General features: G+C 39.3%; 2 protein-coding genes across 3 annotated transcripts; one reads left to right on the top strand and one right to left on the bottom strand.

Moving 5' to 3' along the window:
- Positions 1–37,943: 37,943 nt before the first annotated feature.
- OTC (ornithine transcarbamylase) lies at positions 37,944–70,950 on the bottom strand. Its single transcript, XM_062004702.1, has 10 exons — positions 70,874–70,950; positions 65,399–65,537; positions 64,740–64,821; positions 56,382–56,469; positions 49,267–49,420; positions 42,175–42,297; positions 41,441–41,494; positions 41,180–41,329; positions 39,994–40,131; positions 37,944–38,003 (listed from the first exon to the last, which is right to left on the bottom strand). The coding sequence occupies exons 1-10, from the start codon at positions 70,948–70,950 to the stop codon at positions 37,944–37,946; spliced, it is 1,065 nt and encodes a 354-aa protein (XP_061860686.1).
- Positions 70,951–75,337: 4,387 nt separating this feature from the next.
- On the top strand, positions 75,338–135,489 carry RPGR (retinitis pigmentosa GTPase regulator). Of its 2 annotated transcripts, XM_061988605.1 has the most exons (17): positions 75,338–75,417; positions 77,499–77,624; positions 84,236–84,328; positions 86,808–86,870; positions 88,658–88,816; positions 90,288–90,437; positions 98,870–99,028; positions 107,491–107,646; positions 108,194–108,318; positions 109,464–109,643; positions 110,552–110,711; positions 112,542–112,645; positions 114,448–114,513; positions 132,108–132,404; positions 132,620–132,659; positions 133,948–134,036; positions 135,118–135,489. In XM_061988605.1, exons 1-17 carry the CDS (start codon positions 75,342–75,344, stop codon positions 135,337–135,339), a joined length of 2,265 nt encoding a protein of 754 aa, XP_061844589.1. In that variant the 5' UTR covers positions 75,338–75,341; the 3' UTR covers positions 135,340–135,489. The 2 variants fall into 2 exon arrangements, with proteins under 2 accessions (XP_061844589.1, XP_061844588.1); XM_061988604.1 differs by lacking the exons at positions 132,108–132,404; positions 132,620–132,659; positions 133,948–134,036; positions 135,118–135,489 and adding exons at positions 115,511–116,778; positions 116,959–118,081.
- The last annotated feature ends 8,690 nt before the right edge of the window (positions 135,490–144,179 follow it).

Below are 144,179 nucleotides of genomic sequence, written 5' to 3'. Positions count from 1 at the left end.
GGGGCTGTTTAGTCTGGAGGAGACTGAGGGGAGATCTCATTAATATTTACAAATATCTAAATGGTGGGTGTCAGGAAGTTGGGACATCCCTTTTTTCTGTTGTATCTAGTGACAGGACAAAGGGTAATGGGAAGAAGCTGGAACACAAAAAGTTTCATTTAAACATAAGAAAAAACTATTTCACTGTGAAATAGTGGCACAGGCTGCCCAGGGAGGATGTGGAGTCTCTTCCTCTGGAAGTTTCAAAACCCACCTGGATGTGTTCCTGTTTGACCTGATCTAGGGGAACCTGCTTCTGCAGGGGAGTTGGACTGGACGATCTCTAGAGGTCCCTTCCAACCCCTACCATTCTATGATTCTATGAACATTTAGGAGTTTCCTCTAGTTAGACATGATAAAACAAGGCAGGAAAATGCTGATGGTCTATTCTGGAACCTGTACTTGTCCAGGAAATGCATCTGCAACTTCTTCCAGAAGTATAATTGCTCATGGTTTAATATTAATTCTAAACACAAGGGATAAGAAATCTGTAGATGAAATACTATGTGCTTTTTTCCTGAAGATGAGATGGATTTAAATATAAAAAATGAGGGTTAGTTTGGAAAGCATACAGCCTTGCATTTCTTTTTTTTTTTTTTTTTTTCTAGTGAAGAATTTAATCTCCCTGGGTAACAGACAGGTGATACTGGAAGAAGTGTGTTACTTTTTCCTGTCTGGTGAAAGGTGGTAAAGAAAAGCACAGATCAGGTACAGATTCAGCTCTTGGCTGAATACCCTCGCCTCTTAGCATTTGCTTTTCAATTTCTTTGGAGTGAAAGAGTTTTTTTTATGGCAAGTTACTCTGGGCTGAAGCCAGTTTTAATCGGTTTCTTAGTCAGGGATCATGTGACCAAGAGAGAAACCACAGTAATTTATTTAGGTCCACTCTGACAACCGCTGAGAAGAAAACTAAGAGTTTACCTGAGAATTAATACTGCCCAAAGTAACTGCCAACCACGGTGCAGCTAGTTGCTGTTCACTTCTGAAAAATGCAGTATCATTTCCAACATGGACAAAGGGCAGAGCATGAGGGTATGTTGGCAATGTCATGGACACTTAATTAAAATAACAGAATATATGGTAACTGTGCCTACATCCTACTATGATTTGTGTGACCTCAGTGGTATCCTTTCCTATATGTCGGTCATAGAGTCATGAATAGCCAGTCCAAATCCCTGGAAAATGGGACAGTCCTTGGTGTGGCACAATGTCTAGATAATGATGTAGCAGACGTATGACTAAGAAAATCGTGTAAGTTAGTTGTTTGTAACCAGAAAACTTAAGTGAGAGTTCATGTTGTGCATGCCTCAGTGGAAAAAATATGAGAACAGCAAACCTATAATTAAATGGAGTTTAGAGCCAAGGCCATCTATGCAAAATCATCTGTTTAGCGTTGCCACACTATCTAGTGATGGACAAATCTACCCCATTGGATCTGGACGCACTGGTTTAATAATTATTTGGCTTTACATCTGTGCGTGAGTTACTGAACAGCTTGTACAAGGTAAATTAAATCTCATGGCAGAACATTACATTAGAAACTTTATCTAAGCTTTATGAACCCAAATGATTGCAGAGATGTTCCAAATCACAAGTGATGATTTATACCAATGCTTTTTATTAATTTATTGCTTGCCCCTAAACTGGAGAGTTGTCTTTCAGACAAAATGTCTGAGATAAAAGAGGAATTCCAGGAAGACAGAGGACCTTGATTCAGCATATTGAAGAGGGTAATACAGATGAAAGAGTTTCCGAATGATACATTTGCGTTTGAATTCATCTCCAACAGAAATCTTGCCCAGATACCCAGTTCTCTTTCCATATGAATCTCTGGATAGCAAATCTGGTAGCTATCCGTTTCATTCACTGAAGAGTCTGATTTTGAACCATGTGCTAAATACTTATCAGTGACTTACTCTTCCACCCAAAGAAGTCCAGTTATCTTTAAGGTCAGAGCTAGTGCAGGGCTGTGCACATAAGGAGTTTGTGTTTAGTTGCACCCTTCTGCCCAGCTCTTGCTCAGACACTTCATTCTGTACTTGTGAGATGGACCGCAAACACTTTGTCTCCAATCAAGGACTTCACCACATCTCAAGGATTCCTCCTCTTTCTCATTGTTGACAGCTATCAGTCATGTGGGTCTGGGCTAAAAGTGTTGACTGCTTTGTTCCCTTGTCTCTCTGTGCTTAATTTCATTCTCCCAAACAACCCCTACCTGCACTGTGAGAGTTAAACCTGGCTGGTACCAATTCCCTCATCATCTGTTCGTCTGTGTACAAGTACTGAAGAACTAAATATCTCCAAATATCCCTGCAAACAAAGAGTGGCAACTCAAATGTTTGTTGAAAAACAAAGGAAAGGGATGCAAGCTTGGTTGAGCAGGACTGGCTGTCTGCATAGGCACAAATATTTGAGAACACCTTTCTCCATCATTTTGTCAAGTCATTTCCAGCTAGATACTTAACAGACTGCCCAGAGGGGTTGTGGAGTCTCCTTCCTTGGAGGTCTTCAGGACCTGCCTGGACATGTTCCTATGCGACCTGATCTAGGTGAACCTGCTTCTGCAGGGGGGTTGGACTAGATGATCTCTAAAGGTCCCTTCCAACCCCTACCATTCTATGATTTGTCAAGGTCTCTGATCAAAAAATAAAGATAGTCTCCAGAGTATGTTTGAATCTCCTAGGGGAAACTTAAGGTCATAGTATTGCAAAGTCTGGAGGGTGAAGGTCAGCCTTCATAGGAGGGAGGAAGAACAGCCAGCTACACCATCAGTAGGCAAAGAGGCTGCACCACGTGTTTGATTTGGACTTAGACCCTTACCGAGCAAGAATGACAGGGATGAGTAATTTTCCTCTTTTAACATAAGTTGTGTGCAGCTATCCAGGTGTAAACAGTAAGTCTTGACATAACAATTCATAAAGTCTTGTGGCTTTTTTAGGGTGATAGGTGTTTACTGATTCCCCTGCCCATGCACACAGTTTGTAGGATAGCACTACCCACTTATGACAGGCAGGATCACTAAATACTGTGTGATGGCAGCTTTTGAACAGCTTTCAACCTCATCAGAACTTTCTGACTAACTCGGTGGCAGGCTGACATTTATTTTTATGAAACTGTGAAAGGTGTTTCTTCTTGAGCTGTACACAAACACTTATTTGTAAACTTGGCAGATGGATGATGGGAGAGAGAAAATAATTGAACTGAAGTAAATCTGGCAGAATAGCAATTCAGTGAGGAACCAAGGTCTGTGCCTGGGAGCCGGGCAAGTACCCACTGGCCTGGGCTGGGCCATGCTGAGTCCCTGGAGCAAAACTGCTCAGACATCACTTGATTCACTGCTGGTGACACACAAATTAATGGGAGGCAATATGGGGAAAGATAGAGAGAATGTACTGCTTGACAATCCACCCCAAAATACCCATTAGAAAAGTCCTGTGTTTCAACCACAGCTGGCAATTAAGCAACACACAGCTGCTCATTTACTCCCTCCTTCCCAGCGGGCTGATGGAGAGAACAGGGAACAAAAAGGTAAAATTTGTGAGCTGAGATAAAGAAAGTCTAATAGTGCAGGAAAGGAAGAGGGAAATAATAGAAATAATAATAATAATAATAATAATAATAATAATAATAATAATAATAATAATAGCTGGAATAGACAAAAAAAGTGATGCACGATACCACAGGCTGACTGATGCCCAGCTGATCCCTGAGCCAACTGCCCCCAGCTTATATGCTGGGCATGGCATCATATAGTATAGAATAAGTTCAGGACAGCTGTCCTGGCTGTGTCCGCTCTCAGCCTCTTGTGCACTCCCAGCCTCCACTGGCAGGGCAGTGTGAGAAGCTGAAAAGTCCTTGACTTAGTATAAACACTGCTCTGCAACAACCAAAACAGCAGTGTGTTATAAACATTATTCTCATCCTAAACCCAAAACACAACACCGTACCAGCTACTAGGAAGAGAATTAACTTTATTCCAGCCAAAACCAAGACAAAGAGGCTGTGCTTTCTGAAGACAGTAGTATTCCTTGAAACAAGGCTGAATCTCAATGAATGCTAGGGATAAGAAGGGCTGGATTTATCCTGTGCAGATATATGCTGAGAAAAAAAAGGTCTCTGGTTATTTCTCTCATTAAAATATCTCACTGGGAGAGTTCAAAGGGAGATACTAGTGGGCTTTATGGAAAGCTTTCAACCCATCAGAGAACAACAATGTGCTTCCCAAGGAATATGAAGATAAGCTACTATAATTTCACGCTGTGTTATTTTATACCATAAGACAAGCTATTACTTGCTTTCACAAATTTATAACAGTGACCATATAAATTATGGTTTGATGTCACAGGTAGTCTCACTGTTTAGCTAGTAGGGGAGAGAAAAAGGTAATTGCAAAATGTACAGTGACAATAAAACTGCAAAGCTAGGTGGTTATCTTAGCAATTATTCCTGATGTGTAAATGCTTCCACTATATCTAATTTTCAAGGGGAAAATTTATTTTAAAGAAGAATCCTTCCCCAAATTCTAATAAGGGCCAGAGAAAATGGATGGTGAACTTAGTGGTGAGTTGAGTGAGGTGCATGGACGAGCGGTAGCAGGAAAGTTAGCTTAAATGTCACTTGTTGCTTCCTGACAGCTCCAGGGAGAGGATGTCAGTCAACAGTTTACTCTGGAGAGAGCCAGCATCAGCCTGACTATCATTGTTGTGGAAGTGGCTGGAGTGTTGCTGTCTTTGGTTGTGCAGTAAAAAGGCAATGCAAGAAAGCAATTCAACATCACTGCTGTGAGCAGATCACCATGAGCAACGACCAGAAATTTCTAGCAGGTAGTGGGAGGAAAACCCCCACATTAAGTCTGTGTGGGTGGCTAGCAGGAGCACAGTGTTTAGCTGCTTGTTCTAAATATTTAGGAGATAACCTCTCTGGGACACTGGCATTGGCTTTAGTAATTCTTTTAAGTGAGGGTGAGCCAAGAGAAAATGGGTCGTGGGACAAAATAAAATGCTCTGGGGCATTCTGACTGTTGCAGTAGATGCTTGTTTAACATGGCTGGGAATACTGTTATTAAAATAAATATTTGTTGCTAAGATACCCTATTAGTTCAATAGCCTTGAAATCTAGTTTGTGTCATTAGACTGGAGGTGCAGACATTTTATAGATATGTCATCACAGCCATTGCAGGCAGACTTAGGAGGCAGGGAGGGAACTCCTCAAACACTAACAAGAAATCAAGCAGTTACTAGCAGCAGCTCTGACCTGGAGGGCAAAGCTATCCTCGGAAGACAAGCAGTTTGCTGAGTGGGAGCAAGAGAGAAGAGGGAGCAGGGAAACTGGTAAAATGGGAGGGAGAAAAGCAGCAGGATGAGCCAGAAGGGAAGGGAGCGTGATGCAGTACATAGGCCTGATAAATGCCACCGCAACCTGGCACTGAGGCCTTAGTCCGTGATCACGTCAGCAAGTGAGGAGGAGCAGCAGCAGAGGCAGACCTTGGAGACTGAGGGGTGGTCTTCTGACGCCGAGGGTCTGTCATCCTTAATACATGAACTTCAGGTGTTTTACTTGAGTCTGGCTCTGGACTTGTCCTGTCAGCTGAGGTCTGGTCAGTGGCTGAAGCACTATAGATGTACTCCTATGGTGTGTCTCCTGAATTGGTATGGTCTGAGCACAAACAAGCACCCAAAAATAACTGATAAAGGTCAGCATAAACCTACTGTTTAGGCCTCTAGCTCATGATGTAAAAACACTTGTTACAGCCTTCCTAAAGCAAGTTCTTTGTACCATTAAAAGAGGGAAAGAGTTGCCCCTAGAAACTTCCAGATATGAATTCAGCAGCATCGATTGAGCATCTCTTTATCTCCATTGATAAATTAAAAAATGAGTAGGAAATGCTGGATGACTCATTCCACCAGAGGTACTGCTTTTCTGAGGAGGATCAGCAGCTTTTTAAAGAAAAGGCAGTGGCAGTAGCATGTCTTTTTCATCTGCCTCTCTCTGTCATCTCACCATGTAATAAGACTAGGGGATGGAAAATGTGCCCTGAGCGTGAGCAGCCTTGGCTCTGTGCATTCTTCAGCCTAAGAAGATCTGGTTTTGTCTGATATGTGCATGTGCCAACTTCAGTATGGAGGGGAGCCAGGGAGGGAGTATGAGGAACCTTCTGTCTCTCCTGTTAGCTGGGGATCCCTCTGCAATCATTAATGGGGCTTAGCTCCCAACCCTCACAAGACTTGGGAGGAAAGTTAGCAAGAGGGAGTCTGAGTCTCATCTGGGAAGTGACAGGAAGCTCTGCTCTTTGCAGTATGTCGTAACAGCACAAACATTCACTGAGTAGGAGCCAAGGTGTTTGGGGATAAGACAGGTACTACACCTTCTTTGAAGGCTAACTGAAGTAATTTTCTTCTTGCCTCTTCTGCTTCTGAGAGGCTCCATCACTCTCACGTTCTACCCAGAGAGGAATTGGGGTAAGCAGCGTAGTTCTTTGCACATGTAAACGTCTACCAGAAAAAGTCTCAAGGGTGTACTCTATCCTGCGCACACACAGAGGCATGAGAAGAATCACAGTCTGCAGATTTCCTTACCAGCAAGCAGATAAAAGCTTGGACCTCTCTTGCTAGAGACTGAGTCAAAAGGGAAAGCAACAGGGTTGGATCCTAACTTCAGACACAAATCCTGGGGCAATCAGGCTCTCAAAGGAAATTTCCTACAATTTCCCCGTTTCTTGGGGCTTCAGCAGCTGGTCTCTTATTAACATCTAGATTTCTCAATTCAATTTATACCACTTCATTACAAAGGGCATTGCCAGACAGCAACTGTTGCTGTAGCAGTTTAAGGTGTTATTGCCCCCAGCTGACTGCTCTGTCCCCCTGTGCAAAGTGATGAGCTTGTCAGAGTCAGCAGAAGGGGAAGTGCACCCAACCACATCTGCGCCCATTCACAAACCCATATATTAAGGCTTTCAACTAGTGCTGTGGACCATAATTTGGAGCAACCAGGGAACAGGTGACATTTGCTTCTCCTCACATTGCTAAGGGAGCAATAACCTTTGCAACTATCAGTGAGTGACAGCTGAAGCTGGTCATATATTAAATCAGTAGCTTGAGTTTCTCAAAGCTCGTGTGTGGCAGTCATAAGCTGTGCTGGTCCTAGAAGGACTTCACTTATATAATAATACAGGTACATCAATTTGAACAAAACAGTTTGTGTGTGTAGCTGTATCACAGTTTCTACTCTTTGTGCTCCTAAAAAAAGCAAAGCTGTATTTTATAAGCAAGCCAAACTATCCCAGCAAACATAAACTCTTGCCAGTATAGCTGGATCTGCACCAGAGGCTTCTGCTGAAACAGCTAAGATAGTCAAGGATTATTCTTCCTCCTATCAGCACACCAGGCTGGCAAATATCTGTTGTAGGGACTGGAATAAAAGCAATCACAATAGTTTGTCTTTTCTGTAGTGCTCCAATTTAAACAGGGTCATACAGGCAGCATCCGTGGGTGCAGTTTTACAGCTGAGATCAATTTCAGTGCCCTGCAGAATTCAACTAGTGGTAATACAGTGAGGCTGTAAAATTACAAAGCCCAATTATGGCCAGGCTCTGTCTGCACAGCTCTCAGCTTTGGTGGTTAGAGCCACTAGCACGTTCAGGTGAGAGCAGAAATCTGCCCTGCAGCCAGCCTCTGAAATCAAAAACTGGGAGTGCACATGAAGGAGAGGAGTTCATGGTTACATGTAGCTGCTGTGCTGTCTACTTGTATAACTTTTTTTGCTCTGTTTACTTACAGAGAAGCGATTCTGTATAAGTATTGTCATAACAGTTCTGAGAATGGTGTTGAAGGAGAAATATGTGGTTTAGCAGGGGTGGCTAGTGAAGCACTCATGTCCCCTCTTTGCAGGGTGATGGAGATATTTTATCATTACTAACCTATCCTGATAAATAGAAGTCCTCTATGCTTTTCCTTGTCCCCTCTGTTTAATCACAGAATCTTAAGGGCTTGAGACAACACTGTATGGTTAACTACTCATTATTATTCAAAACCCACCTGGAGGAATTCCTGTGTGACCTGCTCTAGGTGGTCCTTCTCTGGCAGGGGGGTTGGACTAGATGATATTTCGAGGTCCTTTCCAGTCCTTAAGATTCTGTGATTAAACAGTCTTCAGAACAAGAACCTATGGACCAATTACTGAATTCATTAAAGCCAAGCAGGTAGAATCTTGATCAGAGGGGCATGGATTTTACTTTCTGTACACAAACTTGCCCATCTGTATAAAGTCGTCTTGTACTGTGTTCTGCTGTTGTGTAATAGTTAAAGTATTTCCCAGTATTAATGTTTAACTGAGATTTTTTTTCCTCCTCTAGTTTTAATGTAGAGTTAATTGATTCCAGTTCTGCCCTGAGTTTCTGACAACTGAACCACATTTCCTTTGCAGAAGGGTGATGTATGGGGACGTTATTATGTGAATGTGGGACTGGGAGACAAAGAACCTGATGTGTTTTTGAGTACCCCTCCTGAAGCCATTTAAAACTCCCCCATTCTCCACCTGGTGGTAGCTTGGGCTCACCTTTCAGTGGTGTGAAAAGCAACCCATTTTGCTGGCCAGTGAAGGATGAGATACCCACTTTCCCACAGATACCCACTTTTTCATCTCACCTCTTCTAATAACTCCTCACTAGCCTTGGGCATTCCATAAATAGTCCCTCCTCTTTTTTCTCATATTTATGAACCAGCTATAATATTTATACACTCTTTTGGCTGTTACAATGACTACTAATTCATGCACTGCTCTGGAAATGAAAGTATTGTGTAAGTACTAAGTGTAGTTTAATTATTGAATGTTCAGAAATATTTGTGGGCTATTTTTAGCTCATTTTTTAGTCTGTGCAGAAAACAAACCTATTTTTTTCAGTCTGCACAAGATTGTGTTAATGGCAAAAGGCATATATGCCTTGAAGCTGGCCGCTGCAGAAATATGAGACTTTCTAGATGCCCAGAAACCAAGGAAATAATTGTATCATCTTCTATATCCCTTAGTTCGCCTTCCTTCCTTCCTTCCTTCCTTCCTTCCTTCCTTCCTTCCTTCCTTCCTTCCTTCCTTCCTTCCTTCCTTCCTTCCTTCCATTTTCTCTCTTTCTCCCTCTCTTTCCTTCTTTCCTGTCACCTCCCTTCCTTTCTCAGCATTGAATGTTGTGGTTTTCCAGCCAGTTGCTATATTACACCTACTTGGAGGCTCTGCCTGTCTGGAAACAGGTCTTAAAATTAACCTGTCCCAAATCTTATTTTTCAAAACTAATTTAATTTCTGTCTTTTGATCTCTTGCTGGTTTGTTCATATCTTTCTTTCAGGAAAATAAACTCTGGGGTTTTTAACAATTGTGACTGAAAATCATTGAGGGTTTGGCTGAACTCTTTGTGTATAGCTCAGCTAAAGAGTTTCTATGTCATTAGATATGAGTCAGTCATGGTTTGGCTGAATGGATGTTGCTTGGTCTCTGGTTGTCTTCACCAGCTTGTGAAATTGATCGTGTGTATGTATGTGTGTGTGCATGTGTGCTGGTGGAGACTGTCAGAGAGCTGCACGTCACCCATTTTGTGCTGACCTGTTCCCTCAGGAACATTGAGAAAAAGCAATGCCTGTGCTGTGGAGATCCTAGAGACATGAGGGGACTACCACTAAGAAAATATTATTTTCTCACTGAATAGGTTATTGTCATTATTGTGCTTCTTCTGAGTGATATTTCCTGGGTTGTTTTCACACACTAGAGAAGAGAAACTTGTTCTCTGTGGTGAATTCAGAAGGACCTATGTCTACAGCAGTCAGGGAGAACAGGGTCCTAATATTTGTAGCCAGCTAAAAAAACCCAATTATACTCCAAAAGCTATAGTGAGGATTTAAGGAAATGGATGGGAGTTGCATGCTTGGCCACTAATCTTTATGACCAGATAGAATCAATATTCAGACAACAAAAGGTTATAGTAAGTTTCCATACTGGATATTACTCTTCTACAGACAGTTTTGGTGAGTCTACAGAGACTAGCTCAAACAAATGTCCATAATTTCTCAAATTCTCAGATCTCAGCACTGCCAGTAATTCCATTCAAGGAGTGCTGGATAAAATCTAAAAGACACAATGATCATCCTCTGCTATACAAAAAGCACAGCTGGTGCAAATTGAAACTAGGGAAAAGGACATCGATATGTGTGTACTTGAGTGGAGAGTGGACTAGGAGACTTTTCAGACTGTCTCCTAACCTAACTGCTGCCCTCAAGATCACCCCGCCTCTTGTGAGGCATGATTCAGGATGCTATAATCTTCATTGCCTCAGGCAGCATCTTTTTCCAGAGGAGAAGTAAGAAAAAACACAAATGTAGTGTGTTATGAAGCAATACAGAGCCATCAACTGGTTCTTCTGGCCTAGTCCCTGAAGAGGAGGCCAAGATAAGTGGCCATCACTCTGACTTTGATTCATGCACAAAGCCAAAAGTCAGTTGTTTTTCTGAAAGAAAAAAAAGGAGGACTGTACAATATTTTTTGTCCCAGAAAAGCCAAAATACCTATAAAGGGGTTTCTTCCTTCCACTGAGGTGTGGCTTTGAACAGGCTGAGAATGGTGAGGCTGGGGAGAGGAAAAGCCTGTAACGGGTGCGTGGTAACGGGTGCGTGATACGGGTTTGAAATTCTCCATATGCAGCTTTTTCTGGTCAAGGTTAGTGGATTCACTGAGGCCCTCCTGGATACAAAGGGACATTGAAATGGAGAGAGATGTGAGCTCTTTGCTGTGCTAAAGGAGACTAAGACTCGAGGGACTTGGTTGAGTGGGAGGTAATTTCTCGTGTAATAACAACAGGGTATGATGTGCATGTGCAAGCTCATGCTGGTAAAGATTGGTCTCAGCACTGACCATGCTGATGGTGGAACGGGATGTGGGTTGGTGTGTGCGTGTATGGCCACAGCCGTGTGTTTTGTGAAGCTCAAGTGGTTGTGCTGAGGATAAATGTACCTGAAGAAGGCCCATTGCATACTAAGGAGGAGCACGGGTCAAGGGAGCAGTAAGTGCAAGAGAGGTTAGCTGCAGCAAGTGGAAGCACAAGGAAAGATGGTGTTTAGAAACTCACTGAGGCAGCTGTGAGTGAGAACCCAAACCCAAGAAACCCTGCTGTATCCTACTGCATAGCCACATATACATATTACCATGGGATGGGAGGTGTGAGACCCTCATACTGGACTAATAAGGATTGTTTAGGAGTAAAAATGAAGAGACAACTGAAGGCAGACAGTGTGGCTCTGCGTTTTCAGGGAGAAATGCACATAAAGGACAGGAAGCAAATAGGATAAGAAATGGCTGTGTACTGTATCCAATAGCTACAGGAAAGAAACAATACTTTGAAAAAGCAAAGCTCATGTCTTGCTGGCAGGCTAAAACCAAACGAAAGAGTTTTCCACTGGAAAAGGAAGAGATAACCTGTTCAGAAGAGAGTGCCTTCAGTGACATCTTATTTTTTTCATGACATGACAGTTATTGTATTGAGTCTTGGGATACAAATTGTGCTACAGTAACACAAATAATTGAATATTTCTGAATAATTACACACATCTGAACAGAGAGAAAAGAGTACTGGAGACTGAAAAATGGGAAATTGTCATTCCACAGAGGAAAGAGGTTAAGTAACAGTCAGAACTACTCTTTGTATATTCCCAGCATGTCCATACTGCAGCTACAGCAGTAATTTAGTAATCAGTTAGAGTCAGGGTGCATTTGAGCTGTTACAAAATACATGGGTTGATTTGGTGCCATACCACAGCTCTTCATCTGTTGCTCTTATGGTTTTCTATTAGTATACAATATTCTGCCTAGCTGTATTTTAATAGCACACTATGGGCAGCTCTGTGCTCTGCTCAAAACATGATATTTAAACAAAGAACTGAGGCTTTTTAACCCAGTCTTATGTTATGGCTAAGATTACTGAATTTCTTGTAGGACTCCAAAGATTTTCTTCAGGGGTCACAGTGGCCTTCTACTAATAGGCAGTGTAAGAAGGTGCTCCGGTATAATGTGGCTTCATCTTCCAAAGTTTGAAACTTGGAAGCTGAGATGTAGAAATGGAGACAGCATCAGGGACTTTCCCAGAGACTTCCTGAGGAGTCAGATATTAATTAATTACAACACGTGCAGAAATGTGTATTGGCTATTGCTTCAGGATATAAATCAGAAAAATGTGCATCAAGAAAGCTGATGTGACCTCAGATGAGACTACAAAAATCTGAACTAGGACATTTGGACATTGGCCCAATCTGGAGAAAGCCCATGGGAGCAGTTAATGCAAGCACAGATATCAATCCTCATCTGGCTGCCTGAGTGGGTCATTCAGTCTGTGACCTCAGCCCTAGCTGAAGCTCAGCATCATGCAGAGACAGATTCATAGGTCTTGCCAGCTGAGGCACATGGTTTAGCCCACTTCCCAGGCACCTCCGAATTATTTTCCAATCCTGAGTGCATAAAGGCTACATGTGAAGAAAAATAAAGTTATATATACCTGGTGTACTGAGGGAATTTGGGGAATATGCCCTCTGACTCAGACTGCTGTGCTACCACTGCAGCAGAATCATGAGCCTGTTCCAACTCACACAGCCTGCTGATGGAAATGCCCAGCAACAAGGGTAGAAAACTCCATTGTTAGTAGTTCTTAAACACAGCAGTTTGGAAGCAGTGTGGAAAACCACAGAAGCTCTGGTTGCAGGATAAAGTCCTAGCACCCCAGTAGAAATCAAAACCCATGTATTAACATCCTTGTTCTGAACAAGTTTCAGAGACTTTCAGCTGCTGTGGTGACATGTGGACAAATATGCCATTAATAGAGAGGACATCTCACTGAAATCACACGTCTGGACTGAGCAGAACTAGATGAGTGTGACATCTACAGTAAAACAGGATACATGCATGGCTGTGTGTCAGGATATGTTTCTGGGTGACAGTTAGGAAATGACCACTTGTCAGCTGTGCACATTTTAGGAACATGGCACAAGGTCTTCATCAGCTGGGTAGACACATGACAGAACATCACACTGCATGGTGTTATAGACAGCTTGCCTATAGTGTGACTGAGAAGGTCTGTCCTTACACAAACCTGGTACACTTGTCATTCAGTGTAGGACCAGATTTTTATCAAGTCGGGTAATGCTCCATTTAAATAATTTTTTAACCAATTTTTTACTTCTCGGTAAACCTGATTTTCTGTTTTAAGTAGACTGAGTTGTATTTTTGCTTGAGAGCAATTGTCCTCGTTATCCTCCTTGAGCTTTCCATTTTGTTCTGATAGCAGAATCTCATTAACGTCTTCTGAAAATAGCTCACAGAGTTGTGGTTTCCATCAGAGCAGCTGATTTTGCATTCCAGACTTGGTGAGCATCACACAAGCCAATGCAGGGGCTTGGCACAGCAGTACTTTCAAGTTCCAAGATGATTTGCCTGTCAGACACCCATCTAAATGGCATCATGTCTATGATAAGCAACTCTATCCTCATTATCCTCTCTTAAAAGCCTATAGCACTTATTCATTACTTGGAGAGGTGCGGATAAGGGCCCTGTTATTTTACTGTGCTTAATGCTTTCTGTTATAAAAGACCATCATGACATTTCACAAGAAATTTTCATATATTCAGTCCTTTGTGAGGGGATGGATTTTAAACAGCAGCAAAGCCTTTTGGCTGGTAAAGTGGAATTCTTTATAGGATTTGTCTGATTTACTGTTAAAAAGTATATCGTGCCCTCAAAAAAAATCACTGTTACTTCTCATCTCTGGGAAAAACTTGCTTCCTTGCCAGCATCAGCTTTCTGAGGGTGGGCTGAGGTTGTATCAAAACTGCTATCTCATTACTCTTGGGATGCCCCAGTAACTCTGGTGAAGCAATCAGTGATGAGAAGAGAAACACCAGGGGCCTCCTCTCTCCCTGTACAATCAAACATTTTTCTGAGCCCAGTACACAGCATCAGAGCATCTTCTTTTCTGGGGCAACAAGTTAAACACCAGTGTTCCCACTTCTCCCTTCAGCTCCTCACTCCCCATGCTTGGCAAGGAGACATCCTATCTCCAGAAAGTAAGGAAGGAGCAGGCTGAGCACAGCAGTCCTGAACATATCGGTTCCCCAGCCTGGACTGGACACTTAGGGCTCAGTTCTGATGGCCAAACATAACTGTCTCATGCTATTTCAAATGTCCTCCTCTCCTGAAAATTTCTGTGGGGGCTGAAGGAAAAGCAGGAAACCCGCAATCTTCTAGAGAGGAGGCTGGAAAGTAAATGGGGTTTTCTTAGAGTATTTAATGCTCCACCAAGTGTCTACAAAATGGATCAAACCTCTCCTATTCATCTCTACTTTCAGACACTTAAATATAATTGTCTTCAATACAAGTATCTGAAGGTAGAGCAGGTGTCTCAGCTCTTATTACTGTCACCGGAGAGCCAGTTACTATCATTCAGTAGAACCTGGAAAGCTGTGAGTGCACCAGACATGCCCATTTTAGAGGAGCCCTGTGGACCTCATTGACTGCAGTGGCAGGGTAAGTAAGTGGCTCCTGTAGACAGCTATTCTAGCAACACCTACACCTGAGAGTCTGGGTTTGCAGCTGAGTCCCATCCTTCTGTGCCTGGGGTTCAAATCCTTCTCACTGTGGCAGCAGATTGCTATAGTTACATAAAATTTGTTCTTTATTTTCCTTCACTATATGAAAAAAAACCCTGGGAATTTATATTCATAAAATTCAAAACACGCAAACCCTTTACATTAGGAAACAAGATTCAAGTTGCAAGCTCAGATACTTGAAAATTGAGTGCTATATGCAACTGCATGCATCTAATTTGGTCATCTTGTGAATATATTGCAGTTTTCTAGATTTCACAGCATTAGAATTTTTTTTACTATCCACCTCTCACTTAATTTTGCATTTCAAATTACTTTCTTCCAATTTTTAATGATACATTATTAATATAAATATACCAATGCAAATATATTACAAATCGCACTCTAGAAAATCTATATTTATTTAAATAAAGATGCATAGTCAAATGTTTGAAAGTTGGAAAATGCTGGATGTATATACTGCAAGCACAGTGAGGTACATTCTCTCTCTCAGAAATCTTATGAATCAGCATGAGATGAACCATCTGCTATAGGGATAGGATGGGAAAACAAAAAACAATAGCAACCAGGAGAAGTTACTTAAGCCAGGTATGACAAGTAAGGGAAAATGAGTGGATTGCCTTTATTTTCTTCTAAGTGGTTTCAGGAGACCTCTTGGCTCTGGTGCTGTTGATATTCCTGGAATAATATTCTGTATATTGTCCACATCCCTGGATCTTCTGAAATAGCATCATCAGAAACAGTGGGTCTCTGGGACTCAGACACGTCTTCCTCAAATGCCTGTTGACAGACACATTCCTTGTTTTAGCAATTTAGAGCATTAAGTGAGAGTTCCTCTTGCAAAAGTACTGCAAGTAAAAATAAAGGACATTTCGTGTTACAGAACATGGCTTTGGGCTCCAGAGTTAAGGGTGGCTAACCTGAGCCAAATGCCCCAAAGAGCCAGCATTTTGCAGCACAGATCCTGTCGTGAGTGGCCTCACATCACTGGGAACTGGCATGTGCTTGAATTAATCTGCTTCACAATATCTTAGTTCTGAGTGTTATTTTCAGGGGCAGATCTCTGAGCATGGGTGTGTGCACACGATAGTGAATATTGTATGCAGAGTCGTGGTCCCCGTCTTCAGGCCTTTATGTGTAAGTACCTCCTGCTGTCTGTGGTGACAGAGGATGACATCAACACTGCACGTGGGATATTTTAGACACTGAGGACAGAGGAAAGAATATAAAACAGGATTAGGTTCTCAATTCTTTCTCCTTATCAGTCGTTCCACCAGAACTTTACCTCCAACACAACTCCTGGTCTCAGTGATGTCTATGTTTTTATGCTTTAGGGGGGTATTTATCAGCTTCCAGATCTGTGTGTGCCTGTTTCCAGACCTGGGCCCAAGTCAAGATCTGTAATTACACCATCCTTCTGTGTCTGCACCCCAAATTCCAGAAGCCTGCGTGAGCTGGCCAGAGAGGAGCAGTGACACATTTTGCCTGCACTTCTGACTGTAAGAATTGGAGAGCAGGACTGCAGGGCTCACCACAGTGCCAGCATGGCCGGTGCTGCCTTAGCAGTACCCAGTCATGAACACTTCATATACTCAGCTGCAATCTGTTCTCAGTTTCTGGTGCATCAGATGATTCATAACACAGGGGAGAAGAATAACCAGATATAAACAGCAACTCTCACCATGCTCCTGTTAATCATCTCAGAGTATTATTGTCCCACCACATTCCTCCCACTAGCCAATACCCCTCCAGAGCATTCATGTTCAATATGCTTCTGCAGCAAAGGATGGCTAAACACAGGCAAAGCCGTGCCCGAGTGCATTTGCAGTTGTCACCCATAACCAGAGATTCTCCCTTTGTACCTCCTGGAATCTCAGCAATCCTCTCCCCACCCATGTGTCTGCCATCTGCTTCGGGCTTTTCCGTGCCATTGCTACACCCATGTGAGAACAACTGCAGACAGCTCATCTTCAGGTCTTGCTCTGTTTCCAGTCTAGAAGGAGTAACTGTGGGAATGATATGGAGACCTCCCCTTTCCCAGAAAAACAATATCTTTACTGTAGTGATCACAACATAGAAACAATCTGTCTTAGAAAATGCTCTTCTCTTCTACACAGCCTCCAAAATACACCCCTGGCCCTGATCTTTCTCTGGAAAATGCAGTCTATTGTTAGTAGTCTTTGCTATTGTTAGCATGGATTGTTATGGTGTTTCTTAAGTTTCCTTGCTCCAGTAGGTGGGAAAAAATACACCGCTTCTCTGATCTTTTGAACTGCTTGCTTTTCTTAGCTGATAGCAATAAGTCATGTAATAATAAAACATGTAATAATGGGGAGAAAAGATACCTGTGTGTTGGTTCGTTAAACTGGGGTCAAGTGGGTGAGAAAAAAAAATGGTATGAATATAGATGGATTATAGATGGATTTATCTTCTTTAGGCTGTTGTTTCTTGGCCTCTGTAAGAGCAGGCAGGTCCACACTTGCTCTGCTCAGCACCATTAACACTAGAAGTTTCTCTGGAAACTTTACTTATGCTAATGACCAAAGAGATAGATCGTTTCTGTAACTAGGTGGGTTTTCTCTTAGTTAATTCACACTACTTTTAAAACCACCTGTAATGTCAGTCTTCACTGGTCTAAGCAGTACTATTTGTTTTTAAAATGTCATTAGTTTAATGTGGGAGCTTTCTCTGTTTCTCACAAAAGACATGTTCTTGCTGCAGGTGTGTTGGATCTCACCTGTGGTATTTTCTGTTACGTCAGTCACTAGGAAATGGCACTTTTCCACATAGCAAAAGGCTACATGGTTGTCACTGCTGAAACAAAATGGGAGGGGGAATGGAAGAAAGAGCTTTCTTTTTAAACATGCATAATATAGTTCAACCAGCCAAAATAGCTTTTGAAAACGTTTTGGAACAATTCCCTTCCTCCTGAGACTAAGTTAGAAGAAATACTGATAAAATTAGTTCAGAAAGTTCAGAATCACACTCACAAATTGAATAGAATATCTCCTGGAGACTTCACAATAGAAATATTGTCCCTATGAGTATTAGTAATGTATTTGCCATTGCTTTCTATCCCGGCCAAAGAAAAGGGGGAAAAAAAGAGGGACAGAGAATAGAAGGCTAAACACTTTTGTAAAATGCAATGTTGTGATTTCACTCCTAGCTGCCAACAAAAGCAACAGTTTGGATTTTGGCTGATAATTCAACTGGGAGAATTTCAAAGCAGTTCACTGATTAGCAGGAGAACAATTGTAACATGAATAGTAGCAGAGACTAAGCAAAACGACAGAAGGAGAAAATGCAAGATCTCTGTAAGAAAACACTGTGCATCTCACCAAGATGGGAACTGGACAGATCATTTATATCTTGTTGTTTCTAGAGATGTTTGGAAGTGGAGCCTTCTGTGAGCTCCAAACTTACATTACAAAGCAAAAAAGCACTTTGTTCTCTTGTTGTGATGCCTCATATTTGTGATGCCGCATACATGTTCTGAGACCTGTCTTCTGTGTTTATGAATTTATGCCTGTATTTTTTGCTCTCATCATCCTCATTCTTGATCATCTCCATCTCCAGCACCCAAAGTAAGTTCACCACTGGATGATATAGATCACGTCCCTGTGACTCCCTGGCCAAAAGTCTTCAGGTGCAACTGTTTTTGAGAATTTTTTTTCATCAAAATGTGCTATCCTGCATGGAAGGGGAGGAGGGAGGAAAGATTGTGCAATACATTTCCTCTTTTGTTGCTTTTACAAGCCAATGATCATCTTTAGGAAAAGTGATTTCTTTTTCCCCTTTAGATAAATTGTCAGTGTCCAGGAAAAAAAGTTGCATTTATCATTGGCCTGAACTAGACAAAAGGGCTATTCCTTATCATAGAATGTCATGTCCAGTGATAGAACTGTGGGAAGTTGGTGAGGAGGGAGCAATTGCTGCTCAGGCATCGGTCAGTGGGTGATGAGCAATTCCATTGGGCATCACTTATCTTTTCTTGGGTTTTATTTCACACACTTGTTATTTTCCTCTTCATTATTTTTTTTTTTTTTTTTAATTTTATTTTCATTATTAAACTGTTCTTAACACAAGAGGGCAGGGAGGAGTGAACCAGTGGCTATGTGGTATTTAGTTGCTTAGTCCTAAACCTGTAGATACTAGAGACATGAAGGACTTAGTGGTCTCTAAGACCATCTCTTGAGGCAACATTCCCAAAAATCCATTATTCTTTCCAAGTCTTTGTAACAGCTAGGTAACCTTCTGTTCTACCTTAACAAAAAAAGCTTGGCTATATTTCCTTTACTGTCCTTTCTAAAGGTAAAAGAGGCAACAGAAGACCCTGGGCTGTTTTCAGCTCATGCCTAATATGGGAAAAATCACAAGGCTCCAGAGGTTTCACCAGAGCAGTTTTCTTTCAACTCTAATCAGTAAGAATGAGAAAAGAAGATATGGCTTTGCCATAGCCTGATGGGTCCATCGTTTTTCTTTGTTAGCGAACTACAGTATCTGTGCTCATAGCACAAGAATGCAGCCAACAAATCCTAGACATACCATATATTTCATGGATTTAGCAACCCATAAAAGTTGAGAGTAGCATCTGATTTATCTCTGCAAATGGCTCCAGCTGTTCTCAGGAACATATTTTTTTAATCAAAGGAGGTGTTCCCTAAATTAAGGCTCAATTTGAATCTCCTTGCCCGGGGATATATTTACTGACTATTTGTAAAATATTACCCACTTTGTAAAAGCATTTTGAATGTTTTGTTAAAGCAATGTGGTGTGACTTTCCTATAATCACTGTTTCTTAGCAAAGGAAACTAACAGGATTATTAGCAGTTGCTGGATTATCGAACGGTGCAAGAGCTCATTTTCTGGCCTAAACAAATTATTAGAGTTTCATAAATGCTCAGACACATATATTATTCTATTATACTAACCTATTACTAAAGAGATCACTGAGGTGAGGACAAATGACCCACAGAGAGATATAGTTATTTTCCTGAATGATCTGGGATTTTACTTGCTTGCTGCTTATCGTGTTGCTTCTTTTAGGTATGAATGCAACAGATGCCTGGCACCTATGTCCCACAACATATTGATAAGGGAATAATGACAAGTGATGATGTTATACAAATATTTGACATTCAGCTTGGCCTGGTTTTAAAAAGTGAGGCCAATATTTACTAGCTGTGACCATCCAGGACAGCTGTTTCACAGTCCCTCCTTGATCACTCTCCTACCAACTTTCCTTTTTGTCCCTGAAGCATAAACCCTGATATGACATAGAGATGAAAAATCTTCAGGCTGCTTTCCATTGGGGAAAAAAAAAAGCCTATTGGTCTTCACAGGCCTCCATAAATCACCAGATGACCTTCTCTCTTCCAGAAAGGAAATTGAAAGAGGATCATGACAGATACATATTTTTGATTGGTTAAATACTTAATTTCAACTAGTAGGTGAATGTATCGAAAAGACAAGACAGAGGTTTTTTAGAGTTTTGTGGGTTTTTTCCAGTAGAAAATGCTGGTTTCACAAAATGGATTTTTTTTTTTTTAGTGGTACGTATGACTTTCATTAAAATATTTGTAGAAGATGGTGAAATATTCTATTCTTACCTTTTTTTGTTCCTGCTTTTATGTTACACTGTTATTTTACATAAATGCAAAATGAAGTCTAATTGAGCCAAAGGAAACAATTTCTCCTTAGCATTTGAACATTTCCCTCCTTGCAAAAATCTCTGTGACAGTCACTTTTCTTTGTGATTCAGAAAGAAAACAAATTTTGAAGCCCTGCAGCTTTCCCAAGGATGAGATGTCTGGTTTCTGACAGCCCCTACTTTGGATGCTGTCATGAGACAGATAGCAATGCTGATCATGCCACAGAAACGGGGCTGCAGGGATGCAGTACACAACATAGACTGAGGTCTCTGCTCTATATTGCAGCAGAGAAAACTGAAGGGAGACCTTATCAATACTTATAAACTCCTGAAGGACAGATGTCAAGAGGCTAGGGCAAGATTTCCAGAAGGCAAACTTTGACATGATTAGGAAGTTAGTTGCCCGCACCCCTTGAGAGGCAGTCCTGAAGAGCAAAGGAGCCCAGGAAGGCTGGACGTTCTTCAAGAAGGAAATCTTAAAGGTACAGGATCAAGTTGACTCCACATGCAAGAAAATGAGCCAGTGGGGCAGAAGACCATCCTGACTGAACAGGGAGCTTCTGTTGGAGCTCAGGAGGAAAAAGATAATTTATGGCTTTTGGAAGAAGGGTCAGGCAGCTCAGGAGAACTACAAGGAGGCTCTGAGGTTATGCAGGGAGAAAATTAGAAGGGCTAAGGCACAATTAAAAGTTAAGCTGGCCACTGCTGTAAAAAGCAATAGGAAAAGTTTCTGTAAATATATCAGCAACAAAAGGAGGGCTAAGGGGAATCTTCATCCTTTAATGGATGCAGAGGGAAGCTTAATGACTAAGGATGAGGAAAAGGCTGAGGTATTTAATCTCTCCTTCGCCTCAGTCTTCAATGGTAAAACCAATTGTTCTCTGGGTACCCAACTCCCTGAGCCAGAATTCAGAGATGTGGAGCAGAATGAACCCCCCTTAGTCCAAGGGGAAATAGTGTGTGACCTACTGCTCCACCTCGACACATACAAGTTGATGAAGCCAGATGGAATCCACCTGAAGGTGCCGTGGGAGCTGGTAGAAGTGCTTGCCAAGCCACTCTCCATCATCTACCAACAGTCCTAGCTCACCAGGGATGTCCCAGTGGACTGGAGGTTGGCAAATGTGACATCCACCTACAAGAAGGGCCAGAAGGAGGATCTTGGGAACTACAGGCCTGTCAGCCTGATCTCAGTGCTGGGGAAGGTTATGGAATTCTGAGTGTCATCCTGGGGCACATACAGGATAACCAAGGGTTCAGACCCAGTCAACATGGCTTTATGAAAGGCATATCCTGCTTGACCAACCTGACCTCCTTCAATGACAAAGTGACCCACTTTGGGTGGATGAGAGAAAGGCTGTGAATGTTTTCTACCTAGACTTTAGTAAAACCTTTGACACAGTCTCCCACAGCATCCTCCCAGAGAAACTGGCTGCCCATGGCTTGGATGGGCATACTCTGAGATGGGAGAAAAAATGTCTGGATGGCCAGACCCAGAAAGTGCTGGTGAATGGAGTTAAATCCAGTTGGCAACTGGTCACCAGTGGTGTTCCCCAGGGCTCATTGCTGGAGCCTGTTTTATTTAATATCTTAAAGGACCTGGGGACTAATCAACAGGCGGCTGAACATGAGCCAGCATTGTGCCTAAGTGGCCAAGGCCAATGGCATCCTGGCTTGTATCAGCGATAGTGTGGCCAGCAGGATCAAGGAAGTGATTGTTCCCCTGTACTTGGCACTGGTGAGTCCACAACTCGAATACTGTGTTCAGTTCTGGGCCCCTCACTACCAGAAAGACAGAGAGGTGCTGCAGCATTGTCCAGAGATGGCCAACAAAGCTGATGAACGGTCTGGAGAACAAGTCTTATGAGGAGCAGCTGAGAGAAATGGGATTATTTAGTCTGGAGGAGACTGAGGGGAGGCCTAATCAATCTCTGCAGCTACATGAAAGGAGGTTGTAGTGGGGGGGGGGTTGGTTTCTTCTCCCAAATAATGAGTGATAGAACAACAGGAAATGGCCTCAAGTTGCTCGAAGGGAGATTTAGATTGGATATTATGAAGAACTTCTTCACTGAGAGGGTTGTTAGACAATGGCACAGGTTGCCCAGGGAGGTGGTGGAGTCACCATCCCTTGAGTTACTTAAAAGCTAAATAGATGAGGTGCTGAGGTGGTTTAGTGGTGGGCTTGGCAGTATTAGGTTAGTGATCAGACTCTATAACCTTAAAGGTCTTTTCCAACTAAAATGATTGTATTATTCTTTTTTCTGTAGTGCCCAGTGAAGTGCTGAGTCCTTAGCAACAATCCTCAAACTAAAGTTGACCTCTAGATGAACCTCCCAACCAAACTATATATAATATTAGTGTCTGATTATTAGTGAAAAATGTATGATTATTAGTGAAAGATACAGCTTAGACAGAATATAATTATTAGGGAAGATAGATGCTGTGAAAACGTATTCCTTTGCTTGTTCAGAGTCAGGCTGTCAAGGCTGTGAAAACAGGTGTCTGGCCTTGTGTGAAAATACTTGATCAAAGCTCAATAGATAAAGAAACTCTCTTAGTTCCTTCCTGAGCCCTGACCAACACTGAGTGGTATCTCAACAGGGTGAGAAAACAACTGTTCTGCATTAGAAGTTATGTAACTTGTTTATTTAATAACATAAAAAGCTGGACCCTCTTGCAGTGACCTGGGAGATTTCACCTATGGGTGGATCCACTGCACAGGACTTGTGATTTGCTGGGACATGTTCTCCAAATCGTTGCTGCAACAGGGGCTCCCCAGCAACTGTGGACCTGGATGATGGTAATTAAGGTGATGGGTGATGTATTCTTAATTACTATTGCTAACTTTATATAGTAATAGATAAGTGTATTGCCATATTCTTTCTACTGTTTTGATAAATTTGCTGCATTTTTTCTCTTGTTACCTTAGTGCATAAGTACAAATCAACCTGTTTCCTTTTGACTTGGTGCCTGTGTCTTTCGTGCTGACCCCAGGATAAGGGCTGATGGGCACACGGTGGAGCACAGGAAGTTCCACTTGAACACTAGGAGAAACTTCTTTGCTGTGAGGGTGAGGGAGCCCTGGCACAGGCTGCCCAGGGAGGGTGTGGAGTCTCCTATGGAGGTTTTCAAAACCTACCTGGATGCATTTCTGTGTGACCTGATCTAGGTGAGCCTGCTTTAGCCGGGGGTTGGACTAGGTCGTCTCTAGAGGTCCCTTCCACCATTCTATGATTCTGTGATCCAGGTGACACAAAAGCTCTCTTTGGCTGTGTCTCTAGAAGTCTCCCTTTAACTCCCTCTGATTGTTTGGGGTTTTTTTCCTAATTTTTTGTTTGGTTTTGGTGTTTTGTTTTTTTTTTTTCTCTTTCAGGGATATTTTTCACAGCTTGCTTTTTCTTTTCTCTCTAAGTGCTTCAGCAAGTGTAAGGCTTTCTGCTGGCAGTCCGTATGTAGGTTAGAGAACAAGGAAGAATGCTTTTGCCCTTGCCTAGAGGTGGGTAAACGGCTTAAAATTTCTTCACAGGAGACATATTCAAATCCCTGCAGGAAGGTGGAAACGTGGATAAGACCAGCCTATTTCATGGTTTATGACTTTTATCAGTATGTAAATGAAAGACAGCAAGTGGCTTTTTCAAACGTTCACAGTAAAAGTGTTAATTTGGTCACATTATCAAAAAAAAAACCAATGAAAGAGATGGGAACATGGAAGGGAGAGTCAGACAGGGATGTGACTAGCATACGAAGGGAGCTGTCTTAACCTTTAGTCAGGACTGTGTTGCAGACTTACTTTGTCACTTGAGAAAAGTCATTCGCACATGTTTTCAAAGCAGCCATTAACTTCAAGAGCCCAAACTGAAGCACTGTGAGAGGGACTCTTGCTGGAGATGTCTGTATGTGAGGTGGTCACATTTACAGCTAGGACAAAGCAACATTTGGGTCTAAGACATGTTACTTCTGGACTACTTTGGATATCCACATCAAGATGAAATGCCTCTCTCTCAGAAATGGTTGCAAGTGGAGCTGACACTGCTCATTCATGCCCAAGTACCAACCATGTAGATGGCTGAAGCTAGGTCAGAGGCATCTGCCCTTTAGCATCTTGTTGGATGCAGCTGCTGAATGGTTGCAAACCACCTAACCTCAGATTACACTTGTGTAACGGGTATTATGAAAGCATTTTCTTCTGATCTACTACATGGATCTTGCAAAAAATCTGAATCTGATGGCCTGGCATGTTTTTGTTTTTTTTTTTCCTGGGAGGAAAAAAAATCCTCTCAGAATTGTGCTGCTTCTCCTTCATGATTCTTAAGGCTCAGGGCCAAAAAAAAACCCCAAACAAAACAAGCAACACAAAGTAAGAAAGATGCTATTAGGAAGTCACAAATATTGTTAAGGGCCTAAACTATTGTGGTGTTCCTTTGAGAACACAATTGCTTAAGCAAAAAATGCTTTCTTTCTAGAATTACAGCACAGTTTGAGTAAACTCAGCATCTTGTGCATCTTACTAATAGAGACGTTCAACCTGGCAGTTTTAGTGCCTCCCTAGTTGCTGTTTCTTATATTTGTGCATAGCCATAGAACTGCTACAGGTCTCAAATAAGAAACAAGAATTATAAAGTGTCAGAACAGAGAAAAATAGAATAGAGAAAACTCAAGACAACTACTCATTCCGTCTGTCTTTCCTGTGAATAAAAATCTTATAAATCTGATAAAAATCTTGAAAAGATTCAACAGAAACTTCTTTGCATTCAAATAGCAACCCAGTGTGCTAATGTGCATCCCAGGCCAAATTCAGCCTTCATATAAGAGACTGAAACACTCATGAAGCCAGGAAATTCATAGAATATGTCTAAATTTGGCTTCTTATGTGCCATGGGAGAGCTCATCTTTTTTTTTTTTTCCTTGGTGTGAAAATACAGTTTTCAACCAGGATGTGAAATATCCCTTCAAAAATAATATACAAATTCCCTGTGCTAGAAGCCCAGCTACACCGAACAGAGGTTTATGCAGCACTCAAAAGCAGAAGAATAAAGAACTGCTAGAGCCCTAACACAAGCTGGGATGGGCATGATGTGTATCTGACTTCTGGTTTGAATTCAGCAGGCTTCTCTATTCTAAAAGAACAAATGGATCCTGCTTCCCCAAGCATATGGTAGCAACACATGCAATTTGCATCCCATATGGGGTCTCTTTCAGGCAACTGTCAGAGTATAAGATGCCACAAGAAATTGCTTTAGATCCCCATTATATAGTGCAGACACTTTAGCATTCCCCTCTGTAGCACTGTCCACATCGCTCCAGGAGAGGCAGTTTTTAACGTAATTGTTATCTGTACTGCAATAGTACCTGAAAGTTACAGAGCACTACAATGCCTCTGCCATCACACTGTGAAAAAATGTGGGATTCCTTTAGATGCCTGTGGACTAATTTTGCAGCAGATTAAATCAGTGGGTGTGACACACAATGAGAAAGAATGGGACAGGCAAAACAATGGCGTTTGATTGTTTCACAGCATATTTTATCACTTGGTCTCAAAGCTCTTCGTAAACAGGGTGAACGAAATTATTTCTGTTTCAGAGATGAGGAAATGAAGGCACAACCAGGTGACTTTTCAGAGCATGCCAAAGCAGTGGCAGAGCTGGCATCCAAACCTAAATCACAGTCCAGCTCTTTATGCACTTACTCACACGCTGCCTCCCCCTCACATACTTTGGTCCTGTTTAAGCAGATCACGCAGTATCTATGAATAGTTCTGTCACATACATGTAGAAAAGCCACACAGAATAGGCTTTTTTTTTATTTCCTTGGCTGCCTGCACAGTCATGCTTTACTGGCACTGTTGTGTAGGCAGCAAAATAAAAATGCCTAGCAAAATGATCAGATGCAGATTTTAAAGGCGAGTATCAGAAGGGCCTTCCTTTAGCAGTGAAGAAAGTGTGCATATTCTCAGTGGGAGACTAGGTATCCAGGCAAATGAGGCTAGAATTTCTGGCATAGCAGAGGATGCGAATCAACAAAGCATTAAGGTAAATAAACAAATAGGCAGAAGCCTGGAAAGGGAATAGAGAATATTTGTGCTTGCTGTGATTATAAGGAAGACAGCAGCAGAAAGATGTAAAAACAGGGAAGAAAATCATTGTTATCAGTGCACATAGAATCATAGAATCATTATGGCTTGAAAAGACTTTTAAGGTCATCGAGTCCAATCACTCACCTTACACTGCCAGGCCCATCACTAAACTGAACCATGTCCCTCAGCACCTCATCTATGTGGCTTTTGAATATCTCCATCGATGGTGACTCCACCACCCCCTGTGGGAAGCCTGTTCCAATACTTAACAACACTCTCAGTGAAAAAATTCTTACTGATCTCCCTGGCGCAACTTGAGCCCATTTCCTTGTGTCTTATCATGGAATCATGGAATGGTAGGGTTGGAAGAGACCTTTAGAGATCATCTAGTCCAACCCCCCTGCAGAAGCACGTCAACCTAGATCAGGTTGCATAGGAACATGTCCAGGTAGATCTTGAAGACCTCCAAGGAAGGAGACTCCACAAGCCCTCTGGGCAGCCTGTGCCACTGCTCCGTCACCCTCGCAGTAAAATTATTCATTACTGGAAAGAAGAGAGCGATCCCAGATTTGCTACAATTCCCTTTCAGGTACTTGTAGAGAGTGATCACATCTCCTCTCAGCCTCCTCTTCTCCAGGCTAAACAATCCCAGCTCCCTTAGTTGCTTCTTGTAAGACTTGTTCTCCAGACCCTTCACTGCACTGTGGTTAAGAGATTTGGACAGTAGGAAGACCAAGAGGAGGAAAGAGTTGTGAATTTCCATCACAGTCAACTATTATAAACAGTTGGGCATGGCAAGTAACTCAGGCTATGGGAATCACCATGGACCTGAACGGCAAGGAGAGTGGTCAATGACAGACTACTGAGGTCAAGGAGAATAGTGCTGACTAAGGAAAGGGGAGTAAAATGCAAAGTATATTAAGGTTTTTCATAATAACATGATTTTCAAGTTGAGTCACTCTTAAAAGCACATAAGAGTATGTAGTCGGGATGCAGAGAACTGGAACAATGTACTATGAAATTATCTTTTCAAAAGAAGAAAGGAAAACAGAGGAGGGCATTGACAAGAAGCATTAAAGAAATGACCAGAGAAAGAGGTCTTGAGAAGGGCAGAAATGCCAAAGCCAAATAAAGAAGAGATTTTGGCAAGGGCATAAAACTGATGGCACCAAAGCCAGTTAGCATGCTTAGAACCTAAGGAAGAAGTGGACTGAGAGTCAGGAAAGAAGAGATGGCATGTAGTCTATGTGCCACCCACCAAGAAATGCATGAGCACTGGGCTACTGTTGGCCCCGTTTCACATGCCCCTGCACAGGAGCACATGGGACAATTTTAGCAGCATGGTAAAAGCCTTGTCTTGGATGACAGCATTGCTTTCCACGAGCCAAGCTTATACTGTATCCTTTGACCATCCTAGCAGAGACACCGTTGTTAATAAAGCTGGCTTGACATGGCAGTGCCACGAAACCCAGATAATTATACCGTGAAAACCCAAGCCTTCCACCACACATCCTACAGCTGGTCTCCAGTCAGTAATTTGCCAGCAATATTGGCCCCTTAGCAAGAATTTGGAAAATCTGGAGAACTTTGACTTGACAAGAACATGCTCAGTGCAATCCTCTGAAATTTCTGCAGTCATTACTCTGTTGTTTTTCTTTTACGTCTTGCAGTTATGCTGGCCTTTTGTATTGAGACTATATATTAAGGCACTCGAGGCTTCACCTTTAAGTTTGCATGCAGCAAGTTTTTGATGCATGTTTTTAATAAATTTTCTTTTTCACTCGGGCAACAGGTCCCCCAGTAACAAACACCCACACCCAACCTGCTATCCACAGGAGGCTTTTCATTTGCTCCAGTGAGACAGGTCAAGCCTCACTCAAAGCCCCATTCCTGGGGGGCTCATGCTGTGCTATAAAACTGATAATGGCATAAGGACAGCAAGCCACAGTAGTTCCTCAACAGTCCATGAGAGAAATATTCATAGTCTGTAGTAAGTAGCAAGCATGGGGAGACCAGAAAGTCCAGAAAGGCAAACATATTGTTCTCTGATGGAGACCTCTAGGTGACTTCTCTCTGCCTTTGCCTAGACTTATGAATTCAGATAATTATTCTCTGTCCTGACTCTTGTGTTATTGGCTTCATAGAGCCTTCCCCCTGACGTCTCCAGCAGCAGCAGTCCACAAGGGCATTTCAGATCTTAATTGGAAGGGAAACGTTTGCCAAAGGTCAGTTCAAGTGAAAGAAAAGCCCTTTTCATTGTGGCTGGGGGGAGAGCAGAGCAAATAAGTATCTCGAGGGAGGCATGGAGAGCCTTTGTGATTTATTTGTCAGGAGGCAGGTGGGAACCAGTGAATTATCCCCCTCTTATTTATTTTTGCCTGGCCTTTACAAATGCAACACATTTCTAGCAAGGACATACATCGTCTCAGCGCAGGACTGTCCCTTTTTTCCTGCACTTATACACACACTTGATAGATCACACTGTTTGTAACTTTGTGTGGATTAGTGCAGAGGAATGTTTAAACAAATGGTTGGAATGGCTCATGTCATTTGCTGAGGACCACCAACCGCTTTGAATGTGAAACGACATTTGGAGACCAGAAGGGCATCCCTCTTGGATTTCACCTGAGATCACAACACCAAAACTGATGCAGGGGCTGGCATTTGATAAGAAAAATGATAGGAAACTATAAAGAACACGCTGACAGCACATGGCAGATGCAGAAAATTTATCATTCATTATTTTAGCAAGGTCTTCTGCCAAACTGGACATTTGTCTACAGACCCAGACGTCTCCAGCAGCTCTCATTCTGTTCCAGAATTTCCCATCTTGGATAAATTTCGGCTCACTTCTCTCTTATTTTTGTGTTTATAGACAATATATAACATAAATGGATCAACACATTATATTCATTATTTAAGAGTGGATTGTTTGTGAGTTTTGTTTTTTTATTCCTTAGAAACATCTCTCATTTGAGGCCTTTGTTCTGCACTGTATTGCACTCCTGGGTCCTGTGCAGCAGGGAGATGCATTGGGATGCTGGAACTGAGAGGCGGGAATGAGCAGAGGAGATACAGACAATTGGTTTAATGAATGATTTTGGTAATTCTGGCCATGCTGAGCGTCTTTGAAATTATAAAGGAGCTCCTGGCTACAGGATAGTCCCCTAACAAACACCTCCGTGCCAAACACTGGAGATGGCTCCAGGGTGGCCAGACCATTGGTGCAGGGTGTTTAGGCAGCCAGACCTGCACACTTGAGAAGAAGGATTCCCAAAGTTTGTAAGCTCTCAACTCCTCGTCCCTTCACCAGGTAAACACCTCGTTTAAATGATATATATTCTCTTCAGGAGCCTGCTGAAAAATGCTCATGGAGAAGTAAAACATTTCCTAAATAAGGACTGAGCTCTATCATAAAACCTTGACTTGGCAAAATGTTTTTGTGCTGTGCCACTACTGCAGCTGAAAAAACTGTCCCCAGTTTTTGCAGAGGTTTCTCAGTTAAGCCTTTTCCCTTGCCTAAGCCTGTGCTTAAGCTTGTCACAGAATCACAGAATCCCAAGGGCTGGAAGAGACCTCGAAAGATCACCTAGTCCAACCCCTCTGTAAGAGCAGGACCACCTAGAGTAGCTCACACAGGAACTCATCCTGTGTTTGCTTCTGCAAATAGCCACTGTAACACATGTTCTTCATCTTCATTGTGGTATTAGGCAACCAGGCACCTCTGTCAGTAATGTCTCTCCATCAGCTGGTTGAAAAAGAGGACTTCTTCAAGTCAAGATGCTTGCTACCTCTTTTGGAAACAGTCCATATATTTAGGATGCAAAGGTAACCCAGTTACACCACGTAAGGCCAGTACTCTGCAGATTACCCTTTTCAGCTGGCCAGAGTTTGGCACAACAACTCTGACATACTGCCAACTATGAGGACATTCTTGATTTTTTATAATAGCCTGTGATGCCTGTTTTACATAGGTAGCAGTAATCAAGAGACTGGTAGTATGCACTAGCTTTCAGAGATACCGAGTCAGGCCCCATGTCTATAACTCAGTTGCCTGTTTGGCAACTCAGTAGGGCCACGATTATTGCTACTTGCAGTGTACGGTGTTCAGAACAAACATGCTTATTCCCCTCCTTCTGTCCACCTCTGCAGTGGGGAAGAGTAAGAAAAGCCATTGTGGTTCTGAGCATTAGCAACGGGCACTGGGAAGCATCTTTATCCCGTTGCAAAATGAGTCAAGTCCTAAAAGTTACAGGTGAAGCAACTGCCCTGGTTAACTGGTGATGATCTCACAAGACCACCCTTTTGGGAGCTTCCATCCTGTGTCCTCCACATTGAAACAGTGGTGTTATGTCTAGCTGCAGAGATGGGAACAAGAAATGGGTGACTTCCTGATGTAGCCACAGCTAAAACCTTCAAATTGACAATGACTGACTGCCCCCACAATTCAGAATCCATTCTGCCTTTATAAACCTCTGGTACAGATTGGCCTCTCCGCCCTCTCAGCACATCAGAAAAGCTTTTCCCTGTCAGAACCAGTTATTATCCTGCTGTATGGATACCTAAAAGCAATGCTTGCGTGGTCACTACAATAGAGTCTTTCAGAAGAATTCATTTAACGTGTTTTCCTGAGCCCATAATTGCAGTCTTGTGAATCCTAGTTACTACCCTGACCAAATCAACACTATTGCTGAAAGAATAACTGCAATCTCCTGGTTTCCTTTTCCCAGGAAGGCAACTAGTAAAATAGATAGTTCTGCTGTACTGCCACTTCCTATAGCTGTTTTTGATTGCATTTTCCTCCCTAGTGCTACAGTAAGAATTAAACTCCCGTCTTTGGTGCAGTTTTCAGATGCTCTCCTGCTGTGAAGTGATGCTCTGATATTTCATGTCTAATGGAATTATTTCTGGCTGGAATTGTTACCTTTCCTGAGAGAGAGATACTCATAAAGCCGGTAGGAGACAAATTATATGCCTCTACCCTTGTCTCCTCCACAACGCTTCTCAAAATCAAATTACTTGGCTACACTTTCAAAAATCCCTCCTGTTGCAAGAATGTGTAAGCAATTTAAAGTAAGACATGGGGCACTGCAATTACGCAAAACGCAGGAAATTCAGGGTTCCAAACAGACTTAAGAAAGACCCAGTTGTGTCACAGCACAGGGGAGTAAGAGAGGGTGATTGGAAAGCTCTCGTTTCTTTGTGCTGTCAGTAGCTCTGCATGATAGGATGATATGCCTATAAAGCACACGCGTAGGTCACCACATGAGGTTCGTTTTGTAATTGCTGGATTGGGATTAAGACATTTGATCGTTTGGAGTCAGTCTGAGTGTAAAGCCTTACAAAACCCGCCATGGTTCGTGGTCCTGCTCCCTTCGGAGGCAGTTGTGCCCTGGAGGAACCTTCAGGGCTGCGGGAATGAAGGGGAAACCCCCTGGAGAGGTGCCTCTGTCATTCACACTCTCGTGTCTGCTGCTCAGAAATCCTTCAAAACTGCTTTGGGGTTTAAATCAGAAATCTGAGCTGCAGAGTGGCTCTTGAAAGCCTACCAGTGACTCTTGCAGGGATTCTGTGGCTCTGGGAGACATTTCTTTTCAATTAGTTAGAAATTCCCAAAGTAAGCAAATCTCCTTCAAATGATATAAATTACAAAATGTTCCAGCCTGACCGGGGAAAGTGCAACGCACCATCTGTCAGGCACCACCCTTGGGGTGCCCCACATGGGTGGGTTTGCAGGATGGGTAGAGGGTGGCTCAGCCCCACAGTGTTGAGCAGGGGGTCCCAGGGCAGCCCAGCCCTCTAGCACTTGGATTGGCCCATCAGTGGGACAGCACAAGCTGCTCTTCAGGGAAGCAGTTTGCAGAAAGCAGCACTGGCTTTGCTGCCCACCCATGGGCATGATGGAGAGCCTCTCAGACCATCAGAGTGGTGCAGATCCCATCTTTGTGCCACCTGAGAGCATGGCAGGCTGCTCTGGCAGAGGGGGAGGCATGTGAGGAGAGCACACTCGCACCTGCATTTTTAACCTACAGCTCTAGGGACAGCTAGGCAAAGTCTTTTTGTGCAGCTGCCTGCACTTGGACTCAGTAGTGTAGTTTTTCTGTGTGAATACTGGAGTGTCCCTCATTTCAGGTTAGCACTGGTTTTCTTTCCTCGTTACCCAAGTAAGAGCAGGAGCACTATCTCTGGTGGAGAACCCAGCAAGCAGTGTTTGGCAGTCTGGCAAACGTGACCCTTTAGCATAGTGAGCACCCAGGCCACGTTCAGCTGGGGCACAGCAGAGGAAGCAGGGTGGGAAAGGCTGTACCCTGTGAGCAACTCCAACATTTTAACATCACTGACTTGGCATGACCGTGATCAGTCTGGTCTTTATCTTCTGAAATGGGTGCCGCAGACTGGAGCATGCACGGGAGCTGTGGATCCCATGTGCCATATCTGAAAGTATGGGGACAACAAATCAGCTGCACGCCCTACCCCATATGCCCCACTTCCCACTGGAGGGGAATTGGGGTATGTGAGCAGCAAGGGAGCCGTGGTATGCTCCTACTTGTCCACTAGTACAAACTGTCCAGGAGTGGGACACTGCCACGTCCCGTGGAGAACATCCACCTCCCATTCAGACAACAAGTGAACATTTCAGATGAGTATGCTAGAGAGGACAGGCATCAGTCAGGTGCAACACAGCTGAGCTTATGTGAGTAGTTTAGCTTTCTCTCCCCAATGAATAGGAGTTTGTGTTTAAATCACGAAATATGACCCACTTCTGCCCTGCCCACTCATCAGTATTCTTCCTCCAGCTATCACTGCTGTTCCTCACAATTGGACTGAAGTCTTGGCTAGACTAAGTAACTTTGATCAGCAAAGCTTGCAATCTCGATGCTTGCCCTTCTTTCTAGATATATTAAGCTTGTATTGGAGTCTAATTTGCACTGGTGCCAATCCCCTCAAAACAGGCCCATTAGAGAGCAGCAGAATTCAATAGTCCTCTAACATATAACTCAGACCACAAGGAGCTTTCCAAGGGATTTGGCAGGGTCAAGCAATGCTTTTGACTGTGGTTGTGAAAGATCTGCTCTCTGAATGGAGTCACCTCAGATCGCTTAACCCTAGAGAAAAAAATCCTCTGGAAGGGATCACCGGCATTTACAGAGGCCACAAAGGTTTGGGATTTCTTCAAAGAGTTGGTAACAAGATTGTGTAAGACCCCGATCGCCTTGCAAATAGCTGTAACCCATTAGTCATGACAGCAAATGATGGGCTGAATAAAATGTTTATTGTGGCTTACTAAGTGTCTCTGTACACATAACCTTGGGCAAGACCCAGAAATTCTGGGCTCTGCCTTTGAAAGGCAGCTGGCAAAATAATCAAAAAAAGCACTGTTTATTTGCTCAATACATTAAAGGAGTGATTAACTGAGTAATGGGAGACCCAGAAGAAAGAGGAAACCTTTTCTTTTTTGTGAAGTCTGTTTTTCAGGCTTTCCACCAGCATTGAACATTCTTGGAACAAAAAACTGAGCTCAATATACCTCAACTCAGACATGAGAGCTCCCCCTAGACTGAACAATCAGCTCAGGCCTTCACACAGTTCTTTCTTCCTCTCATGCAAAATTTGAAAGGCAGATAGATTCTGGTTGACTTACTGTCCTGTCTTATGGGGGGCAAATGTCAATTCAAGAGTTCTGGAGGACCTAACACAACCAAACCTGGGTGCCCTCTTGCTATGTAATTAACTCTTCCTATATTTCCCTTTTAGGAGCTCAGCTTCTTCTGCTACCACATGATGAGTAAATCTGCTACAGATTTTTTTTCCAGTGTTCTTCCTGATCTGAGCTGGTGAGAACAAAATACTTAATTCTGTTTCAGAAGTCTTATTTTTTTTTCATTCCCTCCTAATTGTCCAGGCCCCCTACTCAGTCCTTCCTAGGTTACTGTTCCTGCTAGACATATTGTTTGCAAATTCTTTCTGTAGCTACTGTGTTGTCTCTTAGCTTTGTAGTATACATGGAAAAAAATGATGGTTTAACTCCTTGAGGAAATTCTAGAGAAGCCTTTTTTGGCTTCTGAACCTCTAATTAATGTTAGATCATTTTCAGAAGATCACATAAGAGTAACCAAAGAATCCCACCACTGCTGTTAACGAGCTGCAGAACAAGTGCTGACAGAGAGTGTAAACTGCGAATAAGCAAGACTACATTTCTAACTCTAGGAGTTAGAGGAGTAATCCTCTAAAGCACCATGAAGATATTGAAAGAGTGGATACAGTGCCAAAGCATGAGACCTGGGGCCATTTGAGATGCCATAGGATGTCCTTGCTGGCCACTAGCTTCTTCTGCTCTAATTGCCACATGGGTCCAGTGTCACATCTTCCATGTCTCTGCAGATGTCTCCAAGACCCTCAGCTGTCTAAAAGGAGGTTAGAATACCTCTGGGCCCCTGACCTCCCCCAGGGCCTCAGCTGGGATCCGACTCACCTTGATTGTATCAAAGCCAGATTTAGTACTAGCTTTGGAGCAGCAGCTGGGCTTTGGGCACTAAAGTTAGCATGCACATACTCCTGTGGGACACAGCACAAGCACAGTCCCTGGCTGTGGATGAGCTCTGGATGTGGCTGACCATGCAGTAGGTAGCACAAAACCAGCCTCACAGTAAGCAGGATCAGGACACAGGGGTCAGCCCTCCCTTGTGCCTGAGCAGATGGTGGATTAGGCTGGCAACTGCCCCCACCAGTGCATGGTCCTGGAGAGGAACAGAGCACAGCACTGCGAGTGCATAAAGGTGAGGTGTCAGACCAGGGGCTTATCAAACAAGTCAGACGTGGTTAAGGCTCGATACACATAAACTGGCCCAGGACTGCTCTCTAGGTCAAACAGAAGAGTAAGGCCTTTGTGGAAAGGAGGCTGTCAGGAGCCAGGCAGAAGCCTCTCTTAAAAGACAGGGAAGATAACACCTTATCCTTCAAGTGCACTCAGCAATGAAAAACAGCACTTCTACTGATTAAAGCATAATAAATGTAATGAAAATCGCTGTAAGCTATTAGTGACTGCTACCTGTTAAGCATTTGTTTTAAGCCCTTTGAATGCTGATAACATTTTTTTTCCCCTTAGAAAAATCTTTCCATGTTATTGCTGTTTCCTTTACTCACCACATTTGCAGTCATCACTTGTAACTTCAAGTAATGAATTCCTGAGGAAGCTGGATGGCATACTAATACTGTCTTGCATGCTACCACCAGCAATCCTATAACCCCTGCAAGTGGATTAAGTCTCACAGTGCCCTTCAGGAAAACCTTCAGGGCACCATATTGCCAAGTCCCTGGGGCAGAAATGTACATATCTATTTGGCACCAATCCAACGCCTCCAGGAAGTGTCAGATTTGCCCTGCAGACAGCCTGCATGTGTTCAGCAATTCTGCCCCCCTGGAATGTATTGGCTCCCAGCACACAAACCTGACATGGCAAGGGGAAGAAATGTGTAGTATATTCAATGCTTTCACATGTTGGTCGTTAGCTCAGCATTTGTGCATTAAGTCCCACCAATGTTTCCAAAAAGCATCAGAACAGCTAGTGGTGTGAGCAGCATGTGCAAGACATAGAAAGGATGACCATCCTTTGCAGTATATGTCTGCAGAGGAATAAATCCACGTGAAATTGCCTCCTGGAAATGTTGGGACACCATTGCTCACATGCCCTGCAGCAGATATATGCATGTGTTTTTAAAATGTGAAGGGGATTCAGATGTCTGGCATCCTGCTCAGATTCCTAAGTATAAAAAGAGTTTGCAGTAATCTGGATGCACATCAGTGCTAATCAGAGCACAGAGAAGCAAAAGAGTAGCAGATAATTGTTAATCTGTTCACCATGAAACATTTAACAATATGGCCTCATTACTATAAATCTGCCTGATTTCACTGATAGTACATTAATCAATGTAGTAAAAGACATATTAATGTAGGCTTTTTTTTTATGTAAGGACCAGCAAAATGAGCTGACTTACTCTCAGCACTAAAATCAGGTTAGGAAGGACATCTACAATTCTACGTGCTTGAACAGCTCACTAGCTCCAAGAGGACCAACCATACTTTTAAATATCTTGCTGAACTGGAACCTAGTTCAAAAAGGAGGACCTAATGCAATCAGAAATATACTGTAGTGTACGTACTTTCCTCCACATTTCTAAACTGGAACACGTCCTCCATTCCTAAATTGAGACAAACCCCATTGATTTCTAGCACATACCCTATTAGATCTCTGCTGAGGTGCAAACGATCACTAAATTATTGAAACCCTTGTAACAGAAAATGTTAATTTTACCAATAGAATACACAGCTCATTCATAAGTGAGTAGATAAAAAACCGTGGTTATATTTTCGTTACAGTGATCTGCGTGGCCCAGCGGTGAACTCCAGTTTTGAAAGGAATTAAGTAATGTTTTGCAGCTGGCCAGAGAATGGAAACCCATTCGCAGATTTTGTTTTCTTTATTTTTTAAATCACAGACATTGTTATAGAATCCCTGTTCTAGTATTACAGCAGGGAAAAAAAAAATCAACAGATTCTTGATACTAATTAGAAATAACAAAGAATGTGGGAGGGTTCTTTATGGTATTCAAAGCTTTACCTGAAATATTAAACACACATGTCTGGGCATCATAAAAACTACAAATGTCATGGATCTGTTTACTACTGAGAAGGATTAACTGACATGTACACCATGTTACAGTGCCAGACAAAAAGCAGTAAATTCTTTCCACAAAGGAGCTGTATACAGCTCCATCATCAGGTGCCCCTCATGTTTGCTTAAGAAAGAGGAATGGAAAACTTCCTTCTTTAGCCAAAGTTCTGTTCAGGGAGAGAAGGTCTAGGGCAGATGGGCAAAGAATGAGCCAACTCCTTCCGACTGTCTCTCCATCTGACTGACTGCTTTCAACTGCTGTATCCCACTCCGTGGGAGCTGTTCTGTTCCCATTCCACAGCAACATCTTCCTGTACTTGCCCACATTGGTGTCATGAAGGAACAGAACAGTCTCAAGGTCTCTATATTTTCGGTGTCAAATAGGATTGGGATTTGGAGGCTGTCTGAAGGACAGAAACGGGAGCCTGGGTGCCCAGCAAGTGCAGGCAGCCAAGGCAAGCTAAAGCACTGCTTCTCTGCCCACACTTCCTGAGATCAGCAATGAAATGGAGGGGTTTAGGGACAGGGTTGTATCTATCACGTTACACCATACGTATTCCAACACAGCTGTGTGCAGACTATGATATGCTGAAGATGTTGGTAGAGCTGACCATTAAAATACAGCTTTGGAATATTTTCTATGATGCCGATCATTAGAGAAAGGAGAGCCAAAGCAGAGCATTGAGATGAAAAGCAGCTTTTGCAGTGGTGGTTATTGTCTTCAACATTCCCACCAATATGATGCAATATTATAGAGCTAACTATATGGTTTTATTAAAAAAATCATTCATTGCCTTGAGATCCTTGCTGCAGAAGATCTATATATTTGCAGACCAGAATATTCTGCCGATGAGGAGTATTTTTCTCTTGGCAGGAATCCAAGCATCAAAACGTAGGCTTTTGTAGCTGTGGTGAGTAATCTGTCAGCAGGGAAACCATGACAGCCTAGAGGAGGAAGAAAAGAAAAAAATCCAATCACATTGGAAACAGATACTCCATAAAAATAAATAAGGGGGAAATATTTTCCAGCCATAAAGTGTTCTGTTGAAAATGATTGTCCTGACAAAACCCGCACGCTTGGATTTATTTGTTGGAGTTTCTGATGATGAATCGGCAAAGACCTGAAAATCATTTAGGATGATCTGTATTGTGGCTTGGCGATTTTCTCAGTGCAGACAAAATATACGAACGGGCAGCCTAGGAGGAATTCAGAAAACCATTTAGATCAACTGCTGAGGCATTTGTTATATTGTACCCTCAGCTACTGGTAAGAGATGCTGTAGGTACCCAAACGGCACAAGGGCTTGCTTGTGGATTTCCACAGAACTTCCAGTAGCATCAGTGAGAGAACCCTGCTAGAATCAGGACTTTGGCATTTATCCCAATTGAGCCCTAGTTTCTGTGGTAAAACATGGAAAATCCTCACTAAGGTTAACAATGTGTCATCTACCCCTCCTGCCCTTCCCTAGTACTCCAACAAACCTTAGGTCTGGATGTGAAATGAGAGTAATGGGAATGTCAGCTTAAAACCCCATGGTGCTGCAGCAGCTCTGTCATCCTCCCTACACCTGTATACCTAACAAGCTCCACGCTTGCTTGGTTTTGACAAGGCATTACCTGGTTCTCGTTGTGATTTCACAGCAACATCTGCCTGAAAATTGTTATTTTGGCCTAGAGCTGGATTTACAAGAGTTCTCCAGGGATTGTGGTCTTGTTGCCTCTCCTTCCTCTCCCTTCAGCGCTGCTCAGTGTGAGAGGTAAGCCCAAGGTCACAGTGGGGATTGAACTACAGGTGTACAGCCCCTCACTGCTCCTCATGTTGTAGCTGCACTCTGCCCTGTTGGGAACTACAGCTGAGACAATAATTTAGTTTTCAGTTTGCTGCCTGAGCTCAAAGTAGTAGAAAACAACATAGAAACAAGAGCCACATATTCATTATTTTTATAGCTTGATAAAACACAAATTGGATATTTTTCTTGCCCCCAAGACAATGTGCAGCTGGAACAGAAAGGAAAGAGTTTCTTTTCTTTAAAGTAAGGCAATTAGAAACATTGCAAAATTTAAAAATATGAGCACTTTTCAGAATTTTAAGGCCGAAACTATGAATTTAACCCAAATTTGTAAATCATTTTGATTGTGTCTGAAACCTGCACCTTTGGTAAATACAATACTTAATCACGTTTTCACTTGGAGCACATCTAGAGCTTGTCTGAGAGCCATGACAGTGCCATTTCTGTGGGGTTTTTTTTCACCTCTGAAAGTTTTCACTAGTTTTTGTCAACAAGATGGTTCTAAAGCCAGCAATAAATAACAGGCTACTGAGATCTGGCAGTAATTTTCTGAAATTCTAGGAATGCTGAGAGAGGAGTTATGGTTCATGTTAAATGCCAAGTGTCCTCTCACGGTTCCCATGGATCACACAGTATTACCCACACCATAACTTTTCAGAGTCCTTCAAAGTTTTGCTGTTGCAACACTTTCTCATGGAAAGTTCCCATTAGTGACAGTGGCAGTTTTTCCTGAGAGAAAATGCAGAATCTCTAGCTTTAAGTGTTTGGGAAACCATTGGTCCCTGGGACCTCAGTACTTAACATGTTTTAAAACTGAGTTAAAAGCTGAGTTAATCACTGGAATAAATACAGTAATTTATATATATATAAAAATATATATAAAGAGTTTATACTGTAGATTTCACTTAGGGATAAAAACTAGGTCAAGCAACATCATTAAAATAGGTCACAATTGTGTCCAGAAGTATTTGTGCCAAAGGTATATGCTGCCTCTAGTCAAAACTGTGATGTGCTAGGGGGTTCATTTGAAGAGTATGTATCAATATTTACTATTTATTGAGGAACCAAGCTGAATGCAAGCCTGTAGTGTAAAGTAGAAGAGAAGGTGACCCTAACATCTAACTACTATTATCTTCTTTTTTTACCATAAGTGTCCATTTTCTGTTTTCAGCCTCCTGAAAAACCAATGACTGGGGAGAATAAAATACTTCATCATCAACTTCTTCAGGTTTTCTGGGTAAACAGTGTAAAAAGGTCCAATTGGAAGCAGCAGATTTTGCAGTCTGTAGATCAAAATGCATGTGAAAGTAAGGAAATATGTGAAGACATTAATCAAGACTTTAACCAGTAAAAAACCTTAAATTTTGTATTAGCTCCCACTGTAGTTACTTGGATGATGAACTCACAATAATTCCACTGACTTCAAAAGAACTCCTCAACTATGAATAATATGAGAATATCCCCATTTAAATAAGTAAGAGTTCAACGCTGACTTCACCATAGTCAGACATTTAGTCCAATTTCTCTGGCTTTAGTAGGGCAGTAAAAACTACAGTGAGCTTGTGGATCACTAAAGTGCAATCTTTATTTTAATGCCATACAGTAATATAATACCATCGATAACTACAACAAAACATACTCAAACATGATTTAAAGCTAGATTTTTTGTCTTTTAAGATTGTCACTCATAATATATTGACATAATACCAACAAACAATGAATTCAAGCATCTTAGGCCGGTTCAGAGATATCCATCCACGGTATTTTGTGGACTTGTGTTAAAATAGTCAATTAAACTGGTAATTCTATCAGCAAGGAAAATGTCCTTTTCTTGGACAATTAATAATTTATGACTTCATGGTTTTTCCTAACTGATTTTGTGCTGATAAGAGTTTCAACTAGGTAATTTTAAAGGCACACATTTAACACTTTATCAATTCACAGATATACACGAAATTCCCCAAATGCTGTCCACACATGTAAGTTAATCCGTGACCTGCTCAGTCTAAATAAAATGTCAGGGATGATGCAAAGAGGAAATGCAAAGTTAGAAAGCATTTTTGGGTCATAAAGAAGTAAATGCTTTGATCTGATGTATTCTGGAGTTAGATCTGCTTGGGAAGCTCTGAAAGAGGCCAAGCCACATGACATTTATATGAGAACTCAAACTTTGTTGTCTTTGTGACTTTTTCAAGCTGGGGGGAGGTTAGTATTTATTTTTTCCTTGGTTTCACTCAAAAAAAAACCCCAAAACCCATGCTTTGTTCATGTTGATTCTTATCAATGCAAACTCTAAAAGCATCAATAAAAATCCTAAATCCCAGTTTTTACCTGCATGGTAATCTGATAACCTTGAAATGCCTTTAGTCTTTCCTCCTTTTCCTCTTCTTGTCCCATACTTATCCATGTATCCGTAATTAAGACATTGGCACTGTCTGCAGCTTCCAAAGGATCTGTTGTGAGAAGTAACTTGGTACCACACTAATGTGAATAAAATAAGGAAGATCAGGAAGACAAGGAATTTCAACTTCATTTAAAACAGAAATAAACTCCATTCAAAATACTCTACTAGGCTATTTCTTAGGGTCCTACCTCTTTGGAGTATTCTTCAGTTATTTTAGTTATGCTGAGGTCTGGTTCAAAGCCCTGTCAAGAGAGATAACAGGTAACAAACATATCCTGGAACATATATAAGATCTTCACTGATGATTACCGCTGGTGAGAAGAACATTGATTGAACCATTTGAAGTGGGAAGGAGGATGTCCTTCAGAACTGTAAAAATCGAGGAAAGTATATTGATTTTGTTGAAAGTTTACTTTGAAGACAAATTGGCGGGAAATGTTCTGATAAGATAAGAAAAATGTATTTCAACAGCTACAGAATTAAATGCCTAGATATATTTTTAAAACTTGTTTTAAACTGCTTCTTTGTTTTGTATTTTATGATATTACAATGTAGTATTCTGAAAAGCTGCATCACGGATCTGAAGCAACCAAGATGCAATACTTCCAACAATCTGAAACAACTTTGAATTTAGGAGGAGGAGTAGGAGAGGGCATTAGATGAGTTTGTAACCCTTTCTCAAATGGAATTATCCTCCTCCATGATTTATACTGCAGTCACAAATTCCCCTCAGCCCTTCTGAAGTTGGACTTGATAGAATGACTCCTGCTTTGCATCAAAATCAGTCAGGATTCTGAACCTTGGTTCTGAAAGCTGGCATTTGAGACACACGTGAGCTCCACTAGCTGAGGCCCATCCAAGTGGCTGAGACAAGAGGGGCAAAATTTGGGCCTTCCTAAACCACTGTGCACGGCTCACTTACCTTGGGAGTCGCAATACGCAAGTGCATCCCCAGCTTTGCAGCACTTGTCATGATGGAGTGGAGGACGTTGTTTCCATCCCCGATCCAAGTGACTGTGAGGCCGTTCAGCCCACCATAGTGCTCCTGCCAAACAGATCAGACAGCCTTGGGTTTATGTTCCAGGGGAGCTGAGCAAACTGATGACCCAGCTAGGAGGGTGAAAATAAGACTGTCTGCCTTCAAATGCTGGCTGCATGGAGCCATACATTCAACTGAACTTACTGCAGCCACAGATGGTCAGGGAGCGAAAGCACTTGCTTGTCTTCCATGAAAACCCAAGTGCTGTGGGTTTCCCCCACAAAGGACATATTCGTATGCTATATGGTGAGGCCCAGTCTGAGAGACACAACACCAGACACCCAATAACTTTAGCACCAAGGCCATACAGCTATGGGTTGGTGCACATGAATATTAACAGGTGGTAGAAGTTCTTAATTTAGCAGCAGCCCTAACACTCAGTATAACACCTCTTTCAGCTTTCCTCCAAATCCTGAAAATATCCCTGCTGAGGTTTGCTCTGGCTTCGTTGTTGCTGCACGATGTTCCTGCAGCCATGGCAGTGGCCATGCCCTCAGGGTGCATTGTAACCATCACAGCTGTACAGGACAGCAAAGAGCAGTGCTTGGAAGCCAGCTGCGCCACTCGAGGCCAACAGGGTTTGCTCCCTGCTCTGAGGCCAAAGGGTGCAGTGGATTTCTTAAAGTATGGATTGCCAGAAACTGAAACAGCATTTCAGTGTTAACTGTAGCTTTGCCTGATGGCACTTCCAGCCTGTAGGTGTGCAGGCCCTCAGCCACCAACAGAGAAGGCCTAAGAAGGAACAAGAGTAACAGGAGTTTCATATTTCCAGAGCAGGACAATTTGAGGCCCTTTAGCGAGCTTTGTTTTAAACACCTATGTTTATAGGTACTTAACTTGTTATCAGAAAGTTTATAAAGACATAACCAAACACTTCCATACACCTGCTCTGTGCAATTCTACCTCATGTCTCAAAAGATTACAGACAAGATGGAGAGCCTTTTATTGTTAGTTCAAAATTGGGCCATACTACAATTGCATTGTAGTAGCTGGAAGCCAGAGAGCATTTCAACACTTTGTGTGACATGATTCAATGCTTGTCAGAGAGGATAAGCATCCACATTGTAGAGTTGTACTAACTGGCAACCTTGCAGACAGTCACAGCAAAGATGCCAAAACACTGAACAGGAAAAGGGTTGGGACTACCCCCTCCTCTGCTGGCAGCAGCCTCTCCTAAATAAATAGCTGTGAAGCTGTTCCAGAACAAACTTATTGGCATTTCTGCCAGTGACCACAATTTTAAGACAAAAATAGTAGCACTAGAAATACTGAATGACACAAAAACGCAGTTGAAATCTAAACCTAATAGAGTCCTGGGCTGCCTATGGTTTGAGGGCTAAAACAATGGTATTGTAAAATCATTGCTTTTTCTGTTGATGTTTGCTAGCAGCAGGCTCATTGGCAGAGGTTTGATACAAGGGCATTTACAGGAGGGCAAATCAGGACTTCATGGGTACAGAAGTTATTCTAGTATAACAGCTCTGCAGGTCTCTAAGGATCTTTCAATGTCCTTCCACATCTCCTAGCAATGGTGTTCCTAGGAGAAGGCCAAACTAAAGCATTTATTTAAGGGTTTGTTTCCAGCTAGGGCTTCTTGATAGCTGAGACATGAACCCACAGCCAGCAAATGAGACAGCCTAAATTCTTTTGATCTTACTGTTTTAAAAATAGACATTGCAGTCTGTAATACTCAAAGCACTGACTAGTGAGTCAAAAATATACTGCTATGTTAAATAAATCCCACCTTATTACTAGCTACTACCCTGCATTAAAAGAAGCACAGTGCACACTAAATACTTTCCTCTGTTTTCCCAAGCTCCTAGCTGCTACAGATAAAATATGAAGTCCTGGAGATGTCTGTATAATGACCCTCAACGTGCGCTGCAAATTGCAAAGCCACATCTGCAGTGACTTCAGCGGACATAGTCAAGTTAATGCTAATGAAGATGTTTAGCTAATGGCAGGAGTCATAGACGAGGCAGAATCAAGCTCTGTGTGTGTGAGAGTGAAGCCTGTTTTCTATTCTGTGCTAAGCTTCATGATGCCACTGATACACTGCTGCTGTAACTCAAACCTCTTCATCTAAAGCCAGCTTGCTATAACTGTGACTGTACTGCTTATACACACACATCCTCAGCTTCTGAGAAAGATGAGATGATGGTGTTGATCAGAACCAGAAAGCTTTGAGGAAATACAAAAGCTGCTGTATGTGTGAGATACTTTCCCCTCCCACACCCCATTTTATAGTATATGCTTACACAGCTGCACAAAGAAAACCCTGCTAAAAGTGTTTTGCCACAATGGTCACACTCTAGGTTAAAAACCAGAACCCTTACAATACACATTGATCACTTGAGCCTCTGAAGAGGTCTTTTCCCTTAACACCCCTGTCTGATTTTTCCAAATGGATATACCTATGTAGGCTTTTCACCTGCTTGGGTATTCTGCAGTTTCTCTTTACGTTTAGAACCTGATATAAAAAATATTTATACTCCTAGCAAAGCCATACAAACCCCAACATATTCAGAAAGTTTAGAGCCCTTCCTCCTTATGAATAACTCTTTGTGAAACTAGTGAGTGTGGATGTAGTGCCACAAAACTTGGCTTTGCTATTCTCATGAAAAATCCCCACCAAATAATAAATGCCAAATTTACAGTCAACTTTCTCATCCTCATGCTGTTTTTCCCATGTTTCTTTCTACTCTTATCCATGGTATCGGTGTATCAAACCCTGGGAAAAAATAAGCATACTCAGTGATTTAGCACTGTTGAATGTTTAGAGAAGACTGTTTTAACTAATTAGAGTCATTAATGTCTGCCTCTGCCTGGACTTACTTCCAGCTAGGCTGAAACTCTGACACCATTATAGATTACTTCTGAAATGCTTTACCACAACAGTCATAACAGCCCTCAATTAAAACAAGCTTTTGAATAATTAATCAATAATCTATCAAAATTTAAAATGGAAAGCAGGGGACTAGTCAAAGCTTTAGCCCTTAGGGGGACAGTGCAATCCAGTAAATGAGAAACTGAGCAAACTTGGATCTACTGGCTCTTAAACTGAGCTGAAGACAGATGTTCATAGAATCATAGAATCATAGATGTTGGGCCAGTTGTCTTTCTTACTCTCCCATTGGCTTTTGTCGTGGTTACTGAAACACATTTTCTAGAGAATCGGTCCAAAATTAGTCCAGAAATCCCAGAACTGGGATTTCTATTTGTGACAATAATAATGATGATGAGGAGGATTAATTTGAAGACTCTAATTTTAAGACTCTTTGGGTCACACATCGAGAAGTTGAGAATTTATGGCAGTCTTCTTCAAGCTGAGCAATACTAGAATATGTTGCACTACTTAAAAAGGAATCACTGGTGCATCTCTTATGCCAACCATTTCCTTCTGAAAAAACAATTTCCTGTCAGCCCGGTGACATAAAAAGCTAATGGCATATGGATCCGCTCTAATTACCAGTCTGGCCACCCTGCAGTCAACTACAAGTTAGCTGATTTGGCCAGTGACATTAATGTCAATTGAATCACTGTCAATACTTGGTTCATCCTGGGAATGCAAACTGTGTGGCGCTGCCCTTCAGCCAAGCTTTGCAGAGCACAAGTTGTGAGCTACAGCTTCTTCCCAGGAGACTGAGAGGCATTGGGTGGACTCCAGAAATGGCTGTTACATGCCTTCAGCACAGACATAGAAGTAAAATGTACCTATGTGTGCACACCACGAACACACAAACTCACCGATTTAAAGATCAAATCCTCAAACCCTCAAGATCGGGTTGGCTAATGTTTACAACCATTTCCAGTGAGTTATAACTCAAGAGCAAGCTCAGCTCAACTCAGCTTTTAAGAAAGAGAGTAGTACATATGCTAAGAAAAACATCCTTCTTGGCATTATAGAGGCATTAGTCCTGACCACAGTATTAACGAGTAGAGCCAGATTAGACGTCAAACATGTCAGGGACTCCAGGTTCCTCAGGAGGAAGGCACTTCGCAAAAGTATGTTGAACCTGAAGAATCTCACTCCAGTATTCACAACAGGAGCAGACAGGAGCACACTTTGTGATCTGACAAGAACACTCTGAATACAGAACAAGAACTGACAGCCCTGAAAATAAACCAGCTGCATTGTTTGGGGACTGCAACAGACTGCACTAAAATAACCAGACTAAAATGCACCTGTGAAAAGGGAACCAGAAATCAAAAGCAATAAGACATTCTGACAAAAACAAACTGGAAATTTAGGACTGAAGATAAAGTGCTGAAAGAGGACTCAAGAACGCACATAACAAAATTAATAGGATTTAGAAAATGGAAGAATAAAAATGTGCTTAAGCATGGCAAGAGCCAGAGTGCATGTAGTACTCCACTGGCAAATGCAGCAAGAGAAAAAAGAAGAGAGGAAAAAACAGAAAAAAAAAGTACATTTTGAGTACATACTGACAGCGAGGAGGGGCAGGAAAATATTTACAGAGATAAGGAAGAGATAGTTTTAAAGAGAAATAAGCTGTAGTTACACTTAAAAATAAGGCTAGCGGTCTGTGTTACCATTGCAGTTTGTATCTATGTTTACATCAAATACATTGTCTTTGCTTTGCAGGAAAAAAGTCCAAATGTTATATACGAAATTTCAACTCTTTTAAATAATCAGTGGTACTATTCAACATCCCTGTATTAATCTCCTTGCAGGCAGTACTCAGATAACATCCTTCTACCTTGCCGAAAAATCCTGCGAGAAGTTCAATTGTGACAAGAAATGGCAAGAATCTGTGACAGATGATTCACTCTAACACAGTGTAAATCCTAATTCTGTGACCAGATAAAGTTCATTATTTGATTAAAATGCCATTTATTACACACTACAGCCTGTAAAATCAGTCTTCACCTCAGTATGTAGCACAGAGTGGAAAAACAGGCGGCAGATGAGCAGGTCAGCAAGGAAAAGGGCAGACAGTGCCAACAAGCACAGCACACCACCGAGAGGTCCCTTCTGCCTGCCGCTCTCTCTCCTGGGTAAGAAGGCAAGAATGGAAAGTGGGTCAGAAACCAGTGGTGCAGCATGTCCTTGGCAAAGTGGTGTGGCCACCCAGCTGCCCTCTAAAGACCTCATGACAAACTCTGGGCTAAGGAACATGCAGGAAAGACTGGGAGGGAGATGAGCACAGTTGGAGGAAACAGGGATCTTCTTTTTAGGCTAAGAAAGTGGTGTAAATTTTAAAAAGCTTCCTTGCTGTCCAAAAGCTGAGCCATTCCTTGAGACCTCTGTGAGTGCTCACTTTGTTATGATACCTCTCCACATCAAACGTTTCTCTTCTTTTGAGCACCAACTGTTGGGTCCTGTTTCCTCATCACGTAAAATGGGAAGGGACACACTTTCCAAAGAGTCTTCCCCAGTGCTTGAGGCAACGAGGACATCCATCTTCTCTTCCTGCTGCCCTAGGTTTTCAAATCAAGGAAAGGTACAGCTTTTGGCTTCATGTTCACCTGGAGCTTCTACCATGGCTGCCTTATACAAGGAAACAATGGAGGAGCAGCAGAGGATAATCAACAGGGCATGTACTCGTTCTGCTGGTCTCCATAGGCTCCCTACCAAGATCAGTGGAGGAAGAGATGCATTTGTAGAGGGTGACTGAGATGTTCAATGGTCTCTCTTCATTGACTGGAGATGGAGTACAACAGTTCAGAGACTGCTGAGTCTGAACTTTGGTGCCAAAGCCAGTAGCCTAGATAAAACCAGATTTAGCAACAGAGATATCAATAGTATGTCACAGGTGATTCCTGAAGCGATAATAAAGGATAATAAATAAGGCATTTGCAAGACAGACTGCCCTTAAAAACACAACCACAAGATTCACCTGGTTTAGTGCCCATGGCGTTTAAATTAAATGATGCCATTTGAGGATTGATGACGTTCTCATTACTGCATACCAGCTTACGCATTTTGAACAGCTCATTGAGGCTGGTTCAACGCCATCCTGCAAATGTGCTTTATCCTGAAGTATATGAAGCATTTTAGTCTCAAGTTAACAGTTCTTGCTGTTCGCTTCACTTTAAGTACTGACAATTTTGACACAAAATACTAATCAAAGTAAGGAAAAGGCAATTTTCATTAAACTTAGGAGTCTTTTAGTATTTGAAGTTTAAGGCCTGCATAATTTAATATTACTCCCACTAGATCTTTTCCACGTGCTGAGTGTCCCACAGCGAAGTCTTCAATAGCTGACAAACACAGATGAATGAATCAGGAAATTATTCTGCCCTTCATTTTTCAAGCAGTGTGATTTTTATTCATTCAGAAAGTAAACAAAGTTGGAGGAGTTCACCATAGTTGTTAACCACCCCCACTGTATGATAAACTTGCAATAAAACAGCACAGTCCTACTGTTCACAGATAAACATCTGGTATTCTATGGGTAAAGCATTATCCTGCTGTCAAATCAACTACTTCATTAGATTAAACTACAAAATATAATCTTTTTAAACTATTCTTTGATGTGAGTAAAATTTAAATAGGTTTAAGTGCCTGAACAGGCATTTGCACTTTCAACCAATTTCCTAGTATGTGGATAATGATTTCTTTTAAACTGTTCATAGGTCAGGAAGAAATCAAGACAGAGGTTTTTAAGTCAGTGGAAAACCGTCAGCTGGCTTTGGTTGAGTGAGCGTCTCACCTTTATTGTTCTACGTAAAGCTTCCTGCACATTTTTTGAATTGCAGCCTAATTCCAATGAAGTGCTTAATTTTATGCTTAACTTCAGTCTCACTACGGCTGATAGGACTAAGTAATTGTTTTAAATTAAACAGGTCCTTCATTACATTGCTAGATTAAGATCTCTTTAACAAGTGCCGTGTAATTACCACTTGAAAAAATCTAGGGATAAATGGATTGGAACCTAACTTCCCCAAACACTTCCTAAGACCAAAACTTTGCCAAAAAATATTATTATTAAATGATGATTACATTGTTACCTGAAGAGTTAGATAATCAGCTAAAATCTGGAGAGGGTGATGTAAATCAGACAATCCATTGATTACTGGGATCGTGGCTTCTTTCGTCATTAGGTCCAGATCTTTATGTTTATAAACTCGAGCCAAGATTGCATTTGTCATGCTGGACAACACTCTAGAGGTGGCAAAAAATATCCAAGTCAAACATAGTAAATACACTCCTGCTGTAATCTTCAGTGTACGGCACATAAATATTAATGACAAGTGTCAATGAATCAATTTTTTTCAGTTATCTGAATAATTTATCCTGCCTGGATAACACACTTAAATGCAGACATTTAACAAGCTGCTAATAACTAAGCAGTTTTACTTATTAACAAACTAAGGTAAATAAATGAAAAGTGCTGCTGTATTTTATGGCTTTTCTCTTTAACATTTGGTTGTACCTACAGATGTGACATCAATAAATGTTAAGGTAACTGAACTAAGATAAGAGATTGTGTGACACTGTAACATCTGAAGTATTTGATAACTTCAGAAGAGATAAAGTGTAGGACTCCTTCAGTCTTTTAGAAAAGCACAAATGTAGCAGTGACTGCATATTACAGTCTCTCTATTGACTGCATATCACAGTCTCCCTGTAGGGTATCATAGAATGGTAGGGGTTGGAAGGGACCTTTAGAGATCATCTAGTCCAACTCACCCCTGCAGAAGCAGGTTCACCTAGATCAGGTCACATAGGAACATGTCCAGGCGGGTCTTGAAGACTTCCAAGGAAGGAGACTCCACAACCCCTCTGGGCAGCCTGTGCCAGGGCTCCCTCACCCTCACAGTGAAACAGTTTTTTTCTTATGTTTAAGTGGAACTTTTGTGTTCCAGCTTCATCCCATTACCCTTTGTCCTGTTACTATCTACTATAGAAAAAAGGGATGTTCCAACCTCCTGACACCCACCCTTTAGATAGCCTAACCTTTGTGAAGATTAGGAATACAGATCTGTCTTAGACTATCACAATAATTTACTGATCTTGATGAACACAGAAGCAGGATGCCAACACCACCAGTCTGGGTCTCCTACCTACACACTTATACATGGACACACATGGCATCAGAATTAAAGTAATACCTAAATTTGAAACTCTGTGTACAGACAGGTCATGCAGGAGCTACTGGCATTTGCCAAAGTGTGAAAAACTCAGAGATTAGCATAGTGGATTTGCATAACATACTTGCTGTGCTCTGAATTCTTTAGAAAATTAAATATGGATTGGAGATCTTCATTTCTCTGCATTTCTGTGTTTTAATCATGCCCTGAAGCCTGACTTTGAAGGAGCATCTTGTGTGTTTTCATACTATCTCTAATAGCACCTTAAAAAAAAAGAGAGGAAGAGAATTAATAGAAAGGGTATGAAAAATCCTTGCAGTATCTATCTTCCTCGTAAGCCATGAAGAATCCTAGTATCTCCTCTTGTGGGAATATGGCTTTTAATGCCATAGTCTTCACACAGACAAATCCCCTGATGAAGTCAGTAAGAAATATTTTCCACTGACACCAGACATTCCTCATGCAAGCAAAACTCTTACAACATTACAAGATTCTCTGAAGAGCTCTTTCTGAAGAAAAGACTGCCAACAGGAGCTACAAGTTAAAAGGAGGAATTGAACAAGGTATTTACTGATTGCAAGGTATTAGAACAGTTGCTGTTTGTGGTATTATTTCTTCTTCACTCATAAGTTTCTTCTGTATGTATATGTTTATTCTACCTTGAAGCATGTCACTGTGGAAAACCTGTTCTGTTCTGAACTAGCCGTCAGGAACAGGATGCATGGTCCCTTTGGTTAGCCATCGATCAGGTGTTCACCCTAAGCAAAACATGGCCAGTTCCATCAGTGAAGGAGTGGCCATCAGATCAAAGGAGCTTATCCTCTCCATCTATGCTACTCTGGTGAGGCCACATCTGGAGTACTGTGTCCAGTTCTCCAACAGGGAGCTGCTGGAGAGAGTCCAGTGGAGGGCTACCAAGATGATTAGTGGACCTGAATATCTCTCTGACAAGGAAAGACTGAGAGAGTCAGGGCTGTTTAGCCTGGAGAAGACCAAGGGGGGATCTTATAAACACTTATAATTACCTAAAGGGCAAAGGTCAAGAGCTTGGGGTGAGGTTTTTTTGGCAGTGCCCAGCGACAGAACAAGGGGTAACAGGAACAAGCTGTAACCCAGGAAGTTCTACTTGAAAACAAAGAGAAACTTCTTTGCTGTGAGGGTGAGGGAGGCCTGGCAAAGGCTGCCCAGGGAGGGTGTGGAGTCACTGGCTCTGGAAGTTTTCAAAACTTGTGCGACCTGAACCTGCTTTAGCAGGTGGTTGCACTGGATGATCTCTGGAGGTCCCTTCCAACCCCTATCACTCTGTGATTCTGTGAAGAGAGGTGATCACACTGGGAAATTGTCAAATTTTCTTAGACTTTATGATGTCAGGACAGCTGATTCCCATCTGACACAACTGATAAAGAATTTAAAGAAGATGGTTCCTTTACAGGGTATGCCATGAGAGGAAATTCAATCATAATCAATTGGCAACTAGTGAAAACTGCTGGCTTTTCTTCCTTAATCTGTTAAAAGTAGATAAGACTTATTAGACAGCAGCAAAATACTCCTTCTGTCAGCACTTCTAGATGTCATAGGTAACATAGCAAACCCAGGTGGAAACTGTGTTTATTCTTTATGAAATCAAGATTAAATTGAACTCAGAAAAACAAAACAAAAAAAACCAAATCACCAAAAAAACAAATAAAACAAACCCAGACTTAATTAAATCAATTTAAAGGAAACAATGTAAGGCTAGGACTGCATAGGAAAAAAGTTCTGGCTGAGAAAGAGTCTTTAGTAAAGGTGAAGTTTTTGAAGGTAAGGAGGAGTAAGCACAGGCTCATCAGGTGTCTTTTCATTTAAGATTTCTATCATATCACCAACAACAAGATTTTTTTCTCTTTTCATTCTTTTTGCAAGACTGTAAGCCTGTAAGGTCCAAAATCCCAGATAGACCCTGGAAATATATGAGTATATGGAAATGCTGCATATCTCTCTGTTAAAAATAACTTTTATTTCTACAGATAAAAGCTAGAAATTTTTACTCAAGTGTATCCTCTGAGGAACCCAAAATTAAACACAAATAAAAGCATGCCTTTTTGATGTGTCTTATCACTGCATTTGAAAATGGGACATTTGCATATATTTGGGGTAGAGTATTGCTATCCAAGGTAGTTTTCATTTTGTTTTGAAAGCATGTAACCATTCAAAAGGTTTCCATTTCTGATGAGACTATTTCACTGTCATTCATTATCTTATGGCAGATGTGTCCTCAGTAAGTGCTAAGAAATAAACCCGTTTCTCATAGATGTGGAGATTCATCCCCTAATAATGCCAGTAGATTGGTAAAAACATCCTGTGAGCTCTTCAAGTGTTGTCACTGAACCTTAGGGCCACTAAGGTATGGGGGTGCAGAATGGAGCTGCTCTACGGTGGAGAATACAGACATGCTTACTCATATTTCATTTCACATAACATATCAGACATGCTAAACAGCACTGAAAGGCTCAGAGCTCTTTAATGGGTGGTAACTTTTTGCTACTGTGTCAGCATAAATGTAAATGTCTTGTGAAGCATGGAAGAACTGTGTTATGAGCAGGTAATAAGTCACTGAAAATATATTCACACCAGAAATGCTTTCAATCCTTTCCTGCAGCAATTCTAATAAAAATGGGGACTTTTGTGGATCTGTGCCCCTTTTGCTTTAAGTCTCAATCTCAAGTACTTCTAAGACCTTCAGAGCCCTAGACACTTGGTTGTAAATATTTGAAGTACCCTCTGGGTCTACTATAGTCTTTTTTTTTTTTTTTATTCTTGCATTAACTGAATAAAGTTGGGGTGTTATCCTTTGTCCACAAGAAATTACAAGGAATCAACACTCAGGTTGCTCTTTTGGGTGAACTGCTCACACTTGGTTATACAAAGACAATAATAATTCTGCTAATGAGTGCAGGAGTGAAGCAGAATATATGGGGCTCTGTAAGGATGCATAAAAGCCCTCATTTCACTGTAGCAGGTGAGCCCTGTGACTCAGCAGAGGAGCAAAATCCCCAGGCTGAGGTCATAAACAGGGAGTTGACCTGAAAGAGCAAGCAGTGACAGAGAAAAAGGGGGCTGAAGGCTTGCACAGGAAACAGGTATTGTGGGAACTTTCTCCACAGAATGAGGACCTCTCCAGAATGGCTGGAAGATCTGCTTGCTTCTACTTTTTTGCCTTATTTCTTGTAGCTTATTCTCTCTTTTCCCCTTTTACTTGTGCAAACAAAGGTCATTCAAGAGACTATAAACCAAATATTTAATATCCTTTTATAATCCCATTTGGAAAGATGAAGACATGAAAACTGGCCTATATAAAGTGTGTCTGTGTACCAGAACACACCTGGATTTGCTGCAGGGTTGGCATTTGAATGGCAAAGAGCCTCCAGATGATGGCCCTGCACGTCTGGTGGTGCAGTGCTTGGACAGATTATTGCAGTGGAGCATGGTGTAAGGGCCCTGACCGAGGCTTGGCTGCTAAGGGTCAAAGATAACTTTGCAATAGCACAGCTGAGGGCTAACCCTCATCACTCTGATGGCAGTGGAGAGAGGAGGCTCCATCAGGGCCTGCCTACCTCCTTCTCTTGGGAGTCACATGTCTCACTGCTTTGTAACCATGCTGATCCTGAACTGGACTCCTACCTGTGTGCTGGTGTCCCATCCTAGCCTTGGCCCACTCCAACCCCATAGAACTCTGTGGCTGTCCCCAGCTGCCTCCCAGCTGCCCTGTTTCCTGCCTAGGAGCAGAGGTATGGGTGCTGGCTGATCAGGCCCTGCCTTGCCTGACCCAGGATGAGCTCCTGACACTTGAGCCTCCCTAGTCCCCAGGGAGTCACCAACCCACATGGCACCCTGATATACTGCTCTGAAGACTCTCACCATTTGTCCTTCCCTTTCTATTCACAAGTGCCACAGTGTAATTTCACATTGACCCTGGTAAATCAACTCTTCCTTTGGCTTCAGCTGCCACATTTAGTAGCACTGCAATACTTTCTATTGGAGCCTGAAGTCATTCCTTCACAAATGTGACAGATCTGCACTTTTTCATTCATTCCCCACTGCTGTGCTGTGTCCCACTCTTTCCCAGTTTCAGTTCTTTTAAGCTGAGGTAAATAGCTAATCTTCATCGTTCCAGCCAGATGTGCCAGTACCCCTGCTCACCACATCAAGTTCTGTTTCTTCAGCTCCAGTCTCTCAGCACCAGATTCCCATCTCCCTCTATTGTGTCAGCCCCCTTTTCTCCTCCACCTTCTCAGCCCCTCTACTGACACTGGTCCAGTGAAAATAGAAGCAAAGGCAAGATGCTTGGAGAAAAGTACTTATTTACATCAGTGTGGAGGATTTGCCTTCGATACATTTCTTATTCACCTGTAATGTGACATAGTAAGCTATGTATGTTTAATTTGAGAAATCCTCTATCTCTCCCACCAGTGGAGGTGTAGTAGGGACGCATGTGCTTTGAAGCACTTAAATGGTACACTTTGATGAAGTTACAGCTGTCCTGCTTAAACTTGGACTATGTCCCGTGATGTAGGAAGAATTTCTTTTGGGGAGATGTATTTGAATTCGATGGCAGTGTATGAGCTCAGCTGACTGGACACAGCAGCCTAAGACATCCCAGACTTGACTGTCAGGTCTCAGATTAATCTGTTCTCTTTGTAGGTCCATGGGTTTACACGATTTTTTAATCTTTTAAACTTGTAGTTACTAAAGCAAGGCAGTGGGACACACGTGTTCAAATATCTGAACACTATTGTTGCATCTTGCATTGATACTGGCAGTTTTTTATCTAGCAGGGACTAGGAGCTAAAAACTTTCAAGCCTCTAGAGATTGACATTTTTACTTTCTACTATTGACATCCACATGTTTTTCACTTCAGTTCCTAAAAGCAAGAGAGGAAGATTTAAAATGTTACGTTTGGTCTTTTTCTTACATTTTCCTCAGATTCCATCACAGAGAGAAGAGCAACATAGTTCTCAAACAATCTCTCCCACTGACACTGAAAACTGTAGTGTACAGCAGAGGCAATGGCACCTCAGCCATGTATTTTGAATTGAGCCTAATGAGCTTGACATTGCCTATCTTTCACCAGGATAAAACAGACCTTTCAGATACTACCAACCTTCCAACAACTCGGCCTGAGTGAATCAACCTCAGACTGCCAAAGGGATGCCTAGAAAGCAGAACAATACTGAGGCTGGATGAGTGTTCAATGCATAGAGTGCTATGAAACACAGCACCTGTAAAAAAAATCCTCATGTTCTGCGCACCTTTTGCAACATCAGAGGGAATCCAGTGAGAAAGACCTTGAGCTTAGTTCTTCCCTACCATGGCAATGGCGATAGGCTGCTAGCAACCCATCCCTGCATGCATGTGTGACTGGGCATGATTAAGATCTTCCAAGGGTGCCAGTACGAGAAAAGGGCCATAGCAGCCTCCACAGCAGTCCTGACAGTGGGTACATCTGTGGAGGAGAGCACATACAATAAAAAATTGGTTGCAAAATGTTGGATAAGTTGGTGCTGCTAGAACAGGAGGATCAGAGTGGCCTTCAGTGTCGTCCTATTACTGTAGGTAGGCTAAGGTCCACCAGCAGCTGGCCCAAAATAGTGTCTTTGATTTTTATTTTCCTTTTTGATTTGCCAGTCAGCTGTACTTCTAGCTCCATGAGGAGCAACAAAACCAGAATGTTCTAGTCTTCTTTGAATATATGTGCTGTCATCAGTGCAGCTATACTACTGAGGTTCATAAAATGTTTCAATTTGTGTCTCTGTGTCTCAAATTTGATTAAAATATTTCTCATTGTGAGATGTTTTGAAGATTTGGAGTGGATGGAATGATAGTGTACTGAACTACAGATTCTGTGATCCGATCTGTAAATATTTAATAAATTTGGAGAGCCTTCTGACATTTTCCAGAAATAAAATATTAGCTTACAAAATCCTGTAAGACAGGCTTCAGCCTGATCAACTACCAACCACTGATGGTGATAATCAAGTAACATTTTACCAACCTTGCTGTGTCTGTGAGACTCTCATTAGTTCCTAGATGTATGTCTTGTGTTGTAAGGAAGGAAGGATGTCCTCCAAGGAGAGCAAATCCTACCGTGAAGACAAATAAAAAAAGAAATTAAACAACAGCATCTCCTATTTACAGCTAAAATTCAAAATCTTCTTAATGTGAAAGACATCTAGAGCAATAAAAGTAAAACTCAGCAGGGCATCCAAATTTTTCAAGCATTTAATGTCTGACACACAAGACATAAATGTATTTTGGAATAAAACCACTCAAATGTGATGCTTTGCTGAAATCCTTAGGCATGGGTTCTGGTCTGTGTCCATAGGAACAGTCATTCAAGCTGCAAGGCTACATATTGCAGAAAGCATCAATGTGGCTCCCTGTTAAAAGTTAGGTAATCCATTCATGGTGCTGAATTTCTACTTCAAGGGACTCAGCCTCCTAGAAGGGCCAGCTGAGTCACTAGGTGTAATTCCACATCCTTGCAAGAAACTTCAAGTAGAGCCACTCAGAAAACCCTGTCTCCTTGTACACTATAACAAACTTGAGTTTGGTCACAAGTAATCAAGTGCCTTAAAAATTAAAATGTGACAGGGAGGAAGGGAAAGATCTTGGGCACTGCCAGCACCCCTCCATCCTGCCATAGTTAAGAATTTACAAGGTGACCCAAGAAACTAAATAAAATAGATCTGAAGAACTAAATCTGAACAGGAAACCATGGAAAGATTTGAGCACCATTTAAGAGTATAAAAGACTTTGGGGAACTTAAAAGGTGTCTGGACAGTAGTTTGGAGAAGAGAAGTTACATGTTAAGGGCAACTCTCAGGTTCTGTCCAGTCTTATTTCTGTTGCATCTGTTAGAAAACTACCAGAATCAACCCGCTGACACAGATGGGGGAAAACTGCTTTTATTCACCAACACTTGAGTCTCCCTGCCTTTGCCTGGTTTAAGCCTAAAGCCTCCCTCCACTGAATCTCACTGTAGAGCTCACATATTGGGAGAATGGGGCCTGAGGGGGCTGTTTTATGAACTGTCTCAAATGGTTTAGTTCAGGACACAGGATCCTCCAGCTGGGGACGTGCAAAGCATAGGATTTAAACTGGACTGTAGATAGGCCTGTAAGGTATATTCTGAATCCTAGGAAATATTTTCCTCAGAAGAACATCTCCCTTCTAGTAGATAAATTGTTACGGAGGTCTTACCCTGTCCCTAATATCCATGATGGAGGAAATTTCCAGAGAATCTCAGTGTGAGCAAACAAACCTTGTAGAGACAACACTGCGGTGGAGTGACCCTTTTATTGTGACAAAAATCTAGAAGGAAGCCCATCTTATTTTTATTGCCAGGAAGAGAAAGGTTGCATACAAGCACAGAAGAGCAGAGGCCTCCCTCTACTGAACTGAGCTCTTCTGGAGTTGCTAACAGACTTCGTGTTGCGAAAAAGAAAGGTTAAAAGCTGCTTGGGCTGACTGTAGCCATTAGATGGCACTGCAGACATCGCCGGGCCCGAAGCTTCAACGTGATGTTTGGACAGGCTTGTCAAAGATTAAAAGATTGATCCCACGGCTACTCCTCAACATAGGATTAAACCACGAGTGAACACTGGAACCTTTCACAGATAAAACCAAACAACTAGGTTCGTGCGGTAGGCCTGGACCCCACAACTGAGGCCCTAATACAGAACAGCCTTTATGAACTTCCATCCCATGCGGGCAGCAGGGTTGAGGTGAGAACTTCTATTTTGCATCAGTTCAGCCAGCCTCTAGACTTTAAAATGCAATAGATAAAAATAAATATTGGCACATCCTTGCCTTTTGACTACCTCAATTTCCTCAAAAGCCAGATTAAAACTAGTGATGCTTCAGACCCCATCCGATTAGCAAATCTCTGCTCCATCCAGCCTGTGTACACTCATTATGTTGAATCAGCCTGATTTTACTTTTCCTTTATCATCAGTAAGGGTTGCTCCAAATTTCAATGAGGTTAGCATAAGACACAGCAAACTTGTAAGAATGAAGCATCACTTATTCCACTATTACCTTTTGCTGTTAGAAAAGCATTATACATTTTTTAGTTGCTTTGTCCTTCTTTCTTGGTTACTCAGAAGCATTTTTGTATTAAGGCAAGAAAAATGTCTCAGTTTCCTCAAATATTTTCACCTCCTCTCTGCAGCTCAGACACAAACAGTTCATTTATGGGAATGTGTAAGCAAACTGTTGCCTAGACAGTGCAGACAGCCTATCTTCCAATGCAAGTTTTTAAGTCAAGATCTCAAGGATGAAATGTTGTTTGTAGTAACTTTTTTCCTGTCCATCTCCTTGTGGTATTTATTTGAAGTCATATACAATTATGTCAGTGATTTATCCCCAACAAGTTTCACACAATACAACAGCTCTGCATTTTAGGCTTTTAAATGCTTACACTTTGGCAGATGTTTCACAGTCCAGGCAGGCTCCCATGGACATGTTCTCTTTTTTTATAAATGATGCCCAGGTAGAGAAAAATCTGAATCTGGCCATTTATTCAGAACTGCCAGACGTCAGGCAGCCCAGTGGGAGCTCCCACCTGGGTGTGTGTACATAGCAGAGTCTTAATGTGTTGGACTTTCTGCTTGTGAACTGGCCATCTGTGCAGGGCCCGGGAACATATTTCCATGCAAAAGTTTCCATCTGGAAATACAGGAGCTCTGTGCTCTAGCTTTGTATATAGTTGCAGGGACAGAATCTTTGCTTCAGTTTCTTTCATCCAGACTATTAGTAGAAAGGAAAAAAAAAGACTGTGACTTTTGAAGATATGCAGGCACCAATTCAGCAAATAAACACACACTGGAGTGCCATGTTAAACTGGAAGATCTAATCCTCTTCATTATCACAAGCTGGTCATATCCAAAGCCACATGCTAAGTGTCTAAATGAATCCTGGTATCTTCAACAAACTGTTAAATGTTCATATTGCAGAGCCAGAATAATTATCTGATGTCCACACTTCTCATTACTGTTAGTTTTGAAAACCAAACAGTTTTATGCCTTGGGCTGTGGCACATTATTAGGACCATTTATGCAAACTATGTCATGCAGGACACAAGTACTGATGGTTGCACAGACATAGGTTAGATCTCCATTCCAGCCCGTCCATGCTACACTGGGTAAGTGGGCCAAAGCAAATCCTCTAGTTCACACATTGGATACACAGTTGTAGGGCTTCCCTGCCATCACCAGGAGACATACACAGCCATCTTCTCAGACTCAAAGGATGGATCTTTTTTTATATTTCAAGACATCTGGGTTTGTATTTGTCAGTTTCCTCACTGCCTGCTGGGAATCTAGAAAGTATTTTTCAGTTTGGACCAATAACAAAGAACTCTTCTAGCAACTACAGGGACATTCGTGAAGCAGAAGCCTAAAAACTGATAAATAGTTTTTTAAATCTACCCCTCTAAGTGGACAGTAAGCTAAGACTCCTCTCTCCCTCTTTGTAACATGGCCAAGCTAAATAATACTAGCCATTCCAACAAAAAACAAAAACTGTGTTCATGCCATGTAATACCATCCCCACTACGCTAGAATGAAGTGATGCATGTGACTGCATGCAGTAGTCTCCAGATATGGACATCATGTGCCTCTCACCTTGCTTTGTAAGAGGAGTTGGGAGTAATTCCACTAAAGCCAGTGGCTGTGAACCTCTAAAGACCTTGTATATTCCTGTGCACAACAAAAGACTGTATACAGAGCTTTTCCATCTGTATAATTTCCTCTCTATTTCTACCCTGTGACGTATTATCTGCATTCAGTGTCTGTGACATGGTTGGATTTCTTTATGACTTGTTCACTAAAACGTAAATGCAGCTGTATATTTTAAGAGCAACAGTGACAATCACAATATTTTACATCAAAGCTGTAACAAAACCAGGGCATTCACCTTTATGCCATGCCTGAGGATGTTTATTTTACAAGTAATATATGACCATGTGGAATACCTTTGTTTTCAAAAAGTACGCAAGATTTTATGCAGAATGGGTATGAGATTCTGACTGCAAACAGATAACGTGCTCCAGTATAATAGCAGAGATGTCACATTTTCCAATATAATAGCCTGTGATAGCAATAAATCCAGTAGGCTTCAAAACACTGCATCTATTTTGCCAAAACCCCATGGAAGTTACTTGTAGTTCTTCATTAAACTTACAACACCACTACTACCTTAGAAAAGGTAAAATAATATAGATTTCAGAAATATTTGTTCAAGAGAGTAAAAGGGCAATGAATTATACCACAAGGAGATGTATATTATGCACATACAGTTGCAACATCACAGGAATAAAACAGTCTGTAGGCAAAATATGCTGCAAAAGTCATAAATGTCTACTGTTCTCTTACAGTACATTCTAAATTAATGTTTTGATAACTTCTAATCAATATTGGTGACTAGGAGAAATGCTCAAAGACTGGAGGAAAGCAAATTTCACCTATACCTTCAAGAAAGGCACAGAGGACCCAGACAATTATAGGGCAGTCAGTCTCACCTTGATTCCTAGAAAGATAATGGAGCAGCTAATCCTGAACATTATTTCCAAGTAGATTATGAATATGAAAATCATCAGGAGTAGTCAGCATGGCTTCATGGAGAAGTCATGTGTGACCAACTTGATAAACTTCTATGATGAAAAGACTGACCCTGCAGATGAGGGAAGAGCAGTGGGTATTATCTATCTGGATGGACTTCTTTATGGCCCTTGACACTATCTCCCATAAGATCATTGTAGGCGAGTTGTTGATGTATGGGTTGGACGAGCAGACAGTGAGGTGAGTTGAGAACTGGCTGAACATTGTGGCCCAGAGGATGTTGATCAGTGTCACAAAATCTATCTGGAGGCCAGTAATGAGTGGTGTACTCCAGGGATCAACACTGGATCCAGTCCATCTTCATCAAATGATCTGGATGATGAGGCAGAGTGTACTCTCAACAAATGCAAAGTCCTGCACTGAGGAAGAACAATTCCATCCAATACTATTGCCAGCAAATGGAGGGAAGTAATCCTTTCCTTTTATTCAACGCTGGTGAAGCCATGCCTAGAGTGTCCAGTTCTGGGCTCCTCAGCATGAAAGACATGGACATACTGGAGAGAGTCAGCATGTCCATGTTAACAAAGGGCCTCAAAGATAACTAAAGGACTGGAATATCTTTCATATAAAGAAAGGCTCAGAGAGCTGAGACTGCATATCCTAGAGAAGTCTCAGAGGGAATCTTACTAATTTATGTAAGTAGCTGAAGGGAGGGTGCAAAGAGGACAGAGCCAGGTGCTTTTCAGTGGTGCAGTGTGTGCAAAATGAAACATGGGGGACTCCCTCTGAATATCAGAACACTTTTTTCCTGAAAAGGTGATTGGGCACTGGCATAGGTTGCCCAAGAAGGTTGTGGAGTCTCCACCCTTGGAGCTATTCAAAAGCCTTCTGGACACAGTCCTGGGCAACTGGCTCTAGATGACCCTGCTTGAGCAGGGAGTTTGGACCAAATGGCCTTCAGAGGTTCCTTCCAATCTCAACCATTCTGCGATTCTGTTTAACTTTCAGTAATGGTTTTCTTTATAGGCATAGAGATAGCAGGACTTCTGAAAAGTGTTCCATAGTGTTGATACATGGCAACAATCTCCTAGACACTGCACAGGGCAGATTTTGTAATCAGTGTTTTCCAGGTCTCCTCAACTTCATAATGAAATCTGTTGATTTTCATCTAGTTGTTTCTAAGAGATCAAAGTTTGTTTACATTAACCTCATGACCACAACCTTGTCCCTCAAGGGATCGCTTTCAAGATATTGAAGGTGCAACTTGTGGGAAATTCTGTTTGAGATGACTCATGTATTTTATAAATAAACATTCAAATCCACTTCAATGTCCACTTTCCCTGGACATTAGAAAAATTGCATTAAATTGGCTTATTTAGTTAAAAGGAATCCATGTGAATTCACATTTGTTTTGAGTTACAAATTTCATGGGAGAAGTCATGTATGTTAAAAAGCAGCTGAGATACATAGTTTCCACATGAAAAAAAACTTGAGTCTGCTTTTGAAACAAAGTCTTAGGGGACTTAAGACCAATTAACTGAAGGTGTGAAGTTAATGCACAGAAGTTAAACTGCATTAAACTCCCTTGTGGAAGTTCTCAGAAATAAAATGGTTTTATTTCATGGAGCTTAATCACTCCTGGATGAAGGTATGTGTATTAACTCCCATCCTTAATTCATTTGAATCTTCCACAAGCCTTCAAGAGCCAAGGACTAAATAGTGCTTCCCTCTGAAAACAGAAGCAGGGAATAGAAATAGATGCAGAGAATTTGTCATCACCTGCCCATGTAGCAGTATGACAAGCAACCAGAAAACTAAAAATTCTAGACTAAAAACTGTGGAATGAAAAGGTGGGTGGTCTTCACAGAGAAGGAATGCACAAGAGAAACCCATTTGTAAGCGCTGCATATCTGGAGAAAACAGAATGCAATAACAAGTCTACTTAAAGAGCAGGATCAGCAGGTAAATGGTTGTGATGGGTTTGTGTGGAGCTCCTTTTTGGTTGGTAACAGGGGAAGGTGTCTGCAGTGGTGGCCCCTGCAAACTCTTCTTGAAACATTCTCCAGCTCTGAGGTGGACCCACCTCTGCCATCAGTATTTAAGAAAAATCTGCAATGTGCAAGAGGAGGTGACCTCTGCAGTCAGTGAAGAAGGGAAGGAGGAGTGCCAGACCGGAGACTCCCCTGCAGCCCATGGAGGGCAATGGCAGGACTGATAGTTACCAACAGCCCTGCAAGGACCTTGTGCCAGAGGGAGCAATTATGAATAAGGACCTGATGCCACAGGAGTGGAGGTGATTGTGCCTGGCTGAGCAAGAGACCGTGTGAGGAGGTGGCCATGGCACAGGCCGTGCTGGAGAGCCTGTGGGCTGCAGAGACCCACACAGGAGAGGAGCTGCAGCCCTCAGGATGAACACACATCAGAGCAGCTCAGACTGTGAGAGACCTCATGCTGAAGGAGCCTGTCTGCCCTGAGGCAAGACAAGGGGCAGGAGCCTTTGGAACAGGACTGACTACATCCCCCATTCCCTGCCTTCTGTACCACTTGGAGGGGGAGGATGTGAAGATATCTGTATAGGGTGCTTGAGCCCAGGAAAAGGGGAGGGATAGGAGGAAGGTGGTCTTAAAGGGCTGGTGGTGCTCTTCATCATTGTCTTACTCGGTGGTGTTTTCTGTTTGTTATGGGTTTAGTTGGTGGTGGATTAAGTTTTCTTTTCTTCCCAAAGTCAAGTAGCCTTGTGAGCTTTGCCCAGGACCATAAGTGGTGAGTGAGCCCACCCTGTCCTTATGCATTTTCCAAAAGCCCTCAGTTACTTTTCTTTTTCCCATCTGGCACTGCTGGGAGGAGGAGGAATGAGCTAAGTGGCTGCTGGTGGTTCTTTGTTCCCATCTGGGACAAAACTATGACAATGGCTGGTGCCAGAGCATACAAAGGCAGGTTCAGAAATGCTTGCAGTTAATATAACTGCTTTTTCCTCCCATTATTTTTACTTTATTCCTCACACTTTGTAAAGAAATGTGAATACTCAACAAGGTTCATGTCTCTTCACTAAGGAGAAGTCAGCCTGAGGAATGCTGGATCAACTTAAAAATGAGAGGGCAAGCTTCTCCTTCCTTGATGCATTAGCAATTCATAGTTACTCCTTGCTGACACACAAGCACATGAATGATTTATTTCAGCCCTCCCATTGACTTCAGAAGAAATACCATGTAAATAAAGGTATGTATGTGTTTCAGTGTTTAAAGGACTGTATCCTAAAAGAATAATGTTCCAGTGCCTGATCTGATTAGGCTTATACCCTGGAGTCTCCAACAAGTTATCTTCCCTTGTAGGTAGTCATCTTAATTTTTTTTACTCTAATTTATATCAAGGCATTACTATGATTCCCAGCCTAAATATATACTCTGAAATATGGCAACAGTAATGCATAATACATGAGAAAAATATTTATTAGAGTTTGCACAGAATTAAATTCGTGACGCTTAGTAAAATTATGTTAGGAAATATGTATCTTGCCAGTAAAACTGACAAGAAGAAATGCTCTGTTACTTTATTTCTGATCATGTTTTGAAATCATCTGGCAAAATTTCAATGACCACTGTGATGTGCTTATGACATTAACATGCAAGGTGAAACACAATTAGCTAGTATGCTTTTCCTATTTTTACTTCCAAACTTTAGGTTTCTCCCAAATAGAAATTGCTAAACACAAAGTTAGGCTGTGGTTTTCAGTATATACTCCCAATATACAATTTCATGTAAAATCTGACTGTGCCATTGCTCAGACCTACCTGTTTCTGCAGATAATCTTGTTCTTGTGCTTCTCTTCTCAAAAATCATGGCCAATGATTTTCCTTCCAACAAAGGCAAATACTGGAACATGAAAATTGAAGGCATTTTGATTTTATAGTCACTATACACTTTACAGTGTGAAATACTCTTTCACATTTTAAATTCAGCATTAGAGAACTTACAGAGCTCGGGTACTTTAAACTTTGCTTTGTTTTCTTGCTCTTCAAGGTATTTATTAGAAGTAGAAAGGTTGAAGAGAAAGAAGCAATTCTAGGGGCAAAAAAAACCAACTGCATTTGGCACTCAATTTGAGCTAGCATTAAGGAGAACTCTGATACTAATTCAATCCCATCCAGGGAAGTGTTTTCCATCTCCCACACTTAGTGCTGCCTGTACACCAATGAATGGGGTTAGCCAACAAGAGAGAGAGTTACTTGTGCAAAACCGTTTAACCTTTCCCCTTGCAGTAAGCTCTGATGTATTTAAACAATACCTCTGGAAGGAAGGCTTTTTGATTTATAGCACATGATTTACAGCATTTAAGAGTTCAGGTGAAGTTGTTTAGGACAAGAGAGCTGAATGGCTTATTCCCAATGATCTTCAGAATAGTATTTATTTCAACATCTAAGTGACCTAAATGACAGTTAAAGCATTTTACCTCTCCTCTGTGCTTTATCCTTTGTTTCAAATCTGAGGCCATCCACAGCAAATACTTCAGCTCATCTGCTGTGTAGTTCTGCAGAGTAAGGAAGTCACGACCCTTCAGGTGAACACTCGTTTGAGCTGGTGGCCTACACCTGTATCAGAAGAGCAAAAAAAAATACAGGCTTTTTGTCATTCAACACTAATTTACAATCCTGCTAAAGCCAATGAGCAAGCAGCTGAAATCTGTCCCACTCCCTTCATTTGACCCAGCTGGATCAGCTTTATGGACTGTGGTACTTAGTTTAAATAACTCATACTGTCAGACAGAACAAAATGCCACTATGTACATTATACTGATTACCACCACAACAGTGTCTCAAATTCTATCAGAAACCATACATTAGATGTAGTTTCTTTTGCCTTTTGATATGCGTATGACTTGACTGTATGCTGCCTAATCAAATAAGCTTTAATGCGTAAAGCCATTCAGGGTTTGCTGAAAGGGCTTACAGGTAGACTGCAAAGCTGCCCTTTTGGGGCACAGACTATGAGGAACAGATCTTGGTGCTCTTTCTTCTTCCCTTGTGCTTTGTGGATGAATAGACACTTGTTATGTTCCACACCCACTGATAAAAACGATGGCATTTCTAGAAATGAAATAAAATCTCCTGATTACACTGTGGAAAGGTTGAAAAACCCCAACAACAAAATAGCCATGTGCTCTGGTCCTTCCATCACACAAGAGGTGTTCTGGGCATGTGCAGTATACTCTTCCAGCCAGATTTACAACTTCAGAATCACATGAAATTGGATGTTGAAACCCACAAAAGTCACATGACTGAATTTCATATAGCTTAGACAAGATGTCTTACTGAAAGCCATGTCCAGGCCTGTGTTTCCACAGGCTTAAGATTAATAAGAGAGAGCAGCAGCTTAGCCTCTTCTCTGGCACTGCTCTCAGCATAACACAGCCTATACTCTTGCTAAGGTTTGGATGGATACAAGCTAAACACATCTTTTTAATTAAAGGCACCGTTTCTAGACTGATCAGATGGAATGGAAACTAAAACAATGCAAATAAATGGACTGAGTGCAGCTACTGCTTTTGTATTTTCAAGTAGGCTTCCCTCAAGCTCATCTTTGAGCTGAAAGGGGGTTGGAGTGAGGTGGTCTCTGTTGTAGTGAGGTTGATCTCTGCTCCCAGGTAACAAGTAATAGGACAAGAGGAAATGGCATCAACTAGCAGCAGGGGATGTTTACATTGGATATTAGGACAAACTTTTTCACTGAGAAGGCTGTTAGACACCAGAACAGGTTGCCCAGGGGGAGTCACCATGCCTGGAGATATTTAAAAGGCATGTAGCTGAGGTGCTTAGCAACATGGTTTAGTGGTGGGCTAGACAGTGCTAGATTAGTGGTTGGACTCAGTGATCTTACAGGTCTTTTCTATCTGAAATGATTCTATGATTATTACTGTTAGTTTCATATCACAGCACAAATTGCATGACTTTTCAAATCATGTAGCAGAACCTTTTTCTTAACTGAAGATATCTAAATGCTGTATGTTTTCCTTCTGGTCATCTTAAAGTGCTTTAGATACACATTTTACCACTACCACCACTAAGAAGACTTTTTTTTCATAGTGAAAAGGATTACATGCAACAGTAGAAACACAGAGTCTATATAAAGAAGTAGACCATGCAGTTGCCCTGCAGATTAATATTGCTGGAACTCAATATATGCTGAACTATATTAGGGCAATGTGCTTCAGAGATTATGCAGACTGCCAGAGGATCCACCACTAAGCTAAACACAAACCACTACAAAGATTCCCATCATCATGTGCACCATCAGAGTCTGATCTCTGCATAGGGTCCCAAACTGCAAAAGGTCTGGACTTCTTTGTAGCGTCATGTAGATAAAGGAGTGAATTTCTTTTTTAAGTTTAATGTTGACCATTTATGTTCTGAAAGTGCCTCTGGAAATTGATTCTTAAGTGAAGTACACTCTAAACTGTATGTGTGAGTTAAGTAATACTTGTAGCAGTATCATATAAAATAATAATGCACATTTCCAAACCATAAAGATCAAATTTCATAGCATTACAATAATTAGTAAAATAAAGTTACATATTTTACTATAGATGTTATGTTTCTGTCCCTGTGCTTGTCTCCAACACGAGAAAGTTAGAAACAGTTAGGTAGTATCCAAATACCCAATTTCTTAATTTGAAGTAGGTGTTAAAGAGCTAGCAAAATTATTTCCTGTACTCCTATAATCAACAGCTGCAGAATAGAATATACATGACATTATAAGAAAGGCTGGGCATTCATGGGTCAGGTAGAATCACAGACTCACAGAATGGTCAGGGTTGAAAAGAACCTTGTGAGATCATCCAGTCCAATCCCCTGCTAAAGCAGGTTCACCTCTATCAGGTCAAACCTCCAGAGGAAGAGACTCCACACCCTTCACGGGCAGCCTGTGCCAGGGCTCCCTCACCCTCACAGTAAAGCAGCTTTTCCTCATGTTCAAGTGGAACTTCCTGTGTTCCAGCTTTTGTCCCTTACCCTTTGTCCTGTCACTGGGCACTACAGAAAAAAAAAAGATTCACGCCATCCTCTCAACGCCTGCCCTTTATTATAAGTGTTGATGAGGTCCCCCTACCAGTCTTCTCTTCTCCAGGCTAAAGAGCCATTGGCCTTCTTGGCCATGAGGGCACATTGCTGCCTCATGTTTAGTTTATTACCAACCAGGACTCCCAGGTCTCTCTCTGCAAAGCTGCTCTCCAGCAGGTCAATCCTCAGCCTGTACTGGTGCATGGGGTTGTTCCTCCCTAGGTGCAGGACTCTGCTCATCTTCCCAGGCAGTTACATCAGGTTGGTCAAACAGGATTTCTCCTTTTTGAATCTGTGTTGACTCCCTCTGACAACCATCTTTTCCTTTGTGTGTTTAGAGATGACATCCTGGATGAGTTGTTCCATCACCTTTCCAGGAATGATGAGGCTGACTTACCCGTAGTTTCCGAGGTCTTTCTTGCCCTTTTAGAAAACTGGAGTGACACTGGCCTTCCTTCAGTCCTCGGGCACCTCACCTATTCTCCCTGATCATTCAAAAATGATGACGAGCAGCTTAGCAATAACATCAGCCAGCTCCCTCATCACTCATGCGTGCATCCTATCAGGTCCCATGGATTTGTGGGTGTCCAATTTGCCTAGTAGATACCTAACCCAATCCTTTTCACCAAAGGAAAGTCCTTCTTTTTCCAAACATTCTCTCTATTCTCCAGGGACTGGGCTTCTTGAGGGTCAGCCTTAGCAGTAAAGACTGAAGCAAAGAAGTCAGTAACTTTACTTTTTCTGTATCCTCCATCACCAGAGCATCCACCTTTCAGCAGTGGGCTCATGTTCTTCCTAGTCTTCCTTTTGCTGCTGATATACAAGGAGGGAGGCCATCTTGCTTTAGCCTTTCTTGTTACATCCCTGCATCCATGTGACACCCTTCTTACACTCTTCCCAGGTGACCAGACCCTTTTCCCACACTCCATAGACTTACTTCTTCCATTTGAATTGTTCCAGAAGCTCCTTATTCATCTATGCAGGCCTTTTACCTCCTTTACCTAATCTTTTGCTCTTGGGGACAGGTTCCACCACAGCCTGACAAATAGCCTAGCAAGATAAGCTACTCAAATCCAGCCTCGAATACCAAGGCTTTACTCTCCTTTGCTGCATTGTTTCCAGAGCAGCTTTGGTCTAGATCCTCGAGTTTCTAATTGCAGCCTACAATTCCTTCCAGGGACTTAGAGATTGTCCAAGTTCAATGTGCCAAACAGGAACTTATAGTCATTGGTCTTGTTTTACTACTTGGCACAGCTGAGAAGTGTTCTGAAATATCCACCACTAATTTCTCCACTGGTAGACAGTGAAGCACTAAAATTAGTTACCCAGAGAGGATTTGGAATTATCATTCTTGGAGATTCTCAAGACCTGGATAAACAAAGACGCAGCTGACCTCATATGCTGTTGTCAGGCTACAAGCAGAAAGTTGGACTAGAGGTCTGCTCCTGACCTCTATGTTCTCATGATGATTGAGTTTTATTGCTATGACCTTTAAGAAATGTGTTCCCTTCCCTGTTATCCACATCTTCTGAAAGACAGGCGGGTGTGGACAAGGGGCATGAGATAACATTCCAAAGTTAAAATGTAACAAGCAGAATTGCAAGGTCAATCAGTTGGCTTATTTCTTTCCCAGCAGGGACAGCAATTACTTTGGAGTATCAGCAAAGACTGATAGACGGTAGGTTATCCTGCAGTATCAACCACAGTCTGCTTAACTGGTAATGGTGACAGACAGTGGTGATAGCTTATGCCAACATTTCAATATAATGCTAAAAAATTCCTAACGATAACAAACAGCATGTGGGGAGCTTAACAATTTGGATGACATTATTGGAAAAACAGTTTTACTGCATTATTTTTCCAAATTTGTTTTTCTATCATCTCTGCTAACCAGAGAACGTTCACACTGTCTGCCAGAAGTGAAAATCAAAAATACATAAAAAAATTATCACCTAGGCTTCAAGACCACTTAAAACTGTGGCAAATAAATCTCAGAACCTGCAAAACATTTGTTTTTCACCTGATGTAATATATAAATGATAAAGAAAAATTACTTACTGCATATTAGAATTCCTGTGAATATGAAATTCCAGTATTTTCCTTTCCAGCAATAATTATTTGCTGCATAGCATTGTTAATGCTACTCTTATTGACAATGACATGAAAACATAGAAAGAAGTGGAATTCAGTTCCAAGTCTTTAATTTTAATGTTATTTAATATTATTAAATGTTATTCTGGAGATGTGACAAACACGAGAAGCAGCTTACTGAAATACTCCCACACAGTATTTTTCTGAAGGCACAGGGGAAAGGCACGTCTATCCAGTTGAAGAAAGAAGTCACAGAGACAGGTCTACGTGGTTAACTTTGAATGTTGTTTCACATCATAATTTTCCTGCACACCTTCAATAAGTATAGAGACCCACCCAAAAAAAAAAAAAAAACCCCACAAAGAAGAGATTCACCTTGCAGCTTCAAGAAGAGAATTTCCTCTCCTCCACTCACTCCCCTCAGTACTGGCCATGCAAATTATCTAAATATATAAGAACATCTTCTACTTCATTCAGATGATTATTTATTGATTATAGTACCCGCAGCACACACTGACCTCAAGAAGAAACATTCCTTATTGACTTTGCTACTAAATGCCACAGAAAGAATGAACAACATTTCACAAACATGAAAAGGCAAAATCTTCCAGCCTCCCAAAGACACAGTTTGCCACCTTGGGAGGCAAAAGGGAAATAAAAATGTGGGCAAAAGCATGCCTTTCTCTGAAACACTCACTCCTTCACAGGATTCGGCTGCTTTTGTCTCCAGGCTTCTGACTAATTGCCACTGAATGCCAGACTAAACTACAGGAAAAGCTTACCAAAACTGTCGCAGTGGCTGCTTGCTGGTCCCTGTTAGTCTTGCAATACTGAAGAAGTTCTTCACGCTAAACAGCATCTTCTGTTCACGTTGCACTTCTCTCAGTCCCACAAATAAAATTAAGAGAAACTAAGGTATATGAAGCAGAGCGTGAGCTGTGCTGCTATGCAAATGTGGGGAAACCGTGAACCAAAGTCTTCTCTTTGGTTGTCCCTGCCAAGACTGAGCCTGGGTGGGGGTGACACTGAAGCTTTTCTTTGGTCAAACTCTATAGATAGAGATTTCTTACAGGGCTCATTGCATCACTTGCAGTTTGTGCTCTTCTCTGCAAGCCCATCGTATCACACTTGTGTCAATACCCTTTCACAGCAATTTCATGTTTGTTAAATATTTCTACAGGGGCATGTGCAGGTAGAAAAAGGCAAAATATTTGTTAGGGCACAGCATAAGCAGGGCAGCTCTCTTGGGATGGGAGCTTCTGGCCCTGCCACAGCGTGGGTAAAGACTGTGTTCCCACATTGAGCTGAAATGAGGGCCCTGGGCTCACAGTTGTGGGGTTGGACAAGGGCCATCAAGGCTTATTTGAGCCTTCAAAAATGGAGAATTATTATATGTTAAAAATCATATTTCCTTGAGGTATTTTTGGACAAAGTTCTCAGTTGTGTTATGGTAGTGTTAAACAGCTCTCAGTGAGTTCCAAAATCTAAGTATTGCAACATGCATACCCCTCTGTTAAACTGCTTGCTCTGCAATCTGACGTTGGTCGTTGCTAAATACTAATGGGATTTCATTTAAATGTCTTCCTTCAAATGTAATTGTCAGATAAGATTTTATGCCACCTGCACTGTGGGTGTTTTTGAAATATGACCATTACTTTCTCATTTCCTCCACTGTGTAAAAAGAAGCATACTTGTGTAAATCAAGGTGATGACATCTCTGTCACAGAAGGTGGTATGTTGAAATTGGAATGTGAGGATGACATAATTAAAACACATAGGAAAAAAAGCTTTACTTCCCCAGAAAGAGATTGCCATGAAATAGTCATGCAGGATGATAGCTCTTGGAGGGATTTGTTGAGAACCCTTCATGCCAAACCACCCCTGAGATGCTTGGAAAATGCAGCAGTTGCCAGAGGAAATGTCAGGCACAAGCAAAACTCAACAGAAATTAATGGGAAGGGAATGAAAGAGCCAGAAGACCTACACATAGAAAAGAAAGCTGGGCCATGGTTTCCCTTTTGGTTACCTTTCTCTGTCAAATGACTCACATGGCAGCCCCACCTGGAGGGGACAGTGCCAGTGCCCCTTTGTCAGGTCGCCACTGTACAGGGACTCCCTGACCCCAGTTCCTACGTAGCAAATCCCTTTGTAAGCTCCTGTGAGCAAGTAGCAGCCCTAGGCACAGGAGAAGAGTCAGACTGACGTTGGCATTGCTGTTGGTGTGATGCACTTCTCTTACATTTGAGGTGACTGAAGCATCTCTTAGCACAGAGCCTCAGAGCCACCCCCTGTTCCTGCTAGCTGTTCCCAGGCTGCCAGGGCTCAGTGTGAACATCTGTCTCATCTCAATACTATAAAATGCTTCAATATTGAAATCAAGATGAAATTGGTTCAGCATATTTCTGTATTCCAGGGCTTGCTATTGGAAATGGAGTAATAGCAGTACATTGGTTGAGACAAACTGGTGAAGAGAGAATAACGTCATGTAAGAGATAAATGGACGAGAATAAGGGAGTGATAATCATAGAGAAAACTAATATGAATGTAAGCTCTCTCTCTTCTCTGAGCTGGCAGGAGACTGACCCTTGACACCTGGAAGCAGCAGTTAGGGTAGGGAAAGGCAAGAAAAGCATTTCTATAGTAGTGGCTGAGGGACGGTGCATCAAGAGTGTCTGTGCTGCTTCCTTTTAACCTGAAAACACCTTGGGAGGTTAATGACCTTCCATAGCTCATCTGCTGCCCAACCTCCTGCCCTAAGGAAGAGACTAAACTCAGTGCCTCTCTTTTGCAGAGTGGGGCTTCAGCACCTCCAGCAGGAAGTAGCTCCTAACCTTCTGCACCCCACCATGCCTACAGTTGCATCTTCCAGTGATATGGGTCTACTTGGACCTGGGACAATGTGGTGTAACTGGATCCCTGCTATCATGACCTCTACTTCAACTGCATACAGTGGTCATCCAGAAAGAAACCCAAATGCCCACAGCCTTTCCCATCCATTCTGCACTCAATGGTGACCAATGAAGAATTCCAGCAGCTTGGTGTCTGGCCACTCACAGACACTGCTGGTAACTCTATCCTCTCCCCATCATTCATTCAGTCAGCGAGACACGTGACAGTGGTGACGCCTAGTTTTTTGAAACTGAGCAGCTGCTCAGAGAGAGCAAGGGGTTCCCAGGGAGAGCAGAGGAGCAGCAAGGAGACATGCTGGGAACCAACAGTTCTTGCGAGGGGTGGTCCTGCTGGGAGGCAGAGCCAAGGTGACCTCCAGGGATTTTAATGGTCCCCAGGGAGAGCAAGTGACCAGGGGCACAGCATGTCAGCCAGGGCATGCATGTCAGTTTGTGCAGGCAGGGTGAGCAGGGAACAACTTGCTACCTACGCAGTGAGACACAACCTGGGGCAGTGCTCCTGTCTCAAGCCAACAAGATGGTGAGTACTCACCTGTGAGCTAAAGCCAGGGCTCAGGAGCCTGCCGTACAGAAGATGCATCCGCCCAAAGTTGGGTAGCAAGGAGGTACATCTCCTTCTAAGGTAAGTATGTATGATAGGTGCCATCAAGTTCAAGAGCTGCAGCATCAGGTAAAAGAGTTGCAAGATGACTGCTTCATGAGACAGAGGCAGGGACAGGCTACAGAAAAAGGAGACAGAAATGACACATAGGCATGTAGAGATGGTAGTGCCATGAAAGCAGAGCTCTCTTGGAGATGAGACTTGCAAGGGGCCTTTGAGGGAGATGATTCTTCCCTCCTTTGAAGGGGGTTCTTTCTCTTCTTTCAAGAGAGGTTCTCCTCTCCTTCTACTCTGCCCTGGTGAGACCTCATCTGGAATACTGCATCCAGTTCTGGGCTCCTCAGCTCATGAGAGACGGAGAGCTGCTGGAGAGAGTCCAGTGCAGAGCTACCAAGATGATCAGAGGACTAGAGCATCTTCCTTATGATGAGGGAGACTGAGGGGTGGACCTCATCAACACTTACAGAATCACAGAATTGCTTCCGCTGGAAGAGACCTTTAAGATCATTGAGTCCAGCCTTTGTCCCAGCACTGTCAACCTAAGTGCAATATCCACCTGTCTCTTAAACACCTCCAAAGATAGTGACTCCGTCACCTCCCTGGGCAGGCCATTCGAATGCCTGACAACCCTTTCAGTAAAGAAATTCCTCCTCATATCCTGCCTGAACCTCCCCTGGTGCAAGTTGAGGCTGTTTCCTCTTGTTCTACTGCTTGTCACTTGGGAGAACAAACTGACCCTCACCTCGCTACAACTTCCTTTCAGGTAGCTGTAGAAAGCGATAAGGTCTCCCCTGAGCCTTCTTTTCTCCAGGCTCAACAGCCCCAGATCTCTCAGCCATTCCTCATTTGAGACGTGCTCCAAATCCTTTACTAGCTTAGTAGCCTGCCTCTGCATCCTCTCCAGCACCTGAATATCCTTCTTGTTGAGAGGGGCCCAAAACTGAACACGGTATTTGAGGTGCAACCTCATGAAAGCCGAGTATAGGGGAATAATCACTCCTCTCCTCCTGCTGACAACACTGTTCCTGATCCAGGCCAGGATGCCATTGGCCTTCTTGGCCACCTGGGCACACTGCTGGCTCATGTTCAGCCGCTGTCAACCAACACTCCCAGGTCCCTCTCTGCCTGGCAGCTTTCCAGCCAGTATGTATCTAAAGTATCTGTAAGTGTCCAAAGTGTGGATGTCAGCAGGATGAGGCAACACTTTTTTTCTGTAGTGCCCAGTGACAGAACAAGGGGTAATTGGCACAAGCTGGTGCATGGCAAGTTCCACTTTAACACGAGGAGAAACTTCTTTCTTGTGAGGGTGAGGAAGCCCTAGCACAGGCTGCCCAGGGAGGGTGTGGAGTCCCCTATGGAGGTTCTCAAACTTGCCTAGAAACGTTCCTGTGTGACCTGAAGGAGGCAAATCTGCTTTAGCAGGAGGTAGGACTGAATCATCTCCAGAAGCCTCTTCCACTCCCTACCATGCTACGATTCTATAAGCCCCCGCCCAGCGGGCTGAGGCCGGTTAGTGCCCCCGTACCCGGGGCGGCACAGATGGACCGTTCCCACCTCAGGGGAACGTTAAGATGGCGGGAACCGCAGGCAACCGCTCTGCCGCCAGCCGCCAGGGAGCGCTCAGCCGACCGCCAGCCCTCAGGCCGGGCCCCCTCGCGGCGGCGGCCGTCGCGCTGCTCTCTGTGGCCGTTGCCCGTGGCAAGGCCTCCGCTTACTTCCGGCAACCGGCTGCCGCCGTGCATGGGGCGCGGGGGTGGCCGCCCGCCGCCAGCTGCCATGGCTCAGCTCGGCGAGGAGGACGAGCTGCCGGTGCCTGGTGAGTGGTGCCGGACCCTCGCAGGAGGACGGAGCTGAGGGTCGGATGGGGAGACTTCCAAAGGCCCCTGCCCGATTTCCCCCGCCGCGGTGGCACAGGGCGCTATCACCGGCGTCTCAACGGCCGCCCCCTGCTTTGCCTCACCGCGCTGCCGCGGCCCCTGGTCGCCCCACTCCGCCCTCTGTGGCAGCCCCCGGCTTCCTCCGGACTGCGGGCGCGGCGCCTGGCTGCGGGCCGCCGCCTCAGGCCGGTGTCTTCCGCCGGCTGGGGAGAAATACGTTTGTTGACGTCAGGGATCAGACAGGGCAACCTTCCTGTCGTCAGCGATGTGGTGTAGTCGTACAGTATTAAGCAGACAGGGCTTTTTTTCAGTTAATAAGTGAGATTTGGTCCGTGATTTGACCTACGGTCATTTTTAACCGAGATAGCAAAAAAAGTCATGTTCTGTGGTATTTAATTTTATGAATTCCTGGGATTGAATTTCCAAACTGACAGCTTAGGTTTCAGTTGTGAAATGAATGAAATTTGAAGGAGGTTAGTAAATTAAATTCTCTGCTTTTTGTGTACACCAAATGAAGAATAAAGACATCTTTTCATGTTTATGCTTCTGAAAGAGAAGGAAATGAACCAGAGAGCTCTGCTTTGTGTTGAGTCCTAAAGACATCAGTATAGGCATGTTCAAATATGCAGCATGACTCTGGCTAGAGAGTAAAACTTAAAACAGACTTTTCAGATGCCTTTTAGCATGTGTATGTCTACATAAAATGAGGAGGAAACTCAACTCTTTCTTCAAAAGACTTGAATTCGTCTGCACAATGCTTGTTTTTAATACAACAGTGAAACACATCTAGAGAGGCAGTAAATACAGTTTTATACATGTCTGATGAACCTGGTGCCTAAATAACACATCATTTGAAAATATGGGAAACTTTTGCATTAAAGAATAATTTCAAAATGAATGTGAAATTTAGAGTTTTAAGAAAAAACTGCATTTTGGAGCTGGGGTGGAAGCTGTTGATGAGATCGTTTTCATTGAAAGTAAATACACAAAGATGTTTCAATGTTACTGTCAAATTACATGTAATTTTACAAAGCAGTTTAGTGTTAGTGTCTGGTTTAGCTTATGTGTTATCAAAACATATAAAAGGAAAAGATTTGATTTTATTTTTAAAAAAAATATTTCTTTGCTTAAACCATAAGGTTTGACATTTTAAAATACGAGGTTTAATTGTGCTTTGACATGTTGTCTGCATGGCTTTTAGCATATTATTTAATTTTTGAGTTTATTTATCTTTGTGTATAATTAATATTTTCAACGTTGAGCCATATGCTCAACCAAAATATGAATGGTTAATATTCTATATTTTAAAATAACATTGCTGACATTTTTGAAAGTGGGAAGAATTGATAAAACTAGGCAGGTTACAAGGATAGAAGAGGTGTCTGGACTTTACATTTGGGGTTTTTAGATCATGGCCTTATAATCAAAGACAGTTATGCCAGTCCTTGTTTTGAAGGCTGAGAGTTTTGATTTTAGGGGGCTGTTTTTAGAGCCAGATGTATCTTTTCACATGGATGAGGAAGAGTAGTCAATTTGGAGTCTGTCACCTGTTTACAATGTGTGTGTGTCTAATTTGGAAGACCTGTTTGAATTCAAGTGTAAATGAGAACTGTTGTCTCGACTTGCTTACAGGATGAGATTTTTTTTTTTTTTTTACTTTCTGGGGGCAGTTATTCAGTTATTTATTCTTTGTTTTACCCACCTGCTTTTTCTTAGAGGCTAGTGATAAAGTACATTACTATACTTTAAATTATTGTATCCTTAGAACACGATATACCAGCAACGGTTCTTATTCCATTAGGAAGATCATGGAGGCTAAGAGGAGTCAGAAGGCCTGAAAATGAAGTAGTCCGGGTGAAACTGAACAAAAGAAAGTGCTTTGGCCATTTTTAATATTTTTTTTTCTTTAAATAAAAAGATAAGAAACTAAAATGTTCAATTAATAGGAAGTTACTATGTCAACACATATGAGGCAAAAATTGTTTTCACTAAAATTGCCATTATCTTTTTGTGATTTTAGAATCAGGTGCTCTTTTTACATTTGGAAAAAGCAAATTTGCAGAAGATATTCCTAGCAAGTTCTGGTTCAAAAATGACGAGCCTGTACTTATATCATGTGGAGATGAACATACTGCTGTTGTTACAGGTCAGTATTAGAAATGGAGTATGTGATAAAAGGTTATATTTGTACAACTTGGAAAGTGATGATTCCTGTTTGAATCCTCATGTAATATATTAAAAGAGGTTGTGGGGAGAGGAAGGAGAACTGTTCAATTGGAACTATCGAATGCCTTTGAAGTTAGTATGAAGTCACTGAAAATTTTCACAGACATGCCCAAGAACTGTCATGAGTGATTCTGTAATATCTGAATGTATCATACAGGATTTAAAGGTAGCGTGACTTGGTTCATGTTGAATGTTGCTTGTGAATCTGACAGTGTTTAGTAGGCAATCTTAAATACAAAGGTTTATAATGAGGAAGTAAACAGTATCTGTTGAACAGAATCAACAAGTTCACTTGGAATCTGCCTGAAACAATAGATAAAACTGTATTTCTGAAGTGAAGATTTGGATTACTGTTAACTGTCAACTAAAAGTAAGCCTTGAGAAAGTGACTCAAAAAACTTGAGAAAATTCTGCTAAAATCAGAAATAAATTGCAAAAGCATTCAGAGGGGCTCAGATGTAATAAAGTGAGCAGTATTCATATTTATTTTCATTTCTCTGAAATTATGGAAACAATACTCATTGAAGAATTTGTTCTGTGTATTTTATGTGGAAGGGCCTGCTTGTTTGTTGATGAGCACGTGTCTGTTGTATTGGCGACCAACTGCTGATAGGTAATACAACATTGCTGTTACAAAATTTGTATGCATATTTTCATTTTTATTGGAATGTATTTGTTCCTCATAAGTGCCCAACTGGTCGTTGCTCATTAAATAATTTCTTGAGAGTTTTCTGCCATGTCCCCAAACAAAGCTTGAAGATGCTGGATTTCTTTAGAACTAACTACTCCAGGCATGATAGAAAAAAATATAGATTTCATGGACTGCAGAGTATCTTGAGGTGAAATTATACAACCAATTTTTCAAGCCTAACTTCAGAGAAGATGAATTATCCATTAATAGTTTTTGTTTTGAACAAAACTTGACGTGTTTTATTGGATTGAACCAGTTCTATTAAATTGCCTGTTGTGTAAAGTTAATCAGAACATAACCAGGGGCACTGGGAAATTTTCGTTTTGAAATTTTGTTTGATGTATCCTTTTGTATGCCCACATTCGAGTTGAAATAACACTAGTATAATTCTCATTTTAGACTAGCCAATTTAAATTGCCTCCATGAGTTCCTTCAGCATGTATCTGTGCAAGTGCTGTGACCCTAATCAGCAACAATCTTCTACTTCCCATGCCACCGTAATAGTGGCCCTTTAGATAAAGCTTTTGAAGAAGTCAGCTTGCATGGTTTTGCATGTGTATGCCACACTGTTTCTCTCCTTTTCCCTGCATTTTCAATATATGCAGCATGTTTCAAAAATGTCTCTGTAGCTGTTTTTTGCTGTTGTAACATGCAGATAAGGCACCAGGTGAGAAAATCAGATCTTTATTTTCTCAAAGCTTTTGAGGAGAAGGAACTTTAGAAACATGAGTACAAAACGTCTTTAGTACTAAAAGGTTTTTTTGAGACATGCCAAAATAGAGGCAAAAGCAAGGCTAAAATACTGAGCAACATAAGCAAAGGTAGAGAAACTGCAAGACTCATACCAAAAAAGTGAAGAGAGGAAACAGAAAACACTTGTCCCTCATTTGTTTTTCACATCTGTGCATGCCCCTGTGCACCTCGCATTTCTGCTGTTAGATGGAGTTCGATGATACAGTGGAATCACAGCCCTCGGTGAATGATACTGAACTGCAGTAACACCTGGAATAAAAGCTCCAGAAGTGCATGACAATCATGAGTATACTGAGAAGGTACAGACTTTGTGGGAAATTACCTTCTTGAAATCCAGCTGAGCCTGACCTGGAAGAGATAAAAGACAAATGTCATTGAAGAAGAAAAGTATCTGAAGCAGGTGTGTGTTCATGCATGCTTCACTTTATTTGCAGTCTTTATTCATAGGTAAAAAATTCCCCTCTCCTTTTTTTCCACCATTTGAAAGAGGCAGTGAGATTTATGTATGTAGGGGATTGTGGGACTATGAGGTAAATTCAAATATAATAGAAATATGTCAGTTTTATGCTAATGTGTTTAAACAATGATAAGTAAAACAGTCACAGAATCTCAAGGTCTGGAAGGGGCCTTGAAAGATGATCTAGTCCAACCCCCCTGCCAGAGCAGGACCGCCTAGAGTAGGTCACACGTTAACTTGTCCAGGTGAGTTTTGAATGCCTCCAGAAAAGGAGACTTCACAACCCATCTGGGCAGCCTGTTCCAGGGCTCCCTCACCCTCACAGTGAAGAAATTCTTCCTTTTATTTCTTTGGAACATCTTATACAAAACAATCCTTAAAGCTGGTTTTGGGCAGGTGAGACAGCTACATCTAGCACCAGTTGTTGACTGAATACAAATGAAGAAAATGAATAGAAAGTAGTATTTGTCATTCAAACAAAAAAATAGTCAGAAATTTTCAAATACTTCTTCCATCTGACCCAGCTTCAATATTCCCATGTGACTTTTAGGAAGAAAAAAATACAACATACTCTGGTCTTTTGCTTTCTAGGTCAGGAATTAGAGTCTGAAATTTTATTTATGTGCTTTGACTGTATGTTGGAATGGAAAGGACTAGTGATAGGTACTTGCTGACTTCAAGTTGGCTTGCTCACCTAGTCAGAGAAACATTTTCTTCTCCAGTTGTGGAGTTTGGGATTGAAAACTGTGTTTCTTTCTTTATTTACTCTTTGCATTCATTTACTTCTCTACCTTTTTAGAAAAATTATCATTAAAATATTAAAGTGGGAATTTTTTTCAGCGGTTGTCTTCTTTTGTTCCTCAATGCAGTCATGAGCAGCGTCACTTTTGATATGTTTAATAATGTTTCTTGCCCCATTTTTGTATTTTTTGACTCAAGTCCACTCCCATTATCTTCTGTAACTCTAGACTTTACAAAATAATTTATTCTTCTGTTAGGAGCTGGTGTGAAGTAAGTGATGTTGCACATATTTTTAAGCATCTCCTCCCAGTACCTTTCTATTTTCTTTTCTACAAAACTCTTAAAGTTAACAGCTGCCTTATTGTTTATTTGCCTTGATTAGAATGTCCCAGGCAGCTTGCCCACATTTGATCAAAGGCACTCTCTTTGCTAGGGGAAAAATGGTGATGATGGAAGACACATTTTCTGAACTCAGAGCTCTGGAGAGAATTGAGGTCCCTCATGCAAGAGATATCAAGTGTAGAAGTAGGAGTAAAAAGAGATGCATATGTAACCAGAGGAAGATAGTATACTCACAGTTTTGATTTTTTTTTTTTTCCTTTTAAGGCATTACATTTTAAGTAATTTACACCAAAATGATCTTGGAATATCTCCAGGTCTCTTGACACCAGATTCCTTCTGTTCTTTCTGCCTACCATCAGGCCATCGGAATGTGGCACAGTATCTTTTGCATTGACTGCAAGGGGGGAATGAGAAAGATTGTGTTCATCTGTGATAGGTGTAGGGGCAAGCAACATCATATGCTGGTTTTGTTTGTGTGATGCCAAGTGTCTTAAGTGTGATTGTTCTTACTGGTCAATAAGACTTTTGAGAATATCTTGTCTTGCCTAACAAAATGGGTGTCTTTCTGATTTTTGTGAGATGTATTTGAATTGTATATGAATTTTAAATGAAATGTTAATATAGTTTACTCACAAAACAGCACAAATAAATGAAAAAAAAAAATCATGATGCCTGGCATATGCTACTCTGTCCAATGTATTAAATTTTACTTTTCCTTCAGATATAGCTTCTCAATAGAATCTTGTATTAAATGCTCAAAGTTTCTACATTGTCTCCCCATTTTATTTCCCTCTCTCACTAATTTAGAAAGCAAACAGGGGCATATGTAAAACATACCTTTAAACCTAAGTGATAGGAATACTTGGCTGTCTATGAAGCACGTTGTGAATTTCAGCTAGTATTTTCCAGCTGATGAATGAATGCTGTTAGTAGTGCTTCGTGAACCTGGGGACCACGTGACAGATGGGGTTCCCAGGAATCCCAGTTGTCATAGCAGCTGCTATGAGAAATGTACTGGTTAGGAGACACTCTATTTAAAGCCTCTCACAAACCCTCTGTTCCTAAAGATATAGGCATCTTGTGGCTTCTCTAATAGCCCTAAATTAGTGTTGGTGAAAAATGCATTGATGATTAGTCCATGTGTACATACATTGGAGAAATACTGCAGTTTTGCATCAGGATGAAGGTGGAGACTGGAATTGGAAGTTTGCTTTCATCACCAGAAAGGTTTGTGTAGTCCCCTTATATCCTACTGCTTCCCCTTTGCTGAGCCTAATTGTATTCTGCTGGATCTGTCTTCTGCCAGCCATTCCAGGTGGCAGATAGCCACAGTCTCTCTATGTCAGCACCAATGAGGAAGCAAAAAACCCCAAAACAATCAGAATGTGCAGAGTTTTCAGGTAATGATCCTTGCCTCTTTGATGTTGAATTAGTTTTCACCCAAGTGTGTCTGTGGTGATGAGGGGAGATACCTTGGTATGCAGTTACAAAAATAGGGCCTGTTGCATGCAAAATTCTGTAATTTTTGTCCTGTTTTGATTCTATCATGTCTGTTACAAAACAGGTCCTCTGTAGCACCTATTAGTTATCATTTGCTATTGTGGGTTTTGCAGTGTTCTTTTCTGCTACAATGCTAAATGTTGGAAGCCTGAAGTTATAAAAGACTGTCATTCAGGTGTAAAAGAATGTAAAAAAACCTCTTATCTATTAAGCTGCTTGGCTTAAAAAGAAATGCCTGAGAATTTAAAGACTGGTATAAGAAACAGCAGATTATAGGATGAAAAGAATGACCTGTTGGAATTTTGAATGGATAAATGAGAATATGGTTAAATTGAATTACAGCAGCTTGGCATCGTATTCCCACAGGACTACTGCTGTCTTATAAAGGCAGTTAAAAGGAATAAACCAAGGATATAAGGGAAGTATGACCAATACGGGATGCCATTTGCTAATAAAAATTCTTTCTTAAGATGCATTTTACTCTCAGTGATGGACAGCTCTGCATGTGTTTTGATATGATTGCATTATCAAAATCAGAGTGGTGATAACGCTATTAGTAAAGCACTTTGAGTGTAGACTTGGCCTCAGTCTTTCTTCAGTGCCTACTTTCTTGGAGAGATACAGCATTGACTTATAGCCCCATGTTCTGAAAATAGTCAAATCCAACAATTTGTGACTTTAGATACTAGGTATTGTTAGTTGTTGTCGGGTTGGGGTTTTTTAATCTATGTGGTTATATTTAAGAAAAGAAATGTTGTGGGGTTTTTAACAGTGTAAGTATTTTTGTTGTATTTTAAACATTTCAATGTTGTATATCAGAGTCTCTCTAAATCAAATTCAAAACCTTCACTAGGTATTTACACTACTGAAGTACAAACAGCCATAATATTTTGGCATTATTATATGGTATTGCTATTATATGTTGCATTTGTGATAATTCTTGATGACTAGGATGACAAAGTTTATTTGTGTGACAGCCTTGTCACACACAAAGCTCTGCAGACCTTCACTGAAAGTAAACAAATCCTTTTAACAGTTGTAAAATGTGGGTGGGTTTTTTTGACAAATCAATTTCCATTGTTTTGCAAATGTTTCTGTTGGAAAAAGGGCTTTGACTGTGAACTTCCCAGCTTTACAAAAGGTAATCGTTCAGAAAAATGAAATGAAAAAATTCATTGTAAGATATTGTCAGCAGTCATTCAGTTTTGGCTGTCTAATTTGTATGCCTGGTGCCAAATGCTTCATCTGTTCATGCATCGTCCTCTTAAAAGAAGACTGGTTATTTGGAATTAAAACAACTCACTGTTTATAATGAACAAACCTACAAGTTCAGTGACATGTCATAGCAGTTTCTGAAATATGATTCTAGCATTGCTCTTGTTGAAGACTTTTAATCCAATGTTTGCATTTAGGTTTACAATACTCCCTGACTACATAATGGGTTTATGTATTCCTTCTTTTCACGAGGAGTAACAAATTAATACGATTTGTGAACGTGTTTGAAAATCTAACAGGAGCTATATTCTGTAGAAGTACAAATTTGTAAATCATTTTAAGAGAAGTCATTTAGCAGTAAAAGAAATAGCCCCACCTAAATAATAAAGTGAGGTGAATGTTGCAAAATTGTGTTTGCATTAATTACATAGCTGTACTATTCATCCTGACTTTGGTTTAAAAGTTGTGCTGTTATTTTAAAACAAGGCCTATAGATAATGGGGTTTCTGAATTCCAGGATCTGTCCAAGAGTACAACATTTTATTTTCTGAAGAGCACTTCATCTATGCTGTAATTAAAGAAAAGGATATTTGTTCTGCTTTTTGGCCCTTCATCTGGCTGGGGATTTCTTACTTAAACAACGCAATCACTGCTTTTGTACTGAAAAATCACAAGGACATTAATTATTGTTTATATTTCAGTATTGAATTGCCTAATCTTAAACCTTCCATTAAAAATTAAGTAATAAATAGCATCGTGTATGAATGACCATCTTGTCTTCAATGAGTTATTCAAACTCTTGTGTAGATTCTGACTGCATTTTTTTTTTCAGGGAAGGGTAAACTATACATGTTTGGCAGTAACAACTGGGGCCAGTTAGGACTAGGATCAAAGAACACTGTCAGCAAACCAACATGTGTTAAAGGTTAGTTTGATTTTTTTCTGGTTTTGTCTTTTTGAAAGAAGACCCTTGTGAAAAGGAACTTTATAAGATGCAATTTCAAAATAACTCTAACTTATTTACTCATCATGCGTAGCATATCACTGCATAAGCTCATAAAGGTAGCTTAAAAGGGTCCTTGATTGATTTTCCATCAGTTCCAGATTTTGGATCCTTTTGCATCTGAAGATTACTTCAAATACATAGAATCGTGTCTTTTTTTTGAAAACTATCATTTTGTGTAGTATTTGTCTTTTCTGACAAACTGCATCTTCATTGTGACTGTGAAGACAATCAGATGCTTGGTCTCTGCAGTGTTTTCGATGCATTAGAAATCAGAGTTAAAACAGCACTGTGTAACCTTTGCATCACATTTGTCTTAGCACCTTTATAAATGAAAATAAATTGTCAGGAACTTTCTACAAATGCTGCTACATTTTTAGCAAGTATAAGAAGTGCCCAAGGGAGCATAAATGTTAACATCTTTGTATGAAGCAGTAAAATAAATGCTCATATTTTTTCATATGTTATAAAATAAGTTTTCATGATGCTGTTACCTTCTTGATCTTTCCTAGATGGTTTTATCTTATCAAACAAAACTAAGTCAATACTTTTTCCCTATCTGCTTACTCATGTCAAGTCAGATCTATCGCATTAGTACATTTCTATTCACCATTAAGTGTTTATTCTTATCCTTTCTGCCAGCAGATCGATCTCTTAGCTTATTGTTAAAAACAAATTATCCTGCTTGTTCAAACTGTTTTCTTCCTGATTTAGTTTATTCTGTCTTTTATTAGCTTCTCTCTATTTTACTTCAGAGGGAGAATGCAACTGCTCTCAGTTTCACATCTTCCATCAGCCATATGAGAGACTGATTCTTACTTTGGCTTGAATGAATCAGGTGTGAAGTTTTGCTTTCACTGTCAAATTGCAGTGGAGAATAAAAGACAAAGACAGCAATTTAAACCAGACCTGGCATCTATTGAACAAGGTTATGTGGGAGTATCTTTCTTGTCATGGCTGTGGGCAGCAGGAGAGAGTCCTGGAGCTTTCAGTTATCCCTTGGCTTTGGGAATGGGGTTGCAAGGACATATTTCACTTTCTGCTTGGAGCCACATGTTTGTGGCTGCATATTTTCTGAGAAAATACCTTCTTTAGTCTCTGAGTAGAGACTAAAGAAATTGGTTATGATATCTTGCCAGCAACACTGAAAATATAGCATGGCTCATCAAATAAAATTGATTATGATTAAGCCTAAGTGGGAGGAAGGTTAGAGAGCACAGGCTTCTGAAGAGGTGATTAAGATCATCTCTGAAACTGGAGGCAGAATTTGGAGATATAAAGCAGCAAATTAAGATTGTAAGAAGCAGCCAACATTGTAAGTGTTATGGTTCTAGCCTGGTGACAGTGGTAGGTGTCAGACAGGATCGACAGGAACCTGAATTTGGAAAATTTTTGTCTGTGTGATAGACCACAGACAGTTCACACTTAAAATGGATAGTTTTATTTGGTCACTTGGTAGAAGGGACTTTAATGTGAATATTATGGTGCTGATGAAAGTTGATTTGGAAGGACTAAGATTTGTGAAAGGGATGAAGGTTGTTGACTTTATCCTGGACTACTGCAGGGAAAAAGCAATTAAAAATATATGTAAAAATAATGCCTTTCAAAGAGCATGGGCATGGCTGAGATAAGATAAATTGTTGGCAATGAACAGTAATTGAATAGAGGATGGAAAAGTTAGTGAGATTTATTTTCCTCTGTTTCTGAAATGGAGTGTGTTTGTCATGAAAAGGCTGTATTCTCTCTTTCCCACCAACATAACTCCTAACTCTCCTGCATACATTCCCAGTCTTTCACAGTGACCAGACTGCAGAGAAGTATCTGCAATGGGTGGATGGCAGTTGAGCTGAAATTGAGACAGAATGGTATATGCAGAGATTTTAGGCACTAGACCAGACTATCTTTAACAATGGAGTTTAGTTATCAATAAGAGGGCAAGGCAGAGCAAGTCTCACAAAAAAAAGGTAGTTGTGCATTAAAAAAGGAATATAGGGGTGACAGGACAAAAGAATGGTACCATTTTAAAGATTTAAGAAAATCAGAAAAGCAAGAGAGAGTTAAGAATGGTACTGTTAATGAAAACTGATGACAATTTCAAGTATGCATTTTCTCCCGCAACTTAATATAGTCTCGTAAGTGGTAAATTCTGGGGAATGTGGCATTAGGATTAAATAATCATCAAGTTAACCTGATGTCAGCTACAGGTTTTTAATGTCTGTGTTTTCTTGTCATGAGGGAGTTTAATAATTCATCTGCTAGGTTCAAATGGGCAACAAATCTTGTAATCGTTGTGTTGGTAAAAGTACAAAAATAATCTGAACTCCTTCAAAAATAGAACATTTTGTTGAACCATCTACCAACTTGTTTGTAATTTTTCCCCCTCTTTGGCTTTAATTCATAGCTTTAAAACCAGAAAAAGTAAAACTTGCTGTTTGTGGAAGAAACCACACTTTAGTTTACACAGGTACGTAACCTATATTATATATGTGTTAAAGATAGAATTTCTCCTTTGATTTCATGCAAATTTACCTTAGGAACAGCAAACATGTTGAGAAAGGAAACAAATGAAAATGAGACTGTTGAAACTTAGGTTTTTTATAACTAGTACTTTGAATGATTGATTTATACACAGCCAACACATTTGTAAAATCTTGTTATATAGGAGCTGGCTAGCATTAGACAGATGAAAAATTTTCATGCTGCTACTTGAGGTGTGGTTAACAATTATCAGTATTTCATGTAAGCCCTGTAAAGGTGTATCTGTATTTTTTATATATCTGTACTCAAATTTACCTGTGACAAATAATTTATTTTCATTAGTGCAGAGTTATATATTTGAGTAAATATAGTAGAACTGAATGTTTTGAAGTCTTCAAATTTTGTTGCATTTTGGTTAGTCTGCTATTTCAATGACAAGTTGCTTTATTACACTATAAATAAATAAACTGTAAATTTAAACAAAAAAAATTTTAGAGACAGTATACAGAGAATTGATGCAAATTCTTGTCATAGTTCTAAAATTTATGTAATGGAATAGCCATCTTTGGGGTTGCAATCCTTTAGCTTGCAGTAATATTATAAAGAAGATTGTTTGATTATTAGGAGGTTTATATATGTGGAGACCCTGAGCACTGTAAATAAAACTATTAGAATAAAACAGAGCATTTTAATAACAGTTGAGTATGCAAGACTGCACAGAGTAAATATTAGTCACTTTTAGTGTACACACTGGCTGAATAATTTGTGGCTGTTGATATAGGAAGAACGTTTTATAAATTGTACGTCAGTTGCTTATCACATTTGTGTTATTAACGGGCCTTGTCTTTTTCATCATAGGTGAGCACTTTAGGCATGAAACATACTAAAATTAAAAATATAAATCTTAAAGTTCTCTCAAGTTGTTGATATGAATCATAAGCTTTAACTTCATTTTTAAGATTCTGAAACAAAATGAAGACCTAGCTAATTAAATTGACAATGATTTAAATAATAAAATGAGTAAAATATTTCTAATAAAAATCTAAGTAAAAATATATTTCATTCATAATACTACAAACTATAAAGTTATGCATCTGTTTAATTTACATATCAATATGACTTCAGTTTTCTTGCCTGCGACATTGTTCACTATTTTCCCCCTGCTTCATCTTAAAATATGCATTCTTTGGGGAAGTAACTTCTTGTGGCTGCCAGGGCTACTAGTAGTCATTTTCTCAGAAGCCTTGCAGAACATTCAGGGGCAATGAGTACAAGCTGGAATGTAAGAGGTTCCAAAGAAATACAAGGAAGAATTTTTTTCACTGTGAGGGTGACAGAGTACTGGAACAGGCTGCCCAGATGGGTAGTTGAGTCTCCTTTTGAGACACTCCAAACCCACCTGGATGAGTTCCTATGTGACCTACTCTAGGTGGTCCTGCTCTGACAGGAGGGTTGAACTAGATCATCTTTTGAGGTCCCTTCCAGCCCTTGAGGTTCTGTGATTAGTCTCCAGAATGGTGGGAAAGGCAGCCAGTCTAAGAACATGTAAGGCCTTTAGGAAGTTCTGATCCAACCATGTGCAGGAAGGCCTTCTTGCTAGCTACAATAGAAACTGCTAATGTCAACTTGACAATATTTCAGGGCAGAAGACTCCAAATTTTCTGTAATCTTTTTCCATCAAAGATTAAATGACTTGGCTCCGGTTTCTCTGACTTTTTACCACTGAGGAGAATGTCTTCATCCTATGTGTAACTTGTCCTTTTCTGTATGCAGAAAAAGGAAATGTTTATGCTGCTGGAGGTAACACTGAAGGTCAACTCGGATTAGGCGACACAGAGGAAAGGACCACATTTCATTTAATTAGTTTTTTTACCAACCAGCACAAGATCAAACAGTTAGCAGCTGGATCATACACCTCAGCAGCAGTAACTGGTAAGAGCAACTGCCAATAAAGTCTATTTATGTCTGTCCAGCCTAGAGTTCCACGGAAGCATTTATTCCAGAATTCTGTCTGCATACATGCTTGTATTTTCTGTGCCTCCTGATCTTCTTTCCCTAGTAACCATAATCACTATTTGATCACCAACTGTCTATTTCAACACAATCTGGTAAGGGATGTCCATCTTAATAACTTCCTACAGTTTTGCTGAAAGTAGACATTTTCCATGCGAGACGGGCCTGCAAGGGTAGCTCAACCTGTACAAGTTTAGTAGGAATCCTCACAAAGGAGAAACAATATGAATATCCTCAAAATGGAAGAAAAATCTTCAAATCTTCAGTTTGTTTCCAGGGAAGCCAGCTGCAAATCACAAATCTTAGGACAATTAAGTTTTTATAATTCCACTTCTTAACTGCAACTGTTTTGTTCGACCGGTACAGGCTGCGCAACTGTGTCATTACTAATTGTGAGAGCCTAACCTATGGCCTGTTTCTCCAATGGCAAAGTTACATAGTTGTGACGTGTCGAAGTCCACAGTCTTTATTACCCCATAATGTTATTTTCTACAGTTTTGCTATAAAGCAACTGTTTCTGTGCATGTTTGGGGTAAGCTACTGAGTACATCAATTCAGAATGTGACAGAGAGCATATATGTGTATGAGAGATGCTGGCCTGCTTGTTTGGTTTGGATTTTTTTTGTGACAGCTACTAACATTCTTCTGAGGTGTATAAGTCAACTTTGAATGATTTGAGTTCCCAAGGGCATCTCAGTAGCACTGTAGATGGTACGTTTGGATTTTTTTTCCACAACTTATTTCCCACCACTAGGACTTGTGCAAAGAGAAGACTTCATCTCTTGTGGAAAAACATTGAGATTTCTCACGTTGTTCACTACCTTTTTTGATTTTTTTACTGCTGCCATTGGTCTTTTTGTCAATGGGAACTGGTCTTAATAAATCTGGAACAGCTACTCTGATAGTTTAAGGAAAACAAAGTGAAGCTTAGCAATATAGTTACCTGTGAAGAAAACCAATAAATAAGGCAAGGGTAAGTGGGATGTGTACCAGAGTCGGAACAGAGAACGATTTTGGAAGAAGGAGAAGAGGTACGTGACTTGCTACTTGAAATGAGAAGATGCCTTAAATTCACACTGACCTCTGGCAACTGAATTGTCTTGTACACTCAGTCTTCCTCTTTTTGAAGGAATGATTTTACATAATAGTTTTGCTATTTGTGGTCTAACATCCAGTGATGACTAAGTGTTCTGTGTTACTTTTGAAAAGGTTGAGGGATACCCTATTACTTCAGACTCTTTTGTCACTTTATGCTAAATACCATTTTATGTCCCTGAGATCATGATATTTAGCATTAGTATTATACTGATTTTATGAAATACTATGAAATGAGTAAGCTTTTTACTAGTTTTGGTTTTCAATCTGTTAACTATATGTATCTTGATTTTAGAGGACGGGCAGCTTTTTGTGTGGGGTGACAATTCAGAAGGTCAGATTGGCTTGGCTGATGAATCCTTTGTCAGTGTCCCTTGTCAAGTGGATGTTGGGAAACCTGTTTCCTCGGTATCCTGTGGATATTATCATTCTGCCTTGATAACAGGTAAGAGAATGGGAATAATCATTAGTAGAGACAAGTCAGTGGTTCTCAAACTGTTGTCTTTGTAAAGGTAGGTAATAACGTATTCATTACCTTTGAAACTAGATGTGCTGTAAGTTGTTAAAAACTACCATATGGCAGAAAGTCATCTATATAGTTTTATATCACACTGGGAGATTTCGACAGAGAGAAGTTCTGTAAAATTCTCCTAATTGATTTATTTGGGAAAGTTGTATGTAATCTACTATGTAATTGTTTATTATTGTTGAATTTACTGTATTGTGAGAAAAACCTGCAGTTAATTTTCTTCATTTTTACACTGTTGTGCAAAAAAGTGTTGGAAAGAATGGCTATCTTTTCACACTTTGTTTTTATTGTGAGAAATATTGTGAATTAATACTATGATTTTAATAATATATCTTTTCTTGAGGTGATCAAGTTTTTTGTGATAATCAAGTAATATTTTTCTTCTCTGGAAATAAAAATATTGAATAGACTTACTATTTTGAGGAAAAATTAATCTCATTTTCTATCAGTGCAAGATTGTTAAAGAAGTTTGATATTATGTCTTAAATTTAAGTTTTTATGGTCTGATCTCCAAACTAACCCATTTCTCTGTTACCTTCCATCTCTCTCTTCCCAGCTCTTTAATGTTTTCCAAAGTGATGACACTACTTATTTTTTAATAGTGCTAGTATGAGTGACCTTATCAGTCAATATTGATAGTATATTTATATGGGCAGCTGTGAATTCTTTTCAGCAATACAGATGTACATTATTAAACTTTACAATTTAGTCTACTCGGAGTAATTAAAGTTTCCAAAGGATCAATAGTTTTGATTTTAAAGCTTTTAGTTGAGTATCCAGCAACCGTTCAGTCATATACTTTTCTCAGGTGAGTCAATAAATATTCCTTTTCCACACAGGATATGTGTATAGCTCTCTGAGAACATACTGTTAACAGAATGGGAACTTCCTATGGTGGGCAGATGTTAATTATGTGTTAGGCTGGTAGTGTGCAACATTTATTACAGATGCTTTATTACAGTAAATTAATGAAGTGCCTCTGACTGATCAGGAGCTCAGCACCTGTTAGCAAATCTACTTATTTATTTGTTTGTTTGTTTAGATCCTAATGTTGTAAATCTCGAAAACCTTTTCTACACAGGAATGTAGATAAGCAGGCACTTCTTTATTATGCAGCTGGGAAAACACGGGGGATAGCTCCTCCGTAAGTGCTTCATTGTTAGTTACCATTTTCAAGGTTTTTATACAGCTCAAACGAATCACATTTGCCAACAAAAGCATGCATAAAATATCCATATATCAATTTAGCCCTTCAGCTTGATTGGTTCCCAACCAACACAAAATTTCAAAAATCAAAGTGATTGGTCAAAAAAAAAGATATCAGTACCTTTGTTTTAGTAACAACTAAGGTAACAGCCAAGGTAACCTAACAAATACATTCACCAGTGTCTCCTAGCTAAGGTAACAGGTCCCTATCAGGTGTAGTATGTAACTATTGCAGTTTGATCCTTATGTGATTCAAAGGAATACTTACTTAATCAATAGGTGTTTGAGTTACTTGCAAGTGCTTAGCTAATTGATTCAACTGTTACTAGGTGATTAACTAATGCTTAACAAGTGCTTGACTACTTATTGTGATGATAAGTTGTTAACTAAAATAATTGTGTATCTGCAACACTAACTTCGAGGATATGGTAAGAAGGTGTGTATTTCTGCCCTTGAGTCAAGAGCTGAAGCTTTGACTAGACTACGGAAGCATGTGACAAAAGCTGTCAGTAAAAGGTTTGAGGACAAGCTGACTCACAACAGTGGTTCACATCCTCAGTATTCTGCTTCTGAGAGGTGATAGAATGTAGCAAACTAGATAATTATGGAATATTTGTGTTAAGAGGAAAATTACTTAATCATTGAATTATGCTTTGAGGTATGTTTAAAAATTTGCCTACCACAGAGAGTTTTCCATGTATTTTTATTGTATGGTTTTATCTTGTATACTGGCATTCAGAGCCATTAGTAGGTTTTTTAATACATACTTCTGGAGGAAATTTCTGGAAAAGAAAGTGGCTCTGTATTTCCAGAAATGAAATTTGAATTGTTCAGGTGAGTGTATAATCTGTATTAATCCCCTCAATATCAATAAAGTATGCCAGAGGAACTTTTTTAAGATTGTGGTTGTTGTTAATGCGGAAGAAATGGGAGAAACGCTGTTAATAGAAAGCTTTCAAGACCTGTAACATCAGCTACTAAAATAGTATAGAATTACTACATTTTTACCTTTTAAACATGACTTGTACAATAAAACGCATCAAATAATTTACTAGTAAAACATAGTAACAGGATGTAGAACTTGTTGGGCTGGACTAATGAATGTAACACAATATGGTTCCCTTTCTTAATATATTTACATTTGATAAAAGCTGTATACTGCCTGAGCAAAAAGTTAGAATCACATGCATATCTGGATTATAACTAAAAAGATGGTTAACGAGCATACAACAAAAGATAATGTGGTCACGGAGTGCCCTCTCCAGGGCAGGATGTTCATTAATAAGAGACTAGTGAGAGAAAAAAGTGAAATATAGATTCCAGCTTATTTAAAACAAAACAAAAAAACAACCCCGAAGTTGTTATTTCTTTGAAACAGATGGCTTTAAAAAGATTTTTTCTAGTAGGCATTTGTCTTTTAGGTGTTTAACTACTATAAAGCCAAGTACAATATCCCTGGAAAGTAGAATGCAATCTTGACACAAACCTTTAGCAGATGAAAGCATGTTTTGTGGAAATTGTACAGTGTTCAGTCATCTGCATTTGTATTTCAGTTCTGTAACACTCCCCATAGATCCAAAGTGTCTCTTATCTAGTAGTTCCAAAAGGATGAGTTGTCACCTTTTTTTCTTTTGCTTTTTAGAATGCCTTCTTTACAGATGATAATTCAACTACTAAACACCAGTCACCTGTATCCTACCAACATACACATGTGCCCCTCTGATGCCAAAAGAAATTGTGGATGAAAGAACAGAATATATCCTGAATTACTTTTTAATAAAAGACACTTGTGTAATTTAAACTAGGCACAAGCACAGACAATGGCTAGCTCATTTCCATACACCAATTGGGAAGCTGGTCTGGTTACTCATTTCATGTTTGAAAGATGATTGTTTGCTCCCTTTTCCTCATCAAAGAATTCCACTGAAAAAAAAAGTTTTTTAGTTTTAAAGTTTCCACCCAGCTTTAGGACTTTTTCCCCAGTATCTGTTTTCTTTCCTTCCTTTTTGCAGACTTAGCATGTTAGGTCCCCATATTAGACGTGTGTCTGAAAGCAACAGAGAAAGAAAGAGGTAAGAGAGTGTAGCAGTGGTTTTGAGTTTATATACATATCTTTGCTTGATTGGTCTTTGAGGACATCATTCAAGAGGGGACAGTTTTGCAGAAAGCATTAAGTCTGGCAAGCATATATAGCTCATTTGTCCACTGGAGGAGATGGAGAGCAGGAAGAGCCAATATATTGAGCCAGTACTCTGGTGTCTACATCAGAATTAGATTTGTGGAGCCAGAAAGGAATTGAATATATTAGACCTCTTCCGGTATTTCTCCTGTCTGAACTGTTACTGTGAGCAAGGTCAAGATAAATTCTTACTGAGAAGATGTCCTTTCATAGAGAGCTTTATGGTTTCCTTGAGTTCCCTTTTAAATGTACTTTATTTTGATTAATATATATTATGTTATTATATTTTTATTATTTGTACTTTATTATGATTATCAAGGATCAGTTTTAAAGATCATTCCACAAACACTTCCATGGTCACAATTTCTGCATTTGAGATATTTTCAACCAATTTGATCTTGAATAAATACTTTTTTTTCCATTTAATCTATTCAAGGAATCATAGAGCGATCCAATTCTTTTGTCTACTGCTCTCATTTGCCACTATCCAGGTCTCATATCTTCTCTTATCTGCAGTATGTACATTTGCCTTTGAGGGGTAGAGATGGGGTTCTCCATTTGCTTTCCCGTTGCCCTGACATACTTCTGTGACCTAAAATTTAGTGATGCAGAGAATGTACCACACTAAGGAAAGTTCAACACGTGAGAATGTGAGTCATATGAGAGGAGAAAATGAAATAATCAGAATCTGTTGTGAACAGGATGTCCTTAAGATGAAGATACTCTGCGTATATACTGTACTCAACATTTTTCTGGATTTGACTGTATTTTTTTATGCTATTCTTTATAGGTTTTAGACTAGTATTTGCCTTAAATGAATGCATAATCTATTAAAAATTGCTTTAATAAATGGGTTTATCTTTGTTAGTTGAATTATTAAGTTGAAAAAATGTAAAAAAACTTGATTAGTTTGGGAAGTCAATGAAAGCTTGGCCATTTGAATCTCTAATCCTATTCATTAGATTGTGATTGGATTAATATTTGTAGGGCAGTAGTGTTTAAAAAGAAGTACTGATCTCTTCAAAGAGAACTATGTAAGTAGTTAACTCCCAAATGCTTTGAGATGTTTATCAGCTTTTCTCAAGAAATATATGCCAAATGAAAGAGTCTTTAAACAACACTTACTTTCAAAAAACCTTAGGGTTCTTTTTGTTGTTTTTTTTCTTTCTTTCTTTTTACTTAGAATCCCTAATAAAATATCTTTCTGTCAATTGAATGTTTTGATTACAGAAAACTTTATATTGAAATTTATTTGTTTGGTTTTAAGTGGCCCGCTGTTTTAGAGTAGGAAATTGATGCTGCTGCAAATAACTGCAAAGTATCAGTCTGTTCAGAGTATTTCTGCACTTAGGTATACGAATAAAGATCAGATTAAAACGGAAAATCAAGCTGAATAGAGAAGCCAACACAGCCCATAGTTTAGAAATGAAATGAAATATACTTTCCATAGGTATGATAATTTAATGTTTTTTTAAAAACACAGACAGATGGAAATTACTCCAAAATACCTCTTTGAAAAAGAGTATAGAAGAATGCAAGGCATTTGTGCACAGATACATGCAGATAAATGAAGTATTATAATATTGTTGGAGTAGTTCATGAGTACAGGAAAGAAAATCTTTGATAGAAAACCCAAGGATAGCTGGGAAGATGGGTTTTATACCTCTGATGATGATAGGAAACACAGCTGCTATCCTGTTTCATTGTCTTGCTGAAGAGAATGTAGCTCTGTGAGTAGATTGTGGGTGGCTACTATTAACAGCCTGAGCCCTGTGAAACCCTACAGCAATTGTAAGATTGTATTATTGTCATTCCTTGATTGCCTCTCTGAGCAGTTAATGCATTCAGTCAAGATGAGAAGTTCAGTTGTCTTAATGGCCTAGGAGCGTGGTACTAGAAGAATCTGTGCCATTGTGAGAAGCAGAAATGATATAGGAAAACATAGAAACCATATAAAATAGCTTAGGGTTTCTTTGACTAAGGCAGAGGCTAAATTTCATAGGTCTTGTAAGCTTTGCAAATAAGTATTATTGTGTGAAAATTACCTTCTTAGTCTTTGTTAGAAGTGCTGAGTTGCAACTTTATGTTGAGGCCTAGGACCCATTGTCCATTTCAAACAGGAATTCATAATTTATGAAAAAAAATGCCCTTTTTGTGGTTTTTGCTCCTTAAGTGTGTTATACATTCATTTAGGAATTTTCAAGTTAATTGATAAATTTATGCACTGAAATTAATTTGGAGCTGAAGTATCTTAAAAAAATGCATCTTTTTTTTTTTTTTTGGTTCTGAATGAACTTTACCATAAAATAAAAGACATATTTCAGGTTCTCCTTATAGGAAAAATTAATTGTAAACCTATCCTCTGGCTTTCTTTGGAGAAAACAGATCATCATTTAGACATTTGGGGTTTTTTTCTTGCTTGTTGTGGACTGTTGATACCAAAGGTAACATACATCACTGATCAACATGACTGCTCCAGAATTACTTCCTCTAAGAGGATGGGAGGGGAAATGTTGTTTTATTAAATAAAGTAGAAGTTTAAGAGTTTTCAGAATTAATCAAAACCCTTCTGATAGAAGGTCTTAGCAAAAGCAGTCTCTGCTGCTGTTCTATGCACCCACTTCAATAGGCACTCTTTACCACAAAGTAATCAAGAGCCAAGCGCCACAAAGAAAAAAAATATATATCACTGGCAAAAGAGTTTTCCAGGACAAAGATATTTTGGATGTAGTTTATCTTTTAGGTTTACCAGACGACTTAAAATATATTACTAACTAGTTGTCCCATAGTTACACAAAATGAAGATGCGGTTTTGCAACCTGAAGTTCAGTTTTTTATTCATACAAAAGGAAATTTTAAATAAGTGTATTGCCAGACTAAAGATCAGGGAGATTCAATAAAACTGATACATTTCATACTGACACCAATTTTGGCTTTATGATAATCAGAATTAAAAATTCAAACTGGTAAGATTGCTTTCCTGTCTTGGCTCATACACCCAAGTTTCAATTAACTTCCGTTCATTTTGAATCATATCCTTCAGTTTTTATTAAGTTGGTTCTAGTAATTCGACTAATCTCATTTGCTTTTAGAGGGCATATGTAACTTCATTGTTTCTACTTTATGTTTTTATTCATAGGTTTATCTTTGACTCTTCCATATTTCCTAATTCTGTGTAGGTTTTTTTTTTTTTTTTGTCATTGTTCTTAACTTCCCGAATTTTAAGTTGTGGCAGTCAAAGTGCATGGAAAAAGCAACAGATGTAGCAGCTCCGTAAATGAGGGAATATTTGCAAAAGCTAACAGAAAACTATGGACTTGTTCAATTCTGAACACCTAAATAAGACTGCAGCTTTCAAACTTTCTTTGAGATCATCTGTTTTCATTGTCTGTTGGTGAAGACCAGCATTTCTAAGGTTAACCCAATTTTTACCTTGGCAAGGAATTCATGGCTTTTGAATAGGAATCTCTCAGATACTTGTGCATCATGCAATAGTAATGCCTCTAAGCGATGTAAAAGTAGATTTGGGAACACTAAAAGTGTTACTCTGGAAACACTAAATGTACCCCACCGAAAGTAAAAGTACATTTTGTACTGAAGTACAAATCTGCATGTTTCCAAAAATATTCTAGATAGGTGCTTCTGATGACTGAGCTTTAATAATGGAGTAAATGTCTGGGGTTTGTTTTTACGTTGGTTATGTAACTGTAGCTATCTCTTCACATTTCCTTTAGCAGGCAGCTCCTCTGCTAGTTTCAACATTTCTTTATCAGACTAGCCTCATGTGAGAGTTTTGTTTATCCGTGTGCTTTTTGACTGGGATTAAAAGTCTGACCTTTTTCCTACAGTGTATGATGATTTTTTTTTTTTGTAAGTAATTTCAAATTCAGAATATGGGCCACATTTGCTTAGGACACTACTCCACAGATAACCTTTTTGAGAGTGGAGAACACTCAGCTATTAACTTCGAGCTTTCCAGGCAGTATAGAGACATTTTGTACCTAAACCTCGCTCTGACCTGTTAGAATAGTTTGGGGCCCCTTAGCACAGAAAATCAGAAATGTAGATAAATTGTAAAAAACAGATGTAGGTAAATGTCAAATGTAGATAAATGTAACAGATGTAGATAAATATAGCAATGGAAAAATACATTTCTCATGTTCTGTTCTTAACTATCCAAGATGGATGTACAGAACACTGTCTTGAATGGTAATTAAGACTTACATAGCAGCAAAAAGTGAAAGGAGTGATTGGAAAAGATGAAACAAAGGAAAGCTGAAAATAAAATGGATTACACAAATTTGGGATTGAACAGTTCTTGAACTGGATAGGTCAATGAGAAGGGTCTTCTTGTAGCATTGTGTAGCAGATCAGAAAGAAGTTACAGTAAGAGACCTGTAAAGACCCCTCAATATGTTTTTGAACTTAATGCTGGTGGAGTGATTGCTGTGGAAGCACTGCTGTATTCTTCTTGTTGGATGTATAGCTCTTTTCATGCTGTCCAGACTGCACACAGTTTTGTGTCATTTATTCTGTGTGGTTTTTTTCTTTTTTAAAATCTATATCTTACAAGAAGAAAAATTTTGATTTTCCAACAAAATTCCAGGCAAAATGATCCTCTATTTTCATGCAGATTCTTACAAACAACTTCTGTTTACATAAATACCATTTACAGAGGGAATTGAAACCTCTCAGAAGCAGGGTGTGTATGGTTTTGATTTTCCCTTGGCTAGATTCCTTACAGGATAAATATTGTGGTTCCCATCTTGGAGGGGGCTAAACTTTAGCCCTGTCTTGTCCTATCAATGCAGAATTCTTTGCACAACTATTTGGACATTATACAAGTATGTTCCATTATCCCATGATGTTCATACACTTTTCTATCTTACCACAGCAGACTTGACAACCCATCTTTGCTTCTGAGTGCGTGCTTTAAACCCTGTTCTGATCTGTGTTTTCACAGGAGATGGAGAGCTCTACACTTTTGGAGAACCTGGGAATGGAAAACTGGGATTATTGCCTGAACAGCTGAAGAACAGTAGAGTCCCACAGCCTGTACTGGGAATTACAGAAAAGGTTGATAAGGTTGCTTGTGGAGGAGAACACACAGTGGCACTGACAGGTACGCAATGTAACTGGCTTTCTTTACAACCCTTCATCAGTAAACTCAATTTACTTTAAAGAATTTACATCCAACTGAAACATAAGATGTTTGAATGATCCTAAGTGAGAGACGGTTATACATCAAGATGGCAGAAATCCATGTAGCAGTTAACCTAAGTGCAGGTCTGTGCTGTGTTGCACATACAGTTTGATTTCAGGCCTGTGCTGCTTCACAGAACCCTAGGCTACAAGGTAAATTTAGTCAGCTAGTTGTAACACAAAAGTTGACATGGAGCTCCCACTTGGTACCACTGGTTACAGCACTTATGGGTCTCTGCTTTTCTCTAAAACTTCAGCAGCAAGTTCCCATGAGAATGACCTTTTTATTTGACAGTGTAAATGATGAATAGATTTGTTTGCTTGTAAGAAAAAGTTACAAGAGTTCAAATGATCAAAGTGATGTAATCTTCCATGGATGGGATCTGTGTAGCATACTGTGCCTGGCTGGAGGCCTGTTACACATGTCAGGATTTCCAGCATCTGAAGAGATACAAGATTGTTGATACTATCTTCTTTTTGTTTATAGTCTTACTTCCAATAAATAGCATTTTAAGACATATTTTACTGGGTCTGAGTGCCTTTCTTACTGGAATTGCAACAAGCCAGCACCTCCTGGGGAAACAGAGATGATTGGTGTTTCTTTCCTTTAAGGAACTTGAAAGTGAAATTAGTATGAAGGGAGAAACTTTAAAGGAGGGCTTCCATTCTGTAGTAAGTTTAAATGACCTGGAATATTTAGGAAGGCATTTAGGAAGTCACTTTTAGAGTAGTTGTCTGTTAATAGTGATGGAGGTGCACAATATACTGGATGCTAAAATGAGTTAAATAAAATAGTATGTAAATATAAATATATATAAATTAAATATTATATTTCTTTATTTATTTATATATAATTATATAAATTTTGTGTGCCAATAAATTAGCTCTTCAAAGAGATATATCCAAAGAATCGCTAGCTATTTATTTCCACAAGTTCAATCCTCAACTGTAGTTCATAGAAGCAGAAAAGGGAAATTTGACTTTGCCCACAGATGATTTTAAAACATAACAGCTTTGGTGTGTAATGAATTCCATACCTCTGTAATATGCTCTCAGTCTCCTATTAAAATGCGAAAGTGTTCCAAAGAACCATAGAATCATAGAATGGTAGGGGCTGGAAGGGACTTTTAAAGATCATCTAGTCCAACCCCCCTGCAGAAGCAGCTGCACCTAGATCAGGTCGCACAGGAACATGTCCAGGCAGGTCTTGAAGACCTCCAAGGAAGGAGACTCCACAACCCCTATGGGCAGCCTGTGGCACTGCTCCCTCACCCTCACAGTGAAACAGTTTTTCTTATATTTAAATGGAACTTTTTGTGTTCCAGTTTCGTCCCATTACCCCTTGTCCTGTTGCTAACTACAATAAAAAAAAAGGATGTCCCAAACTCCTGACACCCACCATTTAGATACTAGGAAAAACTTCGCTATGAGGGTCACAGAGCCCTTGAACAGGCTGCCCATAATGGGTTGTGTAGTCTCCTCTGGAGACATTGAAAACCCACCTGGATGACTTCCTGTGTGACCTACTCTAGGAGTAGGGACTTTGGACTAGATCTTTCGATGTCCCTCCCAACCCTTATAATTCTGTGAAGTTGTGAAAATAAGTAGAATGTATAGATATTAATCCTTAAAATCTGTATTTTGAAAATGCTAAATAGTCATCCCCTGTCCTTCTGATGGTGAACCTTCAATGATCTACTGCAAGCTGCTGGGAAGATTAAAGGTAGAAGGGATGTGCTGAGAAAGGTTATGTGTAGTGATGAGTAGAGCTGCGAGATTCTGGGTAGGTTGAAACTCCTTTGGGAATACTATTAAGAGGAAATAGCGGTAGCCAATCCAGGAAATAATGCAAACATTTGTATCCATTTCAGTGCCTTTGCCTCTTTTCTCAGCAACATACAGCCTTAGCCTGGCAGTGTTCTGTGGTATAAAATAAATGTCTTTGCATGCAATCAAATTACAATTATTAGGAAAAAAATTACCCTAAATTTGGAGCCAGCAAAGGTATAAATCATAGCATTATTTTATGGGTTATAAAGAGAAATTCTGCAGAAAGAATTTGATTATCATTATTGATTATTTTTGTAACCATAAATCTGAAACCAACCAATCATTTTTTTTTTAAATGGTGTTTTGTATGATAAAAATTTATTACAACACATAACTGTTGCAACAGATTTTGCAGGGAGATGCAGACCTAGATGATATCATAATTACAGTAAAATCTGTACAAGAGCTGGAACAAAGCAGCAAAATAGAAATGACAAAAACAAATACAGTGAAGAAAACACCATAGTAAGTCAGTGTCTCAGTATGTAAGATTTACTTGCCTGTGGGAATAGATTTTGTAGTAGAAGACAAATAAGAAATTCAGTGCTGGCTTAGCTTACAGTTGATGATGAAAGTGTTGAATACCAGAAGATCCAGTTGAGTCAAGAGGAAAACAGTAACATGCAACAAAATACATTTCTGTAAAGACAAACTGTTGTTCTGATAAGAGTCAAAGGTCAGATGTTTTTTATGTGCTTTAGCCATTATTAAATATGCTACACCTGTGAACTTCTGCCTTATACACTTTGAACAAAAAAGTAGAGGATAATGGAAATATTGCCTCAGGTGAAAGATACTTCTTCAGGAGTGTTGACATGCGGAACTCTTTCTGATGCAAACTAAAATTTGGGGAAAGACTTGGGAGAAGAGATAGATTTGAACACTGTATTAATGTAGAAAGTGAATGTAGTGTATGTGCATTATAGGCTTTGCACCAGAAACCTGAAATCAGTACTAAAGTGTATATTGCATCTTGAGTTGAAGTGGTGTGACCACAAAGAATTCAGAAAAGGGATGCATCTTTAAAAGAGGAGAAGAGTCATTTACAGCTCTTGAAAGCTCATTTTTCTAAACTAAGAAAGTAGCATAATTTTGAAGAAATTATCTATCTTTCATGTATCATCTCTCTGAAGATGGCTCCTGCTTGGCTTCAGCAACACAATGTATGCTGATGTGGTTTTCATCTTTTCAGGATATGTCATTTCAGTCTTACATGTCTGACTATTGTATATTCCCCTGTTTCATCCATATCATTTAATGTAAGAATAGAATAGAAGAAAATATCATATGGAGAAACTGTTGCACATCTTGACTCATTTCTTTTCATCAACTGTACTTAGGTTTTATCAAATTAGAAGAAAGCATTATCCAGTTACTTTACTGAGTACAAGGCAAGTTTCTTCCTGACTCTCATACATAATTAGTCGGTTCCAAAGCACTTCATTTGATTTCTTTTTTGTGACTGTCTTAACTATTCTGTTGGCAATTTTGCATGATAAGGACCATGTTATCTGGGTTATGAAATCAAGCTACTATTTGAAATCTCTCCAGCAAACATCAGAGTAAATGGTAGAAAGTATATATTAAAATATTTCAGGTTTCTACTCTGAAACTCCACAGTGGAAACTTTTATGGGTTTTATTTTTGGTTTTTTTTGTTTTTTTTTCTTCTCTGCAGAGAACAAAAAAACTATTGAGAGCAATTATTTGGGAAAAATTGTTTTAAAAATACAAGGTTTTAGAAACGTTGAATGTGGTATTGGAAGACATCTTTACAAGTCTTAGTGTTACTTCTGCCTTTAGTATTTGCAGTTGTACTAGGGAATAAATACTTAAAAATTCTTTCATGCAAAAGTTTTCTCTCACTGTAGCAGCACAAACCTAATAATTTCATCACAGTTTATGAGCCAATTCAAGAAGATTATGTCCTCATCCCAGGCAACTTCTCTCAAAGACTAAAAAAAATGCATCCACTACCCACAGTGCTTGCAAATCCTTCCTACTGAAATGAAAGCTGTTGTTCAAAAGAAAAATAAGAGACCAGCAATCTTAATTTGTGTGCTTTTCCAATAAGGATTTTTAAAAGGTAGAATAGTGATAACCTGTGAATCTAGAAATTGGAGAAGAAACAGAAGATTGGGAGTGGCCTTAAAACCTTCAATCTTTTTTTCAGATGATGAGAGATCCTGTGGGAATAACCCTGCCTCTAAAAGGATATATTACCTCCTTTTATTCTCTTAAAGGAGGGAAAGCAAAGATCTCTCTTCAAAGGAAGAAGTGAAGACATCCTTTGAGAACAGATCATTTGACATAACAGTACAGCACATTAGTGTGTTAGTATGTAAAATGTTGGGTTTTTCATCTTCTGTCTCAAAGTCTTTTAAAAAGAAAGAAAGTGAAGATACCCTTTTGAAAGAGGATGAAAAGGATGAAAAAGCTCTACCTCTTCATGACAGAGCTGACTGTTCAAAACAGACAGGATTATCTAGATTTTTCAAACCATTCTTAAGTCTCTCTACTATTTATACTGAAATCCCCAAATCCAATTACTAGCTTGGGGAAAACTGAGTATCATGTTGACAGCTGATTTTTACAGTAATGTTTCTCAGCCTAAGCCATTTAAAAATAAAACTATTGTAAGACTGGATAGCATAGTAGTAATTGTAGCAGTAGTAGTAATAATAATAATAATAATAATAATATTCAAGGAAAATGAATCTACATGGAGAGATATAAGCATATCTATCTGAGTCCAGTTTTGTTCCGTGGATTTTTGTCTATAGCCTTAAATACATAGCACAGAATGCATGAATCTTAAAGACACTCTTGGAGCTCACTCAGTTCTTTCAGCAGATAGCATATGTTAAAAGAACCCTGAAAGCTGCATAGATTTTTACCCAGGACTGTTTTATTTTTAATAAAAACAGTCATGGAAATTAAAGAGCTCTTATGTACCTCAGAAGATGCCTGCAAGGGTGGAAGATACACAGTTACGGGGGAATATCCCTGTTCTTCTCAAAAAGAAAATGTTGGAAGTGAAGGAGAAGCAGTCTCAGCACTTCAGTGCATCATTTGGAACAGCGAAGCTGTTTGCTTCTGTGGAAGCTCTGAAACCATTTCTCTTCATCTTGCAAGGGCCCTTCTCATAGGCTGCTGCTGTGGAGGCTACAGTTCCTTCCTTTAGGCCAAGACGGAGCTTGTGTTCTGTTTCTTGTGGGTGCTGTTACTATCGCTGAGCCTTCCTTGTGATTAACTGATGCACTGGAGAAAGTGCTGCTTCTCTCATGCTGCTGTGGCCATGTCTTTCCTCTCCCCTTGTACCACTATGGTGCTGCCTTGACCATTTCACAGGAAATTGTATCATCAAAACCACCCAAAACCTGGATTACTGAGCTGAACTGGCTCACCATATAGCCAGGCAGACAGCAGAGACAGTGCAAGTGAGGACTGAGGAGAGAGAATGAGGGAATGAGATCTACCCTTTTGCTGACAGCAAGTTTTATTTGTCTTGTCCAACCATATCCTTACTGGAACTGAGGACAGTAAGAAGGTGGTGATATTGAGGCTATATCCCCTTTTGGATTTGTGCTGTAGGCAAATTGATTTACAAATTCAAGTTCAGGATGATGAAATTCACCTCTGTCATTTTGTCACAAAGTCTACAAGATTGCTTTGCCATAAACTTTCCATGTGTTTATAAAGCCAGGTTATAGGAAATACCTCATATCTGCTAAAAGGTTATTGCTGAGGTTTGGCCTCACTTCTGCACCAGAACAGTGTATCATTTAAGAAAGATGCAGGTTTTTTAATCTTCTTGGGCCTTGATAGTTGACTAATAAGCAGATCTAGGAGGAGGAAAATTTAGGTGCCCCTGTTCTATAGGGACAATAGAAGAAATCCTTCTTCTTAAAAGGCACACTAGCTTGTTTTGTTTTGGACTGCCCTCCTCGTCAGTAGAAACAGAGGACAGAAAGTAGTTCCCTGTACTTTTAAAGTTAGCATTTGAGAACATCTCCTGTTGTCAGCAGGAGTAGGGAGGTGATCATTCCCCTGTACTTGGCTTTGGTGAGGCTGCACTTCAAATACTGTGTTCAGTTTTGGGCCCCTGTCTACAAGAACACTGAGGTGCTGGAGAGGATCCAGAGGCAGGCTACCAAGCTAGTAAAGGATTTGGAGCACATCTTGTATGAGGAATGGCTGAGGGATCTGAGGCTGTTCAGCCTGGAGAAAAGACGGCTCAGGGGAGAATTTAGAGCTCTCTATGGCTACCTGAAGGGAAGTTGTAGCGAAGCAAGAATTGGTCTATTCTCTCTAGTGACAAGCAATAGAACAAGAGGAAACGGCCTCAAGTTGCACCAGGGGAGGTTCAAGGCTGGATATGAGGAGGAATTTCTTTACTGAAAGGATTGTCAGGCATTGGAACAGCTGCCCAGGGAGGTGATGGAGTCACCGTTGCTGGAGATGTTTTAAGAGACAAGTGGATGTTGCACTTAGGGAAATGGTCTAGTGGTTGATAGGGCTGGGACAAAGGCTGGACTGATGATTTTAAATGTCTCTTCCAGCTGAAACGATTCTGTTATATGATTCTGTCTCCCTCTCAAGACAAATATAAAAGTCATTGTGTGTTTCAAGCTAGAATTAAAGATAACATCAAAAAACTGCAACTTTACTAAAAATAATTATACTAATCAGATAAAGCCATGTAACTGGAAAATGACAAGGTCTGCCAGTTCCCAAACAAATTTTAAAACAAATGCAGCACTTCTAAACAGAATGAATAGAATCAGCCATCCCGAGGAAGTCATTTCCTCAAATGAAGGTGAGACTTCCATTTACTTAGAGAAAGATCCTTGTTTTTTCAGGTGTGCTTTTTTGATTTGTGTGCAGAAAGTCTGAATGTCACAGCAAATGTCTTTTTAAAGATGCTGAGGTGTGTTTTTTCTTGCTCTGAAACGTCCAGCAGAGGGAGCTTTACTATTACATTTAGAAAAAAAAAGAAAATGTTGTACTCAATATTTTTGTCTATAATCTGAAAAACTGGGGGACCAATGGGATTTTTTTATATGATGCATGACATCTGAATATGGAACACTTAAAAAAGGGCAGGAAGGGCAAATGCTTTCCTGGGAAGAAGATTTTCAGACATGATGTTATGGTATTTCATCATGGTTTCCTTTGAAATTGGAAAGTTCAATATAAGTTAGTAAGTATACTGTGGTATCAGTAGAGAGTCTGGTTTGTTCACTGCTTTCTCTTTCCTTGACAGTACTGAAGAATTAGTTTGAGAGCATGATAATATAATTTGCTATAGTATTTCTGCAGCTTGTGGCCACTCTGAGAAATTGATTGCACAGTATAAACTACTTTTGTGGCATTGAAACTTACTTTGCTAAGTGCCCTTGTTTCCTTGACACAAACAAGTACAAGCAAAGATTCCCTGTTGATTGTCATTCCACATACTCCACTGTGAATGCCCATTTCTGTCATGCTTTTTAAGGTGGTGAGATCTTAGACTTGATGGCATGATCTGCACCATGTTCATACCAATGATGTAACAATATATTGCTTTTAATTCTCTGTTCATTTTGCTTGATGTACAACATATTTTGTCCTTCTCAATCTTTATCAAGTTTTCATAAGAATTTTTCCGGTACTTTAAATAGTACTTCTGTAACTTTTCCTTTGTTGCCTACATGCAGAAGAAAAAGGAGCAAGGAATAAAATTCTAGGAAAACTTCACATTTCTTTTCAAAGACCTTAGTCTTTGAATTTCCCTTTTTAAGCCTGACCTCATTAAGATTCCCAAGCTTCACAGTCTTCCCCTGTTGTGATGGAGTGCCAGGGATGGACACATGAAGAATCTTTTTGGCTTTGGAGAAGCTCTTATTCTTTTTCCTGGCACAGACTATCCATTAAATGGACAAAATCTAAATTTGGAAAGATGATCATTCTGTCATAAGAGAACACAATTTTAATGTTCTCTGTATTTAATTCAGGGGTGATTTAGTATCTGAACAGAATACTGAAACCTATTCTCTTATTGTTCCATTCTCTTCTTAAATGCAAATTAGTATTGATTTAAAGAGATCTGTTCTATTAAATTCAGGACCATACAGTGTACATGCAGGTAATCAGAAATTAAGGTGAGACTACTGTACTCAAAGATGCACATATATGTAAACAATGTGGTCTTGAGTTAATTGCAGCATTTAAACTTCCATAAATATTACAAAACACAGTGATTTAACTGTGTAAAATACTGATTTTGCAGTTATGTTTGAAAGTATGTTGCATATTGAAACATTCAGAACTCTGTGCTTAATTTTCTGGGTTTTATTTTGTTAATAATTGAGAAATGTATTTGATTAATTTACTTTTTCATTAATTAATGCCATTAATTTAAAATAAATTTATTGCTTAATTATTTTATATTAATTTTAAATTGATGAAACACTGCTTTTTTGATACTGATGTCATTTGACTTCTATTTGGCAGGTTATAGTGTGTATATCTCTCAATGTAGTTGTTGTTAACTTTGCCCGCATGTTTTCAGAGACAGATGTATATACTTTTGGACTTGGACAATATGGGCAGCTGGGACATGGTACTTATATTTTTGAAACTTCAGTACCAAAGTCTGTGAAACACTTAAAGAAGCATAAAATATGTAACGTTACATGTGGAGAAAATCACACTGCTGTAATAGCAGGTATGTAAGTGAAAAATTCTGAAATGCACTTCCAACGACTCTCTAATATACTGTAAAAACTTTCTTTATCAAGTGAGCAGTAGAAGAAGACAAACTTACTAGTTCTAAAGGTTAAGTGAGCTAGTGAGAAAGATAGATTTGATATTAGGAATTTCTGATTCACAGCCATGCCATGCCATGCCATGCAAAGCCCTGTTCACAGTATCTCATGAGGAATTATAACCTCGTAATCATGTCTTGCTCACAAGTACTCCTGTTAGAAGCCTTTGTTTTTCGATACAATTTCAATCTTGTTATTTTGTTGTTGGTTTAGGGTTTTTTTTACAAATTGTCTAGACTAACTCTTACCTCAGACAATACTTTGCATGAAAATATGCATATTTATCTATCGTGTTCATCTGCTGAAAATACAAAAATATTTGTTCAGGTTTTGCTTTTGAAAGAGAAATATTCCCTGCTTGCATAGTATGTTACTTTGTGATGGTTTTTTCCTCATTTTTTATTGAGTCTTCATTATTAGTAACATCTTTGTTTTTTCCACATACAGAGAATGGCCTCATGTTTACTTTTGGAAATGGGCGGCACGGCAAGCTGGGCCTTGGAGAACAGAGTTGCACAAATCAGTTTGATCCTACTCTGTGTTGCAATTTCTTGCAGTTCACAGTTCTTTCGGTAAAACTTTTGTTCAGGCTTCTTAGCCATCTAAATAGTAATCATTTTATGAAACATGTTTTATTAATAAGAGTTGAAGTTTCTTTATAGAATTATTTCCTTTTGTAACACATAGTTTGTAGTCAACACAATTTGAAGGAGAAAGAAAATTATATTTACTTACCACACTGTTCATTGTGTTTAGAAAGTGTTTGATTTGGCCTAGACGTACAGACTGTGCTTTAGGATTTTACTTAGTAGTGTTGTGCTATACTGTTTGGTATGTAGAGCTGTAGTAGCCTTTGAAATTAAGTATTTATTGCTCTTATGTTGTTGTCAGTAGGGAGAGACCAACATCTGTTCTGAAAACACCAAAGTGTCATCTTTTCACTTGTTATGATTATTTATACAGTGGTATATTTTTAAACTGTAGGAAAATTTGAGGAGTTACTTTTTTTTAATCAAAATGGGATGAGAATGCAGAAATACTATTTTCTTTTAATGACATTGTATTAATCTATTTCTTGAGGTGTTTAAGAAATTAATGTCACAGAATTACTAGCAACAAGACTGCAACATGACTCAGAATTGAGCAAACTTTGGGTCAAAGGTCTGTTGATCGAATCTGTTTATGTTGCTGGACTTTATTGTTTCAGGAGGTTTTGTCAGAAGTGGTATGGGTTTTAAACTTTTTTAAAAGTGAAACCTCTGATTTTATGTAATAAGACCTTGTCTATTGGAAGGTGTGGGACTTGCTCTATGTTTTGTGACATAATACCAAAGTTTGTATCACTGAAGCTATCTGCATTGCACACATCTGACTTGCATCAAAATAATAAAGTTGAATCCCTTAAAAATCAGTGGAAATATCTTTACTTACTTCAATACCAATAATTTAGTAGACTTGTCCTGTGTCCTGTTCAATGCAAATATATTGTATTTAATTAAGAATAAGTGAGTATAGATCACTGGTCATTAATAAAGGTAATTAAGTACCTTAAGTATCTTGCTAACATCATTAAGAGCTGAATTTGAAGCAATTTAATATATCTTACTTTTATTATGTTTTTGTTATAAACTAAGCCTCTAGAGAGGATTGTAATAAAATGAGATTCTTGTATTGGTACTTGCAAATGAAATAATCAGACATCTTTTTGGTGCTGTAGGTTGCTTGTGGTGGTTGTCACATGCTAGTTTTTGCTGCTCCAAGGCCTAAAGGATCTGAAGAGGTACTTTTAGAAGATTTATGTGAGAACCATTTGACTTCTACTATCTCTAAAATCAGTGGATATTCACTAACAAACACCTTAAAACTAACATCAGCACGAATGCGACGTCGAGAAAGGGTAAATTCAGAGCTGTTTAGCATTGCTATGCTTCCTTTAAGAAACAAAATTACTTTTAAAGCTTAAATCACAAAATATACTCATCAGATAAATGTATCTTCTTGAAATACATGTTTATTTTTAATATATATAAAAAGAGAATGAATATCTACCCTGTTTCCGAAGCTGATCCAGGTAAAAGATAGGTATTGGTCAGATTTTACTCGTTTATTTCTGTGAAGAAGACTCAAATTGATTTTGTGGTTTTTTAAATTCTAAAACATAGAGGCTGTTCCTTTGCATTTTTTTTAAATACCTTAGAAATATTTTTTAGAAAGAACAAGAACCTGACTCTCTTTGTTGTTCCCTGAGTCCTTGAATATATCAAGTTCGTTCATAGTTTATAAAATATCAAAGGACAAAGTTTCACAATCAGCTTGAAACGATCCTGAGATCTTGTATCTACTTAAAATAGTCGTTTCCTGTCCTTTATCTCTATTACACATTCCTTGTGATTTCCTTGAACAGAACAGTTAGATCTTTTTGCTTACCTATGTGAAAGCTGACTACCATAAAAACACATTTATTTTGTAAAGATATATTGATGTTGTAGATTAAATATTTCATTAGTATTTGAGAGACTAGCATTTTCACTTTAAATAAAAATCAAAACTTCTCTTTCTTTTTTATCTCTATTTTAAGACTGTTTGAGATTATTATGTAGAAATGATCTCAAATGTCCCACTGTATACCCCTCCACTTTGTAGGACTACAGACTATTAAAAGAGTAAAGATATTTTGTTTATGCTTTGTGTGCAAAGTTACAACACTGTATCAGCAACTAAAAGAAAATACCAATTGTTAAGTACAAGAGGTTGCCTACATTTTATTCTTCTACTCTTAATATATTTTTTTTAATCTTCTGAAAGTCACCAGAACAGTTTATGCAAATGGCACAAACTCTGCCTCCACTGGGAGAAGGCTTCTTAAGATCTTCATTGCCTGTGACTAGCAACACTAGCCCACTCCGTTTTGCTGCAACTAGTCTCCCCAAAGCTGAGCCTCTGAAGGATAGAGACCATGAAAAAGGTAGTGTCCTCATATCTTGCTATTTTCTTATAGTTATGTACTTTGGCTGTTGGCATTCTAAACTAATGCTCAGTTTGAACATGAAAAAAGGTTTAAGTTTAGTCTTTCTTCAAGAGGGTCTGGCAGCATACAGACATGAAATTTGGGAAATGCATGCTAGAAGTTGCTTCATACTGTTCATGTTTGGAAAATGTGCTTAAAGATTTAGAGGAGAGTGGAATGAAAGAAAAGCAACTTATAAATTATAGAAGAACTGTGATTCCTCACACCTGCAGAAACAGGACTTCACAGAAATACTCTAAGGTTAGCAAGTGCTTTCTCTGTTTTCTTAAAAAAGAAGAAATAATTACAGAAAAAAAAATATTAGGACCAACCTTAAGGGTACAGGAAGAACTACAAGAGACCTTGGATAAGAAAGGAGGTCTACTAATTCTTAGAGGCCTCATCTGGAGTCCTGTGTCCAGTTCTGGGCTCTCCAGCTCAAGAGGGACAGGGAACTTCTGGAGAGAGTCCAGCGCAGGGCCACCAAGATGATCAGGGGACTGGAACATCTTTCATATGAGGAAAGGCTGCAGGAACTGGGGCTGTTTAGTCTAGAAAAGAGGAGAGTGAGGAGGGAGTGTCTTGTTAACATTTACAAATATCTAAATGATGGGTGTCAGGAGGTTGGGACATCCCTTTTTTCTGTTGTAGTTAGCAGCAGGACAAGGGGTAATGGGATGAAGCTGGAACAGAAGTTCCTCTTAAACATAAGAAAAAACTTATTTCACTGTGAGGGTGAGGGAACACTGGCACAGGCTGCCCTGGGAGGATGTGGGGTCTCCTTCCTTGGAGATCTTCAAGACCCACCTGGACATGTTCCTGTCTGACCTGATCTAGGTTGACCTGCTTCTGCAGGGAAGTTGGACTAGATGATGTCTAAAGGTCCCTTCCAACCCCTACCATTCTATGATTCTATGATCTTTCTTCAATGCAAAAATACTCTTCACTGTCTGTTTTATAAGGTGATAAGGATTTGCAATATTCTAGCTAATGCTAATGCCTGGATAACAATACTGATGCAGTGCTGGACTTTTGCACAGATGCTCTAGAGCAGTTCTGGACTTTGTCTGGGTTTCTGAGCATATGTGATTTCCTGGGAAGAGCAATACTGAAGAGTGCAGAATGCAGTGCTTCTGTGTAAAAGTTAGCTCAGATTTATTGGACAGTAAAATCCAATTTGAAAGTAATTAGTTCAATTAGAATTAAGATGATTATTTGTAAAGCTGCCAGCATGTCCATTAGCATTTCTGGTTCAGGAAAAGCAATGCAGGGGAATTTGGATTCCCTTCTGAGACCTAAACCCTCAGATTTTGTGCCGTATGAAACTGATTGTATACCTGATGAACTTGAGATGAAGCTGACAATTATGTAGGTACAGTTTTATGGTGCTGCATTGGAGTTAAAATTGCTGTCTCTCCGTACATTACACAGATAATGTGTAATGTAGATAATGTGACTGCAGCTAATTTAATCTGTTGGTACACTATTATTAATGAAATTATCCAAAAGATACTTTATCTCATGTAATATTTGTGCCTTGAAAGCCTTCAAAAACTGTAGGAGATCTATAGTGCACAGAGGCCAGATTGCTGAGATACTGTAGTGTTATTAGTGACAAAAAGAAAGTTGAAGTGCTTCTGCTGTGTCTTAGGGTTGGGGAATGAGGAATCTTAGGACTTCAGTTTAAGTCAGCAAAATAGAAATTATATCTATTTTACAAGACTAGAATGTTCTGTTTGCTGTACAGTGCTTGTTCATATGGTGTCTTGTCTCTATTTTATCTTGAAGAAAAGAATTATCAAAATGATAAATATGGTGAGGACTCTGCAGAAGATTCAGATAATGAGAATATTGACAGAAACCTTGGAGATAGAACTGACGTCCTAAATATGGTAATAAATTTCACTAATGAATCTGTGATTCAATCCTTTCTCTGAAGAGAAGAACAAAGCAGTTAAATCATGTTTAAAGTTTTAGTGCAGAACTCCTGACTACCCCAGAACATCACATGTGGCACCAAGAAGTACTGACATAGTGTTATGTGAACATGCATTCCATATTGTCATTACCGAATGCTAAAATGTTTCCCTGTTCCAACTAATGTTGAAATATGAGATTGAAGTGGTCCAAGTAGTGTGCCCCCTAACCATGCTTTAGGTCTGGATATCAGAAGGAAGGAGGACACTTGGTACCACATGATTATGTTGATCTCTGACCTTCTTTTTCTTGATCATTTCCAAGAGAGAAAATTATATGCAATAAAGCAGTGAACTGTCTTTTGCTATTCTAATAAGAGGTTTTTATAAATACAGGTGGATCATATTAAAGGGAAGACCAAAATGCAACAATTTTGATTCTTTGGTAATCCCAACACATGTTCCTACATATTTCTTTTATTTAAAAGGTGTGTTCAGCTTACGGCTTGTGCACCTTTCCAAATCACTTTGTTTTCCAGGCAGATCTGATGTGTGCTGGCCTTAATGCAGTGAACTGGAAGGAATGATGTTTTTTGTCTTTTTTTAAACTTCAACAGAATAGAAAAAAAACAGGCAACTGACTGTCCGCTGATCTCAGAACACGTTTTCAGCTATACTGGAGGGATTGCACATTTTGCAGGAATTATTGCTTGCTTGTACTTTACAGTACTTACTAATTTAACAGCCCATTTCTGCATACAATTTATTTAACAGTTATAAAACTTTTTTTTGTTTACAAGAAAAATATTTTCATATGTGATGCACAAGATGGCCTTCCTTACTTTACTGAGGCATTATTTATCACATATTGTACACGTTATGTGCCAGACATCCTTCTCCTTTTTGTTTTTCTACCTGTCATGAATCCATTTAAAAATGTTCATCAGAATGAAATAGTAAATTTGAAAAAGGTCAGGCAAACTTGTCAAAATACAAGGAAAAAAGATTGCTCTTCTTGAATCTCAATCAGAACAATCTGTTACAGCATAGTTGTTTCAATTTTTCTAAACTGTGGCCACATCTTATTGAGAAGTGTGACAAAAGGAGGAAAAGCCTTTAATAACATATTGACAGAACAAATTCTTGGGAGTCAGAATCCAGAACTGTCTGCACTCAGTGCTGAAAAAGAATATGGTGGTTAAACCATAAATAGTTAATAAACAGCAGCAGAGAACATTATCTTGTCATGTGGAGTGTGTGGGAAGGAATGACCAAAATCTCACTCTACCTGCTCACCTAGTAATAGTCTACATTGCCTTGCGTTTTGGTTTTTTACTTTATCTAGAAGAGGTGAAAGCATTAGACTCTAATGAAAATTTCTGCTATGTACTGTTTCTTTGAATATATTCTTTCAAGACTGTGTGGTATCAAACTGGATACTAAGTTGAAAGTTATGATGAAGATGTTATATTTGTAGCCATAACTTCAGGGTGAGTAGAAGGTGGATCTAAAATATGCTTGTGGACTGTAAAGAGAGGGCATGTAGCTCCCAGTCTCTACAGACAGTTTAGGTATTGACATCTAAGCTAGTTGCTGTTTTTTCTCTTTATAAGCAGTAAAGGAGGGAGTAGAATAAGAAAAAAGAATGATGATACATATTAGTCTCAACCTGACTGTGCAATAATATTAAAATGTTCATATAATAACTCTCTGTAGTTGAACTGTGGTGCCGCTTTCCCTATTAATTTTTTTTTTAATAGAGGTCTTATTTTTTGCAGACACATGCAATGGTATTCAATCCCAGTGACCAGTCGTTAACATTTTCACCACTCCAAAAGCAAAAGGTATGGTAAATAATTATATATCTATATATGTATACTTATGTTTAAAATATCTGTAATTCTTGTATTATCCTTATACTAATTGTTTTGGTTTGAGTTTTAAAAAAGCTAGAGTAATTTTATAACCTCCTCTCGCTAATTTTCTTGAGGTAAAATCCTAAGCAGCTAACAAGTCAGAGAGAACTTGTACACGTCCATAGAACTCCTCATATCTAACATAATTTGAAATGAGAGTATATAATACTTCACCAGTTTAAAGAACAGGAAGAGACTATCATTATACACTTTGTAACATAAGTTGGTAACATACATTTCTACTGGTTTGTTGATATTAAAATGTTTTGACTTTTCAGGCACAATATAAATAGAGACTATTTTGCAGATATTCACCATGAAGTGTATTTAAAGGAGCAGTAATACTGAGTTTCATTATGAAATTAAAATACTTTTGTATTATCTTCCTATTTCAATCGTAAAGCAGTCCCAACATTTCAGCGTTTTAGTATATATGATAATTATTTTATATTTTAAAAAGTGTTCTGCAGAATTTGTTAAGTAAGTGTAAAATTTAAAGGAGAAAGACAATACATTTTCCAATTTATTAGAATAACGAGTACATTAGAAGATTTCCCAAGGGGAAAGGTGGAGAAAAGTGTAAGAGAACTGTAGTTCTTTCCTTGTGTTCACACAGCCTCATATATTGCATGTTCATGGGGAGTGCTACTGGCTGCACAATTTTTACTGCATTCATTTCAAGTGCTTGGATGGTGAAAAAGGCATAGTAGTACATTTACCATCAACAGAACATTACATCCTTCTAATATTTGCACATGTAAATACATTTCATGTGAAATACTCTGCTTTTTATGCTGTCTTTTAGTCCTCTCATACAAATTGTTTCTTTTCTTGTTCAGATTTTTTTAACCTTTTTCTTTTGCTATCATTTGTCCTTAATGCTTTCCTTCTCTCTTTTTAATTTTCTGCTTCTCGTGTGGAATAGAAGAACAATAAAAATGTGAAACTGAAAAGAGATGTTAAAGGTGGGCTGAAAAGCAAGGATTCCGATTTCATGAAGGACAGCTCAAAATTAGAATCTAGCTCTTTACAAAAGCAATCTTCACTTTCAGAGTCACCAGGACAAGATTTAGAAAAAAGTAGTGTCTTCACAGGGAAGGCTGTGGCCAAAAAAAATGCAAGGAAAGGTAAATCTGAGCATGTAAAAAGCACTAGTACTTTGAAAAGTGGTGCCCAACAAATGACTAGGGACAAATGCAGGTTAGTGAAAAGGGAAAAAGAATATGCAGAGACTACAGAATTTGTCAGAGATGATGTAGCTTACAGTCATACTGCTGGAAAACAAATTCTGACTGAAAAATCGAATTCTTCCTATAAAAAGTCAAAAGCTATTGAATCTAAGCAATTCCTTCAAATAGATGTACTTCCTTCTGCATCCAGAGATCAGCCCCAGACTGATTCATTGACTGTACGAAAATATAACCCTACTAAAAAGCAAGGAAGTCAAGAAGCAATAGAAAGTCAAAACAAAACAAAGGATGTTGTAGAAAAATCAGATAAATTTGAAAGAATATGTCTCAGAGAAAAAAGTGTTGAAGAGCAGAGAAAGTTAAAAAAAAAGGATCCCGTTTTGAAACAAATATCTTTATCTATGTCATCATCTTCAACTGAAGAAAGTAGTAATGATCTTCCAAAATACATACTTAAGGGTATGGAAAAAGTAGAGGACTATTATGAAGGCAGGGAAGTCCAGAAGGAGATGAAAATGGTAGATAAAGTGAAAGATTCGGACACAGAAAGAGAAAATGGTGAGATGGAGGAGATGCAAGCTACAAGCAATGAGAAAGAATATGTAGAAGAAACTGAAATAAAAAGTCTGAATGAGGAAGAAACAATCTCTGAACCTCAATCTGATGAAGACAAGCAGTTAGAAGTTGAGAATGCGGACGAATCTAATCAAGAACAGGAGAATGAAGGTGAAAGTATAAAAGAAAATCTAGATGAAACACTTGGCAGTGCAAGTGAACTAGGAGAGGAGGAAGAGATTGAGGTTAAAAAAAATAGAGATAAAGTTTCAGTAGAAAGGGATGATGAGGAAGAGGAAAAAGATAATGAAAAAGAAAATGAAAAAGAGGAATCACAGGCTGAAAGAGACAGTGAGAATGAGGATGCAGAAGAGACTGAAGGGATTAATCAGGAAGATGGCAAAGAGCAAGGAGATGAGGAAGGCAGGTTGATGGAGGAAGAGGAAATGCTGAATGAGGGAGAAAAGGGCAATATGGAGGACGATCGTGCAAAAGAAAAGGAGGAACAGGTTAAAAGTGAGGGAAGAGATGAGAGTGAGGAACAAGGTGAAGATAGAGAGGGAGAGGAAGAAAAAGAGGTAGAAGTAGAAGAGGAAAGAGAAGATGAAAAGGAAGATGAAGAAGAAAGTGAAAGGGAGAATGAGGAAGTCAAAAAGGATGAAGAGGAGGAGTTAGAAGAATCATTGTCAAGAGAAAAGGAGGAACAGGTTAAAAGTGAGGGAAGAGATGAGAGTGAGGAAGGAGATGACGATAAAGAGGAGGAAGAAGAAGAGGTAGAGGCGGAAGAGGAAGGAGAAAATGAAAAGGAAAATAAAGAAGAAAACAAAGAAAGGGAAAATGAAAAAGACAAAGAGGGTGAAGAGGAGGAGTTAGAAGAATCATTGACGGGTAGGGAAGAAGATGTATCCGAAGAAGAACAGGAAGATGCAAATAGGCAGAATAAGGCAGTTGAGGAAGGAGTAGAAGAAGAAAGAGAAGAGAGGGAGGATAAAGTGGAAGAAGAAAGAGAGGATGAAGAAGAGGAAGGAGCAGAGGCAGAAGCAGAAGGGGAAGACGATGAAAGCAAGGAAGAAGAAGAGTGGCAAAATGAAGAGGAAGAAGATGAGGAAGTAGGGGACAAGGAAGATGGTGAAGAGGGAATGGAAGAAGGTGAGGTAGAAGAGGAAGTGGAAGAAGATGAGGGAGAAGAGGGAGTGGAAGAAGATGTGGAAGAAGAGGGAGAGGAAGAAGAGGGACTGGAAGAAGATGAGGGAGAAGAGGGAGTGGAAGAAGAGGGACTGGAAGAAGATGAGGGAGAAGAGGGAGAGGAAGAAGACGCAGATGAAGAAGAGGGAGAGGAAGAAGAGGCAGATGAGGAAGAGGGAGAGGAAGAAGAGGCAGATGAGGAAGAGGGAGGAGAGGAAGGGGAAGAGGGAGAAGACAAAGGTGAAGAAGGAGAGGAAGAACAGGAAGAGGGAGAGGGGGAAGAAGGAGAAGAGCAACAAGAAAATATAGGAGAGGAGGAAGAAGAGGATGAGGGAGAGGGGGAAGAAGGAGAAAAAGAGGAAGAAGCAAAAAGTGAAAGAAAAAAATATAGTAATAAGCTTCCACAAAAGAAAAACAAAACCAGGAAGCCAGAGAAGACAGAAAGTACTACTTTACCAAACAGCTCTAAACAAAAAATGAAGTCAAAACAGCATGTAGCAAATGGTTTACGTAATTCAGAACAATTTTGGAACAATGTGCTACCTCATTATTTAACACTGAAGTAGCATAAGCTACTGGAGATGCATTTTAAGCCCATTCATAAAACTTTGGAACTATGGCTGGTTGATTTTTATGACTTCAAAACATTTTTAACAAAGTCAAAATATATTCTTGCATATATACTTTACGTGCCAATTTCTTAAAAAAGACTGAAGAAATACTTAGATTTGGGAGGCTTTTATGAGAGAAATCATATAAATTGTTGATACAGTCATTTACATGATCATTTTTATCACATATGACACATTTAAAAAATAATTGCTGAGGAGGCAAAATATGTTTGCCTCAAATAATAACGTCATGCTGACAACATGAATTACACATTATAATCTTCTTTGCCTTTGAATCAGGTTTCCTAAGGTAATAAATTAATTCTAGTTGCAGGATAGCTTATTTATTAATGTGCCTTATTTGAAAGAAATGTCAGTAAATTTTCAGATTCATGTTTTTAAATTTTGATATCACTTCATATTCATTCCACCTCCTTTTCTTCTGTTCATATATTGATAAAATGTTTGAGTACTCAATGTAAATTAAAGAAAGGACAATTTGCCAAATTTACATGGGTCAGCAAAATGGAAAGCAGATAGCCTGGGTAAATGGTAGCCTGGGCTTTTCAAAGGCCTTAAGGTTGACTTTGTATTTTGGTGTCTGCACACAATTGCGTGCAAAAAGACAAACACAAGCCTCAGAACATGGCTTAGATTGTATTACAGTCAGAATGCATCTGTTTAGGATAATTTTCTACTACCACGTCTGGTGATTTGAAATAATTAAGAATTTGAAAATATACACCTATAAAACATTATTTACTGTTTATAATGTGCAATACACCAAAGAGTCTGTATCTGCCTACCAAAGACTACATTACATTAGTCACCTAACTTTGAGGTTCTCAAGGAGGAGAATATATTTTGCAGTGTGAAGTGAATATATGTTTTCAGCATCAGAGCCTAAGCTTCTCCTCATTGGAGGAGATTTGTGTTTTTCCCTCCTAAAAAGCACATCTATGATCACCAAAAAGAGGACAGGTGGAATAGCAGATAAAGTGACATGAAAGCCTGAATTCTTTTTTGAAAATAAAAAGTATGTTAATATTTCTGGAGTTTCCTTAAAATACATAAATGAATCTTACAAATTATTTTTGTAAGACTTTGCTTCACTGTTTCTACTATTAGTGGTCAAACTGGCAAAAGAAGGAATAGGGACTTGTCATACATCATCATTACTTAAATACTATCCTAATGGGTGGTCTGAGAAGTTTTTGTAAACAGATCTCTATACTGACATTCTCTAGAAAAGTGGTTATTTGATTTCTATTTTAAAATAAGGATAGGAGAAGAAAGAAATCAAAACGAGTAAATGTCATTCAATAAAAATGTTAATTGAATCAATACTTATGTAGAAATTATGAAACATTTTTCATGTTGTTTTGTAAGATACTGGCATTAAACTATCTTTGACTCAATGTCTCCAGAATTTATTTTCTAGAAAGGCTGTAGTAGATAGTTTGCCAGTAGATTCTAGCCTAGTTTGATCCTTCCCACCTCTATCACCCTTTCCACGTACTGCTTTTGATTGTAAGATCATTTTCAGTCATATGTCATGCTTAACTATAATGGAAAGTTAGTCCAGTGATTATCTTCTATCACTGTGGAATTTATTTTGAGCTTTTGGATTTTCTGGAATACATTGTCTTGACATCAGCATGTGTAAGTCTTTGGAAAAGGGTAAGTATGCTCATATTCTAATAGAGTGGAATATTTTACAGCTAAATGCACCTCCCAAGAAAACTGCTCCCTCTTAACAACAAAGTCCTCAGTTATGTCACAGCAATGTGGTGCTATCACTGAACTATTGTGAAAAGATTTACTTTTGAGACTAAGTGGAGTTAAACTGTGATGTTTTCTCTTTCTTAGGGAAGATTAGAATTTTACTGTAATTAAACTTAGAGTAATATTGAAAAGTGTTTTTACAGGCCTCAGATTGTGTTTCTTGGATATGATATGCAAAGCCGACTGTACTGTGAAAAAAATGTTGCATTTCTAGTGAAAAATATTTGCTAGAGAGAGGGCACTTTGAAGAAAGTGGCTTCCAATTCCATGTAGGAATGACTCTTTAATTTACTGTTTGGCTGTAGCTTTTAATCAAAAATCCTTAGACAATTGTGGACCATTTCTGGATCCTCTCTTAACGTGTACATCAGCATAAAGCTTCCCAGGAGAGTAAAAGAAGCCAAGTTACAGTCATCTCTTCTTCTTTGTTTTGTCTAGATGAAAATTCATTGAATTGAGAACTGCTTTTATCTGTTCTGTGGTTCATTCCTGTGGTAGGGGAAAAGCAGAGCATTATTCCACCACTTCCAAGGATTTTCCACAGAATCGTTACATAAATTGTACACTGTGCCAGTGGGGAAGAGTTTGGAACTCCATTAGCATAATGAGTGGAATTTAATTTAGTTTGACTCATACTGGTTTATAAAGCTTGGTACTTGTGGTTTTGTGGAAATTTAGCATGTCCTCGGTGTTTATTACAGGATACTACAAGATTTATGTGCAATATTTAAGCAACATGGCAGAAGTATTCCTGAACTACTTTTCAGTAGAGAAAAAAAGTTCTGCAATTGAGAGAGAAGACAACTGCTCAGACCCAAAGGTCTAGCTAGTCCAATATCTCTTTTTTTTCTACCAGTAGCCACTGGTGAATGCCTGTCAAAAAAAAGTAGAGCAAACATGTAGCATTAATTCTCCTGTGTAATCATTCACTGTGACAAATATATTCAGTATATTCAATAATTTGTGGTTCAACAGATGTATCTATTATATTTAATAGCCATTTTTCTTCCATTATTTTCTTTAAATCAGTTTTTAACCCATTTAGCATCCAGTACATGTTTTGGCAAGCGAAGATTGCTTTAAGTATTGTTTGAAGACGTCAGTCTCTTTTTTTGTCTTTAATCTGTCTTTTGGTGCCTTCATTTGATGCCTCTATATTCTTGTATTATGAAAAATGAGGATTTGTTCCTTCTTCATGATTAATTCCCTCATGATTATGACATGGAAAAACTGTTCAGCTCAAAATCAAATCAAGGTTGAAGTGGTTTATTGATTTATTAATAGCAGTTAACCAGCAATCAACCAACTGCACACTTAAGATCAAGAGCAGCAGTACAGCAACACTAGATACGTTAATAAGTACCTGCAAGTTTTTAAGCACCCTTCTGCAGCTTATCTCAGGAGTTTTAATTCCCCTGCACATTCTCATATATGTTCACAGAATTATACTATGTACATACTGCCATACATACTGTACAGGCATGTACAAGCACATATCCCATTTGGGGAGGGCAGGGTGAAAATCAGCTTTTACCACACAGTTCCCATTAGAGATGAGGATGCTCTAGATTATTTTTGAATATGCTGTAGCCCAACTCTTCTCTTACACGTGCTAAACTACAGCAGGTAAAATTTTCGGTTATATATGAAAATATCAAACTCTTTATTCAGATAACTATTCTTTTTACATAATTGATGCTGAATAACAAAAGTATCTTTCTACAAACTATACTAAACCTCTAGTTTTCATTCACTTCTTTTTGTCCCAATGTCTACATGGATAGCTACATGGTTAGAATGGGGCCTTTAAGGAATCATGCAAAAAATAGACATTTAGTTTCTGTTTCCATCACTTTTAGGATTTTTTTTTCCCCGTAGCTTTTCTTAGCTTTAGCCGTCTTTTAAGAACAATTTTAACTTACTTTCTCCAAGGATGACACTGCCTTCTAGATCGTATCTCTCAGAATGCCAGTAGTCCTTTGGGTTTAGTAATGGAATTTGTGATGTGTATTTATTCAGTTACCAAAAGTATTGTTAAATACTCTTAAAACAAATGAGAGTGATTAAAGGCAGAGCATCTTTTTAAATGCAATCTGATTTTCTTCTTAGAGCATATAGGCTGGATTTATGAACTGTGAACTCGTTTGAACTTCTGTGTGTTGTCTTCAATTTCAGAATGAGTATCATGGGAAGTGGAATCAAGGTCAGAAATAACAGGATCTCAAGACAAAAGAATTTTGTTAGATCTGTAAAAAGGCAAGGAAAAAGGGCAAAGTAAGCATAAAAGGGCAATTTCTCAACTGATTTCTGAATGTGCAAGTCAAATAAATGACAGTATTTAGCATGATAGGATTCTATGGGCAACTGAGCAAACCTGTAGTGTTCTCAGTGAAATACTGAGCAATTTCATGATCTGAAGTCACTGACTGAGTTGCAATATTCTTATTCACTTTTTTTTTTGTAATGGAGAGAGGAGAGGTTAACTTTTGTGTATTGAAAGGATTTTGGAGAGATAGCTTTGGCACCAGAAAATTGCACTGCTGAGAGCTACAGAGAGGCTTTATTTTTCTACTGCCAAAAGAAAAAGCAAGTACACTTAATCGCTGTCCTTCTGAAGGATTTGTGGTAGTGTCTGTTGCTTCTTTGCTTTGCAACCTCATGCTATAACAATTTAGGCAACTATTAATACCATTATCTCAAAACACCATACTTAGTTCTGAAAATACTTATTTTCAGGACCCTGAAATGCCAAATGTAAAGTTTTTTACCATTCTGGCTTTCATAAGTGTCCTAGCATTGAAAAATCACACACGACTCTGTGTCTGAGGTGGGTTGCCGGGCAGTCTGCAGGAATGTCCCCTTCTCAGCATTACAGGTTTAGGGCTTTATAATTTGTCATGAATATGCCATGGTTTCATATTGATAGTATGAGAGGGAGCTAAACAATGCCAGCTCTAAGCAAAACAAAGCTTTTATCTGCATCTGTACATGTAAGGCTATAGATCACGGTAGTATTGAAGAGTAATATTTCCCACTCCCTGTGTACTAATGATATTACAAGAATTTGTGCTGTGCTCTTCACCTGAAAGGTCAACAACAATGACCAGTCTAACCTGAGTTTGGGATTGTGAGCTGCCCTAACAGAGGCTGATTCTCTTGAAAGGAAGTTTAAAATACTTTAATTCTATCCAGCATCTAGCCAGGGCAAAAAATGATTCATAATTAGAAACACAGCACTACATCTGCTGCAAAATTTTATCTCCTTTACTAGGCACTTCATGTCATGTCTAAGGAGAAAAAGAACAAAGCAAACCTTAATGTGCCCTGTGTTAAGAGTACAGAATGAAGTTAAGCTGTGCTTTAAAGCCAGCCTTATAATAACTGAAGTAGAACTTTCATCAGTGGCAACATGACGTGGAGAACAATTGCTTGGGAAAGCTGGTGGGACTTATGTTACTAAGTTGGGCGTGCCTTGAAAAAATCTACGTATGTTAAGATGATAAGAGACTTAAAGATTATTGATGATTGTACAGAAATTGCCACTTTTAAATATTTTGAAATGGAAGACCTCCCCCAAGAAACCCAGTCTGGTGGGCTGTATCGATTTGAGCAGTGACTTGAGAGGCATCTCTTTCAGGAATGTACAGAGGGCAGAGAATCTTGAAGAACTTTCCTGTGTGCTTTTATTTGTGAAAATTTGCCTTTTGCCACATTTTTACGTAAGCACTGAATAATAATCAGGATGATTAAGGCAGGATTTCAAGGAAAAGCAAAGGGCTGTGGAGAGACATGCACTAATCTAAGCTATGTGGCACAATAAAAGCAGAAGATAGTGACTGTCCTGATTCACTTTCAAATTCTTGGGAGCTGCATGACAAACTCCAGACACTAGAACTTTTTTTTTATAAGAATTTGGGAAAAATGCACAAAGTGCATCCAAGTATGGGCTAATATTCCCAAGTTAACTCTTCTCTGAGCCTGTTACCATTAAGAATTCCTTTTATATGGCATAATATATTCCAGAGATACACTAAGTTTTTGAGATAACATCAACATATTCTAACTTGGAGTTACTTATTATATTTCATCCATTTTGCTTAAGTATCCAGGAGTTATTTTGGTATGCTGTTTCCAAGTGACTGAATATTAAAAGGTATTTATGTTACTATGTAAAGCAGCTTGCAAGAGATTATACCTGATGTAAACAGTCTCCAACTTGCTTTGTGTTTCTTCACAAAACACCTTAAAAATTCTTTCAGATCTATAGAGGATTTTCTCTTTTTTTCACCCTGGGATTTTATGTTATTTATTTGTTCTCTGAAGAAAGAAAGCTTTTTTGAGAATAACAGTTTTTTGAGAGATAACAGTTTTGTACATGAAAGCTGTAGTACATCTGAGCTATTTAAGGTGTTGATTTATCTTGAGGAATAAATAATAAAAACTTGTTCTAAATTGCCAGAGAAAAAGTATCCTTTTAGATAACTCTATTCAAATTGGTTTTGTAGCGAATAGTCAAAGTCTAAAACAAACCTAAAAGTACAAATACTGTCTCTTTTTGGAATGAAGTTTTACATTAAAATTTTATATAATGTTAAGTAGTTATTTTTACTCAAACAAGAATGCAGAGATGTCTCTTTCTCCAGGTACACCTACAGCAGCAAGCTAGCAAGCCACAGAATAATTACACCTAAATCAACAGAAAAAATCTTTAAGATAATGCCATCAAAAGACGGGACCGTCTGCTACTGTGTAATAAATGTCAGTATACTGTCTCAGAATGACATCTAAAGTTTTCATTAATAAATCTAATCAGATTCATTCTCTTAATGCAATCTTTATGCACTACCACCCTGTGACAAAAGTGCAATAAGAGCTTATCGTATTCACTATTGAATACTCATTCACCGTTGAAACTCATGCCTGACGTAAAAGTGATTTGTAATTGTTTTACTGCACAGTGTGCCTGAAATTATCAGTTCAGCATTGCATTAGTATTCCAGGATATTTCATATATAAATAACATATATCAGGTAATCCATGTGAAGCACACTTGACATAGAGTTGTGCAATTAGAAAACCAATGTAACCTAGTGGAAGTCTAGGTGTTAACTTTTAGACAAGTTAACATCTTTAGTTTTAGGGCAACAGGCTTGGCTTTTTACTGAAAATTCTTCAGTGTGTTCAACTGACCTTTTCCTGTTTGCGACCATGGCAATACATAAGAATCAAAGACTCACAGAATGGTAGGGGTTGAAAAAAAGCCCACTTTGGCTTGTGGACTCCTTTACTGCTTGTAAGTGAAAGAGTAAGCTGTTGAATCTGTTATTTGAGTTGAGAATTCTTTGAATTCTGTTAGTTATCGAACTGGATAACTCTTTAATAATCATTAAAGTGAAAGATACTTCTCTAAGGTTTAGAGTAGCTGAGCTAGTCATTTTTCTATACTAATAGTGACAAAATGAAAGCCCAGTTCAAATTCCTGAGCAAAAATGGCTAGCACTATGTAGATTTTAAGATCTAAAGCTTTCACTGTAACTGCTAATTAAGAAACTACAAGGTATGTGTCCTGGCTTTATGGGGTTTTGTCAGTCCTCTCACATTAGATAAATTGTCATTCTGAGAAGATCAGTATCAACAAAATGATGCATGCCTACCCATCCATATATCTCCAACCCACAAAGGGTAAACAGTGCTATTTTAATCATTTTTATCTTTCATCTGCCTGTAAAATCATGGGTAATATTGTTACTTCAAATGCTGTTTCAGTAAAATGTTAACATGATGCTTTTTCCCAGTATGGACAATTAAGGAGTAACATTGATACACACTCGTATTTTGGAGAGCAAAATGATAGCTAGTAGAGAATATGACTCTTCCATCTATTCCTCTTCAGTCCTGCATTAAAAAAGAAGGATGATGTCTAGAAATATATTTTGTAGTTGTCTTTACCAGTGCTCTCAGAGGGAGCATTGTTTAGTCCAATACAGCAACATTACGGCCTTTAGACCAGTCTCCTTAGACTTGATACCTGTCAATAAGAGTCTTCTATTTCATAGTGAACCTTCTGCTAGGTAATTCATTTGTTGTGTATGTGTTTAAAAGAGCCATGGCATGCTTTTGAGCATCTAAAGGTAATGGACTGGAGAAATCTCTTCCTTAAATGATTAAAAACTCTGCTAAGCAATTGCTCTTTTATGACTACTTGATAGAACAAGGAAGAGGTAGGTAGCTAACTACTTCATTCTCAGCTCTCTTTAATAATCTTCTCAGTGGATTTTTAAGTTTCCAGGGCAACTAGAAACAGGAGTATCCTTTCTGTAAACCAGCACTTCCCAGAAGTCTCCATTTCTGAGTGGTACACATAGTAATTACAGATTTCTTGTCGCCACTGAGTTTTCACCATATTTTTAAAAGATCTGCAACTAAATTTGTCTCATCAGTGGTTTTGATATTTTCTTCCCTGGAAACAGAAAATGGTGATGACAAACATAAAATATTTTGACTTGTTGAGAAGGCTTGGAAAGGTACCATAAGCCTTCCTTTCTGAAATGCTAATTATGAACAACCTGTCTACCAGAAATTTCTTTTCCATAAATTATGCAGGAGAGATCCACAATGAAGTAGTTACAACAATATAGAGAAGCCTAGTGTGTAGCTGTTATTTGAGCAAGGTCTACCATGAGACCATGCTTCCATGATCTCTTCTGTCTTTCAGCCAGATCATGACACCAAGTGAGACAATATTATGGAACAGTGAATTTTTTTCCCGTCTCCTGTAGGTATTTTTGTAGAGCATTTTGAAAAGCAGCGTCTTTAGACTGTGTTCATCCAAAGAAATGCCAGCTGCAGCCATTTTAGCAGAAGACAGTTGTACACACTGAGGCAATACTTTTGCCAAAACTGTAAACAAGCTTGGATCCCAACCTTGAAACCCCTAAAGCTTGGATACAGCAAGTTTATCCTTAAGAATGTCTCGCTATGAAGGTCTAGGTTTCCAGGAAAACCAGCGTAAATGCATACAAAAAAATGAGCAAAAGAAAACAAGACACAGAATCTGCATAGTCTGTTAAGTCTGCAAGGTCATCGTTTCAAGACTGATGCTCCCCTGTGCTGATTTATTATACTACAACAATAAAACATTTAAGGTTATGTCATAGTACCAACCACTTTTTTCTCCTTGAAGAACCTGGAGCCTCAGGCTTGAATGAAAACAGTTTCAAATATTTTACTTTTGACTTTCTACATGTGACCTTGGCCTAGTCAACTTTATGTCTCAGCTGTAGAGGTAAAATGACTGAAGTTATTCTTACAGCATTCTCTTTTTGTGAATAAGGAATTTAAAGTGAAATAAGAAAACAATCCTCCTAAAACGTGAAGAAAGGGAATAATGCAGAGATTACATATATATAAATGTACATATATATAGACTTATAATACCTATATACATATACACACAGGTAGCCTCAGATTCTTCAGAGATTTTTTAATGGCCAGATGATTTACCTTTTAAAGTAAAAAGAGTATCTGTAGTATGACATTCTCATTTTTCCTTCACTACTATAGGTAAAAGCTCTCGAAAAGATGCCTATAAATGGGCAAGCAGCAATGACAGTAATAAAACTGCAGAGTTATTATTCAGAATGAGTTATGATAGAAGGTGAACAGATAAGGAGATAGCCAGAGACATCTGTGGCAAGCTGCAAGTATAGTTAATGGAAAAGTAGTCCATCTGGGAAGCTGGTCAGTTTAAGAACTTCAGATGTCTTCTTTGGGGTGAAATGTGTGTGTCTCAGCTCCAGGGATTTTTTTTATGAGGGACATGGCTCAGTTGCCTCAACAAATACATCTAGTGTGATTTTAGGTGTTGTGGGATGTTCTGCATTGTGTGAGTTGAGAATGATACAGGTCTCCAAAAATCCCATGTAAGGATGTCTAAGGTTCCTGGGATGTCTGAGTGGCACTTACCAAAGGAATTCCACCAAAGATCTGGTAACTACAATGGCAGCTAAGACTTCATCTCCTTTCTAGACTCCTGCATTTAGGTATCTACATTTAGGCTAATAGGAAATGTTGCTTTATGACAGAATCTAAACTTGACACAAGTTCACTGTAAACCATTCTGCAGCTGTAAGAGAACAGTGATTTTTGTTGTACCTGTGAGTTCTCTAAGGCTGCTGTAGGAACTTGGTGTATAGACAGGGCCAAGACAAAGACTGAATTTGATATTCTTAAAGTTCTCTTCCAGCTGAAGTGATTCTATGATATCACATTGATTGTAGTCTGCTTTTATATTAAAACATGCTAAATATAAGTCCACTTCATCCTGCTTACCACATGATAGGCTAATTCTAGAATGCTGACAGTAATTTTGTACTTTCTTAAAATGTTTTATTCTTAGAATAATGCAGTTCAAGATCACACTGACCAATGCTGCCTCTATAAAGAAGCAGAAATGTTATTCTGGGACAACTTTCCTAGGCATTTGGAGCATTTAATTCTGATATTCACCAAATATATACCCCAAAAAAGTATTCTTCCTATCATTTTGTAATTTAGCACTAGACTTTGCTTCTAGGAAGTATTTTTAAACAAGTTCTGGTTTTCCTGTTTACTTTCATTTGTTTTAGCTGCCAGTTTAATAGAGTGCTGTTTCTCATTGGAGACCTCATTATCCGTGCAGGAGGAATGGTTTTGTAAGAAAACAAACTGCATTTTTAAAATTATGTTTTGAATATTTAGATGAGGAGGAAACCAGTTGTCAGTGGATAGAAAACTGGAGATCAGGCGTACCTAGAGATGATATACTTCTAGTATAGGTAATTTCTAAGACTGGGGTATATAATTGAAAAGGTAAGGATTGGAAGAAGAGCTTTTTTCATACCACTTTGACCTGGGGACTGAATTTTATGTGAATATGTCATGACTCTAGTATGTAATCTGGAGAAGTTTCTCCCTTGGAACTGAAATCCTAACTACTTATATTTCTCACGCTATATGGAACATAGCTATTTTGTAATTAACTACTTAAACAGTATCTCTATATTAGCAGAGCTAGAGATACTTACACATGCTTGTAAAGTGGGACAGACATTTTTAGTAGTTTAAAGGTGGACAATGCTTTTCTCTTACACCTAGCTGTTTTTACACATTTTTCTGTGTAAAAGTGCATACATGCCTTACATACTCTTAAATTTCCTCCAGTGTGAAATGGCTAGGATGAATCCCTCCCTAAATGTTTGCTAAACATCTACATAGACTGTCTTAATTTTTAAGGAACCAAAAGTAGAAAATTCTGTCTTTCTCCCAGATGTCTAAATAACTCCATATTAATCTGAAACTCTGAAAGACCGTCAATGTTTTATCCAGTGGAGGGGTTTTAGATTAGTTACAGAAACAAAATCTGGTTCATATCTAACCTCTAGACACTTCCATACTAATTATTGCAGTGTACCCATAGTGGTACCATTCAACTCTACAGATAAACTGTGCAAATCATAAATAACAACCCTCCCAAAGGAGTTAGATGAAAATATTTTCAGTTTTTATTGTTCATTGTTCCTCAGGTGTACCAATATGTAAGAAGCAAACTTTTTTCAGCTCCTAGAAAGGTGGAAGAATTGTTAGCTCTTGCTTTCCAATGATGATGCCAGAATGTTTTTCAGAAGAGTTGAGTTCGTGAAGGGTTTGCCATATTTAGCTTCTCACTCAAAACAATGACCAAAAAAAAGAATATGCCAAAAAAGAGAGATCACCCATTCTGAAACCTGCTCTTATTTTCCTTCCATCTGTTTATCTGTTGGACATGCCGGGAGATGGGATTCTTACACTGGTGATGCTTGTTCTCAAAATTACTTTCCATTGTGCAGAGTCCCCAGAAAATGACAGTGGCATTGCCACTGGGAATCTTTGTTCATTGCTGCCAGGAACCTGAACAATAGTGTGTCAAGGCACCAGACCAGGTGGTAATATGAAATGATATGCTCTGCCCTAAATGGAATTGTATGTGCTGCTCAGTCTGCTTCCTGTGTGAGAAGAAATGAGGGAGTATCAAGCACTGGAACAGGCCGCTCAGGGAAGCAGTTTAAATACTTCCCTGCAAGTATGGAAAAGTCATGTAGATGTGGTACTTTGGGACATCATTTAGTGGTGGGCTTGGGAGTATGGGGTTTATAGTTGGACTCAGTGATCTTAAAGGCCTTTTCCAATATAAATGATTCAGTGAGTCTTGATTCTGTGATCTCACCAAAGTGTTTTGCAATTCATTTTCTTTTGTTAAAGTTGAAAGCAGATTGCCTTTTTCACTATTTGCAGTGAAATTTACAGTTATGGAGACAGACTGGAAAGCTAACTGGAAGAAGCTTCAGTTAAGGAAATTCTAGAAGGTGTCTGTTAGGAGAAGGTCTTTCCCCTAGTAGGAACTGGACAGGTGAAGTGTTCGTCTGTTGCAAAATGATGGTTGTTTGGATCACCATTGTGCTGTGCTATAAACGGAACTTTCTACCAATGGCACTTGGCGATTCCTGGTTTTATTTCATTCCTAACATTTCTAGAGCTCAAATATGTAGCTGGTAATATAACATGCCACCAGGGTACCGTTGGTTTTACAGGTGTTCTCTGTAGCATCAGAGTGTGAGTAATACATAGCTTCAACTTCATGCTGGATTAATCTTGGGTGATAGCCCATTTCACAGCAATTCTCAGATACTGGACACGGTGGAGAATGTCCAGTAACTCTGCTGCACATGCTAGTGTGCACAATGAGGCTTTTTATAGTAAGTTTAAAATTTTGATCTTTGAAGCTATGAAAAGCACCGATGAAGCCTGGGGCAATGTGGCAAAAGAGGGCAATGAAAGTGGTGCAAGCTGAATGTCTCTGGTGTCACTGTGACTCTTAATTACAGATCTCTGCTTGTGCTTAAAGTGGTGGAAAGCTTCCAAGTAAGGTCCAAAACCACTTTGGTACGCAGTTAGTTTACCTAGAAGAATACAGGTCAGGAAACAGATAACCTATTAAGCTTTTGCATACCTCTAACATTCTTAGCTCAGCAGCCTTCCACCTTCTAGAAACATTAGCTACTGTTCTCTGACAAGCAAGTTACCTTCTGATAAGCATGAAAAGTCACTGTGAGTAAGGGAAATCTTGATAAAAAATAGGAGACAGCATTTGAACCCAAGTGTACAAAGATATTCAAAATAACAACCTTTGCTTTACCACCCTTTCAAAAGAGCATCCAGATCACTCTCACCAATTCCCATCATGACAGGCTGCAGAGGAACAGAAGTCTTTAGTTGTTCAGGTTTCTTTAACACAAAATAACAGTTTCATACCAATATTCATATATAGGTGTATATATACCTATATTCATTTATTTCAATAAATTGTAGAAGAAAAGCATAAGAATGCAAAGAAGTTATATATGGGCACTCTGATACAATGATAAGAGTTCAATTCATTTGACACCAAAAGTCTGTCTTGGACCTGGTTTAGGCTCTTATATTTCTGCAATGGAGGGGAGAATGATTCTGTTTAAAATACTGTATTTTAAGCTGTTACAAATGCATAAATGGCATAGTAATGACAATCTGATTGACTGGAGTAAGAATGCTGTCATGGGGTTTTTTTCTACACATTGCTACAACAATAGCATTTACACTTAAAAGAATCTATTTTGTAATACCTCTGGCTAATTTATTTTACTGTATTCGGGTTTTTTCTTAGGCTGAAGCTAACTTAAATTCAAATTATAGTGTCTATATTGAATCAGATGAAACAGAACATTATCTCTGGTATTGTTTATTAATTTTCTTGGGAAATAAATTTGATTGATTTTTTTCAATGTTGGAAATGCTGCTGCTTGTGTTAACTGTGTATTTCAAATTTTGAAAAGAAATGTTTTGTTTAAAAAAGGTTGTTTTCATTGCTTTTCAATTAGAGACACGTGTTAGCAAAACATAAAAGTCAGCTGCACTCCTAACGTTCACTAGATGTCTGGGTTTTAAAAATCTATTTAAATTATCAAATTTTGTCTGAGGTCTCTGTCTTTGTCCTTACTCTTTCTACTCCTTGGAACATTTTCTTCTGAGTTTTCTTGTTCTTAGTCCAATTATGTGGTATGATGAACTGGTGTAAGTTCAAGACTATGATTACATTGTGCAGCATGAGTTTCAAAATTATGTTTTGGCCATTTTGTCAAAGGAACAAATCTTGCCTGGAGATGAAGAGACAGATGATAGTGATGATGATGATGGTGATGATGATGATGATTATGATGATGAAGAAGAAGAAACAGAAGAAAAAGAAGAAGAAGAAGAAGAAGAAGAAGAAGAAGAAGAAGGGGAAGGGGAAGGGGAAGAAGCAGCAGGAGAAGGGGAAGAAACAGGAGAAGAAGGTACAGAGAAAGAAGAGGAAACAGAGGAAAAACGTGAAAAAGAGAAACATAATAATACCCCCGAGGGAGAGAAAAGCAGTAATAACACAATGGAAACTGCTGAGGTAAAAGCATTTACTCAAGTTACCGATCTCTCAAAGAATTTGTTTTTGTGACCAGCATATTTGAAAATACGTATATCTGTCTTGTAGCTATCCAGAGTCATTTGGGGTGGTTTTGTTAGAGGGTGGAACACATACGTAGGTTTCGATAGTTAATTAAACATTTTCTTTTTTAATGAGTTCAAAAGTAGAGATTTCATCGTTTTGTCTCTCTATAGACAGAAGAGACTACTCAGACGGAGACCATCATTCAGCAGGGTAAGAATACAATTCCAAAGAATTGGAGCATTATAGATGTTCTAAAAACAAATTTAAAAAAATCAGAAGATAAAACTTTTCTAAAGAGTCACTGTTATAAAAATGCTGAACAGTACAGTTATTGTCAGTTGGTAGAGGAGTTCTTCAGTGGTGGTGAAATTCAAGAGGCCAAAAACCCGATTACTAATTGTTAATGGTTTGAAAGAAAAAATTACGTATCCCGGTTACCTATTGGAGGAAGTTCACAAGGACTTTCTTTTAACAGGACTGTGATATCTTGCTAAGAACAGTTCTAGTTGTGCTGTGACAAATTAATGGTAATTGTATTATCTCTCAAGCAACTTCCTTAGGTGCGTTGTTTCTTAATCAGAGAAGCTTATCAAAAGTCTCTGACCTCTGTCAACTGATATTTCCTCATTATGTTCACCAACAGATTGTTGTGGGTGAAATGGGGTAATTACTGAATACTGTTCAGAAATGCTGAAGATCCAAGTCTAGATGTTGCTTGTAGGTTTGATGACAGTTTGAGTGAACTGTATAATCCTTTAGAAAAGCTTGGCAGGGTGAAGTTGGGTGTCCTATATGCAAAACAGTAAAAATACTTATTTTAGAAATTCTGGAATAATCTATAATTGTCCTTTTGAAAGAAAACAACAAGTATAGTATAAAAAAAGACCACTGCCTTCATAATAAAGAAGATAAGCGATTTATTGCCAATATTATAATGGGAACAGCTTGTCCAGAATAGATGCTTAAATATTTTTCCATCATCCAGTGATCTGGAAGTTTTGCTACTAAGTTCTAAATTTATATAATTCATATGGGGAGTATAGGAAAATTTAAATGGAAGAACATCAACTCAGATGGAAAATTTTTCTTTCCCAGAATTGTTTCTATGGAATAAATTTCCTGCAGAGCTGTAACTCTTGTCCTAAATGTCAGCTTTTCCAAATTAGAATTACTGTCAAAGTCAATGAGCAAGACATTGTCTTTTTTCAACTAGAGGAAACTATGAGTATCAAGTAAAAAGATTTTATGTAGTGTTGCTGCTGCAACTGTTCAGTTCTTGAAAATCAAACATCTGGAGAATAATGTAAGGGCATTATATAACGAGATTAAAAAAATTAAAAAGTCTTATCAAGTTGAACTGAATATTCTGATTGCTTTTTTGTAAGATCCATGTTTTATTTGGTGACTTCTACTTCAAAAACAATTTGAAGACTTTTTTTTCTACTCTCATTTTACAAGAATCAGAAGGAAGTTAATATAAATGTTTATATTATTGTAGAGAAAGCAAGCACTGACAATCACACTGTGAACAATTCTTCAAAGAACACTGATGACCAAATAAGTGGAGGAATCGTTGGGAGAAAAAAGGTACCTGACCTGAATTTTCCTTGTCATTTTACCAGGAAGCCAAGAAGGCAGTGAGCAGTTACCAAGCTGAAGTAAATGTCCCAATTTGCCTGCTCTGTGTAAACAATTAAACTGCTGAGCATCCTTTTCCTTGTGGTTAAGATTTGATTTGAATTTGTGGCAAAATAACTAAAAATTGTCCAAATAATTGCTCTATTAAATCATAGTACTTCTGTCAGCAGAATTGAGGTAAACCCCATTATCACCTGTTCATGTGTAGTATGCTCAAAAAACCTAGATTATTAATCGGATCAGATTTTGGTAAGGTGAAAGCTTAGGACTTGATTCCTTTGGGACATGATCTAAAAATACTTTCCAGGATATTTCTCTCTGAAAGCAGCAGTTGAGCTAGCTGACCTTGAATCTATTTCCAACATGCACTGATTTTAAAAGTGTGTTTCTATGTGGATACTTATGTATATGTATGTTGAGAAGTGTTGAGAAGTACCTGAAGTTCTTCTAGGTTCTTATAGATTTTCTTACAGGTTTAGGATCCAAAGGCTTCTGCAGAGACTGCCTGCTGTGTTTCCTGTTGAACAAAGACCTTAAGCAGACCTTAACTTTGAGCGTGTTTATAGTCTCACTGTCATAAAAACACACTGTTGTTACTTTTAGTGGGACTATGCACACCTTTATAATGAAGTATATTAAGCATTTACTGCTCTGGGGCTTTACAGATCTGGGCCTGCATTTTTGGCCCTTGCCTCAGACTCTTGCTTAAAAGAAACACAAGTATTGCACTGCTTGAAATATTTTCTACAAACTGTACAGTATATCGTTTGATGAAATGCCATTATTTTAACTCATCTGATTTATGTGTTCTGCTTGGATGCACTTCAAATACTGCAGCAGAATTTTTTCATTCACTTCTTTAAAGTGGTCATTTTGTTTTGAAAAAAAAAGTATTTTACTAAGGAGAAATTTGTGACCTAAATTTATTTTGGTATTAAAAAAAAAGGCTTTTTGGTTTGATTTTTTTTTTTTATGTTGAATTTCACACCTAATTGTTTTGGGCACGTTACTCACCTGCTTTTCACTTCAGTTTTCCCTGTTCAAGCGAATGCCACTGACAGGCCAGAAGAACGTATGTCACAGCAAGGAAGATAGATCTGAAGAGTCACTACAGGGTGAAGAAAAAGAAAAGGAAGATTTATCTGGTGAACACGGCAAAGATGAAAACCAGAATCATGCTGTGGAGAATTCGAGGGGAACTGTGACTGACCAGGAGAGAAGGACAAAGTCTTCTACTTGTGTATTACTCTAACACTGTTTTAGTACTTGAGAATGTGACAGTTTTAAAGCACACAGTGCAGTTTTTACTTGAAAACAGTTGTGACTCCCTAGGGATATTGATGGTCACTTTTTTTACCTGATTTGATTGCTTTGATTTTAAACATGCAGATGATTTTCTTGATATTTATTGGTAATTTTAATAGTTGGAATTTATATGTTTATCAGCACCTTGCTGGAGTTCCGTGGCCTTAACTGTTAGTGTTGTAAAACAGAATCTATTTTTTTATGTGGAAAGTTGAATACAGGCGTTTCATGGTTTTTTGCTAAATAATTTTATTCTGATTCAGTCTACAGAGTACCACTTTCAGGATGATACTCTTGTGAAATGATAACATTTGATATAAGATATTGTTTGGTTTAACAAGCTAGGTAAGAATGTTGAAGTTCACATTTTAAAGAGGGTAGATAGTTACTTAGAAATACAGATGCCTCTTTCTGTTTTGACTCAGTAAAATTTTCAATTTAACATGTAGGCCATTATTGAGAAAGTTATTTAAGTACATGCCTAATTTATTATGTGGCAGCAGCTCTACTACAGTACCTAAGAGTAGTGTGTCTGAGTAAGTATCCTGCCAAACTGGGACTTGGAGAAAGCTTTTATTTTTGAGAGATGCTGAACACCTTCACTCAGGCCCAATAAAAACTGTGCATCCTTACTGTTATCTCAGTTGGATTCTAATCTTTGAACAATTGTACCTTAATGAGTCTCTAGTAAAGCTTTTCTTACATGAAAATAATGTAACTAGTGTTACTGTGGAATACACTTATATGACAAACAGATTGTTATAGGGTAAATATTCATGTTTTTCTCAGGCAACCTGGCTTTTTTTTCAGATGGAGACTGAGCAGCAAGAGTAATGAATCTCATTACCGCTATGGACAAGCAGAATGGTTTTTTAATTAGTCCAAGAAGCAGAAGTGACAAACCACCTATTCTAATTATTAGCATTCCTTCTAAATGAAATTTGATTTCTGAAAATTTGGTCCAGGTCAATAAGAAATACAGTCCTTACGGTGATAAAACTGGGCTCTGTGCTTGCCCCTTAATAAACTATGCTTAGTTTTCTATGCATCTACACAAGCTCTAGCATAAACATAAAATAAAGAATTGTTTCTAAACTGAGTACTTTTCAAAATACTATACAAGGGACAGATGATCTATGTAGAAAATCTAGGAAAATGTTATTTAACTTGACTGACATTATTAACATATTTTCATGTGCCTATAGCCATATTTTGCCTTTGGATTATAAGGTCTTCCTAGTTTCAGAGTTGCTTACATTTTATATAATATAGTCATCTGGAGTTGATTTTTATCTAGAAGTTGATTCAGCTGAATGCTTTGTCCCTGTAAGTATGGCAGGTACCCAGATTCTTTCACAGGTCCTCAAAACCTGGAAGCTTGGGTCATCCTTTGCCAAAGTTCATCAGGATCCTTTTGTCTCTGTTATTTTTCTTTGGGCTACTCTTGGGTTCTGCAGTGAATGTTACTTCCATGAGCTGGGTCTTTTTTCTGCCAGTGTGCATCTTATTTACATATTTTCTTGTTTTCCTGAATACACATGTGGCTTCCATTCTACTTGGATACTGTTGTGAATAGAAGTAGAAAAGGAGAATAAATAGTGCCCTCTTTAATTTAAATAAGCTTTAATTATTTTTTTAAGTGGAGATCAGTCACTGAAATTTTTAGTGTAAAGACAATTTCTCTTTTTAAAATGTGAACGAATTTAGTAAAAAAAAAAGTTACTTAAGTGGGAATTACCCTTAAATCTAATGCTACAGAAGTGTGTGTAGTGGATTCTAAACTGCTGTACATCCAAGCAGTTTCAGGGACTTGTACATTTATCTTATCCATACACTTTAGTTAAGAAGAAGCAGGAATAACTTAATCCATTCAGATGTCATTTTTACATGTTTCTTGGTAATTTAAAAAAAAGATTAAACAAATAAAACCAGTTGCATGTACATGAGTATTAATTTAAAAGAGTTTTTCTAACAAGTTCACAACTCTTATGATAAAAATGTAACAGGCTTTCATAAACTAATGAGCAGAAAAAAGCTGTAGAAACATCTGGGTTTTGTTCTTACTTTTTCAAAGATAACTATCAAATTAAATCTTTATTTCACAGCCCTGTCATACAGCTGAGATTGTGCTTTAGAATTGCCGGCCTTCTAAAATTTCACCATCGAACCTACCACTAGGAGGAGTTTGTGCTCTTCGAAAGTGTGACTGTCTCATCCTCCCAGTGTCTTGAGCCAGAAATTTTCCTTCCCCTGGCCCCTGAAAAGCAGTTAAAGATACTCACTCGGTATCAAATTTTCTGATTCGAAATCCTCTGAAAACTTTATATTTTCTGGCATGTTGCTTTTGGCGTTAAAGTACTCTGGTACTTTGACAGGTTTATATGCATTATTTTAAAAGTTTTAGACTATCTGTATTTGTAAAAATATAAAGACAGAAAAATACAACTATTCAGTTATTTCTCAAAGTATATACATAGAAGTTCGGTGGTCAAATGCTGATACATAAATATAAGTCTAGATATACATGTTTGACCTGAAAAGAAGGGCATCTTGCATACATATATATATAGAGGTATATGTACTGACAAACATATGTGTATAGATATATAAAGATACACATCTACATAGACATACGTATGTATATGAATGACCAGATGTGATCTTCTGAAATTTAATTTCGTCCATTTACTGCATGCAGGTTCACTGATTTCAAGGAGCACGGGATTCATTTATGCAGCTACCCTTCCTATGCAAGTTTGTGGTGGTTGAAGTAGAAAAGGAGAGAACATGCTGTTTAGACAGTATTTTTTGTAAAAGATAGTAATATGTCAAATGAACTTTGTGCAACCTTTTCCTTTTAGTTCTAGGAAATAGTTGAATAATAAGCAAACTACGTCCAGTCTTTGTCCCGGTGGAAGATTTTAAGTCACACTGTGACATTGGGTTATTTGAAGTAAATTCAATTAATATCACAGCAGTAAACCACTGTAAGTCCTGATACTCATGTATACACAAGCTAATCCTACATGACTAATGATAAACTAAGTAGGGTTCACTTAAAATGTACTCATGAATAAGACATTAACTTGTCCAGCTTTTGAACAACTGGCTCATGACACCAAGAATTTTTGACATTTACTTAGTATATCAGAAATGCTTTCTTGCACAGGAAACCCATTCTGTATTCAATTTCTGTTGAAATTGCTGGCCAGGCTTCTTGCTGACCCAGAAAGGAGTGGCTCTTAAAGCAACACAATTGCCACTACACATAACACTCTCTACATCTACTCGCTACATCTAATACCCCCAGGTGAAGGGCTAACGCTTCACTCAGATTTATGACATATACCTAGCAACAGGGATGCTTAAAAACACGTAAAAAAGAAAGCTGCAAAAATACCTGAATATCTGAATTAGAGAAGAAGGAAATCTATTTGAGTGAGATATTAAAATCCAATATTGACTGTGTTTTAAAATACCCAAATATTGTACAGGAAAATGATAACTGTTTGGACTAATCCTTAGACTTTTCTCTCATTAAAATATGAATTAACTACCTCTAAATTGTAAATGTTAAGAGCTACATTATCAATACTATTCACTACTCACTGGTTTACAACATTTTCACACACTCTATATCTAAATTGCTTTATGAATATAAATAGTGTCCTGTTTAAGTGTGATAAGGCCACTATTAGTGGTGAGAATTGGAAAATTAATGCTTTGGTAGTAGTTGTGCTTGCCTAAATATCTCATACCGATGAGGTCTCGGACTTTACACCTATTTGCCTTCCAAGAGTGTACTGGAATTACATTTTAATCACGCTATGTTGATTGCCAGTGTCTTTTCCAGGACCAGATAGTAATGACTCAACAAAAACAAAATCTACATCTGCCTAAATTGTTGTACACAAAGAAATCTTTCAAGACCATTTGATGTTGAAACAGTTTAGGCACAGCTGTTTCCAATCACTCTTCTCAAAAGCTGAAGAGATATTAACAGAATTTTAAGAGATGTTAACAGCTTTAAAAAAAAAATAAAATACAGTGGTTGTGTTCTTCATGTGTATTCTGGTGTACCACGTACTATCCTTAAAAATATTGAGCCATCAGTCAATGTCTAACTAAGAATGCAGTATTGTCTCCTGCAAAAAATTCGTGTGTTGCTGGCTGCCTAAAACACGCTGTGAGTAGGACACATGCACCCTGCCAAATAGAAGGGGTAAATGGCAACTGGTGTTCTTGAAGACTTGCTGCTTAGGTGCACTATGTATATGCTATGTATGTGCCTGGCCCAGACATTCATGGTGAAGTTTTCCATAGCAAGAGTGCAGGGGTTCTTCTTCATTATGCGAGACGGGAGTAACCAGACACCAATACGATGTGCATCAACTACCAATTTATTGTCACATAATCATCACTTTTATACTTTTTCCAAGTGCTATATAAGTGCTACAATTCTTGATAATTAGTTAATACTATGCGCTATGCATAAGGCCTCAAAGTTTCATTTTTGTAACAACTTAAACACCAACCTCATTGTGTTAAAACATCAACCTTATTGTGCTTAAATATCACTCCATCTATTTGGCCTTCAGTTAGTTTTCTCTCACACTAGACTATGATTATGCTTACCTTACGTTTTACTTAACTTTATACTATTGTTAGTTACATATATTGCAATTTGTTAGTCACGTACATGCCATCACACAATGCTTAACTGAATGCTCTATCCTGTCTTCTTATTTTGACCTTGCCTCTGTTACAGTCTATTGTTTCAGTTTCTTCCCTGCTCAAGCTTGCTGTCACATAGGCATTCTTTTCTTCTGCTGCTGCCGAAGGCGATTCAGAGATCAACTGCTAACTTTCTCCCTCTTTGTCTAACTCCATAACGTTCATTATAGCCCAGGCCCCAACAGCAAGGGTTTTGATAGTGGGGAAACAGAGGGAATGTTAGTTTAGCCATCTCCTTTGTGCCATTGCTGAAAGAGAGTTCATGAGGCTCCCATGAACTGGGAAGACCCAAGGAGACTTCATATCACTGATGCAGGTGTTAGGGGTATATCACGTTATTAGAGAGTGCTGCCCTGAAGAAAATCTTGTTTCCCTTAAATATGTTATTTCTACAGCCAGGGCTGTATATTCTTTTGTACTTTTGTCATGGAGTGTGTAATTAAGTTTAGGTCTGACTTAAGAAAGAAAAATATTAGTATATAACTGATGATTTTTTTAAAGAAGCTATTTGGTCATTTTCTCCATTATTTAAGTTTATAGAACAATAATTTTCATTGATCTACATCCTTCTGACATCTTTAGCTGGTGATGTCTTTTTGTAGGCTGGCCTCTAGTGTCATCTTAGGAGATCCTGCTTTCTCTTAGTGACAGGCATGCTGTCTGCAATGGAGATGCCTTGTGAGTGAAGCATCTACTCTGCATGAACTGAAGTACGTGTGCTGGCAGTGGGGTTTCACAGGCATGTGCTGACAGCAGCAGCAGCATGGGAAGACTGAGGAATTTTGTCTATCATTCCCCAGATAGTGCTCTACATGAAATGGATCCACCTGCCTCTTTCTGAGCATGTCTTCCCCCAACTCTTTTTTGCCTTTCTTCCCCTCAGCATCTCCAGTTACTCATCGCAGCAGTGCCTAGAGCACAGCTTATCTTCCTGCCTGTTATCTCTGACAGTCCCAGTCTTTGCTTCTGTGTCAGTATCCCTCTCCTGGACTCTTTGTCACAGCTTCAGAAACATCCCAAGCAGCCTGTGAGCACCCAGAGTGCCCCCAGAGTGGGATGCTAACAGGGACCAGTGTCCTAGCAAAGTTCATATGCAACAGTCTGACATCCAGAGGGATGGCCCTAGGAGCTGGCAGTTACCGGCTGCTGGAAGGAGGGTCCGATAACAGCAAACACTAAACAACAAATAAGTATTTTAACTGTTGTTGCTACTAAACAACATAATAAAGTTATTCAAAAGTTTCAAGAACTGTAAGAACTGTACAGGAGAATTGAATTTTTAAAATTATTATTATTTTATTACTGTATTTCTGCAGATAGTTACATGAGTAACTTCAAGTATCAGAGCATTCTTACTCAGGAAGGCTATTCACTGGGCTAAAAAAAATGCCACTTGGATTGGGTCCCCAGTTTGTCATCCTCTTATCACAATTAATTGAATCTTAGTTGCAGCTTTGAAAACTTAATTACACACAGCTGGGTTGTTGTCTGATGTGGGTTTTTTCAACTACTATTATTATTACTGTTCTTGTACTATTTGGAGAAAAAAATATATTGGATTGTTAAACATTATTTTAAATTGTACTTCATGAATTTCTCCCCTCCATCAAAAGCTGTACTTAATTATTATAACTGTAACTGTAGTTAATGTGCAGCTATTCTGGTACAGAGTAATAAAATTATCCTCCTGAACTGCTATTAAAAAAATCAGGAAAGATAAATTATGTGTTTAAATTAACTCCTTGGCTTAACGGAAAGAAATCTAAGTCTCCAGGAGCACTTAGCTTTGCTTGGGTCTTACTGTTTATTCAGCTAAGACATTCTTACTCACTTTCATCCTGTACTGCTGCATAATTTCAGGTTTGAAAGTTTTCTTCATTTAATCTGAGTCTGCATTTCATTTTCCTCTGAACAGTCAAAAGCCGTGAATCTTTTCATCTACAATGAAAAGCACACTGGTTATTTTTTGTGTAATGCCAGTAGTGCCTGGAACTGCAAATAACCACAAGCTTAAATATTTGGATTTTCTTTCTATGAAAATGAAAAGCTGAACTGTGAAGAAAAAGTAACCAGTACTCTGCTTTCAAATTCAAGAAATGTGACTTTTGTTTAATACATCCCTATTTCCAAATATTTTCTCCTATTAAAGAGTCTCATCAGAAAATTACTTTGCAAAAATCTGATTTGTATTACAAATGCAAAGGAGTTTTTTAAAGACGCCTTGAACTTGTCTTTCATGCCCCAGTCTTTTGGGTGATTTCACATAGCTGTCATTCTAAGAAAGCCACAGAGTGAGGATTACATTGCACAGAGAAACTCCAGAGCCAACTTGCATCTGGATGAATGCACACCTCAGTAAGTACTGGCGTGTTACAAGGCTAATTTCAATCAGTCCATGAAGGACTCATTCACACTGCCAAGTTATGCTCGCACTTGCATCTAAATTTGAGCTGTAACTTAGAGACTATGTAAACTCTTACATCCCTCACCTTTCTCAGGGCAGCTAGAACACCACGAGGATCAGATGAGAGGAAAATCAGCATCCCAGGTAAGCTCATGCACGATGCACATAGTCAGCTTTTCAGAAGTCCATGTAGTTGACAGCTAAGACACAGTAAAACCAGTCTGAAACTCACCATGGTTAAGCTGTTTGAACAGATGGGCTCACACCTACACAATCAGGAGCAACACAAAAGCGGTTTAAAAACTCGTTGATTACAGTGAATCAAATGGGATGCATGCCTGTGCTAATTCAGCACCACAGCAGCAGTTAACTGATTGTACCTGCCACTGAGGGTTTAGCTTCTTATGCTCAGAGGCTAACTAGACACCACCGAGTTTCTGTACGGTGGCAATGCCGTTCTCAGTGGCTTGAAAAGGCTACCCAAGAGAGGGGCTACGAGCTCTATGGTTTGAACATTATTGGACAGCTGATGGAGAAGCTGCAGCTATATTAAGACTTCTGCTGACAGCAGTTTCCTGTACAATGCTATTGTACTAGTATAGCCCTTATATTCTTAGGAAGATGATCTAAATGAAGGCCAGTGTTTTTGGAAATGGACAGCTGAAAGAACATACACGAAGAGAAAGCATTGAGATCTGCTTCAGGTATCTCTGTTGTTCCAGCACCTTCAAGTGCTTAACCTTTACCAAAGCCCTGCAGTACAGAAAAGCCATAGAAATTATCACTATTAATTACAGATTTCTAACCTTTCACTTTGATATTTTCTATGATATCTATGCCAACAATAATAGCCTAAAGCACTCATTTTTCCTCATCCTTCTGCTTTCAGAGTAATGTTAGTCTTTTTAATCTCTCCTCACATTGAAATCTAAACTTTCCTCAGGCTGTTAAACTACAATGGCTCAGATGTAGTTTTTGTTACCAACTTTTCAAAAATAAATACCAAGGTGTTTAAAACTGAATACCAAAGCCTTGCATACACAAGCTGCATCTGCACTGGGCAGACCACGATCAACTTGGGGAAGAGTTGGTGCTGAGGACCCAGTGCCTACCTATACCCATAAAGGTATTTTACTGAGGAGGAGCTCTAGCCTGGCCCTGTGTGTGCAGGTGTCCTCACTTCTGTGCACATTTCAGTCTCAGACACCAAACGTAGTGGATTTGAGTGGGGAGCTATACTTCAGGTATACTCCTAATCCAAATGTAAATTCCTGTGAGAAGAAAACATTTTGGAGAAAGCTCCTAGATGCAGCACCCACATAGATTTTTATTCTAATTACCAGAAAGATCCCATTTCTTTCTTAGGCCACTTGAGTACCAGCAGCCTCAAAGCTAGGCAAAATTGGTGCCTTTTCCTATTCAGTTTCCAAACTAATACTTTCCCTTCAGAAGACTCTCCTCCCTCTGAAAATTGGGTGTCCCTTATTTTAAGAGAAATATATTCCTTTTACTTACTACACAGTATTTCCTCATTTGTCTGTGCTTTGATGCATACTGGTAGGATCCTAGGAACTTTCTTGGGGTCTCCCCTCCTTAATGCCCCAGCATGCAAAGTCTTCACAGGCAGCACACTAGCTGGGGCCAGTGCT

Source organism: Colius striatus, chromosome 1 (genome assembly GCF_028858725.1).
Source record: "Colius striatus isolate bColStr4 chromosome 1, bColStr4.1.hap1, whole genome shotgun sequence".
Lineage (NCBI taxonomy): Eukaryota > Metazoa > Chordata > Aves > Coliiformes > Coliidae > Colius > Colius striatus.
Note: the sequence above shows the minus strand (reverse complement) of the source record. Positions and strands in the feature narration are given on the sequence as shown.

Excerpts from the sequence above, each read along its gene's own strand:
- OTC (XM_062004702.1), bottom strand. The coding sequence starts at position 70,950 with ATGCTGTTTAGCGTGAAGAACTTCTTCAGTATTGCAAGACTAACAGGG. Across the intron at positions 64,822-65,398 it reads GGATAAAGCACAGAGGAGAG|TATTTGCCTTTGTTGGAAGG; the intron begins GTAAAATGCTTT and ends TTCATGTTCCAG. Across the intron at positions 41,330-41,440 it reads CTGAAGAATACTCCAAAGAG|TGTGGTACCAAGTTACTTCT; the intron begins GTAGGACCCTAA and ends TATTCACATTAG.
- RPGR (XM_061988604.1), top strand. The coding sequence starts at position 75,342 with ATGGGGCGCGGGGGTGGCCGCCCGCCGCCAGCTGCCATGGCTCAGCTC. Across the intron at positions 114,514-115,510 it reads CACCACTCCAAAAGCAAAAG|AAGAACAATAAAAATGTGAA; the intron begins GTATGGTAAATA and ends CGTGTGGAATAG. Across the intron at positions 116,779-116,958 it reads TTGATGGAGGAAGAGGAAAT|TGAAAGGGAGAATGAGGAAG; the intron begins GCTGAATGAGGG and ends TGAAGAAGAAAG.